This window comes from Pleurodeles waltl, chromosome 7 (genome assembly GCF_031143425.1).
Source record: "Pleurodeles waltl isolate 20211129_DDA chromosome 7, aPleWal1.hap1.20221129, whole genome shotgun sequence".
Lineage (NCBI taxonomy): Eukaryota > Metazoa > Chordata > Amphibia > Caudata > Salamandridae > Pleurodeles > Pleurodeles waltl.
This window is the reverse complement of record NC_090446.1, coordinates 1,381,392,573-1,381,536,751: the sequence shown is the minus strand read 5'-3', so window position 1 is coordinate 1,381,536,751 and position 144,179 is coordinate 1,381,392,573. Positions and strand designations below refer to the sequence as shown.

Below are 144,179 nucleotides of genomic sequence, written 5' to 3'. Positions count from 1 at the left end.
AGTGCAGGACTGAATGGTCTGTGCCAGCCTGCCACTTTCAGACACGTTTTTGACCACATGGGGTGAGAGCCTTTGTGCTCTCTGTGGTCAGAGACAAAGTCTGTTCTGGGTGGAGATTCCCCTGCAGGAACTGCAACAACTGGTGGTGAGCCTCAAAGGCTCAAGCCTCGGGTTACAGTGCCCCAGGGCACGCCAGCTAGTGGAGTTGCCCTCCCCTCAGACAAAGCCCCACTTTTGGTGGCACGTCCGGCAGGAAAATGAAAGAAAACAGGGAGGAGTGACCACCCCAGCTAGGACCACCCCTAAGGTGTCCAGAGCTGAGGTGAGCCCCTCCCTGTAGAATCCTCCATCATGGTTTGGAGGACAGGAATCAATAGGGTTAGGTTTTGTGTCCCCTTCCGAAAGGGAGTGGACACAAGAAGGGTGTAGCAACTGTCAGGGACAGTAGCCATTGGCTACTGCCCTCTGACCACTCTAACTCCCCTAATAAATCCAGGATTTAGGGGCCTCCCTGAACCCAGCTCACCAGATTCCTGGTGACCTGACAAGAAGGAAGAAGGACTGCTATGCTGAACCCTCAGCAGAGAAGAAGGAAAGTGACAACTGAATTGGCCCCAGCCCTACTGGCCTGTCTCCTGCTTCGTAGAACCTGCACAAGAACAGCGACACAACCTGCTAGACCAGCGACCTCTGCCACGCTCCAGAGGACTGCCCTGCATCCAAAAGGACCAAGAACTCCCGTGGACAGCGGCCCTGTCCAAGCAGAAACAACACCCAAGGACTCCAGCACCACTCCGGATGCGTGAGTTCTGACCACTCTGCTCCAGACGCCCATGGCCCGTGTCCAGGTGGCCCAACCAACTAGAGAGGATCCCCAGGTGATTGTGAGCAAGTGCCCACCCGGAGTTGACCTGTCCACCCTTCCGCGATGACGTCTGCAGAGGGAATCCCGAGGACCCTCCTGACAGAGAAAGCTATGGATGAAGATATCTGATGTCTAAAAGACCACTGCACCCGCAGGCCCTTGGCCTTAGGGAACCTGACCTCCAGTGCAGCTATGTTCAACAGGTGGCCCTCTTCCCTGTCCAGCCTGTGGTTTGCCCAAGTTGACCTCCTGGACCGCGCCTGCAGCCTCTGAGTGACTCCTGAGATTCCCCTCATAGACCAGCACTGGAAAACCGGCACCTTGTTTGCTCCCTGCACCCGGCCGCCCCAGTGCCACTGAGTGTGTGTGTGATGCCTACTTGTGGCCCTCCCAGTGCTCCTCTAAACCCCCCAGGTCTGCCCTCTGAAGTCATGGGTACTTACCTGCAGGCAAGCCTGATTCCGAGTGCCCCCAGTCTCTATAGGAGCCCATGTTAAATTTGCTTCAGCTTTGACCTCTGCATCCAGCCGGTCCCGTGTTGCTGGTGGTGGGTGTTTGGGATTAATTTGAACCCCGACTTGTGGACTTCATAACCTCTGCAGACTGGAACTGTAAGTCGGGTACTTACCTGTAAAACATTCTGGCTTTTTTTCCCCTCAGGAACTGTTTCTGAAAATTGCACTGTGTCAACTTTTAAAACAGATAATTGCCAATATTTCAAAAACTGTATAACTTATCGATTTCAAACAAAATACTATTGATATATGTGTGAAATACAAATCTATTGAACTACTTACCTGCAACTTTAATCTTGTGGCTGCGGACGGGCCTGAGATAGAAGAGCCCATTACTTTTACCCCACTTGAAATAAAGATAATAGAAAGATCACACCCAAATTGTGCACCTGGGCCTAATGGTCTACCCCAGGCCCCATTTAAACAGTTCACCACAAGATGGGCGGCCTTTTTCACTATAATGTTCAATCTCATTTTGGTAACGGGTTCTGTTCCGGACAGCTGGAAGGGCTCGATAATCCATCCCATCTACAAAGGAGGGAAGGCCTCCCTACCGTATAATTATCGCTTAATCGCCCTTTTGGATGTGGACCTTAAATACTTTTCCATAGGAAGTTTGCAGCATTTAGAACAGTGGGCCTTGGACAAAGGAAGGCTCCCCATTAACCAAACAGGTTTTACAAAAAAAAAAAAGCAGGGTACTTTAACAAACCTTATGGCATTGAGCCTGATAATTAATAGAGCAAAGGCTACAGGGATACCCCTCTATATGGTTTTTTTGGACTTCAAACCCGTACTTGACTGTGTACCTCGAGACAAACTGTGGGCAAAATTACAACAGTGGGGGGTTGCCAGTAATTCTACTGAATGCTATTATTATGCTTTATTCCAACACCTGGCTAAAAATCAAATTGGGAGATGATTCCTACTTATCCAGGTCTATTAAAACTACTACTGGCCTGAAACACGGCTGTCTGTTAGCCCCCTCTTCTTATTTAATCTGTACATAGCAGATCTATCTCCAGTTCTAGATAATCAGCCAGCCCATCCCCCGTCCCTTGGCGGTCACTAAATATCCAACCTACTTTATGCAGATGATCTGCTGCTGTTCAGCAACTCCAGAGTAGGCTTACAGAGACTTCTGAATAGTCTAGGAAGATATGTGCTGGCCAATGATTTGGAAATAAACTATGGGAAATAAAAAAGAATCCCCCTTAACCGCAAACCCACCTTACATCGTAAGTGGCATCTGAATGGGCAGTATGTTGAGGAAGTAGCAACATATACATATTTAGGGGTCAGGATTGACTCAAAAGGTACGTTTGCAGGACATAGAGAAGTAATTAAAGAGAAGGCACAAGCGTTAAATCGTGCCTTTGGAAACTTGGCAAAGTCAATCCTTGGGCAGTCTCTAAAGCCAATGACTATGGTCATGAGAGCAAAATTACCCCCGACACTTGCATATGGGACAGAAGTCATGAGGGGTGCGGAGGTGGCCCGACTAGATAAGTTATTAGTTAAATTGTACAAACAAGTCTTCCAGCTACCTAGATCAGATTCCCCGGCATAAGTTAGATTAGAATTTTCCCTAGTAAAGCAATCACTGGCCAGGCCGGCAGAATTTATTAAGGGCTGTTATAAATTACATCTAGCCCCTAAAGGGACCTTAGCAAACTTAGTCTGGCAGGAAATTAATCTTGAGAGGGGCAAGAACACTTTCAAAGAGTACTGGGAAAAAAAAGCATCGCACAGCTGGAGCTGGGTGACCTGCGGGCCAGCTCATTGCCAGCTCCAGTCTTTAAAAAAGCAGTAAATAAATCAGTTAACATTTTAAGCCGGATAGAAGATATGGAAGCATTAGCTAAACAGTCACATAGATGGTTAGTCCTAAACTCATTTGAATTGAGTAAGGAATCACCTATCCTGTCTTCCCCATTTGCCCCGGAAGATCAAACAGAGCTTCTTATGGTTAAGGTTGGGAGACTTACCAACTCTCAACTTCCTACCTAAATGGGAGGCTGGGTCGCAACCACAGGATTGTAAACTATGTCATCAAATTAGGGAGACACTAACCCATGAGGTTTGCATATGTCCAGTTCTGGTAAGCCAGAGAAGGGAACTGCTGTGAAGGGAATTTAAAGCCCCAGGAGTTCGATCCTGTAGGTCGACAGTTATGACAGCACTCGACGCAAGCTGAGAATTTTTGTCTCTCTGGTCGTCTCACCTAGTTCACCCAGTCCCCGCGAAGTAAAGAGAGGGTCCGTTTCGATATATAATCCCACAGCCTACTAATGGTGAGGACCTATGGATGCAAGGGGTGGGTTAATAAGCAAGAAGTGTATGGCATTGATAAATGTTCCCGGGGTCTAAGAGAGACATAATTCGGGAAGTATCCCATTTACTGTAACAAGGGGAGGGTCAGGCTGAGCTTTGCCTAAGAAATGTTCCCAGGTTTTAGGTGCCCTCACTACAAGGTTTTTTAATTTTGATTGCACTTTATTATGGTTTTTCTCTGCCCAAGAATTATGTCTGGGTTCTGGATGTCTTTATCATGAGGGCTTCTTTTAAATTATGATTATATGTTACCGCCTGTATGCGTAGGATCAATTTTAGCATTTGTATTGTATCTGGCATTATAGTTTTGCATGTCATGTAAGAGGACTTAATGGTGACTAGGGGTGAATAGCAAAGAAATTTCTGGCATTGCAATCCTTTTTAGATGTTTTATGGTTTTTATTAACTAATAAAGTATTTTTTTACTACTACTTTTGGTTCTAGAAATAAATTAAGAAAATATATTTTTGCTATATAAAAACCATTGGTCTGGAGTTAAGTCATTGAGTGTGTGCTTCTTCTATTGTTTGTGTGTGTACAACAAATGCTAATGCACTACCCTCTGATAAGCCCTACTGCTCAACCACACTACCACAAAAGAGAGCATTAGTATTATCTACTTTAGCATCTGTTAAGCCTCTGGGGAACACCTCGACTGTGCACACTTTATCTCATTTTGACATAGTATATACAGAGCCAGCTTCCTACATATCCGCATAGTGTATCTCTACATTTGGTACACTACATAGATAGGCAGCTTCCTACACCACCTTCCTTTCTCATCTTCTCCATCCTTTACAAGTGCCATCCTCCGTCTTCACCCATCTGTATTTCTCTCCCTCTGCTCACCTCTTATTGCCCCGACTCTGTACATGCTTACCCATCCTCTTACTCAATTCACTTATTTTGCTCATCAGTACCCTGCTCCATCCATCCTACTTCCTTAGATGCCTTTTTCATCCACCTCTGACACCATCTTTACCTTCTGATTTATGATGGTCATCAACCACTACTCCTCACTAATTAACTCTCTATCATATTTATTATCTTCCCTTTTAATCACTTTACGCTCATTTCATCTGTTTCCTTACCATTCTTTTGTCATATCCTTCCTTTTTTACTCATCTTTTCTATCCTCACTCTTTCTTTTATTCAACCTCCATCTCTCATATCTGTACCCCACCACCTTTTCCTCCTGTCAAGATTCTAGAATTTTTTATTGTGTTTTTTACTCCTTGGAGGCACAGTTCTGAAGAGGACCGTTAGAACTTCCCCTGATGAAAGGAAACCACCGCTTCCACAGCTGCAAGTTAATCTTTAGCTAATATTATTAGGGTGTTATAAATGGGTTTGTACTCTACCTTTCAAAATGCCCGAAATCTCACATTAATTTGAAGCTTAAATGTGTGTTTATTTAGATCAGAAATACCCAGCAGTTCAGAATTTTCATACTGATGTTGGGACAGCAAAGTTGTTTTTCTTATATTGCCCGCTCTCTGTAAGAAGGTTGATTACTATTTGGGATGGGAAAATGTCTACCTCAATGAATAATAAGACTTTTTGTCTTCTGGAAGAATCCTCAAAGTCACTAAATTAACCTGACATTCATGTCCTAGTCGCAATGGCACAGAGCTGACAGGCTTAACTTAGGGACATGTGTAAAGTATTTATGCAATACCGAAAAGGATATAAAATCAAAAAAACAAATAATAAAAATCCAAAACTAAATTTAAAAAAATGTGTAAAATTTAGTAAACAAAATTACAAAAATCCAATAAGGAGGACCGGTGAAACTAGCACCAAAATGCACCAAGCACCAATGTTATTCAATGATCTCGGTGGACTGGGACCTAGGCGCGATTTGAGGTCAACTACAGTGGAGCTCAGGTTGGATGCATCAAGTGGATTGGCCCTGGTGAAAGTTTGGAAGCAGAAAAAAAAATAAGTCCCACATCAGAAAGGGAGTTTGGGCCTGATTCAGATATTGGCGGATGAGTTACAGATAGCACGTCAGCCAAAATCTAAACCCCATAGGATAAAATGGGATTTAGACTTTGGCAGATGGGATATCTGTCACCGCTGTGACAGAGTAAATCGCCTGCCAGTATCTAAATCAGGCCTTTTGTCACTTTTTTGGAAGAAAAATCCTTTTCGTGCCTACGTCGCTGAAATGGTAGCTGCTGCCATGGAACAGAATTCTGGATATTTGAAGCCGGCTGGCTCCATTGACGCTTAGAAATTATTCAGCAAGAAATCTCAAAAACTTCAAAAACACACCTAAGAATGGGAGTTTTTGTTTTTTTGGATGAGCGGCAATCCCTCTGGTGGATAAAGCTAAAATTCAGTCTGAGGCTGTGGGAGTACTGGTGAGATACTTAGGGGGAGGGTCAGGAACTGGAGGAAACCTTTTCAAAAGTTTCCAAACTGTTCTGGTGCCCAAATAACCAAAGGAGAACACTTCTAATTCTGCAAGTACCTCAGGGAAAAGCACCTAGAGGCTTTTAGGGTGTCAGGTAGACATCACTGCCAAGTTCAGTCCAGGTCCAGTTGCCACTAATCAGGTGCACATTTTAGGAATACAGCCTCTTGCAGCTTGTTGCATCCCTGTAGCCACATATAAGGTCAGCCAATTGACATTTGGACTCCAGTTTTTTTCTGGCTATATAAGAGGAAGCAGCCCTAGTCTTTCATGGCTCTTCTAAGGTCACAGACAGTAGGTCCAGTCCTCTTCTGATCTTCTACAGGTCCAGAAAGTGTTCTGAGAAGGATACCTTACGATGCCAAATTTATGATTGCCATCAGCTAGTGGGTGGGGGGTGACAGCTGGGCGAGGTATAGGTTGTTAGTCCCTGGCTTATCTAAAGGTTTCAGCAGTTCAGGTTATCCTTACTGCAAACATGCCCGTAATGGTGTCAAAGCAATTCCAAGGTGATCAAAGTCTTCAGCTCATTAGTATTTAGGCACTGATAGCTGGTAATGCAAAGAAGTGTCCTTCCACATCCAGTCAGAGAATGCCCAAGAATTATTATCCGATCCTGTTTGATTTCTTTCATAGGTACAAAAAGTTTACATGTGCCTTAGATAGGCCTTTCAAGCAGGATCTGACACCATGTGCCAAGAGAAGGACCAGTAGCTCACTATTACCCTGAATGTTCAGCTAAGGTCAGGGGAGTCATAAGAGCCCATTCAGGTGGACCTGTCTATCATAGTGGTCTACCGCATGGCTTCTGGAAGGAATCTCACACTTCATTAAAGGCAGAGTAATGGCTGGGAAGTTGCTGGAGTGATAATGCACATTAGCCTTATGGAGCTTCAGACAGGGTAAATGTAGCTTTCTAAAAGTTACTTTTCCTTAATACTTATTAAAATCCCAACTTCACATTTAAATTGGATTCTTAATAACTATTAAAAATAGTGGTTTCATTATTTTCTTTGTTGATCCAAACCAAAGATAGCAGTGTTACTATTTAAATCTGTACTCTGGTTTTCTCTATAGGACAGCCACTGTGAAAATAGCTCTTTGGGCCTTGTCACTGTAGGGACATGGTGAAATTAATGTTTTATGTACCCTACTTTCAAATTACCATGCACCATTCATTGTGGCTACAAAGCCTACATAGGCGGTGTTTTTTTCATATTTAAAAGGAGGCCTTTGCCGGCAAAAAGGGTTATTTTAACAGGTTGTATTGCAGGTCTTGCATTGCAGGTCTTACACTGCAGTGGTATGCCTGAAGCCATGTTTTGCAGGCCCACTCTGTGGATTGTGCAATAGGTGGTGCAGTCCACAAGTGACATTTAAATTCCAGGCCCAAGGTGCATTTTCTAGACCATATAGCAGGAACCTGTAGGCAAGTTGAATATGTCAATTAGTAATAAACCAATTTAGCCATGTTAAAGGGGGAGCACAGGCACTTCACTCTTGCTTAGTAGGGGTAGAGTGTACACAGTGAAAAAAAAAAAAAAACGAGCAAATTAGATTCCAGAAAAAGGCGTAAAAATCTAGGATAACCATGCAGAAAAGCACACTTTCTACACTGCCTCAGTCTTTTTCAGAAAAGGAAGGCTGAGTAGCAATGTTCTCCACAGCATGTCCATTAGTCCAGTATATCTTGTTATCAGGTTAGGACCCATGAAGTGAAGTAACAGCTGCAATATATACAAGACTACTTGAATTATGCTTCAGGGGAGGACCAAATTATGCAGCAGAGTTGACTAAATTATGCAGCGCAATGCAGGGTAATATAACTTTATTATTTTGTCATTTTTTATACATACTTACACTTTCTGGAACAAAGTTTAACCTCATTAGTACTAGTTTAAAATGCAACTACAGCAATAAGCAACTGAAAGGTGACCAGTAAACCTTTGTAAAGATCCTTCCATTGTGCAGCAATATGTCACTGAATATTTGTTAACTTTTGAACCGGTTGCAAGGGCTTTTTGTTAAAATATGCAAATTATGCAGCAACATCTCCAGCCCCCGCACCTCCACCCCCAAGATGACCAGCGCCCCCACTGGAGGTGGAACAAAATCTCCAATACCAGCTAGGCGGATGCCCTCAACAAATACAACACCGCTACCACCCCCCAACCTTGAACAGAGAGTGAAAAACTTCAACACTTGGATCACCAATTGCACTGACCGCATCGTCCCCATTAAGAGCAACATCCAGAGAAAATCCTCCAAAAAGGCCAGCTGGTACACCCAGTAACTCAGAACAGCAAAATGAGACAGCAAACAACTGGAGAGGAGATTGCGCACCAGCAAGGACACCGCTGACAAAGCAGCCTTCAAGAACTCCCTCATCGACTACCATCACCTGCTGAGAGCAACAAAGAGGGCAGCCCTTGCTGCACGCATTGAAACCAGCGCTAACACCACCAAGAACTTTTCAACATTGTTAAGGAATTCTCCAACACAGCTGCCAGGGAAAACAGCATCACACCCTCGCAACAGCTGTGCGACAACCTTGCTCACTTCTTCCATGACAAGATCCCAACCATAAAAAAAAACTTCGAACCCCAATCCAGACCTACGGACTTCCTCGACAGATACGTCACCACCGTAACTGGAACATCCTCTGCACCCAGGACATCAACTCCACCAGGAAATCCATCCACTCGGGAGCTCCCACAAACCCATGCCCACACCACATCTTCAAACTTGGAAATCAAAGGATCAGCCAGGAACTCACCACCCTACTTAACACATATATCATCTCTGTAACAATTCCCAATGCCTGGAAAGACGCCGAAGTCAGACCACTACTCAAAAAATCCTCCACCATCCCCAGTAAACCCAAAAACTATCGGCCAATCTCCCTGCTCCATTCCCAGCGAAGGTACTGGAAAAGATCATCAACAAGCAACTCATGACATACTTAGAGCAAAACCAGCTACTTGACACCTCCCAATCGGGCTTCCGCAGCAATAACAGCACCGAAACTGCCCTTGATCTCAGCCAACAATGACATCTGAACCCTCCTCAACTGAGGAGAAACAGCAGCTTTGATCCTCCTTGACCTTTCAGCAGCCTTCAACACCATATTCCACCAAATGCTGATTGAAAGACTCCACCACAACCGTATCCAAGGGGACGTGCTCAGATAGATCACCTCTTTCCTCACCGGAAGAACCCACAATGTCCACCTCCCACCTCTGAGCCCTGAAGGAACCTGCGGTGTCCCCCAGGGCGCATCCCTCAGTCCCAGGGTCTTCAACGCATATATGACCCCATTAGCCAACATCATTGGATCCCACGGTCTCAACATAATTTCCTACGCAGAAGACACCCAAACTCATCCTCTCACTCACAATGACCACTCCACCACCAGAACCAACTTCCACAGATGCAGAAAAAGCGTCACAGACTGCATGAAGAACAAATGGCTGCAGCTGAACACAGACGGAGATACTGATCTTTGGCAACACCAGCAACACATGGAACAACTCCTGGTGGCTATCAGACCAAGGACCCGCACTCACTCCCTCCGACCATGCCAGAAACCTCAGAATCATCATTGACAACAAGCTTACCTTGAAAACAGACATCAATGCCATCTCCTCAGACTACTTCCTCACTTTGCGCATTCTATTTAAGATCTTCAAGTGGCTACCCCTACACCCGAGAGCACAGGGACAGGCCCTCATCACCATCTGCCCGGACTACAGCAACGCCCTCTACGGAGGAATCGCCACACATCTCTTACAAAGACTTCAGATCATACAGAACACCATAGCCAGACTCATCCTCGGCCTTCCCGACAAACCCACATCACACCCCACCTCAGGCAACTCCACTGGCTTCCCCATACCGATGAGATGCCAAATCAAGTTGCTGACCCATGCACCCAACGCTCTACACAAAAAAGGATACACGTACGCTAACTACTGCCCGAACTTCCACCAACCATCGAGAAGACTATGCTCTGCCTCCCTTTCATTTGCCCATACTCCCCACATCCACCGAAGCAGAAGTGGAGGACGCTCCTTCTCTCACATCACAGCAAAAACCTGTAACAGCCTCCCACACACCTCCAGACCATCACCTCACTTCCAGAATTCTGAATTGCCCTCAAGACCTGGCTGTTTGAATAAGCCTCTGGGACCTGCAAAGCACCTGATGCCCTATCAGGTGATTAGCCGCGCTTTATAAATCCTGATTGATTGATTGATGATGGATTACATGGCAAACGTGACAAATCCATAATTACACATAAAACCATGCATCTGAAGTATCAAATAATTATAGTGACACTGACTATAATCCATTCTGGTATATTTATGTGACAAAAGAACTTGTGACTAAATGCACAGCCACTGCTGCCCCCAAAGTGGGGTTTTTCTTCTTTAAGCTCCTTCTAATCATGATAGTGAGCTTCACCTTCAACGAGCACCTCAGGAGATTTAGAGTAGGCAGCACAGAAGCAGCACGTTGCCAGTGCTGCCACAGAATTGATGCTGTGGCTTTTCTTTGTGTAATAGGCACATGCACTTCTCCTTCCCATTCTCTATCTATGTGGTATTAGTGAATTCTTGACAAGTCTTGCCGAGGTGTAAACATTTCCTAGGCCACGTTAATGTGTAAAAATACATTAGGAATAACGTCACATCAGAAAGAATATATAACAAACCTCTACTAATATACATATTATCTGAATGCATTTACTTTTTTTTTTTTTTTACTTCCTTTGCTATGGCAAAATCCTTCACACGGTTTCTGCCATAAAACTGTTTTCATCTCTTAATTACTGTGTGACGGGGGCTTGTAGTCTTGATTTAGTGGGGTGTCTCAGGTACTTCTTCTGCTTATACATGGACAGTAATTGGAGTCAACTCCATGACTTGACCCCTGTCCCCATGCACTTAAAGAAGCCCATGGCATTGGCGTTATAGATAAAAGGTGCACAAGTACACCACTTAGACTGCAAGTTTTCAGGCCCGTGTGATTTTTGTCAGTAAGTAAAAGAACAGAGGATGTTTTTCTGATTCCAAATGGGCCTTGGGTAGGCCATGGAGCTATCTCGGGTGGGCCTGGTCCAATCTCTGGAACAGGGCCTGGTTATACTGCTAACGGACAGTGCCAGCACTTCTAATTAGAGCTGTAGTACTGTTAGCAAGAAAGTACCAGCACCTTTCAGCAGTGCTGCGCTATTGAGAAATTACACAGTACCAGTTTTTCCTGCTCTAAGCAGATGTTTAGTGAATAAGCCTTTTCACTATTTAGCCCTCGCACAGGTGACATACAGGATGTGAGGGGTCCCCTGGTGTTGTGGCAATGTCTCCCCGAGTCCGGCACCGGTGTCCAATGCTGAATGTTGCAGCACCTCAGAGGGGTCTACACAGAAAGTAGTGCGCACTGCAATACGACGCCCAATTGGCCGTGCTGCTTAACCAGCAAATTTACACAAAAGGGATAGATCAAAATGAATGTATCCACAGTGAAAATATTAATTAATAATTGGAAAAGCTTCTATTTCTTATGCCTCTTTTATTTACTTAATGTATGTCTCTTTTTGTATTACTCCCATACAACATAAGAGGACAAGCCAATTCCCTTATTTACACACCATCTACAAAAAACATTTCAACATATACTGTTACATATATTTGATAAAACAATTACTAACAGTCCATTGCACCAAATTTTTCTTTTCAACCATTCCTAGACAGATCCGCTGCTAAACCATTTCTTCAGGCAAACAGTCTTTGGATTGAGGTAGCCCTAATTTTGTACCAACTTTGGTAGGATATTACTTCCTGTTGTTTATGTGTGGTACTGTTGCATTCTTCTTTTTATATTCAATAATTAACATTATACTCCTCGATATTATGGTCGACACGTTTCGGCCTTACATCTTATGGCCTCCTCAGGACATCAGAAAAGGTGCCTATTTCAGCAATATCAAACGGATTTACACAAATTTACATGTCCATGTTATGTTAAGATCTCACAACCATAGCTAACAGAACCACCAGAGTCCTAACTAGACTCTGTTCACCATTTTCTACACACCACCTCCATAAGTAATTTTTTTCATGAACAATGTTAGAAATGGGGTCTTTGGTTGACAGTCAGGTTACCCCCTGTTCAAGCAAGGACCCTCACTCTAGTCAGGGTAAAAGAGAATCACCCTCAGCTAACCCCTGCTTACCCCCTTGGTAGCTTGGCAGGGCAGTAGGCTTAACTTCAGAGTGCTAGGTGTAAAGTATTTGTACCAAAACACACAGTAACTTAATGAAAACACTACAAAATGACACAACACAAAATAGGAAATATTTATCTAAACAAAACAAGACCAAAACGACAAAAATCCGAAACAAGTCAAGTTATGAATTTTTAAAGATTAAACTCAAAAATAGCGCTTAGAAACACAAAATGCTTCCATGAGGTGTTAACACGGCGTCGTGATGGAGTCGTACCCAACAATCTGACACCAGCGGCGCCGGACACAGAGTTGCCTAGACCCCCAGGTACAGTACCTTTGGTGAAGAGTGAAAACAAGCCGATGCGTGAAGTTGGGGATTGCGGAGACTGTGCGAAACGTTGAATCTGCGCACTTCGAGCGGCATCAGTCACGACGTGGTGCAGCGACTTCCACGGCGGCTTAGATGAGGTGTTAACCTGGCATCGTGACGGAGTCGTTCCCAACAATCGGACACCAGCAGCACCGGACACAGAGTCACGTAGACCCCCAGGTACAGTACCTTTGGTGAAGAGTGAAAACAAGCTGATGCGCGAAGTTGGGGATCGCGGCGTCTGTGCGAAATGTTGAATCCGCACACTTCGAGCTGCGTCGGTCACGGCGTGGTGCAGCGACTTCCACGGAGTCGAGCACTTCGGCGGGGCTGCAGCGATGTCGGGCCTGCGAAGGTCGTCACGATCCAGCGAAGATCATGGAGTTGGGTGCAGGTGGCGTCACCGGATTCAGCAGCGGCGTTGGTCTGAAGTCGTCCAAAGTAAATTTCCTTGAATTTCCACCAGCTTTCCTTTCAAGGGCCCAGGGACTGGATAGGGCACCACTTATCAGAGCAGGAGTCTCTCCAGAGACTCCAGGTGCTGGCAGAGAGAAGTCTTTGCTGTCTCTGAGACTTCAAACAACAGGAGGCAAGCTCTAAATCAAGCCCTTGGAGATTTCTTCACAGGATGGAAGGCACACAAAGTCCAGTCTTTGTCCTCTTACTCTGGTAGAAGTAGCAACTGCAGGATAGCTCCACAAAGCACAGTCACAGGCAGGGCAGCTCTTCTTCCTCAGCTCTTCAGCTCTTCTCCAGGCAGAGGTTCCTCTTGTTTCCAGAAGTGTTATAAAGTCTGTGGTTTTGGGTGCCCTTCTTATACCAAATTTCTCCTTTGAAGTAGGCCTACTTCAAAGTAAAGTCTCTTTTGAATGTGAAATCCTGCCTTGCCCAGCCCAGGCCCCAGACACTCACCAGGGGGTCTGAGACTGCATTGTGTGAGGACAGGCACAGCCCTTTAAGGTGTAAGTGACCACTTCTCCCCTCCATCCTAGCACAGATGACTCTTCAGGAAATGCAAACTACACCCCAGCTCCCTTTGTGTCACGGTCTAGTGTGAGGTGCAACCAGCCCAACTGTCAAACTGACCCAGGCAGGGAATCCACAAACAGGCAGAGACGCAGAAAATGCTCACTTTCTAAAAGTGGCATTTTCAAACACACAATCTTAAAATCAACTTTACTAAAAGATGTATTTTTAAATTGTGAGCTCAGAGACCCCAAACTCCACATGTCCACCCACTCCCAAAGGGAATCTACACTTTAATCAGATTTAAAGGTAGCCCCCATGTTAACCTATGAGAGGGACAGGCCTTGCAACAGTGAAAAACAAATTTAGCAATATTTCACTGTCAGGACATACAAAAACACATTACTATATGTCATACCTTAACCATACACTCAAACAAAATGTACTAGCGGAGCACAACAATTTTTTTCTTTCTTTCTTTCTTTTTTCTAAAGTATTGATAATCAAAAGTCAAAAAGTCAAATATGCCTATATAATTAGTAAATTGTGATACTGTCCACAATCCATATACATTCATATATTATTAACCTCAAACAATGTAGGTTCTCATAATTGTATATAATGAAAATATTTATTACAGAAATTGGTGACAATGATAAATAACACACAACACTAGACCCCTACAGTAGACAACCAATCAACATAAAAGACATAATGTAAACAGATACGATAAAAGTCCATAATCTAACACAGAAATAAACTGAGTCAAAGGACCGGATGATATTTTGTCGAATCCACATGTAACATCAGCCGACACGTGTTTCGTCCACACATTGGACTTCTTCAAGGCTGATAAATCACAATTCAAAAATATTACATTAATAATTTAAAAATACAAAATATGAAAAACAACTCCAAAGACTAAAGAAAGGATCACAGTTAGTCAACCTGCACCAAAAGTGTGTTGGAAATAGAAAAAGTGCCATCGAGAACCTACATCCCAAATTAGTCCTTGATATTAATAAAATGATATAGTAAGTATGAGTGATAGGGATGAAATTTTATATGAATGTGAAGGTGAGTCACTATTTTTAAGTATGAAAGAGAGACCTATGCAACCCCCCAAAAAATAGTTTTGAAGGGAAAGTACCTTAATCTCTCCATTTACCACTTGTATCTCCAAATGATATTCAAATCTCTAAATGACAGAGAAACAGGGGAAGAGATCCAATCATCAACTGTCAAAATGTAGACCATATGTGTTCCCTATATTCAAAATCTGGTACCCCACTAACCTTGGTATTGTCCGCACTAAGCTTGTTCAATGTACAAAAAAAACAGCAACAGGTCAGGAAAAAAATAGGAGCCAGGAGGCAAAAAGAATGGGGATGACCCTGCATAAGCAAAAACGTCCAACAAACAAAATCCCCAAGCTCTCAATATCGCCCTTTTATACAAGGTTTTCATGCATGCTTTTTCTCATTTCTTTTGTCAAACAGTGTGCTTCCACGAAAAAAAAAACTTTTTTCACCAACCGTGGACATGCGTTTATATTCAATGTGTCTTTACTGTGATTTTCTTAATTTATAGCCAAAATAAAGCGTTTATATTTTTTAGATCATTCTTCCACATATACACACTTTGGTATCTAACCTTAATATTACCACGATAATCTTCTTTTGATCCATCTCTCAGCTTGTGACCCCAAAGGGATTTTACTTGCTTTGCCAGTTCTCAGTGAATGTCTTTGTATTCACTAAATGAATATAAATATACATAATAAGTCCTAATATTTATATATTACACTAGCGAACGTTGTTTCCCGTGAGTTTTACTTACATTTTCTTATGGTTAATAGACCGTGCTGAGCATGGCAGAGCACTCCTCCTCTTGGACCAAGCAGGAAGCAGGGCCTGAGCGAGCTCCCCGACTCACCCAGCTACTTTGGCAGTGCCTGCTGCAGCAGTAGCCAGCCGCCGCGACCCTTGCACCGCAGTCTTCCCCTTCACCCGGCCGCAGCTGACATTCGGCCTGCCACGCGGCAGTGGACTACTCCTCCTGGACCAAGCAGGAAGTGGGGCCCGAGAAAGCTCCAAGACTCACCCGGTGACTTTAGCGGCAGCCTCCAGCGGCGACCCTAGCACCACAGGCCTCTTTTTCACCCGGTCACAGCAGACGTTCGGCCTACCGCGAGATGACAAGGCCAGCAGAAGAGAGTAATTTGTGTGGTGCCTGGAGTACCAGCCTAGCTCAGAAGGGTGTGGGAGAGGCAGGTGAGAGACCTCTGGGTAGCGGCAGCAGGGGAGGAGAGGTTCACAGCGTCACAGCTCACTACCAAGCACCGTTCCAGCACCTGGAGGGACTGAAATATAGCGGCCCACTGCTGTGCTCTGAATGGGGCCCCGGCTGATTGATCTGCTTTTGAGCGAGGAGGTGGGCGAGACCTTGCGGCCTCACTATGGGCTGCAAACACAGCAGCCTCACAGCTTTTTCTCTGAGCCTCGACCCAAAAACATTACCCGGGGTTGTCCGCCCTGAAGGTCAACAGTGTAGGAAGCCGTCCTGGTGTGTGGTGAGCACCTACGGTGTTATCACTTTACACCAGGTCCAGGTATCCCCTATTAGTGAGGCGTAGACAGTGTCTAGGAAGCCAGGGCTCTCTAGCGGTAGCTGTGGATGAGCAGCCAAGACTTATCTAGGAGCTATAAGCTTCTGCGATACCACCACCGTCACACAGCACTTACACACTTGAAAGAACCACACAGTGTTTCAAAAATAAAGGTACTTTATTATAGTAACACAAATTCAAAAATACTGAATAGGGAATACTCCAATAGGAGGTAAGTAAACACATTATTATGTACAAATTAGAAGTCAGTAATCAGCATAGCAAGCAATAGCAAATAGGAAAAGCAATATCAAATAGTGAAGGCCCTAGGGGAGACCAAACCATATTCTAAGTAAGTGGAATGTGAATGGCAGTCCTCCACCCAAGGAAGTGGAATGAGTAGAGGCGAGCTGGAGGAACTAGGAACCCGAAAAGGAAAGTACCAGGGTGCTCCCCCAGTGACCAGGAGAGAAGAACTAAGTACCTGCTTCACCCCCCCCCCCCCCCCCCAACCACAGGAGAACTTTGGAAAAGGACTGGTGCAAACCGGTTAATGCAAGGAAGGCACCAAATATGCCCTTCAAAACATAGCGCTTGGGGAGACTACCCTTCCCAAGCCATGTAACACCTATTTCCAAAGGGAGAGGGTATTGCTTCCCTCTCCTAAGAACTCCTTTGTTCTGCCTTCCTTTGCTTGAGCTGGTCAAGCCGCAGGACAGCAGAAATCTGCCTGATGGGTGGCAGCAGCGCAAGTTGCCCAGAAAACCCCAGAAGACTGGTGAAAGCAATGCTGGGGGTCCTCTAAGGAGCCCCCAAAGTGCATAGAATAATACAACCAACATTGGCAACAGTACTGGGGTATGATTCCGACATGCTTGATACCAAACATGTCCAAGTTCGGAGTTACCATTATGTAGCTGAACACAGGTAGTGAGTGACCTGTGTCCAGAACACGGGTAAAATGGCTTCCTCACACTTATGAAGTCCAGGGACCTGGAGCTGCAATTCGTTAGGGGGCTAGGAGGGCCTGGCATAGGGGTGACTTGCAGTGACCTGCAGTGAAAGGGTTCATGCACCTTTTCACACAGGCTGCAATGGCAGGCCTGCAGACACATTTTGACTGGAACTCCCATGGGTGGCACAATACATGCTGCAGCCCAGGGGAAACCCTGGTACCCCAATGCCATGGGTACCTTAGTACCATATACTAGGGGCTTATGTGGGGGCACCAATATGCCACTAAGCAACCAAATTTAGAAGGAGAGAGCACAGTCATTGGGGTTCTGGTTATCAGGATCCCAGTGAACACAGTCAAAACACACTGACAGCAGGCAAAAAGTGGGGGTAACCATGCCAAAAAGAGGGTACTTTCCTACAAATGGCATAACATTGGTCCCTTTCACAATCACTAGAGGGACACAGCAAGGCTGCCCTCTATCACTGCTACTCTTTACATGGAGCCATTCGCGCCGAGAGTAAGGGATCATCTGGACAGAACCAGGATCTGCTTTAGCGGGGAAGAGCACACTATCTGCTTATATGCTGATAAAGTGATTGTTGCCCTCGATAACCCCTTAACAGCCCCCCTTGCCTTTCTAGAAGAGATAGAACGGTTTGTCCAGGCCTCAGGGTTTTTGGTAATTGTCAATAAATCCCAAGCCCTCAATCTCATGGTCCCAATGGCTAAAGTGGAATCCCTTGTCAAGCGTTTCGCAATGCAATGGTGGGCAGATTCCATCTCCTACATTGGCATTCAATTATCGACCTCTGCAACTGCCACAGCAGCCCTTAATTATAAAATGTTACTTAAACAAAGGGAGGGCTGGGGATTCTGCAACTTCATAGATATTACCAGGCCACCCAGCTTCGTTATCTGGTGGAATGGTCACAGACAAAGTCAGAGAAACACTGGCTTTTTATTGACCTGGCTATCGCGGGCATTCTCCTGTGGAAAGTCCCGCTCCTCTCACACCGGCAATGAGGAGGGGGGACTCTACACCTTGCCAATCACAAGGGTGACCTTATGGATCTGGGACCTAGTCACCACGCATAAAGGTCTAACGACATTCCCCTCACCTCCGACCCCTCTTTTAGGAAACACTGACTTCACCCCAGGCCTTGATGAGGCAGCTTTTCACCGCTGGCTAAAGGCTTGATGCCGTTCTATCAGTGATTTTTTTATTTTAATGAAGAGGGCCTTATGACATTTGATCAATTGAAACTTCACTACGACCTGCCAGAAATAGAAAGAATATGCTATTTCCAGCTCAGACATTGGATCTCCCATAGCACACTCAAACAGGGGGCCTGTCGCCCACTGACAAAATTCGAAAAAATGGCTTCCCCTAAAGACGAATGACTATAGACTGGTGTCAAAATTATACGCCTTACTCTTCCCACCGCCCACACCAGATAAAGGCTACTCTCTCAAGAGATGCTGGGAGTAGGAACTGGGCAGGCCACTCACAATGCAAGAATGGGGCGATATTTACTTCCGTGCTAAACACACAGCTACCAGCTCGGTGAGCATTGAAGCAGCCACAAAAATAGTGACATACTGGTATCTTACCCCTCTCAGACTACACAGAGGCAACCCAAGGCATAGCCCCGACTGTTGGCGCCACTGTGGACAGACAGCCACCCTGCTCCACATTCTCTGGGACTGCCCTCATTTTTGGGAAGCTGTTCTGAAGGATATAGACACATCCCTCGACACGCCCGTCGCTAGATTTCCAGTCTACACCATATTAGGCCTAACTAACCCTCTTGCATACCAGCCCAGATCACAGAGGGTCCGCCAGATAGGTCTCGCCCTAGGAGCAGCACACCAGGAGATTCTGGTGTTGTGGGGGACAGGCAGAATTCCCATATACCGGGTGTGGCTACCCCGGGTATGGCATTTCCTGGGGATGGAAAAACCCACTCTGTCATGGCACAGGCTGATGCTTATAGGGAGACATGGGCCCCCTTTATTGCTTTGCTAACCGCTGAGTTCCGTGAATTATCCTGCCCCAAGTATCTGCGACTTCTGCGCCTTCCTGATCTGCCACCATGACTTTAGCTAGCTACATGATTGCCATGCACTGCCGTTCACTTAACAGTAGAACCTATAAGACAGAGCAACATTGGGTACCCTAATTCCATCTGGGTTAGGGAAGGGGGAGTTGTTAAGAGAGAATGCTTATTCCAACAGTACATGATTGAACTTAGAATTTTGTTTGCCCCCACCAGCCGGTGAAGGTAGGCGGTTGAATGTGAATGTTTAATTTCAATTAACAGAGTTAAACTATGAATTTTTAAACATTGCTTATCAAATTATGACAGCTCTGTTTTTATAACCAAACAACGACTAGCTAGGTCCTGACTGAGTAAACATAGCTAGGGATGTGTAAGCCGCCTCAATTTTTTCCATCTCACCATATTTGTTATGGAAAATATTTTTGTATAGAACCATTACCTGCCAAGTGCTGATGTTATATAGTCATAATGAAATGTGTGCAAAACAGACAAGTTACTAACCTTTGCCAAAGTTCTTTCTGATGGATAATATATCAAACTGCAGATTCCACACCTTAAACCATCTCAGGGAGCCTCTCCTCTTTCAAGGGGTCAAGGGGCGCAAAGAACCCAGGAGGGGAGATGGACCACCCAACATGATGGGAGTCACAACTTTTGGCAAGAAAGCTGCCAGAGTCCTCAACATGAACTTGTCCAGAAAGAAAAGAGCTCTATGGTATTTGCCCTGAAAGTGCCTGGAATTCACTTACAAGACGCGTGGACGTAATCACAATGAGGAATATGGTCTTTGAAGTCATGCCAAGTGGTTTACGATCAGGAAGATGCCCTGACCATGCAACCAACTATAGAGGTAAAAAGCTACCTGGCATAGGGCCCAGGACCCCTCAAATCATCTCCCTAAATCAGCAGTGATTCATCACTACTGTCATCTCTGGGTGGGGAAGAGGGAAAGACCTGTTGCCAGTCCAGTTGTGAACTAGTAACCACCGCTGCTGATTGTTCGGTTTCCTCAGGTATCTGAATGGTATCTGATAGGTTTCCTTGGTCGTGGATCTACTGGAACTTTAGATTCCATTGCAGAGCCAGCATATACCATCTGGTACAGTCGACAGGGAGGATGCAAGAGACTACAAGGCCAAGAAGCCCCAGAGCTGCTCTCATCGAGACCCAGAACAGAGGCCAAAAAAATGAGATTATAGCCTGAGTGTCCTTGACGTATTGGAACAAAGGGAAGGACTTTAATTGTACCATATCCAGGACAGTGCCAATGAAAGGAAACCTCTGAGATTGAGTCATGAGATTTTGGATTGCTGACCAATAACCCCACTGATATCAGGAGGCTTGTTGTCATCTGGAAGTTGTTTACAACTAACTCTGGGCAGCCTGCCTTCAATAGCCAGTCATTGACGTATGGGGAAACTGGTATCCTTAAACTCTGAAGTTGGGCAGAGACCACCACCATCACTTTTGTGAACACAGAGGTGCACTGGCGAGGCCGAAAGACAGCACAGCAAACTGAAAATTCTTTAGGGTTACCTTCAACCGTGGTTCTGTTGGGGTGCAGGACAGGTATATGAAAATATGTGACCTGCACATCCAAGGACACCACCCAGTCGCTCGGATCCAGGGCAGACACAGCCTGGGCCAGTGTAAGTATTTTGAATTTGTCTTTCCGCAAGAAGGCATTCAGAAGTCAAAGTTCTAAAATGGGCCAAAGGCCCTACTCCTTCAGCACAAGGAGAAAGGGGGACTAGCAACCCTCTTCTTTCACAGACTACTGAACCCTCTTGATATCTCTTTTTTAAAGTAAAACTTACACCGCTGGCAACAGGATGGACAGATATTACCCTGAGGTTTGCTCTGATGTGGTTGGGGCTCGTGTATGCATGCAAGTTAACTTCTAGATCCACATCCTTGGCCTTGAAAGGGCTCAGGTGATTTCAGAAGCTGCAGCTGGGGAGACTGATATTACCTATATGACAGTCCCATAGACTAGCCTTGGAATTTCCTAAACTGGTGGGGAAACTGTTAGGCAGGGGTCAAAAGAGCTGGGAAGCATGCTTCCTACTTTCTTCGAGATGCTGGAAAGCAGAATTGTTTTTTATTACTGAACAAACATGAATCATTGAAAGGCATATCTGTGGGAGTGGCCTGTAAGTCTCCAGAAAAGCCCAGGGAGCACATCTACACATGACAGCGGAGCACCAAACTGGTGCCAAGTCAGTTCCAGACCATCAGCAATGCCAATGCCAGCACAAATCTGGGTGGATCTTGAGCATAATGAATTGTTTGAGCCAATGAGGCCCTAAGGTCTTACAGGACCGCTAGCAAGATCTTGCCAACTATGGGGACATGTATATCAGACCTATAAGCAGACTGCATTGACCAATCTCAACGTTAGGTTAGCTGAAAAGGACATTCACTTTCCAAATGCCTCAATTCTCTTAGACTCCCTATGCAGAGAAGTTGTGTGGAATGAACTGGACGTTCATCTTGCTGGCTGAAGCCTGACAAGATCAACCAGACCCTGTGGAGTAGGATGTTTAGCAAGAAAATCAGGCTAGCCACGTGCAAGGCTCCGACATCTGCCCACCTGCATATTCACCAGTGGGCAAGAACAGGGCTTTTAACAGAAAGCCATTAAGGTGTCAGTGAGGGCCTCATTGAAAGTGATTCTACCCTCTTATCAGTGGCGGTAGGTGTATTATGGCAAGGATTTAAGTCTGGCGGAACATTCAAATGTAGCCCTTGGCTAGGAAATCAGCCATAAAAGCTCTGTAGTATAACCCTCAGGGAATCATGCAGCATTGCTCTCACTTTATTTTTTTTAAACAATCTACTGGATCCTGTTCAGCACTTGGTGCTCCCGCCCCAGTCTGTTAGATTAACACAAATCGGGACAGGAGCACTGAGAGCTAACCAGGGTATGGTAGATTGTTTTAAAAAATAAGAGGTGACAGTTAATCCCAAATAACTAGTACTACATACTTGATCAAAACAGAGGTGGAGGACCCCATATACCAGCCCACTTTAAAGAGTGTTTCACCAACACGGAAGGCGCATGAGGTATAACCTCAAAGTAGGGAGATAATAAAAAATAAATAAAAAAAAAAACACACACCACTAATAGTCGCATCATTTTTGGGTTCTAGTTAGAAAATAATTTTATAACAGATTAATGTGAAAAGGTGGCTCCATACAAATTTTAATTTTATACATAGACCTATGAATATATATGTCCTGATGAAGGTGGTTGAACCAAGAAATCCCCGAAGCAGTCTTGGAAATGTCAGAACTATTTTTGGTTGATTTTAGAAGTCTTTCCAGAATTAATTGTGAATGATGAAATACGACATTGGTTGTGCAATACTGTGAATATTATTGATTTTTATGGATGTTTTTATGAGTGTAATGTACAATCTGTGTTAGAAATAAGGATTAAGTCATGTTTACATAAAGCTTTTTAAAGTGCAATTCTTTGTGCTATATGAATAAGGTAAACATGGAATAAAATCACTATTTAGTATACATCTAGTGGGGAGATTTCTGTTTTGAGAGAAACCCTGACCCCTGGGGACGAGAGGGGCTACCCACTATGTTTTTTTATCAGGGTCTACGTAATAGTCCAGGGGTTTAGAGGTTGTACTATAGACTCAATGTTTTTGTCTATGAATGCATGCAAACAGACTCTAGACGCAAGTGGGGAGGATAGCATAGTGAGACAACTGAATGTTTAGTAGTTGCACCCATCCTCTCTATTATTTTAGTATTTTGGCCTAAAAGAAAGAGTTTAAGGGGCTCATTCTGAACATGGCGGTCCAGAAATTACCGCCACCAGCATGGCAGTCTGGACCGCCATATTATGAACACAGGGGGAACCACCACAGGCAGCCCTCTGCTACCGCCGCCAGGCAGCCTGACGATGGCAGAGTACTCTATCCGACAGGGTAGCGCTGCCCTCCGGATAAAGAACCCGTGTTCTTCCAGCCTTTCCCTGGCTGTTTCCCACGCCAGGGAAAGGCTGGCGGAACGAGTGCTCCGGGACCCCCTTGCGGGCCCCTGCACTTGGCATTGGTAGTGCAGGGGCACCCGTGCACAGCCCCGTTGCGCAGGTCACTGCCCGATTTACGGGCGCGACTGGTGCTGCTGCACCTGCCGCACTGCGGCATTGACCACTCCCCCCTGTAGAGCTATCGGCAATATCCAGGCCCAGCATTCCACTGGGCCGGCGGGCGGAAACACTGTTTCCGCCCGCCGGCCCAGTGGAATGTTGGTAATATGGCCGTCAACGGGCTGGCGGTCTGTGTTCAGACCACCAGCATGAACACGGCAGGGATTTCTGCTGTGTTCATAATGAGCCCCTAAGTCTTAACAGATATGTAAATGGATTCCAACTCTGTATAACAGTGCAATGAATAGGTAGTAGTGTCAATACGTTTGAAAATCACTCTTAATTGGTTTTCAGCTTGAGATGTTATCAGTCCCAAAAGCAATATTTGGCATCAAGTAGAGTAGCCTTTTATTGTTCGATCAATAGGAGATAAATTGTTTTGTCCTTTAAGCGATTATATTTCAGCCAACACGTGCCAAAAGTACAACTGGTATGCTTCATGCGTTTTAATGAAAATGTAACCATCAGGCATTAGGTGTCTGAGCTCAAGACTTGTAGGTTGACATGAAAATAGATACACTTGCACACGGGATAGTAATGCAAAAAAAACCTTTTAGTTTCAATGATGTATTCAGATCGTATTACACATCTAGTATCAACAGAGACAAAACTCAAAATAATACAATACAATCTTCAATCAAACTCAAATATAGGTTCCACAAAATTCGGTCCAAAATATTTATATCTTCTCCACAGTCCAAAAATAATATCCACAAGTCCAAATTGTATATCCTATATGATTAGTTCCAGAGTTACCAATTCGGTCCAGCAACTTCCTTCTTTGTCCCTTTGTCAACACGTGTTTCATCCGGGGAGTTTCCATATAGGGACTATGAGAACATTTTATAAGCTGAATTGAAAGGGTCAAGGAAATTAGATAGCTGTGCTATCGGGGAACGAGAATGAATGCCACAACAGGGTTTCTTTGCAGTAATCTTTGCAGCATCGTCTAGCTGTAGGATTACGGAGGAGACAAGCTAGTTTTGGGCTTGGTGGATGGGCTAACGGAAAATTAATCAAGCTATGGTCGGACCATATGATGGGAATGATAGATTGCAGCGATGTTTGGGTATATAAAGAAGGTAGCATCCAGAGTGTTACCCTGTAGGTGTGTAGTGCTCCGTGCAAGCCCAGGACAAAATCCACTTCTGATATTTAGGATATGATGCAAGAGGGACAGCAATATTATTGACCCATTTGATAAAATCTCCAAGATTCACTAGGGAGGGAAATCCAACCACAAGTGCAACTGTAAGGTCAAGAATTGAGTTTCTGCATGTTCTGCAGTAGCTGCTTTCGCGCTAGTCAAATATGTCCTAGGTTTAGCTGCTAGTGATTTATGAACTTTTTGGTAGCACAACAAAATACAAGAAACTATCCTTCTAGAGATGGATTGTTTGGAGGTGGCTAATCAAGTGTGGACCGGACCATAGTTAATAAACAATTGTTCCATTTGGCAGATATTTCATCTTATCAAGATGAAACTTCAGAACCCCCCTTAGATCCTTTGAATGGAGAGATCTTTCTATTGGAGTAGAGGGATTCTGAAAGAATGTAGGCAATGAGATAGTCTGGTTTACATGGAAGTCCGACACTACCTTAGGAAGGAATTTTGGGTGAGTTGTCATAACCACTTTGCTAGAATGAAAGATAGTGTATGGTTTATGAGAACATAGTGCTTGTATCTTGCCAACCGGGCAAGCTGATGTTATCATTACCAGGAAAACTGTCTTTCATGTAAGGTGTTGTAGGGAAGCTTTGTGGATGGGTTTAAAGGGATCCCACATAAGGCGAGAAAGCACTATAGTGAGTTCAGAGGGAGGCAAGGGACGTCTATTGGGAGGGAAAACGGTCTTCTACCTCTCTAAGAAATCCTCTATGACAGGGATTTGGAAACAAGAGGTTTGTGATGGACATTTCCTGTGGGCAGCAAGAGCTGCCAGATGAACCTTTAGGGAAGAGAATTGCAAGTTAGATTTAGCCAAGTGTAAAAGGTATGGTAGAATCACATCCTCTTGGCAAGTAGTCGGGTCTAAAGGAACACCACATGCTAAATCTCTTCCATTTGAAGGAATAAGCAGAGGAGGTGGAAGGTTACATAGCCTCCTTGAAGATCTCCATGCAGTCCTATGGCAAGTTCAAGTGTCCATACTGCACTGGCTCAGAAGCCATGCTGCCAAATTCAAGGAGGAGAGATTGGGGTGTACCATCTGTCCTCCGAATTTCGTTAGTAGATCTGGCCTGCATGGCAGCTTGAGATGTGGATGCTGTGACTAGTGAAGAAGGTCTAGGAACCACCATCGCAGTGGTCACTCTGGAGCAATTAGGATCATCTTGGCTTTGGAGTGGAATAACTTGATCAGGACTGCCGGGATTAGGGGAATCAGAGGAAAGGCGTAAAGAAATTTGCCTGACCAGTCGATCCACAGGGCATTCCCCATTGTTTCTCGATGGTAATACCTGGAGGCAAAGATCACAGCAATAATACATCCGTCACAATGGTTTGAGAACTGACCTTTTGGTGAAATGGCATGAGAAAGATACAGGGAGGGGATAGAGACGAAAAAAGATGAGACTGCTCTTGTTGTTGGATGAGACACACTCCTGAAAGTCTGACATTTATGGAGGATCGATAAGCGTCACTCCTCCGAAGGACACACCTTTGTGTGAATGGTGTCAATGGAGGCACCTAAGTAATGCAACGTCTGGACTGGTGTTGACGTGGACTTGTTTAAGTTGATGTGAAGACCCAACTGATAAAGGAGCTCGCACGTCCAATTAAAATGCAGTTGGGCTCCGTGAGAAGTGGACGCCTTTATGAGACAGTCATCTAGATAGGGGTAGACGAAGAATCTGTGTTTTCTTAGATGGGCTGCCACCACAGCCGTGCACTTGGAGAATGTTCTGGGTGCTGACTTGAGGCCACATGGAAGAACTGTGTACTGGTTGTGCCCCACAAGAAATCTGAGAACTTTCCCATGATTTCTGCCAATGGAAATGTGGAAGTATGCATCGTGAAGGTCGATGGAGTATAGCCAATCTCCATGATGAAGTTGGAGATATATTTGATGTAAATCCAGTATCCTGAACCTCTCTTTCCGAGTCCACTTGTTGCCTAATTTGAGATCGGGAATGGGTCGGAATTTGTGTTTGTCTTTCTTTGGAACTAGGAAATACCTGGAGTAAATTCCTGTCCCCTTTGACTGTGGGGGACTGCTTCCACCGCTTTCTTTTGTAACAGGATGTTGACTTATGCCCTAGGTAAGTTGAGATGAGAAGTGGATGGCTTTGGTGGAATGAATGGTGGTGGGGTGGAAAACCTGAGAGAGTACCCATTCTTCACAATATTCAAAACCCAGGCATCTGTTGTGATGCGTTGCCACTCTTCCAGGTAATGTGTAATGCTTCCCCCTACCGGAGTGGATAACAGACGAGGGGGAAGGGAGGACTCATAGTTTTGTGACTGATGTTTGTTTACCACATTGGATGGGCTGTTGGGAAGAGTATCCTCTCATCTGCTTGCACTGTGGTTTGTAGGATCGCTGGTGTTTTTGTTGTAAGCTACTTGGAAGCCAATGAGTAGTTTGAACCCTATGTGAGGAAAATCGAGGTTGGTAGGGTTGGAACAGTTTGCGCTTTTCCCTGTGTTTCTCCAGACCCACAGCTTTTGATGTGTCCATTTCAGTTCTCATTCTTGCCATCTCATCGTCAGCATCGCTGCCAAACAGTGTGGAACCTGAGAATGGCAAATTTGGGTGCAGTGGTTTTAGAGATGTTAACCAGAGCCAAGCATGCCTCCGCAAGGTGATTCTGACATTAGCCATGCACAGCAACGAGGGAAGAATCCGCAGCTGCATTGATAATTTGGTTTGAGAATATTGCACTCTCGATGATGATCTCAAGGAAGTTTTCCCTTTTGTCCTTTGGCAGATGCTCAGCGAAATGCTGGCTTGAATCCCAAAGGACTTGGTCGTACCTGCCCAAGAGGGCTGTAGCACTGGCTGTCTTCATTGAAGTGGCTGTTGCACTGCAGACTTTGCGGCCTCCAGAGTTCACTTTTTTACTCTCCTTATCTAGAGATGAAGAGGATGATGTGGAGGTGAAATGGACTTTTTTTGCAGCCAAAATCATGGCAGTCAGGCGGAGGATCAGTATAAAGAAATAATGTGTCTTGATCCGGAGGCTGATATTTCTTTTGAAGCCTGGATGGGGCAGGCTTTGCTATAACTGGAGTTAGAAACAAATCCATGGCCGGTTCGAGGAGACCCAGAACCAGTGGAAGCCACGGCCTTGAAGCTGTATGCTGGTGTAGCATCTCGAAGATTACAGATGTGGATGGTGTGCAATCTAATAGGGTTTACAGATAAACAGAACCTCATCTGAAGAGATTCGTCTGAGCAGCTTGGTAAAATAGTGTCATCTTTTTAATCCTCATCTACATAGTAACATTTAGTGATTTCCACATGACTGCTTTACAAATCACTGCTACTGAGACATTCCAATACCAAGCTGCTGTAGCCACCTTTTCTAATGTTGAATGGCCGTGAGGTTTACAGGGGAGGGGTTTGTTAGCTAAGTGGTTACAAAAGACAATAAACGAGACTCCATAACGCGATGAATAGTTTGAGGGACGTCGTGCACGGGAGAGGCAGAGACGTTGGCCCTGTCCATATAAAATCTCAAGACTCTTCTGGTATGAAGAGAATGGAGTGAGTTCTCTGACACAGAGGAGTGATTACTAAAGAAAACCGGTTGAGAATTTGTTTGGTTAATGTACAAGTCAGATTGAACTGTCGGAAGAAAAGGGTGTGTTATTAAAACAACCAAGTTGTAATGAAATATCATATACGGTTCTTTTGGTGAAAGAGTTTGCTTACTTTTGTGGCCAGCACAATAGCCACTAAGAAAGCTACCTTCCAAGGAAGGGGCTGAAATAATATTGTATGCATGGGTTCAAACAGGGGACCCACCAAGTTAGAAAGGACTAAATTAAGCCCCCATGGGAAAGAAGGTTGACATCTAGGAGGAAAGGTTTTTTTTAAAGAACCTCAAAAAAGGTGTTTAGCACAGGAATTGTGAAGAAGGATCTTTATGTGGGTTTTTTTCTGTATGCCATGATATCAGCCAAGAAAACTTTTATAGACGCAAATTCAAAGTCCACTTTGCCAAGTGAGGGAATGATTACATATAAACAGGATATTAGAGGACAATTATTCTGATTGCACCAAATCACAAATCTTGTCCATTTGAAAAAAAATTGATTTGCCAGTACATGTTCTTATTGACAAGTGAAATCTATTCAATGTTTAGGAAGGTAAGAAAATTAATTACAGGCAGTTTTACTTCTTTCAAGTCCAGAACATTGATCTGATAAACTCCCTGCACCATCAGGTTCTGAAGATAGGCTCCCCAACCCACCAGAGACCCATCTATGGCAATAGCTCACGATGGAAGTTCTTGTTGAAAAGGAATCTCTTTTAGAAGATCGGCATCTTGCAGCACCACTTGAGAGACTGTTTTACTGGGAGGGATATTCACAACTTCACCTCCCAGTTGTCTGGCCGCTGATCTTCTATCATCATTGCAGAGGTCTCATGTAAAGTCTTGCGAAGGGTATAAGGAAGATGCAATATGCAAGAGGCTATTGCCACTACAAGGGATGAAACTCAACGAGCAGTATTAAAAATGAGTTTTCTGTATGTGATGACATACTTGAAATTGAAAAACAGTATATACTCTCTCCTCTGATGGCTATAGTGTGCCACATTCTGCGCTGAACGTTGCTTCTAGAAAGTTCAATATATGTACCGGAGGTTGGTGCTGATTTATACCAGCTGACGTGAAGGCCCAACTGGTTCAACAAAGCAATGTGGGTTTTAAATCCAGGCGCATCTACACTGCAGTGTGAGACTATCAATCAATCGTCGAGGAAGTGACTGATGCAGATCACGTCTGTTTGCAAAGATAAGCCACTACCACAGACATGCACTTTCCAAAAATGCACAGGGTGCAGATTTTGGCCCGTAGTTAAGGACTGTATACTGGTAATGGGAGTTGCCTACTGTTAACCTTAGGAACTTTCTGTGTGCCCTTGCCACTGGACTGTGGACTGGAGCATCTTGTAAGCCCACAGCTCACATCCAGTCTCCTTTCATGAGCTGAGGATATATTTGGTGCACAGGTAACATATTGAACTTCTGCCTCTTGATCCATTTGTGACTTGTCTCAGGACCAGAATCAGTCTAAATTCTTGTTTGTGTCATTTTTTTTTAGAGGACCGAAAATTTCTTCAATAGATGCCTTTCCTCCTTGGGAAGGAGGAACTAATGAAGAGAAGTGACTTCCATCTGTGGTAATTGATACTTTGGAGCAGGCATCGGAGGGACTGATGGATGAGATTTGAACTACAGGGTTTTAAAAGTTTGTAAAAATGTACTTTATCATCTGCCTATTATTATGTTCTGCCACTCACCGAAATCATAGGAAACAGTCCCTCCCACGAAATGATGAACAATGGAAGGAAATGGGAGAGTCACTGTCTCAACTGAGACAGACATCCACGAATGGGGGGTGAGGGCAGGTCACCAGTGGTGTGCTGATCTATTCCAGATCTTCTGTGGTACGAGGGTTGTTGCTTGCTGCTGAGGCTAACAGGACGACTTACAGGATTGAACCCTCTGCCTCAGGCGCAAACAGCAGTTCCTACGTCTATACTAAAACTTGAATAATTTGTTCTTTTTTGCATTAAGTTTCAACAACATTTCTCATCATGAAAAAAATAACTGCTTCCATGAAGAGCAGGTTTATAATGTGAAGCTGCATGTCAAGCTTCAAGGATGTTTTTGGCGGCCATGTGTCACATCTGAGGGAGATGATGTAGCAAATTTGGTGATCAATAAGTCTGCAGAGTCTATGAAAGTACTGGGCAGTAGTGGTGCTAACTGTTTTGAATGTCGTTGCTGCAAATACACAAACTTTGCATCTTGCTGCATCAGTACAGTTGCTCACCAGACTTCGTAGACCTTCTTGAAAGTGGGCGTCTGAATGTCAATCTTCTCTATCGGTCTGAGGAATGTCTCAACATCAAGCTCTTTACCCCTGCCACAAGATGGCTTCCCACCTTTAACACTTATATCCAATACTGATGGCGACCGGCTGGTTTCAAAACTGCATCACACTACCCTGGCTATGAGGCCTGACACTACCATTTGTGTCTGCACAGCCTGGGGGACAGATTTGGGTCACCCACCAACCGACAGTGTGGACTTACTGCCGTTCTCAAACAAACCTAGTATCGACTAATCACAAACACAAGCTTTTACATTTCAAGTTTCTGAATTGGGCATACCTTGCCCCAACTGATGTCACCCGATTGGATCCCGCACGCTCATCCCAATGCCCCAAGTGCCATGCCCCAGATGCCGACTTTGCATTCTTAGCCTGGACTTGTCTGCTTATAGGTCAATACTGGACTAATATATTTTTAATACACTCTGCTATGACGGACACCATGATCACACCAGATCCCCTGGTGGCACAGCTAGGATAACACCCCCAGATCGGTTGGTAGATTCGCCTCTGTAGGGCTCGGTTGGTAGATTCACCTCTGTGGGGCTCCTCCTAGGTAAACAAGAGCTGGCATTACGCTGGGCAATAGACACTGCCTCACAGACTCTGCGTGGCTCTAACACACGACTCATTGCGATAAAGTCAGCAAAGACTTAGCTCAACTGCAACCACAAACCTTTAGAACGAAAGCTATCTGGCAACCCCTGCAAGAGTATTTACTCACCGACAGTTCGATGATTAGCTCGATCAGTACACTCTTGCGGGGGTAAAGGGGGTGTTGGTTTGTATGTGTGTGTGTATATATGGAAAATGTCACTTACCCAGTGTACATCTGTTCGTGGCATGTTCAGCTGCAGATTCACTTGCTGTGCACTGTTCCTGCCATCTAGTGTTGGGCTCGGAGTGTTACAAGTTGTTTTTCTTAGAAGAAGCCTTTTCGAGTCACGGGACCGAGTGACTCCTCCCTTTCGGCTCCATTGCGCATGGGCATCGACTCCATCTTAGATTGTTTTCCCGCATAGGGTGAGGTAGGAGTGGTAGAATGAGAATAGTAAAGATGTCCATGCAATGGAATAGATATGTATGTACATAGTTTGCTCTAAAGTAATGTTTATTTACATATATACAATTTCTAATTTCAACTTAAACGGCTACAGGCTCCCAGGGAGGTGGGAGGGCGCATGTGAATCTGCAGCGGAACATGCCACGAACAGATGTACACTGGGTAAGTGACATTTTCTGTTCGATGGCATGTGTAGCTGCAGATACACATGCTGTGCATAGACAACAAAGCAGTAATCCTCCCAAAAGCGGTGGTCAGCCTGTAGGAGTTGAAGTGGTTTGAAATAATGTTCTTAGTACAGCCTGTCCTACTGTGGCTTGTTGTGTTGCTAACACATCTACACAGTAGTGTTTGGTGAACGTATGAGGTGTGGACCAAGTGGCTGCCTTACAAGTCTCTGTCATTGGTATGTTACCTAGAAAGGTCATTGTTGCCCCTTTCTTTCTAGTGGAGTGTGCCTTTGGTGTAATGAGTAGTTCTCTTTTAGCTTTTAGGTAACAAGTCTGTATGCATTTAACTATCCATTTGGCTATACCTTGTTTGGATATAGGGTTACCAGCATGGGGTTTCTGGAATGCGACGAACAATTGTTTAGTTTTACTAAATGGTTTTGTTCTGTCTATATAGTACATTAGAGCTCTTTTTATGTCTAATGTATGCAGTGCTCTTTCTGCTATTGAGTCTGGCTGTGGGAAGAAGACTGGAAGTTCCACTGTTTGGTTTAAATTAAATGGTGAAATGACCTTTGGTAGAAATTTCGGATATGTGCGGAGAACCACTTTATGTTTGTGTACTTGTATAAAGGGTTCTTCAATAGTGAAAGCCTGTATTTCGCTAACTCTTCATAGTGAAGTGATAGCCACTAGAAATGCCACTTTCCAAGTTAAGAATTGGATTTGACAAGAATGCCTGGGTTCAAAAGGTGGGCCCATGAGTCGTGTAAGTACAATATTAAGATTCCACGAGGGTACAGGTGGTGTTCTTGGTGGTATGATCCGCTTTAGTCCTTCCATGAAGGCTTTAATGACCGGTATTCTAAAGAGTGATTTTGCGTGTTTAATCTGCAAGTAAGCAGAGATTGCAGTGAGATGAATTTTAATGGAAGAAAAAGCGAGATTTGCTTTTTGTAGGTGTAGTAAGTAACCCACAATTTCTTGTATGGAGGCATCTAGCGGTGTGATTTTGTTTGCTTGACAGTAGAAAACAAACCTTTTCCATTTATTAGCATAGCAATGCCTGGTGGTAGGTTTTCTTGCCTGTTTAAAGACTTCCATGCACTCATTTGGAAGATTTAAGTAGCCAGACTCTAAGACTTCAGGAGCCATATTGCTAGGTTGAGCGTTGCTGGATTGGGATGCCTGATCTGCTGTTTGTGTTGTGTTAACAGATCTGGTCTGTTTGGAAGTTTGATGTGAGGTACTACAGAGAGGTCCAACAGTGTGGTGTACCACAGTTGGCGTGCCCACGTTGGTGGTAGGAGTATTAGTTTAAGTTTGTTTTGACTCAGTTTGTTGACTAGAAAAGGAATGAGTGGGAGAGGGGGAAAAGCGTAAGAAAATATCCCTGACCAATTGATCCACAGAGCATTGCCCTTGGACTGAGGGTGTGGGTACCTGGATGCAAAGTTTTGGCATTTTGCGTTCTGATTTGTGGCAAACAGATCTATGTCTGGTGTCCCCCACTGGTGAAAGTATTCTTGTAGTATCTGGGGATGTATTTCCCACTCGTGAGTTTGCTGGTGATCTCGACTGAGATTGTCCGCTAATTGATTGTGAATGCCCGGAATATATTGCACTATTAGACAAATGTTGTGAATTGCCCAATGCCAAATCTTTTGTGCTATGAGGCATAGTTGTTATGAGTGTGTTCCTCCTTGTTTGTTTAGGTAGTACATTGTTGTCATATTGTCTGTTTAGACAAGAATGTGTTTGTGAGCTAGAAGAGGTTGAAATGCTTTTAGTGCTAGGAAGACTGCTAGCAGTTCTAAGTGATTTATGTGAAGTTGCTTCTGTTGACTGTCCCATTGCCCTTGTATATTGTGATTGTTGAGTTGTGCTCCCCACCAAATCATCGATGCATCTGTTGTGAGGATGGCGTGAGGCACGGGGTCTTGAAAAGGCCGCTCTTTGTTTAAATTTACGGAGTTCCACCATTGAAGCGAATAGTGTGTTTGGTGGTCTATCAACACTAGATCTTGGAGTTGACCCTGTGCCTGCGTCCATTGTTTTGCAAGGCACTGCTGTAGGGGGCGCATATGTACCTGCGCGTTTGGGACAATTGCGATGCATGATGCCATCATACCTAGGAGTTTCATGACAAATCTGACTGTGTAGTGCTGATTTGGTTGTATGTTTGGTACCATGGTTTGGAATGATTGTACCCTTTGTGGGCTTGGAGTGGCAATCGCTCTTCGAGTGTTGCTCCCAAGTATTGTTGTAGTTGCGATGGTTGTAGGTGTGATTTATAGAGAACCCTAGTGTGTGTAGGATATCTATTACATACTGTGAGTGATTTTGACACCACTGTGGAGTGTTGGCTTTTATCAGCCAATCGCTGAGATATGGGAGTACGTGCATGTGTTGTCTCCTTATATGTGCCGCCACTACTGCAAGGCACTTTGTAAATACTCTGGGGGCTGTTGTTATTCCGAAGGGTAATACTTTGAATTGGTAATGTTTTCCCTATAACAAACCTGAGGTATTTTCTGTGAGATGGATGGATGGGTATATGAAAATACGCATCTTTTAGATCCAGTGTTGACATGTATTCTCCGTGTTTTAGTAAGGGAACTACATCTTGTAGTGTGACCATGTGGAAGTGTTCTGATTTGATGAATAGGTTGAGAGTCCTGAGATCTAAAATTGGTCTTAGTGTTTTGTCCTTTTTGGAATAAGGAAATATAGGGAATAAACCCCTGTTCCTTTTTGTTGGTGAGGTACTAGTTCTATGGCTTGTTTTGTTAATAGTGCCTGCACTGTTGTTTGTAACATTTCTAGATGTTGCGCCGACAGTTTGTGTGCTCTTGGGGGAATATCTGGAGGAAAATGTGTGAATTTTATACAGTAACCATGTTGGATAATTGATAGGACCCATGTGTCCGTGGTTATGTCTGACCAATGTTTGTGGTAAAATCTCAGTCTTCCTGCCACAGGTGATGTGTGTTGGGGGAGGGTGACGGGCAAGTCACTGTTTGTTATTAATGGCCTGCTTGGTGGGCTGAAATATTCCCCTTGACAAGTGTCCCCTGAAGGGCCCATGAAACCCCCTCTATGATATTGGGATTGGTAGGTGGGTTTTGCTTGAGAGGTGGATGCCTCTGAAGGCTGTTGTCTGAAACCTCCCCTATATTGCGGTTTCCTGAATGTCCCTCTATATTGAGACGAGTAGAGCGCGCCCTTGGCTTTTGCTGTGTCAGTGTCCTTCTTCATCTTCTCAATGGCTGTGTCCACTTGTGGTCCAAACAGTTGTTGTTGATTAAATGACATGTTCAACACTGCCTGTTGTATTTCGGGTTTGAACCCTGAGGATCTTAGCCAAGCGTGTCGTCTAATCGTGACTGCCTTGTTCACTGTTCTTGCGGCAGTGTCAGCGGAATCTAATGCCGAACGTATCCGATTGTTCGATATTGCCTGTCCCTCATCTACCATTTGCTGAGCCCGTTTTAGGTATTCCTTGGGGAGATGGTGGATGATATCGCTCATCTCGTCCCAATGAGTCCGGTCATAACGTGCGAGGAGGGCTTGAGAATTAGCAATGCGCCACTGATTGGCAGCCTGTGACGCTACCCTTTTTCCTGCTGCGTCGAACTTCTGACTCTCCTTATCTGGAGGTGGTGCATCTCCCGATGACTGTGAGTTGGCGCTTTTTCTTGCAGCTCCAACCACTACAGAATCTGGGGGTAACTGTTGTGTGATGAACACTGGGTCCAACGGTGGTGGCTTATACTTCTTTTCCACCCACGGTGTGATGGCTCTCCCTTTCACAGGATCTTGAAAAACTTGTTGGGCATGTTCAAGCATGCCTGGTAGCATAGGCAGGCTCTGGTAGGAAGCATGTGTGGAGGCCAAGGTATTGAAGAGGAAATCGTCCTCCAATGGCTCTGAGTGCATGCTTACATTTTGAAATGCAGCAGCCCTGGCCAGGACTTGGGTGTATGAAGTGCTATCCTCAGGTGGAGAGGGTTTTGATGGGTAGCACTCAGGGCTATTGTCCGACACAGGGGGATCGTAGAGGTCCCAAGGGTCTGCATCGTCTTGCGACTGCACAGTGTGTGTGTGGGTGACTGTGCAGTGGGCGTGGCAGTAGGTGACACTGTCCTTTGTGCTGAATGTGGAGGAGAAAGTTCTGGCGAAAAATGGCGAGTTGGTGATTTTTCCCTGGCCACTTTAGCTTTTGGCTGTACAGTCTCACATTGTTCCTGGAAAGACAGCTTTCTCTTGAATTTGAGAGGAGGGGCAGTTTGGATCTTCCCAGTATCCTTATGGATCTGTATCCTTGCCTGCGTTTGATCAAACTCCTCCATCTGAAGTTCCTCCTCAAATCTGTGCCTCTCTTTTAGCTGCTTAGATAGCCCATGTTCCTCGGTGTACAAGGCTTTTTTCGGCTCCAAAGCTGTTTTTTCGGCACCGAAATGCCCATGCTGATGGAAGGCCTTGGCTCCGAAAGGCTCTTTCGAGGCTTCGTCGATTCGACAAGTCGGTATCGAGATTTTTCGATGCCGGGTTCTCGCCTCGAGTCCAAAGACTTTGCAACGATTTTGGCCTTTTTAGGTGCCGAAGGTGTTGCTTGGTCACCACTTAGTTTTTTATGGGTCGAGCCATGGCCTTCCGGCAGTGGCGTCCCCGAGGCCTTTTGCTTCTTAGGTTGGCTGTGGGCTTGGGTCGGGGCAGGCGTATGGTCTGCGTCTCCTCGACGTCGAGGTATTCTGAACTTTGATGCCATCTGCATCCGCCTCGCCCTCTGATCCCTCAATGTCTTCTTTGATCGAAAGGACAGCAGGCCTCGCAAGTATCTTCCCTGTGCTCCGGTGACAGACACAGATTACAGACCCGATGCTGGTCTGTATAGGGATACTTAGCGTGGCCCTTCAGGAAGAAACGGAAAGGGGTCTGGTACATTAGGCTTCGACGACGTCTACGGTCAGGCCGACCAGGCATCAGCTGGGCGCGGAAGCCCCAAAGGGCCACTGAAGCTGTGTTTCGTCTGTGTCGATGCAAGATGTTTCCCGATCGCAAACAATACCGACGCTTTTCGAGGATTATTAGTCTTTTTCCGATTCGAATAACGGAGAGAAGAGGAACACGTCCTAACCCGATGGCGGAAAGAAAACAATCTAAGATAGAGTCGATGCCCATGTGCAATGGAGCCGAAAGGGAGGAGTCACTCGGTCCCGTGACTCGAAAAGACTTCTTTGAAGGAAAACAACTTGTAACACTCCGAGCCCAACACTAGATGGCAGGAACAGTGCACAGCATGTGTATCTGCAGCTACACATGCCATCGAACATACATACATACATATATATATATATATATATATATATATGGTACAATGCCTCTTGTTCCCGTATACTACCCCACTTTAACCGTGTGCTGTCAGTGTTCTTTGCGATAATCTTGTGTTTATCAACAATGAGTATTTTTTTTGCCCTTCCATCTTCATGAATGCTGTGCTATGTAACATACTGATAACTCGTTTACCTTTAATGAATGTTTGTTTTACTTTCTATACGTTCGCTCTAAGTGCAAAACATTTTTATAAATTCACTTAAAAAAAAAATATATATATAACATCAAGCTCTTTGGCGTCCTGTACTTCGAGGTTGAGTGGCTAGATGGCAAATATATGGCCATCAGTTGACTTGAAACTGTGGAAGACTTTTGGTAGATGGGGACCTCTCTGCATCAACATCGTACCTGCTGCACAGGTCCAGGCTTTGGAGGCTGAAATTGTTGATTCCAAACCATGCTTAGACAGAGACGTTTGACACGGAACAGTTATTTTAGGAGTGGCAGAAATGTTCATATTGATGGTCATGGCGCTGCTTCTGCCTAGAGCTCTTTTGGAAGTCAGTCTGAAGAGTGCATGAATGCAGCAGGAGAGGCCTGTCTTATCTGGCCAGACCGCAGTGGGTCTTTCTCTGCTCCCCTGCCCAAGATATTACACCTTTTTCATCTTAGGCAATTCATTTTGCAGTTATGTAGTGCTCTTTGTCATTTTCTGAAACGGTTCGCATTCTTTGACTGTGAAGAGGGGTAAGCAGACCACACCCACATAACGGGGTCAGGGGCAGCCTTCTTCCTGCCACAGGAGGGACAGTGCAGAAAAAAGTGAAGTAGTTTGTGAAGAAAATCCCTTCACAAATGCCAAAAAGAAAAGAAACACTTCAAACATCTTTCAGATGCCAAATGGAGTTTTTTTTTTTTTTTAAACACAATCCGGAAGTAAAAACGTCTAAACAAACATTGGCAAAGCCAAGAGGTTTCGCCTTTGGTACAACTTACCCTTGTGAATGGGCTTTAGCTATGCTGTACAGCATCCTCAATGAAGTGCAGCATGGCTAAAAAGAAAAAAGCCTTTGACTCGACCGCCTCTGTCATTTTGTAGGAGTGTGCACCAAGCAGGTGTATCTAAAAAAAAAAAAAAAGTAGCGTGGGTGAAAGTAACACAGGGCAGAAGCAGCATGGTGGGGGGAATGCCACACAAAGTGTGTGGGAGGGTGGAAGCAACAGGAGAGCATGACCAGTGAAGCAAAATGCGAGAGACAGCAAGCGAGAAAGAGACATGGAGGAGGTTGAGAAAAGCAATTGGGCAAGAGAGCGCATTGCGAAGCTGTGTGGGGTGAAGTACATGGTGAGAAAGCAACGCAGGTGGGGAAGAATCACACGAGAGGGAGGCGGGGAAGATGCCCAAGAGTGAGAAGGAAACATGCATGGTGTTGTAGGAGAAGTGCACCACGAAGATAGATGGAAAAACATGCACTCTTGGGGCGTGCTTAAACAAAACGATGAAAGTAGTGGCAGGACACAAGCAATGTGTACATGCTCCAGGGAAGAGACAAACGCAAGAGAAAGTAAAGCCCACACAAAGTAACAAATAAAAAAGCATGTAAATGAGACTGACAAAGTCAATCAATGTTATGTACAGGGCCGGCTCTAAGCCCAATGTAAGCTGACATTTTTTTGGCCTACAAACAGCAGAGACAAACATAGGGAGACTAAAAAATGAAGCTTCCCCAGATCCACTAGCACAAGCCAGAAACAAACAAAAAGAAACAACAACAAAAAGAACTTACCCTGCAAAGCATGCGGTCAGTACTGTGCATGCTGAGAGATGGAACCTGCCAGCAATGTATGTTTTTCATGTTTGGGCACTTTAGATCTTACAGGCCTCTTTCACTTCATGTTTTTCTCCACTTATAGATTTGTTAATGCTTAATCTGATAGTTTTAGTCAGTTTTTGCTGGATGCTGAAATACTGCCTTTTATATTGTTTAAATTAATGTTATCAAAGAGAGGAGCTTTGGAATCAGCTAGCCTGTTAATCTATGGAGGTTGGACCTGCAGTTTGAGAAAATTACAGCTACTGCTTCTAGTTCAAGATAAGGATGATGATTTTTTTTTTTTTTTTTTTAAAGTGGTCTATGCTTCCTGCACTCATGCAGGAATATTTTAGATGTATTGAGGAAGATCCTATCATGTAGAATAATTGGGTGCTAGTAGACCCAAATCAAAAAGACTGGCCAGAATTTCATCTGATATAGGGTGGTTCCAATGTGGGATAAGTGACTTCTGTGCATAATACATCAGGCATAGCCACAGATAACACAGAGGTCCGACCACAGCAGGCAGCCTTAAGCTGCAAACAGCAAATGGTCCTTTTCTGAAATATGCTGCTGTGCAGCTGCTTGATCCACTACTCCGGGGAAGAACGATGGCAATCCCCCTGCACAGGATGTCCCCAGATGGACTGAGCAGAGCAGCCTGCAAGGCAGCCCTGTGGCACCAGGGGTGCTGGGGCTAGAAGCCCATGAGGACCTATCCACACAGTGGTGTGCAGGCATGTGGTCAGTAGAAGTAGAAGTGTAGGAGCTCTGGGAAAGCCCTAGTAGACCTGAAGATGGTCCCTGAAGGCAGCTGGTTTCCTTAGAGGGAGGCGGTCTGACAAGGTTGGAGCATAGACTCCTTAACTTTGACGGGCAGTCTCAGCCATGTTGTAAAGCAAACAAAAACAAAGAAATGCTTTCCCACGGACCAACTGCCCACAAACTGCCTTCAGAGCTACTTCACAATTCTGCAATGGGAGTGATAAACTGTAACACCCTAAACAAAAGTGAACAAGTGTCAAGAGTTACCCTTATTTTACAACAGGCAATATTATATTTCTGTAGCAGCAATGTTCATCCAATTCCCGATTTAGAAGTAGATCAAGTATGAGAAAAGCAGATCTCTGTAAGAACTCCCTCTACTTCTGCATAGCAAACCATTCTGAGCTACGGTGCTTTTTCAGGGAAGAAGAGATCAGAGCATCTCACTTCAATGTCAGCTTAGCGGAACATAATGAGGTGGACAGGCTGCCTTCCCACACTTGTGATGATTATGGGGAATGATTCAAGCATGTCAATCTAGGAAAGATGCATTGCCGGGAAAGGAAAGGTCACTTTCTTTTTATAATATGTTTATCGCATAATATGCTTACATAACTTGAGCACTGAGGGGACGGTTCCTGGGAGTCAGATCTCCCTGACAACAAGAATGAAAAATATCCTATGCTACACATACACAAATTGAAAACTGTACCATTTACTTTTTAACAATTGTTTTGTATAGTGGTAGAGTGTCACCTTACAGCTACTTCAAAAAGCTCCAAATGAGATTGCTTGGTAAAGTGAGACATTAACTGACGATCTATGTTACAAAAGAGGCATTTGGCAGTGTTAAACAGGTCTTTTTATTTCACAAGACTTTACCAAATATGGCAGTGCAGCATCAACCCTTTTAGACCCTTCGCATGTCAGTACAGGCTGAATACAGGGTACCAGTTAGCATCTCCTCAGGAAGTCTTTTCCCCCAAAATGCCTGCATGCCTAACGTTTAGCACAGTGAGGTTTGATTGTAGTGGCAGTAACTGCAGACCTATTGGCAGTCTTCAGGAAGAATTCAGGAGGCAGGTTGAAGTGGAAATAGCACTGAATTAACATTGTGTAGAGTGGGGAAAGAAACAAGGGGGATGGGAGTGAAAGAAAAAAAAGAAAACAAAGGATCTGTTTCGTAGAGTGATCTCACATGGGCTTCAGAAACTGGCTAGCAAAGGCTGGACCCAAGTAAACATTGTCATCACATTCATTCACATATTCAGAGCATCCTGAGGGAGAGAGTCTAACTAGTGCATGCCTTTGGAGGCATGAACAGTAGCTCTCAAATTAAGGCAAAGCAAATACTTAAAGCTTCTCACATTAGGGAGCTGTGGCTGGGGCTAGATTCTGGGAAATGATATACATCTGTATGCCAAAGACAGAAGTTAAAAACAATGTGTCACATTCCACATCAGCACAGTTTTGGGCGGAACAATGTGCCCTAGAGCATATTTGGGGAAAATAAACTATTTTTAGTTCACCTGCAGTGCAAAAATGCATTTTAAAACCACTGTGGAGGCAAACTAGTATATAAAGGACAATTTCTTCTCAAAACTTTTAACAGCACATCAACTGTAAACTACCACAAACTGATCATTTAGAAGAGGCTGAGGAATTACTACCTTTTGTTGCTCATTAAAATCAGACGTGGAGCTGCCAAAAAGGTAGCCTCACTTTCCTATTTGCATTTGTACACTGTGAACGACAAAAAAAAAGAACATTTGTCCTGTCCTACTACTTGACGTAGGGATGTCAAACTACAGTCCTGAGGGCTGAAATCATAACAGGTTTTTGCAATATTAGCATGAAATACATTTATATACAAGGAATTAAGACTATAATTATTTACATGGTGCATGGTAACCCTGAAAATCTGGTATGACTGTGGCCCCTGGGGACTGCATTTCAACAACTCTCATCTACTGCATGGTTGTAAAACATATTTCAATACAACAGTGCTCAGAAACAGAATGCCTCCCAGCTCTCCAACCACAGAATGACTACTGTGGCCGCATTGCCTGGAACTAAAAAAAAAAAAAAACACTGCTTTTTGGCTCTGTCCATGACAGACTCCAGAGGTCTTGGTAAATGTCTGCATGTTTGGGAACCATTAGATTATTAACAGCCAAACAGTCACCCTAGTGGAGATCATGCTTTGGTTATTTTCAATATTCTTCCTTTTACTTTTGAGGTCTCTGGGTGAATCAAAACCTTTCACACACCAAACAACCGATAAAGACCTGGAACAATTCAAAACCAGCTGCAGTGCATTGCTACTACAATTCATTCTAAATTACTACTATATACAAATATAAACTTTGTTAGCACTTAGACTTTAAATGATTTTCCTAGCATAACTCTACTCTTTCACAGTTGAGGTTTGATTCTATATAAAACTGTGAGGTGGAAAGGGTCTAATTAAAATAATATAAATTAAAAGTGCTTCTTTTCCACTTCAAAAACAAAGAAATGCTGAGCCCACAACCAAATGTCAAAGCTCACCATATTATCCCTTACATTTCTGTCCCGAATCCATAAACCAAGCACAATGCCTTTCATGTTGCTCTAGAAAAAGAGAGTAAGGTTTGAATTCTTGCCTCTCCCCAGTCCGGGATGTTAGGGTATGGCTGGTGTACCCTTTTCATGTTAAGCAACAGGCTTCTCAAGCTCATGCATACGTAGGTCATGTAGTCTAGGTTTCAGCTTTGCATTCTGGGACTTGTCCTGTTTCATCACAATATAAGTCAGGACTAGAACAAAATAAGACTGGGCTCACGTAGACCTCGAAACCTTAAACGCTCTTCAAGATCAGGAAACAACTCCTGGTTGTCTTGAACAATGATCCAAGAAAATCAAGATCCGTTCGGCTCATAAATAGATTTTATCCAACAATCCATCCCCCCACAACCCTCGTTTAATGCCTTCTTTGCGTAAGCTTTCATTTCTGCACTGATTCTGTAACCCAATGCAAATTTTTGGTTTTACTTCCCCTGAAGAGGAGATTAGTGGGAGCCAAAACGTAAGGAAAGAGAGCAGAATAACAAACTGCCCTCCCTCCCCCCAGCCTGCCAACTCCAGTGATTACATTTAAGAGGCAAACCAATGCCCAGACCAGAAGAGGTGCAAACGGGTTCTCCTTCGTGCCTGTACAAGAGGAAGAGCCGCAGTCTAGGGTCGGAAGGCAGGAAGATCAAGAGGGTCCAATGGATGAACAGTTTAAAGCGAATGGAAATTTGTGGTTGGCGAAACAAGTAATATTGTGGCCACTAAGTTGTGCCAACCTATTAATGTAGCAGCAGAACATTCAAAATTAATCTCGCCAAGAGACAAATGTGGCTAGTGCAGCTCTGTGTCAGTGTGCCTCAAGCGAAGCACTGGTACATGGTGCAGTATCGCGGCTATAAAACTAGCCATCCTTCTTGACTCAGTTCAGAAGGAGAATGAAAAGGGGGCAGCAGAACACTCACCATGAGTGTATTCAGACAAGCATCAATGAAGAGTGTCAGTATTAGGCAACCACCTACAGGCACCTAAAAAGAGCCTGGTCCCCATACTGCATCCACAGCTATATATTCACTATAAAAGAATTCTGCATTATGGTCTTTCTCTTGATATCACAATTCTTCTTGTTCATCCTATCAGGATGCTTATGGACACATATGGCTCAAAACTGCTATTTGCGTTTTTAAAGGTACATGAGAGTTGGGATCATTTAGAAAGCCAGGGGTTATTTTACTTTGAGTTTTTGTAAAGTGCTGCACATCATCGAACGTCAGCCTGAGGTTTGTGTTGATACTTCATGGCTGTCACCTTTAGAGATTCATTGTTGTAGGTTCTCAAACCAGAGCGCAACTTCATCTCACTCAGTCCGCAGTCCACTCAGGGTACCACCAAAGCAAATACATTTCTTAAACAAACGTTGAAAAAATAAGGTACAATAATGCCCAAAAGACAAAGAACTGTTTTCTTTCCTCCATGGCGTCTGTAAAGCCTCATCTCAACCTGCAAGCACAATGCCGTAGGAAGGAGGAAGTCGTCGGTCAGGGACAGACTGGCCGAGTTTAAAATTCAGAAAAAGTCGGAGGCAAAATTCTAATGAGTAGACTGAAAGATATCTTGCCCTGGTGGTATAAAGCACATAGGGCTAAGAGCAAAAGAAAACATTTCCAATGCCTCCTGGCAGCTGTTTTCACATGCTCTCCCTCAGGTCTTCAACTTTCCACAAAGTCAACATTCGAGGAACCACCTTAAAAAGGAGCTCTTTAATCATTTACGCAATGTCCTGATGCCAGAATTGCTCTGCCCTGACCACCTTCACACAAATCTAAGACGACTTGGAAGCAAATTAAAATTAACTCTTGTAAACTTTGTAGCCCAGTGAACATCTGTCAACACACCAGAGACATGTGTTGAGAACAGATTGTTGCTATTTCTGACCCTAACCTTTAGGATGTAAATTGTAGAAACTTTCCTAAGTAGATCTAGGTTTCTAAAGTCCATGTCATGGAGGATATATGAAAGATAGTGCCATAGTCCCCTTACCTGTATCGAATATATTTGGTGTTCATCGCTCACCCCATTGTTGGGCTGTGCTTACAATGGTTGTAGAGCTCTTTTACTTATCTACTGACACAACAGCTCTGTCTAGGAACTGGTGAGGTCACTTACGTTTCAAAGGAGGGTCTGTCATACTGGGAACTAAAGGAAACAGGCATTACCCACCTAAACTCTACTTAGGCAACTATAACATTCGGGAAGGACTTTGCAGTGGACACCATGTCTACTCCAGGGTTAGAATTATAGTCACCCTCCAATGAACAATCAAAGCCAAAATGAGGTCCAACATGTATGGCCTTCAAAGACAGCTCTGCTTTTCAAGTGGTTATAGCCTAGTGCCTTACACTAGTATCAAAGGTTACAGTGCCTCTCAATACTGCTTAATGCCACCAACAGTAGTAGTTGTATCTCCAGGCTTTATGTTGGGGTACTACTACTACTCTACATAGAGCTTTTCAGGGGTAATGGTTATGTGCCCTGCTTTATACTAATACAAGGGGTACTGGAGCATTATGCTGCTATCAGGAGAATGGACCCCTTTTACTTCCCCCGGTTGTATTTCGCCACCCTGCCTCAAGCACTTTACAGCACAGACACTATGGGATACTTATAAGACCATGCCTTCCCATATGAACCTTTCCATGCACATTGCCACAGAAGCTCCTGATGAGCAAACACAAGATCTGTAGTTCATCTTACATGCTCTAGTACCACATCATGAACATCTGACATCTGCTGCTCACCATCCATCGTATGATCCTGCACCATAATCTCCAGACATTCAGAAAACATCTTATTCTGTATTGTCAAATCACTAAAATCGCCATTATTGCTGCTCATCTCATGTTAGGTATTCCTACACCACTGACCATCCTGGACCTTCAGTCTCACTCAAGTGTGCTAACTCCATATCACTAACTTCGCCAGACATGCAGATAACATGAAATGTATTAGTGTCACATGACTAACTGTTCCAGATCTGCAGTCCGCTTCAAGTGCTCTATCCTCACACCATTAAACTCTTCAGAGCTACAGGTGACATAAAGTGCTTTCAGCCCTCACACAACAAATGGCTCCACAGACAGTCACCCACAGAAGCATGTCAAAGAGCAATGGAAAGATGTCCAGTGGCAGTCAAGGGTAGGGCATCCAATGGAAAAACTCAAATCAGGAAGATCAGACACTGCCTGTTCTATGGTCACCCCATCTGTTTGCTTAAAGAAGGAAGATGATGTTCGGCCATGACTGGATACTGCTTGGGACTAAAAAGTCTGTCTCTTTGACAGTTCTTTCAATTAAGTAAGGTTTAATACTCGTCGTGCTGCAGCGGGACATCAGTCCAAGGTGGCATTTCCTGAAGTGCCTATTGTCAATGTCACAACCAAGTGCTTGCTGGTTAGCAAGTGCTATCAAAGCCTGGCCCATCCCCTTAAGGAGGGTGGTAAAGCTCTCTATGCCCACTTGGTGGGAGAGCGCTGAGGTGGATCTGAGAATGCACAAGTCCGGATCTGGCCTGTATTCAGGTCTCATCTGCGATTGCTCACTAAGCAAATCGATCCTAAACCGTTCATGTGCAGAAGGCATATGGAGAGCAGGCTATGCTGTGCGGGCTGCATTGTCCTCCCAGCAGCCATTACTCGTGCACATCCCAGATCTCAGATAGTAAGGGGGGGAGCTTCTTGTCCTGGAGGCGCAATGCAAACACCTGCTCAGAGTGCACACTGCTGAGAGTTCGTAGGCTGACCAGCTTCATAAGCATGCGCGGGAACATCAGGTGATCCTGTGAAGGAGGAGAGCAGAGATGAGAAAGGGCACAAACACATTATGAATGCACGCAGAAGCTAGCAGCAAGGACAGCTTGTGTCAATGCTTCACAGAAGGAGAAGAAGCTAGCACAGTTACACTCTAAACTGAACACATTCCCCTGCTGTGGACCGGTCACTTTCCACACAATCAGCCACTCACAGCAATAACAAGAATCATAATGGGTTAGAATGGCTGTGCATTTCTCAGAGATGAGAAAAGAAAGGATGGGGTACCTCAGCTACAAAGTGAGGTGCATCAGCAGTCTTCTATAGGGGCACAGAGTTTCACTAGAAGGAGGTGACATATGGCAAGCAGCAAGACTCGTTTTTGTGTTTTGGCAGAGTTTATATAGGTTCAAGTAAAGGAATAGCAAAAGAGGAACGGTTTGCTAGCTGTGGGTGCACTAGCTGTGATGTTTGATGTCCCAGTGCTAAAGAAAAAAATACTTTTCAGTTTTCAAGTGTTTGAAGTAATTCAGAATTCATTCACTAGAATGCAAAACTATAAAAAGCACTCCTATCCATACCAAAATATACTACAATAGTGTTAATCTTATTTCTAGCTCTGGTGTCCCGACGCGCAATTTTGAGTCTTAGATAAACTGGCAGAAGTTAAAATAGATCTTCCTATAGTAAAAGATTAATTGGCTCTCCAGTGACTATTCTAGTCTAACATGCAGAGCACAGCATCAGAGTAGACTATCCTGACGAACCTACTCTGCTTAATACAAGGACAAACTCAGAGGAGCTTTCACCATCCAATGCTTCCAGGTGATTTCAGAGATACTATAGCAGAATACCACTCCCTCTCACAAAGGTGTACCTCTACTGCCAGTGTGTACAGTGTAGATCTGCTGCTGGCCTGCAGCCAATATGAAACCGAGGTCTCCAGGTACTGTTTATTTCGTAAGCTGCCTTATGAGCACTTCGAAGGTATGCAGACCCCATTTGGAGTTGGATAATGTAGCATTTTTTTGCTATAGAAGTCAATTTTCAGTCTTCTCGCAAGCATTGGAGCCTGTAAAGGTTTCCAATAGAGTGGTGTATAGCTTGCAAAACCTCCTAAAATACAGAGCAACGGCTCATCCATCACAACACTCAGTTAATTTGTACCTTTATAGCAGCTGAGAAGTAAAGAACCCTCTGTTTTTTTCAAAAATACTACTTTCTGATTGGATTGGTAAAATGTAGAATCTAGTTTCCAAAAACATTTGAATTCATGGTATATTAGTAACAGCTACAAAGTATTCTTATACAACAATTCACCTTCATAGTTCGAAAACAAGATTTAATTTCTTCACAGTATGCCTTTACATATACTCCATGTATTGTATTAAAATGGTTTACTTGTTTCATGATATCAAAAAGCAGTTTGTAGGTAAAACAAAACACAGAGCACACATTCGAATACTAACCTAAAGGAAAGATGATTGCCATTGGATAGCTGCTTTAGTATCATTATTTTAATAAATCCAATAACACTTATGGGTGCCTCCAGTATTTTATTTCAAACATTATTTCATACAATATAGCACATTCAAAACGGAATCCCAATACTTGTGAAGCACCTGAGTGAAATAACATGTGATGGTATTCAAAGGAGTTAAACATGCACTAAATTAGAAGTACAGTATTTAGTATTACTTTCTTCAAATTAAGAGTACACCCCGAACTTTAGTTGCCCTTATGTTGCTTGAGGCCATTTCTTGAGGTCCCAGGAAAATAAGACATTGCTTGGCACTAACAGAAACAATTAATGTAATTTACCACTGATTAGGCCTGGGCGGAGTACTGTGTAGTGCAACTCTGCAATGTGCCCAAAAAAACTCTGCCGTGCTACACGGTGTTCTGCTTTCGGCAGAGCGCGTTAGGTCACACCGTTTCCACTGATTTTTAGCGCCAGGTGTTTGTCCTGCGCTGAAGGATCAGGGCGAACAGCTCCCTGCGCAGCGCAAGAGGGCGCTGCTTCTTTTCTGCCGCTCGAGTTGATTTTCTACTCGAGCCGCAGCTAATTCAATGAGAAAGGAAGGTTTCTCAACGTGAGTGGTCGCAACCATATTGCGTTGGGAAATCTCGCCGGGAGGTGGTCTTGGGTAAGATTTTCCTTGCTCACGCTCGTCAGCTCACCACTGACAAGCACGAGCGAGGAAAAAACTCCGCTCCACCCCACTACGCTGAGTTTTTTGGAACTCCGCGCTCTATGCGAAGTGGGAAAAACTCTGCAAACGGAGCAGAGTTCACCACCCACCCCTACCACAATACAATCCAGCTGGACGACCCCTTTACTGCTTGACTCAAGCAGCACATTCAATCAGACACAAGCTCCCTCCGGTAGGTAATGTGAGGTTAGAGACACAGTTTAAAAATATGGGTAACACTTAATAAAATCGAAGGTTAGGAGAGCTCTTAACTTCCGAAAAGAAAATCACTATCCCGTGTAGTGAATAGAATAGTTTAAGTGCCTATTGCATTCTGGGCCAGAAAAACAATCCCAAACAGTCTTGTAGCTCCTCGGTCCTGGGTTATAGATTTTAGTTTAACATTAGACCTCATGGCCATTGTTATGCTATGGGGAAACGTTTGGCTACATGTGGGTAAATCCAGACATACTCACAGTACTTCGAAGAATTTTTAGAGTTTACTTCAAAGCCAGAAACACAGTTCTGTTAATTTCGGTGTGCACAATTGCACTTCAGTTTCAGGTCCTGCAATGCACCTCAAGCACCTGTGATGGAACCATACCTTGTGCAAAAATGTGTCAAAAATGCACCACTCAACTCCCAACGTGATCATCTCATGGCTAGAGCATGGGGTAGAGCCAATTATCATGGTGTGAGGAGCAGCTTGAGCGGGCTTTTTCTCGGACCCAGGGACTACAATGAATTCCCGTCACCGGAGAGCTCTTCTTGCCATATGGGAAGCCCCTATTGACCCCTAAATGCTGCCTGAACCCACTCATGGACATTATGAGAACGGGTCACTGGCTGAGACGGACTTCTGAAGGATGGCAGCTTGGTGCAGCTTTTCTATCAATCAGGATTTATACAGCGCAGCTAATCACCCACAAGGGTATCGAGGCGCTAACAGCCTTAACAAGATGGCGACCACACAGGAGTGGCAGCTCATGGTGAGAGTTTTGGATAGGCTGCCCCACACTTGAGTGCCTTGCAGAGAGTGCCACGTAGAGCAACTACTTGGAGGCATTTCAGCAGTGCACTGCTGGGGTGTTGGAGCACATGCGTTTAACAGCTCACTGTGTCCTGTTGCCTCCTCACTGGGTGCCAAGATAAGGTCACGGTGGGGCTACCTCCTGGCAAGAGCACTGAGCAGGAGAAGGGATCACCAGATTTGCCCATGGTGCAGGCGTCGGGGGACGAGCTGGATGCCATACTGTCTGCGCTTAAGTGTAAAATAGATTCCTTAGTGGTCGACATGGGACTATTGTACGGTGACCATAGAAAGATGGCCAACCTAGTTCATAAAGTGAAGACAGCAATTTGTGAACTTGTCCTTCCCCCAAGTACTACGCTACTGTACAGGAAAACCCTTCAGGTAGGGTCAATGGTGGGCCTGCCTGAAAGAATCCAAGGTTGTCAATGTTCTCCTTCCTTGAGGACTGGCTGCAGGAGGTGGTGGCACCAGAGGGGCTATCAAACATCTATTCACCAGAAAGAGCACATAGAATACCTATGCATCCGCTGGACCCTAGCAAGCCTCCCAGACTTCTGGTGGAACATTTGCTATACTACTGGGACCACAATGTACAAATTATGACAGGTGCACAGTGCTGGGCCCTTCGTAGCTGACAAGCACATCTTCAATAGTTCCAAACTTTGCAACAAGTGCAAAAACAAAAGACTTCATTTACTGCTGCAAAAAAGAAGTCCCAGAAACTCGGACTATCCTATGCTCTTTTAGTACTGGCTAAACTACAAGTTCAAGTGAATGGGAAGTCTAGCTTCTTTACTGAGGTGGCAGACATCTGGCAGTGGATTGCCAGCTAACTATGACAATGGAAGCCGCACACACGCTTGGTGCATGAGGCCACCAGACCTTGTAGGTGCAAGAGACCTCTTCCGCGTTCTGGGGTGGGGCGCATCTCATGCAGCAAAAGGCCTGAGCTGGCCAGGATAAGAAACTTTTTTGGCCGCAATGCTAGCATACTCTGGTGGCTGGCTGGAGAGTGCTGCTGGCTCAGAGAATGACACTGGTTCTGACTATGCTGGTTCAGACACCAACACAGTCAAGATTAGGATACCCCACACACTGTAGACTATATTATCTAAATGATGCTTTGTAATTAACAACGGTTTCCTTCCTGTGTTCACAGTCCAGGCAGCTGTTCATCCTGGACAGTGGTTACGTACTCCCCTAGGGACCCATGAAAATGTGGTTAAAAAGTCTGGGCAGTGTGTCCGTGTAATTGTTCTGGGAGGGATTAGTTGGGGTGTTGTTTGTTTGGTTCCCATGTTCTAGGAAAATTGTTCTTTCCCTACTGAAGTTTCATCATCGAGGGTGGAATTTCACTGTGGGTAAAGAAACTAAGGGGCTTGGCTACTGCTGCTGTTTGTGCTGGGGGAATCATGGCTAGTAGCCATTCCATCAAGATGCTCACTTGGATATTGAGGGACCCCAATTCCCAGAGCACGAGATATAAATTGCAAGCTTACATTAAGATACGAGAAGCGCATGGCGCCTTCCTGCAGGAAACGCATCTCACTATGGCGGAGGGATTGGCTTTACAGAAGCAATGGTGAGATCGGGTTTATCTCAAGTCCTACTCACACTTCTCTTGCAAGGTGCTTATTTGGATACTGCCAGCTAATCATTCCCTACCCCCATATAAACATAATTGATTCCAAAGGCAGATACAGTGTGCTTGGTTGTAAACTGGAGAGGAAGGATACCGCTTTTGTAAACCTGTATGCCCCTAATGTCGACCAGCAAGAAATCCTGGATTTTATCTCCTCATATAGCCTCTGTTCTACAATACCCATTGGTGCTAGATGGAGATTTAAAACTGCATAGTGGACATAACACAGGAAAGCTCAAATCCCTCACTGCACCACTCCCTGAGTCACAAAACTGCTCAATTCATTCAAAGATGGATGCATAAGTGGGGCTTGACCGACTCTTGGAGAGGGTGCTATGTGGTTATCAGAGAACATCCTCATTACTCCAGAATGCACAATCTCATTATATATTTGGAGAAATTGGTCTGCAACAGTTGTATGCACACTAGAGTACTTCAGGCAGAGTATCTCGCCAAAGCCTACTCAAACCATAATCTACTATTATGGACACTCAGCTGGGATTTCCCCCAGGACACCTATTCCTTCCTGGAAACTCAATATTGAAGCCTTAGAGCATCCAGTCTTTGACCATTCATAACTACTTAGCTAAGAATGAGGACAAAACATCATCCCGCTTACTGTAGTGGGAAGCACTGAAGGTGGTGGTCAGGGGGGCAATGCAAAACTACTACTTCTGTGGTCCGTGCACAACTTAACAGCAAACTCACACAACAAGAACACCTTACAAACATGTAAGAAAGAGGTGGAATCCACAATCCTTTTTCTAATGGGTGAAGAGAGCAAAAGGCCATTTGGTTTGATAGAACAATTAAAGGGGTACTATTACCGTAAGTATATCACCAAAGCACATGATGAATGTTACAAAGCCAGGTGATTGCTTGCCTGGATAGCTAATAACAGACAACAATCCGAAATACTTTATGGCTGAATTCGGAAGGGTAACGAATATACATGCAGTTTAAAATCAACGCAGCATTTCAGGTCTTTTATTCTCATCTAAGCTTTAAACCTCAGTCACTCAAGAACTACATAATTTAATTAATAGACGCTAGGGCGTGCAGGTTAAGGGGCGACAGGGCAGCCCAACTGAAGGGGAAGTGGGGTAAGATTGAGGTGGACATAATAGACCAGGAGATAGGAGGGCCATAAAAGCCCTAGGTAGTAACTATTGTTGATGATGTATCGCCTATTTTGACTAAGTTTTATAATACAGCCAGAGAGCTAGACGAGCTCCCCTCCAATTATGTTTGAAGCTTTTACTGTTCTGCTCCAGAGAAAGTTTAAGGATAACAAACACTTGTCGTCCTACAGACCACTATCAGTTTTAAATATAAAATAAATACTCCTCAACAGCATCCTTGCAGCACAATGGCCAACATCAGACGTTTGGTCCACGTTCTGTACTCTCCCCTGAGGGCCTATCATACGGTGGTGGTGCTTGCTGCAGACATCAAAAAGGCTTTTGATTCCCTTCAATGGGGCTTTCTCTACCTGGTCATGGCTAGGATGTGTCTGGGACAGTGGGTTTCTTAACTGGACACGGTTGCTATGCACTGAGCAGACGGCACACATTAGGAACGGAACATTCATATCGAGGGCATTGCAGACAGGAGGGGCACCACATGGGGTTGCTCACTTTCCCTGGTGTCTGCCGTTGCGGCTGAACCGATGTCCTTAATACTCAGGACAACTCCTTCCAGTGTCTCCATATTGACAGCACACCACTTTACATTTCAATGAAATTCACATTGCCCCTCCTTTCCTCCATCCTTTATGGTTTTTACTTTTGCTCTTGACATGTTTTGGGTGGACCGCTCGATTTGTAAGCTGTTGGAAGATATTTACTGTTCTGATATCAGAAAATCAATACCATTGTATTTAAAGTAGAATATCATGCCCATGTCTGTGAAGCTCTCCTACTCCTCCTGAGAAAAGACTTAGGTTGGTTCTGGCAGAACGTGGAACGCTCCAGATAGCAACCCAACACCTAATGAAAGGAGACCCTAAATATGAAAGGGTGAGGAGGAAACTGCACTCTGGCAAGGGAACTGTGACTACAACAGCCTTAGACTGCTAACAAAACAATACAATATCACCAACTGTGACATTTCTGGTTCGTCAAAAACAAAGTTGGTGTCCATTGGCAACATCTCTGAACTGCAGCAGTGACAGCAGTGGGAGGCTTTCTGATGGTCGTGTGCACGCCTTGCACAATGCTGCTGCCCTTATGCAGCAGGGGATGGCAAATGCTTCAAGTTTGACCTTGTTGCATAATGGAGGAATATAGGTTGTCTGTGCTCTCCTCACTTTGAGGCCTTGAAATAGACTAAAGTGCTAGCCAAACCATCAGCACCCACCTCCTAACAGCAAAGTCTGTGTAACCAAGGCAACGCCTTTCCCATGTGCTCACGAGGGGCACTCAGGGAAACAAAAGGGAGGAAGGTGTTAATGTTGGTTCGATGGTGAGAGAGTTAGTCAGTGGGGGAAACGGAGACAAATCCCCAAAAAATGCTGATTGTTTTGGAGAGAGGATGTGGCAAAACATTCACAGCTGGCAACTTTGGAACCTGGGGAACAGGGTTGGAGTCTCAGTGTCGTCTCTCCCTGTGCCTCCCAAAACAAAAATTGCTGAGACATGCAGATCTGAAAAATTCAAGTAAAACAAAGGCGAAAGCCAACAAAATTCTGCCATTTATTAGTGCCTTTGTGCAATTTCAAAGAGGATCTTGTCAGGAAAAAAAAACAAGCGTGTTTGTCACCACTCCTTAAGACACGTCATGTAGCTGGGTCAGTGGAGTGCTTTTCACTGCTGCTGTCCTGTAAATGACGGAGAAGAGAGCTAGCATCTGTCAAAGATAAAGTGCGGCCACGCTATTTCCCAATACTTTACCTCCCACAACGAGGATCACATTTGAAAAGCACAAACCTTTAGTTTATCAGACTGAAGACCAAACCCTGGGCGGCCACCATCCTTCAGATTTCAAAGCACTTGAGTGAAGGAATAATAATCTAAGGTCTGCCTCTCGTAGTGAGAGGGGTGGGTAGCATGGAAATCTATGAAACATTCTGATACTGGAGAACTACCATTACCGATAAAGTAACTTTCTTCTTCTCTAAGTATTGGATCTTTCATAGATTCACATGCTTCAGTCAGAGTAACAAGCAGTGCACAACATTCAGAATAAATTAAGCCTATGAATGGAGAAAAATAAAGTATGGCTCACCCTAATTAAAAAGATGACGTAACACAGACTGGTCCACTGCTGCATCGCTATGCGCTGCCTCCTACAGACAGTAATGTTGCATAATAGTGTGTGCATTCTCCAGGGATGCCACACTGCATATGTTTGTTAGCAACACTCCATCAAAGTAGTAGAAGAAAGAAAATGAGCTACCACTTTGCTGTGCAGTGGTCTGCCTGCTTTTGTACGGCAAAAAGACATAGGGGCTACAACTCATTGGGGTAGACTAGACCCTGTTTGGAAGTGCCTTCTCTCTTGCATAGCTTCCCAAAGCTGATCGGATTTTCTATTTCTTTTTTTAGTCTCGTCCAAGTAGAGTTTCAGGCCTCTTATTATATCTAGGAATCAAAGAATCTGTTTGGAATTCTTGTTCTCGAAGGATCCCTCTATTTGGACCCACTGACAGTAAAAACCTTCTTGGAGCAGTCTCATCAGTAGACGACAGAATGGAATCATGCCTAAGAGTTGTATGAAGCGATACATTTTTGGTGTCGAATTTGAATTGTTGAATCTAGCAATTTGTGCAATCTCTAGTGGGAAGGAAACCATGTTCCTCCTTTTCATGTATCTATTATTGAAATCAGGAATTGGATTTTGGTCTGTGGATTGATCGTTGATTTTTGGGAACTGACTTTCAGGCCCAATCTTTTGGACTGGTTCCGACATGCTGGCGTTGAATTCGTGTCTAAATTATATGTTGGGCCTTTTTTCAGCCAGTCGTCCAAATAGAGAAATACTTTATAACCAAGTTTGCCACGACTGCTGACATGCATTTTGTTAATGCCACAACTGTTGACATATATTTCGTAAATATCCTAGCGGCTGACTTTAAACTGCATAGTCACATCCTGAACCCTGAAAATAGTAGCAACTAGCCAACCTGGAAGGCAAATATTTTTGATAGGCTGGGTGAACAGAGATGTGAAAATAGGTATGGTAGGGTGGTCATAAATTCTGATTCCCTGTGCAGATGGAGAATATCCTGCAAGTATACCATCCCAAACCTTTGTTTTTTTAAGGAAATCATTGAGCTGGTACAGATTCAAAATTGGTCTCCAATTTTCTGACTTTTTCTGATTAAAAATGAATGAGAATATTTACCCTTTATCACAGAGAGAAATTTCTCTTGCAGTTTCTGGAGATCTAGATGCTGCTTTCTGGCTGGTGGTGTTCTTGGAGGGTTCTGGATAAATTCTAAATAATGTCTGTTCTCAACTAAATTATGGACCTATCCGTCTGTAGTAATGAATTTCCATCCTGCGCAATAAGAATTTTCCTCACCTACTAGAAGAGGGTGATGTGGAACGGAGAGACCAGTGCCTGTAGTTCGCTAGCACCTCTTCCCAGTATTCTGTGATCTGAACTGTGTAACACTTCTTCGTGGAGTGGTTCCGGAATATGCATTGATGGTCTATTCTGAGGCATGGTTGGTGTTGCACATGATGCTTCACCCTTATAGACTAATTGTCCAATCTCCATAAAGCCGAAAGGGCTGCTGCATGCTGGAGGACTCCCAGGTATCTTGATGACTCAGTGTTCCTCTTTATACCTTGGCACACCTCATCTACATGATTTCCAAAAAGAGACTTGCCATCAAATCACATATGTAAAATCTTACTTTGCACCTCTGGTCTAAACGATGTATAGCGCAGCCACCTTTGGCTTCTTGCTGCTCCGAAAAGCTGTCTGAAACCTGAAGTTGCTATATCCATAAATGCATTGTTATTAACTGCTGAGGTTCACTCTCCTTCCTGTAGAAAAAAAAAAAAGTACAGCCTCATTTGTTTTAACTTCTGGCAAATAAATCGAACAGCAGGTCCAGTTAAAACGGCCTAAAAAAGCCAGAGAGCAAGCAGCTCCGATTGTAGTTGCAGCCGTTGTGGATATTCTCTTCCTGATATTATCCAAAGTCCTACACCCCCTCTTTCCAGGACAAAATAGAGGGGGCAGAAGGATTTCTAGGCCTACTTTGTGCCACTTGCATAACTACCGAGTTTGCTTTCGGATGACAACTTTAGCAGACTGAAGTAGTATGCAGCGTCTTATATTTATAATCTAGGTACAGGACCACTGCTAACATTATAGCTGGGTTCTGCCTGAGTTCGAGCCCCTCGATCCATATGTAGTTGAAAATTGTATTGATTTCTCTGACTTTTGGTGGATCTCTGAGGTCGTGAAGGAAACAATCTACATTATTTGTTTATAAAGGTAAATCAAAAGGTTTAGATGCCCTTCCAATAATAGCATGAAATCCTTCTTTGTCATCTGATACAAAGTCCACAGGTGCCGGCACTACAGAATCTGATGAAGGAGCTACATAGTAATCTCCTTCTGGGAGAGAAGTGTCTTCCTTCGTCATGAGTGTCATCGTTTGTGAAACCCATCTGGTCTTGGCACCTGAGGCGGCAATATGGCCCGGGCAACTGGTTCTAAATGCCGCAATTCAGGATGTGTTTGTGGTATCTTTTGTGGATTCTGATAACGTGATGCAACGTTTGATTGGCCTTTGTCGGGAAACTGCCTATAGTAATCTGCCATCAACATTCTGAGTTCCCAAACAAGGCTATCTGGTTTGGACTGTGTCTCGTTAAGGGTACGGTTTTCCTCACAGAAGGGGCCATGTTTGTGATCAGCTTGCCAGTGAGAAGGGTACAAGTCTTTTCTGAAATGTTCGTACAACATTGAATAAAATGTCTCTTCCCTTTCTTCAGCCTGTGGTGCTGATGTGGGATAATCCTGGTCATCACTGTACTCTTGGCATGTCTCTCTCAGTTGACCAGGGCTGTATGCAGGAGCACATGGTCCTTCGTCCTCTGAACCTTCAGAATTGCAGGTGGTTGCTCAGATATTTTGACTGAAGAAGTACGTTGAGGCATGATTTCTAATGGTACCCCCAAACTCTGAAATTAATATACTGGAGTTCCTCAGTCTGTGACAGCATTTGTGCTGAAACAGTCATTGATAGTGATGTCATTGACAATTTCTTTATAGATTGTATCATTAATGATGCTTTGCTGAAGAAAAAGCGGTCTCATTGGTCTTCTCTGTTCTTGTCAACATCAGTGCTGTTGACAAGTTCTTGCTGATGTATAATTCACTGTTGAGGCAGCTGTAGACTGCTTCTTGCTCCTCGACAGTGCTTGTTGAAAATGAAGCCTTTGATTAAGTATGTGGCTTCTTTGAAGGAGATGGCTCTAGTTGAAGCACTGGCTTTATAAGGGTGTGCGTTACTTCATGAGATCTGCTGCGCCATTCAGAATTTTTAACACCCTAGTTTAAAGTAGATGGTCCCTCCGGTCGTACGTTCATTTTACACTTTGCTTGGTCACACATATTTTAGCTTAGCTTAGGCCTGTGGTCTGTGCCCTTTTACCTACATATGTGTTCTGATTTCATTTATTCAGTTTTGTTCATTTTTAGTTAGCCTGCTTTTCAGCAAGGATGCTTTATTTTTCTAATCAGTTGTGATTCTGTGAATGTGTTATTTCTGTGAAAAATATTTCACCATGTATCGCTGACAAGAGCAGTACATGATAATTCAGCTAGCATTGTCGCCACAAAACTACATAAACAGTCCGACACTTTGGCCCATGTCAGGCCTATATCACGGAACAGAAATATGCCTCTTATAAAAATATTGTAGAGGCCAAGGGAAAACAGGGAGGTCATTCCGGCCAACTCTGTACAACCAGCTAAGGAGATGGCGGGCAGATGCCTATTTTCCAGGTAATGTGGATGGGTGCTCCTCTCATGGACTAAGTACAGACAGAATGGCTATCACCGCTATGCTCTCGCTTAGGAGGTAGGGGTTAGGTAGAATTCATATGTTTATGTTATTCCAAGTGGCTGGGGTTGTTTATTTTCTTCTCACTGGTCATAACAATCCTAATCCTGCTATGTCTCATTGCCCTAATAATTGCAGCTCATATTTTATCGTAGATTGCAGTCTTTTCAATAAATGTATTGAAAACGTGTGTGTTTTTTTTTTTTTTTACTAACAAGAGAAAGGGGTAAGATTTGCCGACCATGACTTCCCCTGAGCGAACATTGAGTTTCTTGTGTCAGGCTGCCCCACATCACCTTTGCTTTCTATGTTTGGGTGAAGGTTGGGTCGACAGCTGCCAAGACAGAGTGGGACTGACTCAGTCACCCACAAACGGTGGTGCTGCCACCCCGAAACCAGCAGTCTTGTTCCAATAACAAGAGCCCTACCACACTCCTCCCCTGAAACCACTGCCAAGACAGGTTTTTCCTTAGCATGAGACCTATTTTGGTCCTTTTTGTTTTCCCCCCCCTTGAAGATGACTCAGACTTTGTCTGAGGGGGCTAGCCTTTTCGATTTCTGAAACCAAAGAAGAACTCTTGCTTCCCTATCCTTTAAAGCTTTAGTCGGAACATGGTCTTCAAATCTTGCAATCTTAAGCCTTATGAGACAGAGGGAGGTAATACATACAATCTTTGTTAGGGTCATCAGAATATAACCACTTTTAAAACACAAAAGCTACGGTGTCAGAAAAGGATCTTCTTAGTAGTTCGACATCCTGAAGTAGTTTCTCGGAAACATGAAATGCCTCTGAAACAAGTATAAAAGGTACCTTAAGAGTAGGACAAAAGCTCAAAGAATACCTTATCTGAGGTGATTTGAGCAGAGCTCAAAGGAACTACCTTCACATACAAAGTGCAGGGAGTGGTCTTCGGTCTGACTGGCTGAAGTTTAGTCTGTTTTTAACTGATGTCACTTGCTACTCAAGAGCTAGTGTTACAGCCTCAAAAGCACATTTAAAATGGGACTGCTATTATGATTTTACAATGGGATATCTGGCTAGACTACAGTTGATTCGAGCATGTGAATTTAGGAAAGATTCAATACTGGAGGAAACAAAACTCTAGTTTGCTAGAATCACCAAAACAAAATGTATCCATGTGTTTGGCCAGTAAGTATGGAAAAATCTATCAAGTTAATAATGTGTTCACGCACCTTGTTTTCAGTCATGCTCATTACACTTTTACAGTCATGTTAATTAAGTCTTCTGCCTCAAACGTCAGTTGATTGAATGCAGCAGCCCTCCCACAGCACTATAAAATCATTTGCGTGCTAAGGTATGTGCTTTTGTACAACATGTGGAATTCAGGAGACAAAAACCAACCCTTAAAGACTACTCTATGTTTTTTTATCCACCCTAAGCATGACTACCCTTGCTTTAATGGGATCTTTAAAGGTCTCAGAGGTGGTCTTGAGCATAACCTTAAGCATAGGGAGGACCTAAAGGAAGCACTGAGTTTTGGATAATGTTTCGACCAGGAAGTCATCTTTTTTTGGACAACATGCATATCAACTCTGTGGTATGTGGCTGCCCTCTGTATGACTTATGTATCAGTATCATTAGCAGGAGAAAGCTTGGGTGAGATCTAGGTCTGTGCACACTGGTGTTTAAAGCCACTAATAAATTTGTAGAATGCACAGCTCTGCCCAGGATCTTAATTAGATATAATAAAAACTCAGACTGTCACCCTGCTGCGCATGATGAGAAAGTGCAACTTCTAAGGTTTTCTAAATAAACAGAGTCTATTTTCACTGTATGTAGTGTTTCTATTAGGAGGCATCATTGATACTTGTTTTTTTCTTAAGTTGCCTCATAGTGGTGTTCAGCCAAATGTACTTTGTGTGTAATAAACTGACTAATAAAAAATTATAAGAATTTTTGCTTATTTTGGCAGGTCTTGTTTATGTGGATAACAGGAAGATATTTAAAAATATTATATCTTTTAAGAACAGCACAGAGAATCAGTCAGTGAAGAATGTTCAATTTTTTCACTTAAACAGTCTAACTTTAACGGCTAGAAGAACAGCAACGATGAAGATCCGCCATATTCTTGTCAATAAATGGCAACCTGTGCTTCATCATTCTCCCAGATTTGTCTTCAGCTTTATTCAGAATCATGAGTCCCCAAATCAGATGTTTTGGGGGTCAAGTGTTTCCATCCATCAGCATGCACTACAGATGATACACAACTTTACATCACACCTTCAGCCACACCCATACCGGACTCAAACAACTTTCTGCAGCTAAACACCATCCAAAAATAATTTCTATTTTCTTCTACAAACACAGAAACAAATGCCACTTAAAACTACTTAATATACTTGGTAGTCTAGCTTATTCAATGAAATCTCTGGGCTTTACTCTTGAAACTTCACTACTGCTCACTACACACAAACCGCATTGCCAAATCAACAAGCTTTCAACTACTTCACCTCAAAAAACGAATCCCTCCCAACTCCTACTACAAATTGTGCCATACACTTTAAAAAAAAGAATTTCCTTAATGCTGGTATCTCTAGAATGACCCAGTGTCCCATATGCAAATTTGATTATATCATGCCCATTAGGAAAGAACTACATTGAATTACGACCCCAGCAAGAATCAAAAACAAAAACAAATGACTCAATTACAAAGCCATCCAACCAAATCTTCATCTTCCATAACTGGCTGAACTCTCCAACATCTCAGAATACCAGAGGTGTGAGGAGCAGTTCCTCATTACTCCTTGAAACACCTAGATTAAAATCTTCTCTAGTGCAAAAAAAAAAGTATTTTTCTGTGACGAAAGATCTTTCTGAAGTTCCCTCCCTACCAGTTCACAACTAACTTAAGTCCTTCAACACATTTGTAACTGTTGAAATCTCCAACCAACAGCTATTCATGCTGATTTCTGTTACATATTATACTGAACTGGGAGTTCAACCAACCTCAAATTCTCTTTGAGAACTTTTATGACTTGCTGACCTATTCATACACTAATGCTTTATTATTACTTGCTCTTCAAATAGTTGATGTTCTGTCAAGCATCTGTAAAGCAGACTAATGTGTCACTGCCACAACGTTGTGAAAAAAAAAAAAAAAAAAAAAAAAAAAAAAAAAAAAAAAAACAATAATAAATGTAATACTACTAAAATATTCTCCATAATGTAAACACTTCAATTAACCTGATGTTTAACTTTGATTGCACTGGCTATTTTAATTCTTCAGATATTCTTTCATTTACCGGTGCTCACTTCACGAAAAGATGTGTCTAACATGTCTGTTGCAGATGGATGGTATCCTGCATCAGGAGTAAAATCCCGTTAAATATTATTTTCAAGCCTTATAAATTCACAATTGAGTAGTCTGGCCAATGCATCAGCTTTACAGAGACAGTACAGAAGAACTAAAGAGAGCCATCACCTAATGTACACATTCTATAAACTATAAGCTTTAGACACTAGCACCAAAGTCAGTGATCAGTTTGGGTCTGGCCTATTTCCAAACACCTACTTGTTGATGTCAAGCTGGTTAGCACAACTGACACTTCCACATCCAAATCTGCCCACTTGATTAGAGATCCACTCCCCCTAGACTCATTATTTTCCTGCTTGGGAATCTATCAACATAGCAGACAAGAAAGGGAAACGGGTGGTAAAATAAAAGTTAGTCACACTTAGTAAATTTGTAGGCTTATTGCTTAAGTATGGCAAAAGCATCGGGCCAGGGGGTGGTATATGAAGGGAAGGTCAAAACTTCCAGGTTCCATTTTTGATTAAAGGTGTATTCTTTAGTCTAATCAATCAGCGAGAATGGACATTTGAAAAATCCAAGTGTTGTGAAGAGAGAGAGAACTTGTACTATAATTACAAGACTTGCAGATATATTGTTCTGTTTCACTGTACCTTGGCCCTTGATGTATAATTTGCATTTGGTGTCAAGTCAGATAGGTTTTATAAAGCAAAGATTTAATGTTGCTAAATTATTGAAAGAAAAAGATTAAGATTAAGATTTCAGTAGATGGCAAATATGTTCTCAATGAAAAGGTACTTATGGCTGTTTCTCCATACTTGAGGACTACTGATGCAGGCTAGTTTTAGATGCATTTCTTAACATCTACAGTCTCTTGATTCCCGTGTGTGGGTGCTTGTATTACTACGTTTATATGGGGTCTCTTCGTAAGGGGATGTATATGGTTCGATCTGTGTTTCTCTCTTTCTTGCTTCTTTACAGGAAGGTGTATGTATGATATTTCTCTGTATCTAGAGTCCGACAGATGTGTTTTGTATTTTTCTGTTTGTTAGGGTAGCCTGCTAACAGTATGTGTGTTATGTTTCCCATGTCCATGATCTTTCTTTGTCTCTGTGATATGTTTGAATACTCTTTTGCTACAGATGTTTCTGACATTGCTTCCTTACTTGTGGCCTCTTGATACGCGTGTAAGAGTGTAGGGCCTCCACATACGGCTGCTGAAGGTTCTCCACCAATTGGTGATTCTGGACATTGGGTCTGTCTGCTGAGAAGATATTAATTGCGATGAGAAGTGCATACTCTGCATCATCCAGCTGCATCTGCCGCATGCCTTTGGAGAATTCAAAAATGGGGTTTATAAACTCCACCTGCAGACCTATAGAGGAAGACAACCAGAGGAGAGTGAGAAAGAGGTTGAAAGGAGCCTACAGAATGTTTGTCCATCAAAGCTCAACTATGAACATTAGAGTGAAAGTTTTCAGGCCTAGAGAAGGAAGACATACCAGTGGTAAGAAAGAAAGATCCAAATAGAGAGAAGACAAAGCCAGTCATAGGCATACAGGCAGAGGTAAAGGGGAGAAGGTGTGAGACAGAGAAAATGAAGAGGATTACTGAGTTGGAATACAAGCAATGAAAGAGTCGGAGAAGCAAGTTCAGAACAGGAATAAACAGCAAGGATACAGAAGTTGCCCAAGGCATGTGACACACAAAAGATAATGAAAGGGAAAGAGGAGGATGAATGGCTCCCTCTGTTAGGAGTACCCTCTCACTCAATAACAGTTCTCCATCTGCCTGGGGGACAGGCAACCTAGTAAGGATGCTATCTTGGAGGGATTGTGTGTCACCTGAAAGGTTCCAAACTGATGCCTCAGAGTAATAACCTATCTAAACTGCAACTCCAGCCAACAAGTCTTTCTGGATGACTAAACTGAGCTTATGTGGATTTCAACAAATCAATTTAATGCAATCAGCAAGCAAAGTATGAAAATGTATTCTTCATTAATCAACACAGGCCAAAAGGTAAAGCAGTGCAAACGGGCGAGCTATTCAAACACTATACCAGAGTTGAAATACACCGCTCTTAAAATGACGTGGTTATGAAGCCTAGAAATGGACAGAATATACTTTTTTGTGTTTTATAAGGCACTAATATGGGCCAGTTCAGCCACTTTACAGCACTTTAAGGCAGAGACAGCAGGAAAAGGAAAATCAAGATTTGAGTGAACCAGTAGTAAATATTTCAGGGGATGATTTAAGCCTGATATAAGCGTCCCACTAAAACGTTGTCATTCTCACTAAACATCTGTTCCAATAATTTTTCCAAGTAAACCCTCGTCCTCATCTCTTCATTACGGATAACCTGAGATTTGAAAGAGTTTAAAGAAGAGAGGGCAGGACTGGCAGGGATGGACTTCTATGTACACATTTTTATTCTTCTACATTCTCTGGACTTGGGGGGAAAACAATTACAAAATCCCTCATTGTGCTAATGACCACTACCAACCAGAAAAATGTAGAAGTTGGAAACTGCAGTGGCTTGCCTGTGACTGGAAATTTAATCACACAATAGACCAATACTCTACTACAGTGGAAGTAAAAGGCTACACGTTCAGAGGTAAACAATTATTGAAGACTGATTGCTTCCCCCAAAAGGTGAACTACTGATTTAGTTAGTCAAACTATCAATGACTCCTGATGCTGCTGTTCCTCGCCTGTCTGGGAGAGAGTCTCCTTAGACTGTAATCCTTCATTGAGATGTAATCTTAGGTTGCAATCCATGAACTCTCTGAGAAAGTTTAGACAATTGTGCTGTGCCTCTATAAATAGTCTCCTTGAGCTGTAGTCTCTCCTCTGCTTTCAGGAGCAGATTATCCGAACCTATTGGCCTGATGAAACCTCGTCAGGATGCATCACTTACCTGCCCTATGAAAGTCATCTTTGCTGTAGGTGAAGTCCTTGAGGAATGTGATGCATTCTGTCTCATGGTTATAACGCCTGGCGGTCTCCAGCAGCATGATCTATCAAAGTAATAAAAAAAATGAACGCAAATGGAGATATTAGCAGTGGAGCTTTCAACTAGCGGGAACATGAGAGGCTTCTGACCCTAAGCAGTCCCATTAAACAGCATTTTCTTTCAGACGAACCCCAACCTCGGGTGACACCTGACCCTATGAGGCCAAAGCAGCTTCTGATCTCATGCAACACAACTGACATCCAACCTTCGGCAGTCCGAGTCGATTATCTATTGTTCCGTTGCTGTAAAAGCATGTGACATTCGTTACACCGAGAATGATGGGAGAGGAGATGCAGTGTACGCCAAGAGGCCAACAATTAAACACTGTTCTTAGACACAAGCAAATGAGAATGGGAAAGCGCACACATAATGTAACACTTCTTAAAAAGACCATACTTCTATGAGAATATTAGGAGACTTGTTGCAAGCTGATCTTTGTAAGGATTGCAGGCCAGACACATACAAATGGATAGTGAGACCCGACTTCAGGAGATTCTCTGATAAGAACTCTTCAATAGGTAAAAAACTGGACTTATCTGTAGTGGCCTCTCTGACAGCAGCCCTGCCGCAGGACACAAAGGGGTTGTGGGACGTATGGACAGGAGCGTCTCCGGTACTGAATCTGTGGTAGGACACAGATGGGGTGGTCTGCTGGTTCCTCAGATATTCACCTTGCTGTGCAACGTCCAGACCAGGAATATTCAACAGATATGTAGGAGTCTCCTGGGTATGAACAACTACAGGAGACAACTGGGGAGAATGTAAGGCCCATGTGTCCGTTCTACAAAATGCACTGGGATGACATTTTAAAATCTGTAAATGTTTTGCTACAGCCACAGGCAGCTTTCCCTCATGTAAGGGAAATTTTATTCTCTCCTCTTCTGGCTGTATGGTCTCATTATTCTGGAGGGTGACAGAGAGGTGTAGATACTGACAGTGCTTTGATCAGAATAGCAACCAAAACAAGCGAGGGCTAGTGACACCCAATTAAGTGAATGGGAGAATGCTGAGGAGTTATATGCACATCGTGGGGCCGGAGGGGCACCCTGGTGTGGGACTCACTTGGGAACAGAGTAATTAGCATGGACATCCTGTGAAAAGGGCAAAATGGGAGCAGTGGAAGGAAGATCTACAGTTCTTGTTGTGTAGGCTCAAGAGTTGTCATAGCAGCCTCAATCCGAGACATTGGAAAGGCTAGCACAGTATGGCACCCCAAGCAGGCAATAGTGCCCGTAACTGTTACAGGGCCATGTGACTTTATTCCAGAGGGCAAACAACGAAACAGCAGATATTTTAGGACAAGGTCAGGATAGTGACCTCTCGAGGATTATGACTCACGGAAGTTAAACTTCAAAATGGGGTTGATCAGGGAGGCAATCAAACTATAAAGATTTCCTGGACCTCTGTGGTGTATAATTAGCTTTTGAGGACAGGGCGCGGATCTATTGTTTACATAATTCAAAGGAAGCAGAAGGACAGTAGGGCTGTCATGTGTTCACCTGCATTAGTCAGAACACTACTTTGCTGTTTGCAACAATCAGATCAGCCCTTTCAGCAGCTAAAGCACAATTGCTGAACCTGCAGTCTAGGATACTGTGTCCAAATTGATAGCATACCTCTATGAGCAAATAAAGAATATCAGGCCAAGAGACTGCCTCAAGTGCAAACGATTCTATTCTCTTCTAATTGGATATTTATTCATCATAAACTTACACCATGACCAGTCTCTTGGTGTTATAGAAGAGGGAGGTCTTCCAAGTAGAAACAAGATATCTTGCCATATTTCATACTATGGGGCTTATATTTGCAGAATGCTTTCATGTATTCTTCCTTGACAAGTTCTGTAAATACCTCAAAATATCTGGGAAAATTGGCCCTAAAACCTTGGAAAGAGGATGTAAGCCAGGGACTTGTTACTGATGTGTCCTTGCATCGCAAGGACATGTCTGGAAAGCCTCCTGACACTCCTTCTGCTGCAGGACATCTTAAGGGGACATATGGGACACCCTCTAAACTCAATTAAACACTCTGCTGCAGCACAAATCCCAACAACTCGGCTCCAGGAAACTCCTGATTATCATGTTGCTTTAGGATAGGAATATGGGATTTCTCTATAGGATTCTCCAACAAGGATTCTGCAAAAGACAAACACTGGAATATGGGACTCCCTCACGGTAAATCACAATACTCACTTTACTACTGTCGTGTAGCCATTTTAGTTATAGCTTCATACACGTTATTTTAGCAACCTAGGCCTTCCGCTGTGCACTTTAACCTAGATATATTTTATTCAGCTCCGTTTATTATTTTAACAATAGCCACATTTGCGGTCTTGTTTTATTTCTCTCTATCTACCTGTTCTTTACCTAGGCCAGCACTGCATACATAAAGACATTTCTTTCACACTGTGCTTCTCTGAAGGCTGCAGTAAGATAGGGTGTCTGCAAATGTGGTAACGCTTTGTCTCTAGTGTTTACGTAGGGATTCTTTCTTGGAACATCAGCTGTTTTATTATAAAAACACTACTTTGACCCATGTACATGAGAGGGAGATTCCAGCCAGATGACCACGACTGTATGCTGAGTGCTTTGCAGCAGCTGCTTAAGTAGACTACAGGCCTCTTGCTCAGGTATGAGACTAATGTAACTGAGAGAAATGGATGAGATCTGAGTGACCACGATTTTCCTGAGGAGTCATTTGTGTCATGCGCTCGGCTGACTAATCATCCCTGCTCTTGGGTGGAGATGAGGCATTGCTAGTTAGCCGGAGCAAAACCCGGATTAGGCCAACAGGTGTCATCTGTAGTGGGTTCAGAATCAGTCACCCACAGCGAAGGTGATTCTGCAGCTCAAATCTATTAGTCTCATTAGGATAATGAGAACCTACGTGACAATACAGGACACACTGACTGGGATTACAGAACTTGCCTGAGGAAGCCTTCGGATGCTCATCTTCCTACAAAACATGCAGGTGTTTTTGGACCATTGTGCAGGGGCGCTAGATACTCACCTCAATGGTGGAGGCTTTGAGCAGAGCAATCTGGTCTTCTCTTGACAACTGGAGAAAGCCAGGAACCTGTTTGGCAAAGTCGACGATCTCCTGCACCGAGATGATAGCTAGCTCTGTAAAATGTGCAAAGCGCTGCTGTCGGGCCTCACGGCTGTTGGGGTCAGTGGCTAGGGGCCATGGCTGAGAGAAAGAGAGAGAACAAGATAAACGTTTTTTGAACACCCATATAATGTACAGTATTTGGTCCTGTGCTGCCCTTTCCTATATGCCCACTTCCAAGTACTGGAAAAGATGGAGCTCTCATCGCCAGCAAATACTAGGGTAATTAACTCTGCTCAATGGTTTACTGGCCACACATTTACCTTCAGGAGACAAAGTCAGTCTCCAAAACACTATTTATGTACCTACACACTCATACAAGGGTATACACAGACCGCCCTCCTGAGAATGAGATAAGACCAATAAGCACAGTCATCAGACTGAGCCAAGAAATCCACCGAACTGCCTAGAAACTACCAAAGCTCAGGACACCAACACGCTCACACTAATTTACTGGCTGAGCTAAGGTACCTGCGGCCTTAGAAAAGGAGGCACACAATCAACATTCTTGTGCAGAGCCAGGACCTTGCCTGGTCTAAGTATGTACACAAACCTTGACACGAAGATGACGACACTAGAGGACATCACAATTAGCTAACACAAACACCTTTATTACTACTGATACTGTAAATGAAACACGCACAATGAACACTTGTCACATTAACCCAGGCGTACCCCAGCATGAACATATACCACTGACCCTCAAAAACACAAAGGGGCACACACAGTAAACATATGAAGCAGTCAATGAGCCAAACCATTACCTGGCCTGAGCCCATACCACTGACTCCAAGGGGTGTGCACAAAGCACTCCTATAGAGAGAATAACTCCTCTCACCCGAGCATGTACTCCCCCCCCCCCCCATCCCCCAAGGAAAACCAAACACTAAGCACAATTATAACACTGCACATGCCCACTAGCACTCCTCATTCAAATCAAGAGAACAGACACTACTTTATCCATATTAATAGCACCAACTTGTGTGATACACCAAATCGTGCTAGAGGGCAAGGCCATAATCTGCCTCATAATCTGAGAGAAATATATCCCTATGTTATCCTCTTGCCATTGCACTATCACACCCACCCCAGGATCCCCCTACCAGGCCTCCTGAAGCACTGCCAAAATGTATGTACCCCAGCACCCGTAATTCAGCACTAGTGACGCCCACAACGCACCATCATAATGCGTGTACCACAGTCCCTCTCCTACGCTAGACCACAGGCCTGAACTGCAACACACTATGAAACTATGAACCTGTCACACTGCGACTTCATTCATGCACATCACACTGCATGATCTGCAGAATGCCTGTCCCTCAGACTGGCACAATCAAACTGTGTGCATCCCAGTAATCATCCGTTATCCTTTTGTGTACTGTCATACTGCATGAGCTGCAGCATACCGTTCCTCAGTCCAGCACTGCTGGAAAGCATGCAACCCATCAAATTGTACCACAGCAATAGCTCATGGTTGTAAGGCACCACATGGCCACACTGTCAGTCAGTCACAACAACTTCATTTCGGCAACAAGCCATAAAAAGCTAAATAACACATCACAAAACATGGACAAATCATAAATGACACTAGAGGTCAATAAACCACATAAAATCACAATCAATAAAATTCCAGAGAATCAGGGAGAAGTTAATGCTCTTTCACATTACAACCTCAAATTAAATTAAGAAACTCATACCGGTCTCTGATTTGGATTGCACTCATACTAACATTTAGCATAGCATGGCACAAATCTATCGTAGTTATTTTTTGTAAAAATAACAGTGCAGAACGATATTGCCTAAACTCCCCCTGATGCACCAATGGAGTCAGAAAGGTACTTTTTGGACCTGCATAAAGTGGGCAAAATAAAATAAAAGTGAAAAGTGTTTTGTTTGGTGCCATAATCACAATGACATGGAAGTAAATTCCGCTGTCAAACACAATGTAACAGGAAAGCCACTTTAAAATGAATCAAATTAAATCTAAAATATGTTAGAAGAAGCAGATGATTTGCATTCTCTATCCATCCCAGATATGGTTCGAGAGATTTAACAGTGGCAATCTGCAAATAATAGTCAACAGTTTTCATATCCAAAGCACCTCTTAACCTATCCTCCCTGCAAAGGATCGCATACCTAGATTTCACAATAAACTTTTCATTAGTTGGAAGATGTGTAGGGGAGTTGAACCATTCTATTAAACCTAATTGTGAAAGCCTGATTTTACATACATAAACCACGGTATCTTATTTACGTTTTCTATAGCTAGGCAATCTGACATATAGGCTCAGACTAATGCTGCTTCTGGATTTTGCCAACACTTAATCCACAACAGAAGTGGAGCGATTTTTATTTGATCATCTACGTACGAAAGGCCCAACGCCTCGTGGCTTACAAAATTTGCTGTATTTTTTGGGACTGCAAGCAACATGCGAGTAAAGGCATTCTCAATATGTTGGAGATTATCTGATTTTTGGTATCCCCAAACCCCTGCCCCACAGGTAGCTGCAACAATACATTTGAATTTATACAGGGCAATCATCTCTGCCAGAGGTTTGTGGCCTAAGGACCTGCTGATTCAAAAGATGCCCTTCACATTCCTTTCCAGTTGTTGGGCTTTCGCAAGAGAGTGTGTGGTTTCCATCCTAAGGATGAATTTAAAACAATACCTAAATAACTAAAATCCTAAGTTTGTTTTAAAGTGGTGCCCCCTATTCTAAAGTGCATAGATTTTGTGAGTAGTGGCCCACAAGTCATGGTGTATGATTTTAAATGATTAACTTTCAGGTCCAAGCCGTCCATATATTCAGTAAAAAAAAAAAATTGAATAGCTTCTGCAGTACAGTTGGGGTGCGTGCAATCAAAACCGCATCATCCGCGTACAAAAGTAATGGCGCAGTATAATCTCCCACCTTGGTTACATCCACGCCTGCCCGTGATAAATATTCTGTGCTACTATTAATATATATTAAGAACAAAAAAGGTGCTAAAATGCAACCCTGTCTGACACCTCTTACGGACTTTATTGGGTATGAGCATTCCCCTTGTAGGCCACATTGGACCGATATTTTAAGATCATAGTGCAGGCGTCTCAATAGAATGAGCAAATTTGAATCCACCCCCGTCGTCTGCATGATCTCCCATAGTTTGTCCCTGTTAAACAGATTAAAGGCGTTTAACAGGTCAATAAATGCCATATGAATGGCGTCCCCTTTTGCCCGCACATATTTGCTGGCAATCAAACTGGAGTTTAACATTTATTCCACAGTCCCTATGCCTCGCCTGAACCCGTACTGGACGGGCGTCAGAACCATGTTCTCTTCAGCCCATGTCTCGAGTCGGCCAAGAATCACCCTTCCCAGGATTTTTGCTGTTGCATCTATTAAAGATATTGGCCTATAGCAGGCTGGGCACAGTTTATCTACCTTTTTTAAAAAGGGGACAAGGATGGCCATTCTCCATGAGTTAGGGATTTCCCCCACCACAGCACTTCTTAAAACATTTGTCAAAATTGGGGCCCATAAAATCTGTAATTGATTTAAAAATATCAACTGGGACCCCATTCGGGCCTGGGGCTTTCCCTGGGGTAGATTTACCAAGTGCAAAAAGCATTTAGCAATCGCAAACGGTGCGAATGCCCGTTTGCGAATGCAAAATGCCATTTCAGAATGTATGAAATACATTCTGAACGCAATTTTAAGGAATCGCTAAAATAGCGATTCCTTAAAATTGCGACCCTGTTTAGAGAGTCGCAAATTGCGACTCTCTAAATTAGAAATCGCAAATAAGGATTCCTTATTTGTGATTTCTTAGCACATGTATGAAGCCATTCCTAAATGCGATTTTGGCATTTAGGAATCGCTAATTACCACCAAGTTGAACTTGGTGGTAATCATGCGCAAAATTAAAAAATGCATTTTAAATGCATTTTTAAATTGTACATGTAAAGCACACATGCCCTTTTGGCATGTGTGCACCTTACATGTTCCCAAAAAACCTTTGGGGTGCAGCAGAGGGGGCCTTAGCCCCCCAGCACCCTGGGGTTTTGCATTTCCAAAATTGCATTTTCTGGTTCAGAAATCCAATTTTGGAAAAGCTAAAATTTTGCAGATATAGGCCAACATGCCCATAGCTGCGAATGGGGCAGATATTGCAATTTGCGAATCGGTATTAGCATTTGCAATTTTTAAGAAATCGCTATTTCCGATTCGCAAATGTGATACATGGCACTTTGCGAGTCGGAAATAGCGATTTCTTAAAAATCGCTATTTCCGAATCGCAAAGGGCAGTGATGATACATCTGGCCCTAACTTGTATAGGAAAGCCAATAGGTGCAGAGATTGGCTCTGCTCTGGGGGGGGGGGGCTATAGAGGGGAAGGGTGAGGGGGAAACAATTAGAGGTCCCATATAGGGTCAAACCACTTCCAGTTGGTTGAAAAATTCCCTTGAAATGTGTTACCCACTGGGCCTCCAGGATTATAGCTTCCAGTTTGGGCAGGTCACACTCAGAAATATAAGGGTAATTTATAACAGCCCAAAACCTTGCGCTATCCCTGAAAGATGAGGCCAGGGCCAGCTCTTCCCATGCATTTTCTCTTATTGAACTCTTCCTATCCTCCACAGCAGCCTGATAATCACACCTAGCCTTTTTAACATCCATGGGATTACGTGGAGACATTTTGAGCACCGCCTTTAAATGCTTATGCACCACAGAACAGGCAGTGCTAAACCAACTAAACTGAGAGATCCTAGACTGGGGATTATGAATGACCAAACCATCAGAAATCGCCTCGCACAGGATTTTAAATTCCATTAAGACTGAAGTATCAGTACGATCCTCATCCAAAGATGGACTCTATTATCATGGATGATTTTCTTAGTAAAGCTAACAGGATCAACCTTTGCCCATTTAATCCAGAGCCCTTTGTTCTTGGAGAGGGCCATGTTGCATTCCGCCAATGCAGGGTTTTTGTAAATTTTTATCTCCAAGGTGAAGCATACAGGGTTATGGTCTCTAGGCAGTTTGCCACTATTTTGAAGTTCAAAGCTAGGGGCACAGCAGCTGCAGATATTAGTATAACATATATGGTACTCCCTATAGGTTCCCTGTGAACATTGGGATCTGCTTAATATTATGTAACTGGGTCTCGCCAAGAATTATTCGGTCATTTAAAAATTAACATGTTCAAAAGGGCCCTCAGCTTAGTATGTTTAAAATGAGCCCTACTCTCACATTCATCCAGTGGAAAACCAACCACATGATTATCTCCAAAAGAACACAGGGTAACATTAAAAAGCCCTACTCGTATTAAAATTGTATTTTTCCACTGATGGGAAAAAAAATTAAAAATTCATCGAAGTCACTCATCCCTTTTTCTACTTCATGGTAAAGAAAATTATTATAAGAATGTATCAACCAAATGTCACATCCATCCGACCACGAAATCAGTGATACCAAGAACTGTGGGGAAGACCATTTATAGCCAACGTGTACATTTGGAATTTTGACAGCAACAAAAGTAGCAAGACCGCCACGTGCCCTTCCTAACTGGGAAGCAAGAGCAGACTGAAAGAAAGATGTAAAGGGATCAAACATCCACTTTTCTTGAACACAGAAACTATCGAAGGACGCAATCATCTTTTGCCAGTCTGGATTCTTTAACTTATGAGTGGCTTCTGCAATGTTCCAGGTGGCTACTGCCACTCCCTTTGGCCGGCGTTTAGAATTTCTATTCACCTCAGCCTCCAGATCTACACTCCTTGTTCTATGAGCAGATGAAATGGTCCCCCACTTCCCAAATAGGCCCAATGTTTACACAGGGTCACAATGGCCCTGAGAAGAGGATTTGTGGTGCTCCCTTGTGTCGAGCCATCTATGTAATGAGGCCTCATAGTACAAGGTCCCAGACTATTACTAGCCTCTAACATGACTCTACCATCCACAACTCCAAACGTGCAGTCAAACTCCCTTGATAAAAGGGGGGGCTAACCCAGTATCACCCCCCCATTTTTAAATACCCGCCATAAAAAATGAGCCATCCATGACATTCTAATAACTGTTGGAGCATCAGGGAGATGCCTTATTAGCTAGTCAATCAACCTCATCAAGATCACCGAATCACTAGAACGTTATATGGCCCTGCTGTCTGTGAAACACTAGTAGAAAAAAGTTACTTACCCTTGGTAACAAATGATCTGGTAAAGACTATCTAGCTGCAGATTCCTTACCTTTGAATTCCCTGGCGTCAGCTTTGAATCAGGATCAGAATTTTTCTGCTCAGTAGTACCTTGTGCTTGCCGTCGTGTGGCGCTGTTCGGCTCTGCGTGTATCATTCTGCACCGTGTGCGTCGTCCGGCTCCGGGTGGCGAAGTCAGCGTCGTTGGAGCCGTATGTGACATCACGGTTGTCTATATAGACGCCACCTCAGCGCGTGTACGTTAGTTCTTTTCCCACAACTTTCCACGCTAGAAGCGCAGTCATGGAAGAACCAACGGCATTTCGTTTTTTCACTCGATTGTTTGAAGAAAAAGACATGTCCTTAAGAAAGGCCAAAAATATCAAAACACCCACATATACATACATATATATACATATATATATATATATATATATATATATATATATATATGGAAAATGTCACTTACCCAGTGTACATCTGTTCGTGGCATTAGTCGCTGCAGATTCACATGCTGTGCACAGTCCGCCATCTGGTGTTGGGCTCGGAGTGTTACAAGTTGTTTTTCTTCGAAGAAGTCTTTTCGAGTCACGAGACCGAGGGACTCCTCCCATTTCGACTCCATTGCGCATGGGCGTCGACTCCATCTTAGATGTTTTTGCCCGCAGAGGGTGAGGTAGGAGTTTGATGCTAGTAATAGTGCCCATGCAATGGAGTGAATGCGTATGTACATAATAAAGTTTTAAGTAATATATTTACAAATGTACAAATGTTTAAGATTTACTTCTAAACGGCTACAGGCTCCCGGGGAGGCGGGTGGGCGCATGTGAATCTGCAGCGACTAATGCCACGAACAGATGTGCACTGGGTAAGTGACATTTTCCGTTCGATGGCATGTGTAGCTGCAGATACACATGCTGTGCATAGACTAGTAAGCAGTTATCTCCCCAAAAGCGGTGGTTTAGCCTGTAGGAGTTGAAGTAGTTTGAAATAATGTTCTTAATACAGCTTGACCTACTGTTGCTTGTTGTGCAGTTAGCACATCTACACAGTAGTGCTTGGTAAATGTATGAGGCGTAGACCATGTTGCTGCCTTACATATTTCGTTCATTGGAATATTTCCTAGAAAGGCCATGGTAGCACCTTTCTTTCTGGTTGAGTGTGCCTTTGGTGTAATAGGCAGTTCTCTTTTAGCTTTAAGATAGCAGGTTTGAATGCACTTATCTATCCATCTAGCAATGCCTTGTTTTGAAATTGGATTTCCTGTATGAGGTTTTTGAAAGGCGATAAATAGTTGTTTTGTCTTTCGAATTAGTTTTGTTCTGTCAATGTAGTACATTAGTGCTCTTTTGATGTCTAATGTATGTAGTGCTCTTTCGGCTACCGAATCTGGCTGTGGGAAGAACACTGGTAATTCTACCGTTTGATTTAAGTGGAACGGTGAGATTACTTTTGGTAAAAATTTAGGATTGGTCCGTAGAACAACTTTATTTGTGTGTATTTGAATAAATGGTTCTTGAATGGTAAATGCTTGAATTTCACTCACTCTTCTTAGAGATGTGATGGCAATTAAAAATGCAACTTTCCACGTTAAGTATTGCATTTCACAAGAGTGCATGGGCTCAAAAGGTGGACCCATGAGTTGTGTTAGTACAATGTTGAGGTTCCATGAAGGAACTGGTGGTGTTCTTGGTGGTATAATTCTCTCTAGGCCTTCCATAAACGCCTTTATGACTGGTATCCTAAACAATGAAATTGAGTGCGTAATTTGTAGGTAAGCAGAAATTGACGTAAGATGTATTTTAATGGAAGAGAAAGCTAGGTTAGATTTTTGCAAATGTAGTAAGTATCCTACTATTTCGTTTGCAGATGCGTGTAAAGGTTGAATTTGATTATTATGGCAGTAATAAACAAATCTTTTCCACTTATTTGCATAGCAGTGTCTAGTGGTAGGTTTTCTAGCTTGTTTTATGACCTCCATACATTCCTGTGTGAGGTCTAAGTGCCCGAATTCTAGGATTTCAGGAGCCAAATTGCTAGATTCAACGAAGCTGGATTTGGATGTCTGATCTGTTGTTTGTGTTGTGTTAACAGATCTGGTCTGTTGGGCAGTTTGACATGAGGTACTACTGAAAGGTCTAGTAGTGTTGTGTACCAAGGTTGCCTTGCCCATGTTGGTGCTATTAGTATGAGTTTGAGTTTGTTTTGACTCAACCTGTTTACTAGATATGGAAGGAGAGGGAGAGGGGGAAAAGCGTACGCAAATATCCCTGACCAGTTCATCCATAGAGCATTGCCTTGGGATTGATCTTGTGGGTACCTGGATGCGAAGTTTTGGCATTCTGAGTTTTCCTTTGTTGCAAATAGATCTATTTGAGGTATTCCCCAAATTTGAAAGTAATTGTTTAGTATTTGGGGGTGAATTTCCCATTCGTGGGTTTGTTGGTGATCTCGAGAGAGATTGTCTGCCAACTGGTTCTGAATCCCTGGAATAAATTGTGTTATTAGGTGAATGTGGTTGTGAATCGCCCAATGCCATATTTTTTGTGTTAGGAGGCACAACTGTGTCGAGTGTGTCCCTCCTTGTTTGTTTAGATAATACATTGTTGTCATGTTGTCTGTTTTGACAAGAATGTATTTTTGGGTTATTATGGGTTGAAATGCTTTCAGCGCTAGAAATACTGCTAACAGTTCTAAGTGATTTATGTGAAACTGCCTCTGATGTATGTCCCATTGTCCTTGGATGCTGTGTTGATTGAGGTGTGCTCCCCACCCTGTCATGGAAGCATCCGTCGTTATGACGTATTGTGGCACTGGGTCTTGGAAAGGCCGCCCTCGGTTTAAATTTGTACTGTTCCACCATAGAAGCGAGATGTATGTTTGGCGGTCTATCAACACCAGATCTAGAAGTTGACCCTGTGCTTGTGACCATTGTGATGCTAGGCACTGTTGTAAGGGCCACATGTGCAATCTTGCGTTTGGGACAATGGCTATGCATGAAGACATCATGCCTAGGAGTTTCATTACCATTTTGACTTGTATCTTTTGTGTTGGATACATGGCCTGTATTACCTTGCGAAATGTTTGAACCGTTTGTGGACTTGGAGTGGCAATCCCTTTTGCTGTGTTGATTGTCGCTCCTAAGTATTGCTGTGTTTGACACGGCAAAAGGTGTGACTTCGCGTAGTTGATGGAGAAACCTAGCCTGTGAAGGGTCTGTATGACATATTTTGTATGCTGTGAACACTGTCTTAGCGTGTTGGTTTTGATTAACCAGTCGTCTAAGTACGGGAACACATGTATTTGCTGCCTTCTGATATGTGCAGCTACTACTGCCAGGCATTATGTAAAAACTCTTGGCGCAGTTGTTATTCCGAATGGCAACACTTTGAATTGGTAATGTATTCCTTGGAATACGAACCTTAGGTATTTCCTGTGTGAAGGATGTATTGGTATATGGAAATACGCATCTTTTAGGTCTAATGTTGTCATGTAATCTTGCTGTTTGAGCAGTGGGATTACGTCTTGTAACATGACCATGTGAAAGTGGTCTGATTTGATGTAGGTATTTAGTGTTCTGAGATCTAGTATTGGTCTCAGAGTTTTGTCCTTTTTGGGTATTAGAAAGTACAGTGAGTAAACTCCTGTGTTTCTTTGTAGATTTAGTACTAATTCTATTGTGTCCTTTTGTAGCAATGCTTGAACTTCTAGTCCTAGAAGATCTATATGTTGTTTTGACATATTGTGTGTTTGCGGTGGGACGTTTGGAGGGAATTGGAGAAATTCTATGCAATAACCATGCTGGATAATTGCTAAGACCCAAGTGTCTGTTGTTATTTCCTCCCAAAGTTTGTAAAATTGGCTTAGTCTTCCCCCCACAGGTGTTATGTGATGGGGTTGTGTGACTTGTGAGTCACTGTTTATTTTGAGGAGTTTTGGGGCCTTGGAATTGTCCTCGATTTCTTGGGAATTGGCCCCCTCTATATTGCCCCCGAAAACCTCCCCTCTGATATTGACCCTGGTAAGTAGGCCTTGTTTGTGAGGTTGTGGTTTCTGTGGGTTGACCTCGAAACCCTCCCCTAAAAGGTGTTTTTCGAAATGTGCCTCTGCTCTGCGGGGAGTAGAGTGCACCCATGGCTTGGGCTGTATCGTGTCTTTTTTGAGTTTCTCAATGGCAGTGTCTACCTCCGGCCCAAACAATTGATGTTCATTAAATGGCATATTGAGCACAGCTTGTTGGATTTCCGGCTTGAACTCTGAAATGCGCAGCCAATGCGTGCCTTCGTATCGTGATTGCAGTGTTTATTGTCCTTGCAGCTGTATCTGCTGCATCCATGGAAGACCATATCTGATTATTTGAGATACTTTGTCCCTCTTCTACCACCTGTTGCGCTCTTTTTTGGAACTCCTTGGGTAAGTGTTCGATGAAATGTTGCATTTCATCCCAATGAGCTCTGTCGTATCTTGCCAAAAGTGCTTGTGAATTGGCAATACGCCATTGATTTGCTGCTTGTGCTGCAACCCTTTTTCCCGCAGCATCAAATTTGCGGCTCTCTTTGTCTGGAGGTGGTGCGTCTCCTGAGGTATGAGAGTTGGCTCTCTTACGAGCTGCCCCGACAACTACTGAGTCTGGTGTTAGTTGTGTTGTAATATAGATTGGATCTGTTGGCGGTGGCTTGTACTTTTTCTCCACCCTTGGAGTTATGGCTCTGCCTTTAACTGGATCCTGAAATATTTGTTTTGAATGTCTTAGCATTCCTGGGAGCATGGGAAAGCTTTGGTACTGGCTATGGGTGGAGGATAGGGTGTTAAACAGAAAGTCATCCTCAATTGGTTCAGAATGTAAGGTGACGTTGTGAAATTCGGCTGCCCTTGCGACCACCTGTGTGTAGGATGTACTGTCCTCAGGTGGTGACGGTTTTGTGGGATAGGAGTCTGGGCTGTTGTCAGACACTGGAGCATTGTAAAGGTCCCATGCATCGGGATCATCCTGACTCATTGTAGTATGAGCTGGTGAGTGCATCAGTGGTGGAGTTGTTGCTGGTGATGCATGTATTGATGGTGGTGGAGACGGTGGTGGGGTTGTTTTCCTTGCCACTTTTGCCTGTGGTTGCTTGTCCTTTTGTTGAAAGGCAAGTTTCCTTTTTATTTTGATTGGGGGAAGAGTGGTTATCTTCCCTGTGTCCTCATGAATATGAAGCCTTCTTTGCGTGTAGTCAGGCTCAACAGCTTGAAGCTCCTCTCCAAATCTATGTAATTGGGAGGTTAATCCTTGTTCCTCTGTATAGGAACTCGTTTTCGGCTCCGAGGCTGGATGTTTCGGAACCGAAACCTTTTCGGAAGTCTTTTTAGGCTCCGAAGAAACCTTCTTTGTTTTCGGCGTGGTGTCTCGGTGCCGAAATTCTTCGGTGCCGCTGTCTCTGTGCCGAAGTTTCTCGGAGCCGCTGTCTCGGCTCCGAGGTTGCTGTGTGGCGGTATCTCGACCGGAGTCGGATGACTTCGACACCAGCATGCCCTTTTTCGGTGCCTTGGATCGGTCACCTAGTTTTCGGGTTAAGCCATGGCCTGTTGGCGGTGGCGTCCCCTGGGCTTTTGTGGACTTCTTGTGAGTCTTGATTTTCGACGTCTTACTCACGGTTTAGGGTGTTTCTTCGGCGTCGAGTTCTTCAGAATCCGACTCGTGGATGGAGAAAGCTTCTTCTTCCTCCTCGAAACGTTCTTGACCTGTCGGCGTGGACGCCATTTGTAGTCCCTGGCTCTTCGGTCTCTCAGAGTCTTCCTCGACCGAAACGCTCGACAGGCTTCACAAGTATCCTCCTTGTGCTCGGGGGACAAGCACAAGTTACAGACCAGATGCTGATCCGTATACGGATACTTGTTATGGCATTTTGGGCAGAAGCGGAATGGGGTCCGTTCCATCAGCCTTGAAGTCGCACGTGGCCGGGCCGACCAGGCCCCGACGGGGGATCGAAAAAAACCCGAAGGGCCACCGGAGCTCTTCAAAATTCGGTGTCGATTTGTTCTAACTAACCCGATACCGAACGCAAACAATACCGACGATTTTTTCAGAGATTCTAACTAACTTTCCGACCCGAAACACGGAGCGAAAAGGAACACGTCCGAACCCGATGGCGGGAAAAAAACAATCTAAGATGGAGTCGACGCCCATGCGCAATGGAGTCGAAATGGGAGGAGTCCCTCGGTCTCGTGACTCGAAAAGACTTCTTCGAAGAAAAACAACTTGTAACACTCCGAGTCCAACACCAGATGGCGGACTGTGTGGCGGACTGTGCACAGCATGTGTATCTGCAGCTACACATGCCATCGAACATACATATATATATATATATATATATATCCACCGAGCGGGGAGGCCTGGGTGGGTGTAAGGAATCTGTAGCTAGATAGAGTCTCTACCAGATAATTTGTTACTGAAGATAACCAACTTGTTCATCTGATAGAGACTTCTGGCTGCAGATTCCTTACCTTAGAATAGATACCCAAGCTATAACTCCTGGTGGTGGGTCTGGAGGATATATTTCATACCAGGACGTCCTGCAGGACCGAGCGGGCAAAATGCCCCTCTCTCCTCACCTGGCTATCCAGGCAGTAGTGTCTCGCAAACGTGTGCAATGAAACCCACATTGCTGCTTGGCAGATGTCAAGTACCGGCATGCCACGAGCTAACGCAGTGGTAGCAGCTTTTCCTCTGGTAGAGTGAGCCCTCAGACCCTCCGGAGGCTGCTTCTTGGACAAAGCGTAGCACATCTTTATACAGAGAACGACCCAGCGCAAAATGGACTGTTTCTGCACTGCCCGACCCATCTTTGCACACACGTATCCCACAAAGAGTTGGTCGTCCACCCAGAACTCTTTTGTGCGGTCAAGGTAGAACAATAACGCTCTTTTTGGGTCCAGCCGATGGAGACGCTCCACTTCCTGAGAGGGATGAGGTGGCGCAAACAAGGTGGGAAAGGTGATATTTTGACCCAGATGGAAAGGGGTCACCACCTTGGGGAGCAAAGAGGCACGAGTTCCGAGGACCACTTTATCGGGATATATCGTGAGATATGGCGGTTTCGATGATAAAGCCTGCAGCTCACTCACTCTCCTGGCAGATGTAATTGCCACCAAAAAGGCTGTTTTGATAGCAAACAGCCGGAGAGGACAGTTATGTAAGGGCTCAAAAGAAGCACATATTAGGAAAGTAAGAGCCGGATTAATATCCCACTTGGGCATGACAAAAGCCACAGGTGGAAACAGATGCACAAGCCCTTTTAAAAATCTTTGTACATGGGAGACTTGAACAAAGATGGTTAGTCGGGCAGGTGTGGAAAAGCCGATAAGGCAGCAAGATAGCCCTTAAGAGTCCCTAAGGAAGAACCCTGTTGGGCGAGAGATAGAATAAACAAGAGGATATTAGATAGAGAAGAAGAAAGAGGATCAATAGACCTCTCTGTACAATATGAAACAAAATGTTTCCACCGGCAGGCGTAAATCGACTTAGTAGAAGGACGCCTGGCTGCCAGAATGACATCACAGACTTCGGAAGGAAGGTCATAAAACGCCAACTGTCGCCGTTCAACCTCCACGCACGAAGCCGTAAAGTTGACAGGTTTGGGTGAAGAACCTTCCCCTGCTGCTGCGACAGAAGAGCCTCCTGAAGAGGCAGCCTGATTGGAGGACTGATGCTCATTTTGAGAAGCTCTGGATACCAGACTCTCCGTGCACAATCCAGAGCCACTAGGATTACTTGGGCCCAGTCGTTCTTGATTTTCTTAAGCACTCTGGGCAGAAGTAGTATGGGCAGAAAGGCGTACAGGAGGCCTGAACTCCACTCGCGACGAAAAGCGTTGCCTAGCGATAGCCCCCTTGGAAACTCCAACGCGCAAAACTGCTGACATTGCGCGTTCTCTTTGGAGGCGGACAGATCTAACCAAGGCTCTCCCCACTGCTGAAAGAGGCCTTGTGCCACCTCCTGATGGAGATACCATTTGTTTTCAGCTGAGTTCGTCCGCCCTGGTGTTCAGAGAACCTGCCAGGTGCTGAACCACCAGGGTAATCTCCTGCTGTTCCAGCCATGTCCAGAGATGCGCAGAGCCTCTTGACGAAGAGTCCATGACCCCACACCACCCTGCTTGTTGCAGTATCACATTGCGGTGGTGTTGTCCGTGAGCAACTGCACTACCTTCCCTTTCACAACAGGAACAAATGCTTTTAATGCTGGTTGGACCGCCTGAAGCTCCAACAAGTTGATATGGAGCCCAGATATGATGCATCTGTCACTACTGTGAGATCTGGTTGGGGGAAGGGAGAGGAGCCTGCCTTTGATCCAATCGCAGTTCACGAACCACTACTGCAGATACTTTGCAGTCCCCTCTGAGATCTGAACCACGTCGGTAAGATTTCCCGGATGCTGTGCTCATTGGAACTTCAGGTCCCACTGCAGAGCCCTCATATGCCATCTGGCATGTCTGACTAATAGGATGCAGGAAGCCACGAGTCCCAACAGCCTCAGAGACTGTCTCACCGAAATCCAGGATAGAGGCCGAAACATCGGTATCATAACCTGAATATCCTGTTCGGGAAGATAGGCCCGATACTGCATTCAGGGGTGTGGAATTTATTAAAATATCTACTTATCCAGGGGACAGGTTGCTTCTCAAATCTACTTGTCCTGTCAAAAGATCTACTTGTCCCTTTGGTGCCATGTAGTGTGGCGCCAAATTATTGCAGCAATCTCATTATGTAAGAGCTCTGATAATAGCCTCTCTGATTATGCCAGGGCTACTACCACAGTAGGGCTTGAATACTTGCAGTTTCAATCCCTACTGTAGCAATTTCCTTATTTTGCCACCTTTCTGCAGATCTGCATACTGGGGCTGGAGGAAGCAGTAAGCAATAGTTCCAGGGCTGGAATACCTTTGAGTCTGCAGACCTACTAACCTGCATGTTTTAAAGATTTTCACCAGCTTCTCTCTAATATTTTCCCATAATAAGAAAGGTTGGACATTTACTCCTGACAATGGCAGAATTAGAACTTCTTCCAGGGTTGGGAAGAAAGTGGCTGGAGGGAAAATGAACTTGCAAATGCTCAATAGATTTTCACATGAGCAAATCTACACATGCGTATTTACCCATGCTAAAATACAATTCACAAATATTTTATAGGGGTACGACATATACCATGGGTGCACTTTTGTGACTTTCTTTAAGAATTTGGGGCCACATGTAGGTAGGTTCAGATCTGCGAGTCACAAATCAGAATGTAGGATGGTGTCCCTGACACCATCTGTGATTCGCAAGGGCTTCGCAAATGCCCACCTCATGAATAATCATGAGGTGGGTCACAATTTGCGACCCCCTTGCGAATGGCGGCCCTCACAGGGATGGTGGCCTGCTGGAGACAGCAGACCACCATGTCTGTGACTACTTTTCAATAAAGCAGTTTTTTTTTTTTTTGTAATGCAGCCCGTTTTCCTTAAAGGAAAACGAGATGCATTACAAAAACGAAAAATGAAACGTTTTCGTTTCATTTTTTCAGAGCAGGCAGTGGTCCGCAGGACCACTGCCTGCTCTGAATTTTTTTTTACAGTGACATTCACAATGGGGAAGGGGTCCCATGGGGACCCCTTCCCTTTTGCGAAAGTGTTAGCACCCATTTGAAATGGGTGCAAACTGCGATTGGTTTGCGCCCGCGTTCGCAAAACAATCCTACATTGCACTGCGAGTCGCAATTAGGAAGGGAACACCCCTTCCTAATTGCGAGTCGCAAACCCGTTTTGCGATTCGGTAACCAGCTTACCGAATCGCAAAACTGGGTTTGTGCATTGCAATGTGCTTTTTGCACATCGCAAACAGCGAAAGTCGCTGTTTGCGACATGCAAAAAGCTACCTACATGTGGGTCTTGGTCCCTAATTAGGACTGGTGTTAACAAAGGCATGTTGTTTTTATTAAACTTCTATTCCTCTCTCTTTCGGCTGGCTTTACTGTGAGTGATCGCATTCTGCTCTTCCACAATGAGATTATTGGCACACAAAGTAGTTTTGTTCAGTGTCAGGAACTACAGTGGCAATCAGTGACGTAACGAAACTGGAGGGTGCCCCTTTGCAAAGAACATGGAGGAGCCCCCTCTCCAGACTCACTCAGGGCAGGTGCTGTGCGAAGGGGCCCCCCGGAGGGCGGCTGCGGGGCCTTTGTTATGCCACTGGTGGCAACGTGTGCTTTTAGAGTTCAAAAACGTTTTGGTTTTTTTTTGCCAGTGTTTGTTACAATGTTGAGGGCCTGGTAGCTCCCACAACAATAAAGTGTTACAAAAGCCATGTCAAAACAAGACACGCATTGATGAAACTAAAAGACCTATAAAAATATGTCAGATCAGTTGGCTTGGTCAGTGTTTGTTTACTTCCCATAATCGTGTTGAAAATGGTTACACTGATTTTCCATTAGAAATATTTTTGGGAAATACTAGCATGCATCAAAACATTTTACTAAATGACACTTCATTTGCATCTAATCAGAGAGCATTCTGGGAGCATTATACTTAACCTCATAGCCTACACTTTTCAAACATGTGTATACATGTTTTTTTTTGTTGTTGTACTGGAACCAACGTCAGTAGTGAAGTGTGACCTTAAAACATTTATTTACAGCACTCACCCTAATAATGAAGGCTTTGAAATAATGAACCATAAATACAAGTTCGAACAGCATTATCTTTTGGAAACACATTACCTCAACTGCAGAGAGTTCCACTCTCTGTAAACAGGCAGCCAAAGGGTTTGTGCTGCAGAGGGTTGGGCCTACTTGTCCCAAGGACAAAGTAAACATAAAAACTTGTTGCCCTTGACCCCAAACAAGATGTCCTGTGCACTGTGTCCAGAACAGCTCTGATAAAATTGAGCTTCTGAGAGGGAGTCAGGTGTGACTTCTGCCGTCCCGAGAGCCTGGGGTGTGGGGTGTGGAAGCCTTCAACAGCCAATTTTCGAGGTAAGGGAAGACTGAAATTCCTGACCTGCGCAGATGAGCTGCTACCACCTGCAGATGAGTTGTGCTCGTGACCCACCTTGAACCGCAGGTAACGCCTGTGGGCGGGCAGGATGGTGATATGAAAATACGCATTCCGCAAGTCAAACGCTACCATTCAGTCTCCTTGGTCTAGGGCAGACAAGACCTGAGCAAGAGTTAGCATCTTGAATTTCTCCTTCTTGAGGAAGAGATTGATGTCCCTTAAATCCAGGATAGGAGAAAGGCCCTTGTTATTTTTGGGAATCAGAAAGTAGCAGAAATAACAACCACTGCCTACTTTTGACATTGGGACCCTTTCTATGGCTCCCTTGGCCAAGAGAGCTGTATCTTCCTCACAGAGCAAAAACCAAATGGTCCTCCATCAGCTGTTCTTTTGTCTGAGGGAAAGAGGGAGGAAAAGACTGGAAGGGGAGGGAATAGCCCTTCTGTATGATCTGCAAGACCCATTTGTCCGTTGTGATGGAAAGCTAGTGAGGGAGATGAGATTGAATGCTCCCTACAACTGGACAGACATGGTCCTGCAGAACCACACTAGGAGGGCTTGGGCGCAGTGGAGGGGGGCTGTGTGGTGACCGACCACTGGCCAGACCCTCTGGGTCTGATGGTACCACAACCACATCCTCTCCCGGGATGGTGTGAAGCCTGAGGACGGTGGCTAAGTTGTGGCTGGTGTGGTACCCCGCCCCTTCCGAAACCTCGAAAGGAGGGGAAGACAGACTGCTGTCGAGCTGGCGTTGAGAGGCCCAAGGATCTGGCCGTAGCTCAAGAATCCTTAAACCTCTCAAGCGCAGTCTGCCTACTCACCAAAAAGGCGAGAGCCAGCAAAGGGCATGTCCATCAAACTCGACTGGACATCCCCTGGAAAGGCAGTTGAACGTAGCCAGGTGTGACAACGTACGGCCACTGTCGATGCAATCTCTCTATCCAGCGAGTCGGTCGTGTCCAATCCACACCTGATAGTAAACTTGGCTGCATCTCTCCTATCCTTGACAGCCTGGGTGAGTGTCCCGTACGCCCTCCGGGACCTGGGGCAGCACCTGTGCCACCGTATCCCATAAAGTATGAGAAAAACGGCCCAATAGGCAAGAGGTGTTTACTGACCTCAATGCCAGGCTGGAGGAAGAAAACATTTTATTTCTAAGCTGATCCAGCCTCTTGGATTCCCTATCCGGGGGAGCAGAAGGGAAGGCACCACGGGAAGTAGAGGCTTGGACCGCCAAGCTCTCCGGGGTGGGGTGTTGAGTAAGAAAACTAGGGTCGCTTGGAGCAGGTCCATGGCGGCGGCCGACCGTCCTATTCACAGGAGCCCCTGTGCTGGGTTTGGACAATGTTCCCAAAAGAACGTCTGTTAGGGCCTCATTGAAGGGCAACATCGCCTCTGATGTTATTCGCCCCCGGCTGAAGCACCTCTGTCAGGAGATTCGTCCTGACTGGCACCGTGGGCAAGTCTAGGTCCAAGACCTTAGCTGCCCTACGGACCACCATAGCATAAGAAGCTCCCTCCTCCGTAGCCACATTAGTAGAAGAGAGCACACCAGTATCTGGAGATGTGCCCAGTCCACTGGCCTCGCCTCGATCCTAGTACCAGTCCTGTTCATGTTCATGTTCCAGGTCGTACTCTAAAGGGTCCTCAGACCCCTCCCACTCCTCTCCTATGCCTGGCTGTTCAGAATAAGGCTCAGGCAATGATCTGGGCCGAATTGGTGCCGAAGTCGGCGTTGTACGACGTCGCTCCGGCTCATCCAGAAAGAGGATGGGGCTACCATCGGTGGGCACCAGTGGTGGAGGAAACGTCAACGTCAGACCCGGGGCCGAAGGAGGTCGAATGTGAGGGACCAGCACCGGTCTGGATCCGGTATCAGATCCTGGGGTCCCCAATGGCGCAGAGGCCAAAGCTGCCGACGTCGAACCAGACTGGGCCCCTGCTGAACCCGAAGACCCACCAGAGGGTGCAGTCCGCTCAAAAACAAGACGCATGGTCTCGTGAAATTCCTTTAATGGAGCAGGGGTCGCTTTGGTCCCCAGGGAAGGGGGAAGACGTAGAGTCGACCCTATCAATGGCTCAGTGGAACCGCGCTCAGAACATAGACGTTCCCTGGACGCCACGTCGGCCGATGGGCATGGCAAAGTTCGATTGGACTTCTTCTTCTTGTGCCTCTTACCTGAGTGATCTGATGACCTCGAATGCGAGGAAGAGGACTTGGGGCTCCGGGAGCGGTGCCGTGACCTCCTCCTACTGAGGGACCGTGACCTCCTCGGAGTTGCCCCGACCGAAGACTGCTGTCGGGCCGCAAGAAGTTTGAGGGATCTCTCCCTCAAGGCCTTCAGAGCCATGGCCCAACAGTTGGAACACAAAGTGGAGTCGTGATCCTTCTTTAAGCACCAGAGACACACTCAGTGCGGATCCGTAACCAACATGGTGCGATGACATGCACCACACGGTTTGAATCCAGTCTTTCTAGAAGACATGCTTCAAACAAACAATCAAGAAAAAACGTTGACGTCCATCAAAGAAAAGGGTAGCTCTTATCAGGATCTGCGCTTAACCGGCGAAAAAGGAAAAGGCCTGACATGCATGCGCCGAGGTGGCGTCTATATAGACAACAGAGACGTCACAGACGGCTCCAACGACGCTGACCTGGACGACGCACGTGGATCCGAACGACGCCACCCGACAGTGCGCGCAGGGTACTGCTCAGCAGAAAAATTCCAGATTTGAAGCGGAAGCCAGGGAATTCTAAGGTAAGGAATCTGCAGCTAGAAGTCTCTATCAGATTCTGAAAAACAAGGGCGTAAGGGGAGTAGTACTGGTGGGAGAGTCTACCTGGCCCTGCCAAGGCCATGTAGTGAGTTATAAAAGTACCCTAAAGGAAAAAGCTTGATGTTAGTATGACCTTCACATAAATTCTTAGTAGTGGCCAGCAACTTTTGGACCAACTTGGGATCTTTAAAATTAACCATCACACAGTCCCCCAGGCAATCCTTTCTGCTCCTCCCAATCCACCGTACTCTGCGTGTAAGGAGTATATTATGGGCCATGGAGGTAGAAAAGTTCTTATGCTTCATGAGCCAGTGCAAGCACTTTTTGACTAGATTGTCATGTGATTCTATCTGTTCCTCATCCAAGCCCAGAACTCCTGTCAAAACTGCTACATAAGGGCATGACCCAGGGGATGAACCGATAACAGGGAGGTTCCTGGTCTCTTGCAACTATGCCCTCCAGTTATTCCCCAGTTGATGATTTGACGCTGGACCCATCCAGCGGATTGTCTTCAACCCCCTATCACACCCCTTACCGTGTCCAGCTTCATCCAACATCTGTGAGGAGGTGCCATCATTATTGCTAGCAGCCTGTCAGATCTGTAAGTCCGAGTAAACCCAGACTGCGCAGACTGACCAGTCTGAGTGATCTGAGTAGGTAAAGATGACAGTGGCAGTAACAATGGCAGAGGCTTGGCAGTATCCTTAAATGATTGTTCAATTGCTGTCCACCAAGTCAAAAAAGGTGTAAGTTCCCATTTCAAAACTTCTTCGACCCTGCCCACCAATTCTTTTATCAAAAGAGCCAGCCAGCTTGGCTTTACATTATAAGCGATATCAGCTGCACAATTTTCAGGCGGATTAGAGGTAAGTGGGGGTTTGGTGGGGTTGGCGGTAATGCTGTTGGTTACTTGCTTTCACTGAACAACCCTTTTGATGCATTTGGAAGCTTGCTGGTGCCCCCCCTCCTGGTGTTCATCAAACAAATCCCCTGGATGCAGTGTTGGAGCCAGACTGTTCGATATTTGATCAGAGGCCGTTTGATCAGGGGTCACACTATGCACACTAGACATACAGAGCGCTGTCATAGCACTTCCAGCTCCACCCGGGGGATTGCCACTCAGCGTCAGGATAAAATTGCCCTCCTCCCGTGATGAGTGTGCCAATTCCGGGGGGCCCATAGAGAGTCTCCTCTCAGTCATCTCAATTTCTGTAGTGACAACCCCAAACGCTCTCTGGTGCATCAAATCAATAGATGTTTTCTGAGGGTGTCCTGAAGCCTCCACCGTACATTTGTGGATAACCATGATCTCCTAGCAGGTGCCGACCCCCAGCAAACCAGCTGACCAGAATAGATCACTTGGCATCCTAGGATGTCTCCCAATAAGTAGTGCCAACAAATACCAATAAGTAGTAAGATAACTTTTTATACAACACCTACTCAAGTGAAACAGGACATTGAAATTGGAGGTCTGGAAAATCAGGAGGGAGCAGCCTCCTAAATACTTAAGACTGGCAACGCCGTGGAGAAGAATGCAAAAGACTACAAGTCAGCAAAAATGTCAGATAACGCAACCACAACAGGGAAAGGCTTTTATCAGCCAGTGCATAATACCAACTGCAAAACAGAAAACAACAAGCGGCAGTTACAGTGGCACTTACTTCCTCCCCTGGTCTTGCTGTCGCCGCTGTCTCCACTACACACAGAGGGTTATGCGGATACGTAAAGTAACAGAAATGAGCATATAGGCCTCCTCCAATGTAGCTCCAAAGTAGCACCTAGAATGTAACTGGCGGCTTTGAGCTCAACCCCGAACCTCAAAACTCCTGGGGTTCCAGGACTCCAACACTCCCTTGCCGCCCTACCGAACACCCAGGCTTGCCCGCCTTCACAAGCAGACCGGGCGAAACAACGAGCAGACAGAGGATAGAGCAACAGCACAATACCTGATGCCGAACATCAAAGTTGGCGCCCAGCCAGTCATAGTGCTCACACAATACCACTTTCCAAAAATGACAAATTTTGCAGGCTGTCATGTGGGGGCCCGATTCCGAAGATCCAGCCCTAGACAATGATCCCTCAGCGGTGATCCACAGACCTCTCCGGACCCAGCTCCAACTCTCCTGCATGACGACAACAAGTGTAGGCAGGAAGCATGTGAAGCATCTGCCTTGCACTGTATCCATGCGTCCCTGCTTCTCATGCATTAAAATACATTATTTATCTATCATACTGGACTCATCACTGCAGCGTGTGAATCCTACCACCCTTTTACTATCCAGTCATTCTGCACAAGGCACACTGTGCAGTTCACAACTGTAGTCTCTCAATTTGATACATAAATATGCCTGCAAAATGTTGAAAACAAAGACTTCATCTAAATCCGGAGTCACCATTGCAAGAGCAAAGGAAAAACAGTGCAGTCGGATCGAAGAACAAGCAATGGTGAATTACAGCAGTGGGATTTCAAACTGTTTATTCTCACCCCTCTCCCCGTTTGGACTGCACTTATGCTGAGGGCTGGCTACTCACCGTCACTTTTGGCTGGTCACTGAAGGAACGCTTGTTGCATTGCTGCTGGGCCGATACCAGTTGTTGGATCATCTCTTCCTGTTGGGGTGTCAGCTGCAGCACCTCTTGCGACAGCACACAAGGATTGATGGTGACCACACTGGCACGCACAACGTCTTCTTCTTGCTTCCGGACCTTCTTACTCCGAATCTGCTCTTCCGAGAGCACACCTGAAAGGCAGCACAGAAGTGTCCTCTACATGGTGCATTGAAACAGACCAATGTATCTAACCCAGCCACTAAAACAAACTTCAGCCACATCAACCACATCTAGAAAAAACATATTTGACAGCCAAACCACCCCTGGCCTGAGCATATACCACTGAGACAGATTAAGGGATGTACACAGTATACCATGCACAGACAGACTCAAGTGCTCAAACCCGTAGCATACAGCCATCAACTTAGGCATCCTATGCCTTTTTTGCCAGGCCTCACCAGATCACTATCTTGTGCTGAGAGTCCAACTAATGGCAGCTGGAGAAACAGTCAAGGCAATGCTTAAGCCAGTGCAGCTGTTTCCAAACCCCGATTCATTCGTTCTTGCACTGTGGCATTCAGCCAGGTTGATTACTCTGCTGGATTGAAGGAGCACAAAGCAGTACTGTACCACATTCTGCAGGATAACTGCTGGGCTTTTTACCTCCACCTTGCCCTCCAAAAAAGCCCAAGGACTTCCTCACAATTATTCTTCCCCTACACGCTAAAACTAGTAGGATCTACCCCCTTACAGAGGTCAATGGCATTTACTGGTGCTGAGACTTACTCAGGACCAGCAGCTGCCACTCAGACTGACCCCACTTATTCCCTAATCCACTCATACATCCATACTTTGCTTACTTATGTTGATGCTAGTGGTCTAGCGTAAGATGGGCATGTTCAAATTTGAGGTGGGACACCTATGGGTTGGTGGCCTTCCAAGTGATATCCTAATTCAAATTCAAAAACACCCAACTAAGTTCAATGCCTGTCACTCGCTGGACACTGTCCAGCAAGCAAGGATACAGCCCTCATGTATATCTTGCAAACAGCCAGAGCAATATGCAGCTGGCTGCCTCAGCCTGGCCATCAAAGACTAGTCCTTCTCCACCGACTATGAGGAATGGGTAAGGGCACAGGAGAAATGGGCAGCTGAGGAATAAAGGTTGTGTACTTTTCCTCCACCCAGGATAGAAGTCCAAACAAATAGTGAGGCGGGGAGCCAACAACACTAAACCACGTCATAGCATGGGCTCATGAGCCCCATATCTTTAACTTTAATAACAGTGAGTAAATTTCCAGCTGAGTCAGTCTAATAATAATAATAATAATAATAATAATAATAATAATAATAATAATACATAGGTTTTTTCTCCATATGCTTCACATGTTTAGATGTAGTTGACACAGTAAAACTACATATATGTTTTAACAAAGTTTGGACAAGATCTGAAGGTAGCCTGCAGGTCACATGTTGGCATTCTGAAATGGTCAACTCAGCCATTTATTAATCAGTCGGTGGATAGTAACACGTACATACAGGAGACATTTCTGCATGCATTGTTTTAATTACGACCTGAGAATAAAAGCACTACATTAGATGCTAGTAAGTATTATACTGACAGACTGTTATTCTCCTCCTGTGCACTACAATGCGTCTGTTCATACATGTACTTTTTTCAGCTCAAACAACTTACAGTCACACTCGGCTATTGTCAGTTGTAGTGCTTATGGTGGAGGGATAGTTAGTGAGTTTAAGGCTCACAACACTGCTCAGTTTCCAAATTTATATTCATTTTCAATGACATTTTCTGAGTGAGAGGCCCGCTGCCCTTTTCAGTGATGCCATCAATATGCTAATTGTTATTTTTCGAACCTGCAAAGTCCTACCACTGTTTGGTTACAGAGTGTTGTCTACTGGGAATCCATTTAAAACACAAGCAATCGACGGCAGTCCACAAAGCTTCCTTTGTTGCTGCAGACAGGCAAAGATGGCGGGAGCAGCGGAAGACTCTTCTCATGAAAGCAGGGGTTTTTTCTAGTCTGGGTGACTCTTGCAGCTTGCTGAGCCCTGACGCACTGCTGTGCTGGTACTGGGTAATCACCCAACTCTGCCTGGGCAAACTCCATTCAGTCAGAGCATTGGTAGCACCCACAGCTGTACGTTTCACTTTACACATGGTCTGATGCACATGCTCGCCTAGTATCAGGCCCACACACACATCTGCCAGTGCAAATGTGCCCTTTCTTGCTCTACACTATATCATCACTTGCCCTCCCAAACTGAGCCCATCACTTACACTGCTCTCGCATGCCCGCCTCTCGGCACTTGTTAAGCCGGCACTCCTGGCACTTGCGGCGCATGGCCATGTCCATTTCACACTTGCCACCGTTCTTGCAAGAATAGTGTGCATTCTTGATGACACTGCGCCTGAAGAAGCCCTTGCAGCCTTCGCAACTCAGAACGTTGTAGTGGAAGCCGGAGGCCTTGTCACCGCACACACTGCACTTCTCATTTCCCAGCATCTTCGGAGCTGGCCCCTTCTTCCTCTTCCGCTCAGGCCCCTCTGCTGGGCAGAAAGTAATAGAAAGGTTTGTGATGAGAGAAATCATTTTTTGGCCCTTACCTACAGCATGTTTATATATGTGATATCACTGGATTTTATTCAGTTACCACATTTTTATATTTTCTGATCCCCGTACGCAGGTTCTTATTACATTGTGTTGATTTGTCTACAATATGCACACTGCACCCACTATTCCCCATAGCCGTCGAGAGGTGGGGTGTGCAAATTCACCTTAATATAACTCAACTCAAAAGTGCTTTAAAATCTGAAACAAGTAATTCCCTGACAATCAGATACCAGCTCCTTCCCAGTAACTTTTTCTAGTTATGAGACACTTAACTAGAACAATCTCTTCTCTCAAGTTCCTGAACACTAGTTTTCTCCTCACCCCATTATCGCTCATTGTTCTTGCTCTCTCCCCTTTTTAATAGGCCCATCTTTTTTTTGCTTCAGCTCCCCCTGAATAGATTTTCCTTCCCTCGCCGTCACCATTTCTCTCTCTTCATGACTTTGCCCTCTTTCTTATCTCATAATGCTTCTATCTCTTCTTTTCACCTCTGCCCTCTTAGCTCCCAAGCTCATGCTTTTCTTCTCTGCACTATTTTTCCTAATTTGTTCGCTGTTCTGCTTTCAATAGTTCCCACTCTACTGCATTTTTCTTTTCTGACACTTTTCCGCTCATTGGTCCCTACCCCTCCTTCTATTGTCCCATTTCATCAGTACCAACTCTGTTCTGTGATCTGTATCCATTCACAAGGTTCTACTTTCTTTCTCTTCTCTGTTTATTAATTCCAGCTCTCCCTCATTTCCTCCTGGTTCTTACATCTTAGCTGTGACTGTCCTCCGCTTCGCTCTCATCTTAGTCAGTCCCTGCTTCACCTTATGCCTGATTAGTTCCCGCTCCCTTCGTTTCCCTCTCTCTACTATTACTACTTTACTGTCTACCATTCATTTCGCCTTCCTCCTCAGTTTTCACCCCTCTGGTCATGTTCTTCTAATACATCAGTAAGTGTACACTTGAGTCCATGTTTGCTGTACTGAAAGGGCTCAATAGCTGGCCTGCTGAAGCTACATATCTCCATATTCTTTACAGGTACTGCAACACTTAACAATGACTAAGGCCTCTCGTGGTGGTAAGTAAATCCGTATGTTCTTCCCATGCACTACTTAACATGCCTGGAGGCAGGAGAGCAGGTCTCCATATGGCTACATATCCTCATGTTCTCCTGCACTGATATACTTGTCCTAAGGGTGCAGGCCAGCTTTGTTTAGGGGTATGCCATCACCAGTACTGCAATACCATCACTACGAGTAGAGTTGGGTCAGCTTAGTGCTATATAGCTCCATGATAACCACCTGCTTATGACTACACATCTATATGTTCACCCTCCACTACTGTTCTCTCTAACCCTGGCTCAACTCCCGTGTCCACTTACCAGCGCTGTGAGTGGAGCCTTCCCCATCTGTAACTGGCTTATCATTTTCGGCTGATGGCAGAGACTGGTCCCTCGATTCTGACCACTCCTCCTTAATCCTGAGCTGGACTGAGTCAGAGTCAGACAGCAGGGTGCCCACAGACTGCAACGAATCCTCATCTTATCAAGATAGGAGGAAAGAAATTGGCAATCATTAAACATGGTAGGGTACAGCAAAGACACACCTCTCAACTGTATAGCCTCCTCTACAAACATCTCATCTACCATGCCTCCGCTACACACATCTCATCTACCCAGCCTCCTCCTCCACACACACCATCTCATCTACCCTGCCTCCTCCTCTACACACACCATCTCATCTACACTGCCTCCTCTACACACACCATCTCATCTACTGTGCCTCCTCCTCTACACACACCATCTCATCTACTGTGCCTCCTCCTCTACACATACCATCTCATCTACCCTTCCTCCTCTACACATACCATCTCATCTACCCTGCCTCCTCTACACACACCATCTCATCTACCCTGCCTCATCTACACACACCATCTCATCTACCCCGCCTCCTCCACTACACACACCATCTCACATACCCTGCCTCCTCCTCTACACACACCATCTCATCTACACTGCCTCCTCCTCTACACACACCATCTCATCTACCCTGCCTCCTCCTCTACACACACCATCTCATCTACCCTGCCTCCTCCTCTACACACACCATCTCATCTACCCTGCCTCCTCCTCTACACACACCATCTCATCTACCCTGCCTCCTCCTCTACACACACCATCTCATCTACCCTGCCTCCTCTACACACACTATCTCATCTACCATGCCTCCGCTACACACATCTCATCTACCCTACCGCCTCCTCCACACACACACACACACACCATCTCATCTACCCTGCCTCCTCCGCTACACACACCATCTCATCTACCCTGCCTCCTCTACACACACCATCTTATCTACCCTGCCTCCTCTACACACACCATCTCATCTACCCTGCCTCCTCTACACACATCGTCTCATTTGCTCTTCCTCCTCTACACACATCTCATCCACACTGCCTCCTCTACACACATCATTCTGATGGAACAATTGCAATGAATTCAGAGCCGCCTGGAACACAGTGAGCTATAGATGTGCCCCAGGCTTCGAGGCATATCTAGCCAGGTCACCGTTAATCAGAAAGAAGTGGGCTGAGGCTAACAGAGCAATTCTTTTCACATACAGACCAGCCAAGTCAATTCATGAATTGAAGGTTCAGAGTACAGATTGGCTGACATCTCCATAGTTCAACTGGGCCACTGACAGACCAACTTACAGAGCCAGGCGTAACCCACACATGTAAAGACCAACTTACAGAGCCGTAAGTCTACTACACTGTAGATAAAGCAATCGCACCCATGCTATAGAAGACTGACCTACAAATCGTGTAACAACTCTAAATTAGTGGGTGAATCACAATATATAGATCAACTTACTTTTCCATCTGTAACCACACAACTGGCGATTAATTATTCTGCTTGTTTCATAAAGCACAAACTATACCTATGTGGGTTGCAGAGCATTGTGCAATAAGTTATACACAGATACAAAAAACTAACAAGGATTCAATTTAAGTTCTTGACTGGGTACTTCAAAATGTTTTTTTGACGGCAATTCTGCTGCCCATTATAAATGATAAAACAAACAAAGAAAAAACATACGTCAATGGGTCAACCCAACATACAGAGCCATAGCTCTTGCATACCACAACAGACCAACCTACAGTTTCTTGGGCCAGTGACAGCAGAGGAAAATAAGCCATTAAAACCTGTGCAACTGCAACTAAAATTCAAAAGTCAACCTCACCATAAACTAACCAGTTATGGATCAGGAGTCAAACACTGCACAGTCATATTAGCCTGAAGTAATAATGGGCATCTGCATTTCCAAGTAAGCTCTTACCAATCGAAACATCAGGCTTGTTGGCAGCCACGGCTGACATGTTGGTCACGGTACCGTCAGCATCCTCCAGCGATAGTGAAGCTTGAGCAGCAGAGTTCGGAGGAGGGGGGCAATTGTATGAAACTGGAGACCATTTTATCAGCAATTCAAGCTATGTGAGAAGAGCACAGCATGAGGTCAGGAAGAGGAAAAATATAAAAAATTAAAGCTGCATTGGTGGCACTAGGACCACGTTCAATACATCTACAAATGGATTCCACGTGGACTAAAAAGGAATAAAGACTTGCATGTTCTAAACACCAGCATCCATTGACTCATGCATACACCAGATGGCCTCAGACCTTGCAGACATTATCGTATTCTGCACATAAGCATCACTGACACAAGCTTGAAATTACTCATACACCCCAAACAATCTCAATGTGTGAGTCCCCAAGTCCAAAGGCCTAGGATACTTCCCTGAAACCTTTTGGTTATCATTTGCAGACATGATCCCATGGAGACCGCCATTCACCAATGGTGTGTAATGAAATATGCAAACCAGTAGGTTCCTTTTACCTTTATACCTTTGAGATACAAAGAATACATCATCCCTCTACAATGAGTAACTGCGTAAGAGGAAATATAGGTGCCATGGCGTACTGGTGGCCATCTAATTTGGACGAATTACGATACTGCTAGGCACAAAGCCTTAGGGACCTGGATGTACTATCAAATCACGGTTTAAATTAAAATACAAACTGCATCTGTCATGCATGGTGTTCATGTTTTGCCTGATTTAGCGGTTCACCGGAATGAGGTGAGAACATCTCTGGCACTGAGTGAACTGCTCTGTCTTTTTGTGCCAGTCTAGAAATTCTTTTAGAGAAGACCCCATACACCATGGCCCATAATTCTATTTAAAAACATTAGAGTAAAATTGTGAACCAAGCACACTATGTCCCTGCCGATTGTGTCATCTCAGACTGCACTACTTCCCACAAAGCTTGGTAGCACCACAAGATGCAAACCATGTATGGCCTTATAACACCAGAGCCCTTGTGCCCCCTTCACCCATAAGGTACTACCTCAGGCCTAGGTAAGGAGAAGTTTACGTTCGAGTGCTGAAGACTATATTGCACTGTATCAGAACCGTTACCTAGCAGTGTGTCCCAGCAATTTGGTCAGTCACCATCAACTTCCTGCCAGCCTCAATCATCTTTACTGTTGGAGTTTGACGCCTCGTGCAGGTATCTACCAGCACTGCACTGGCAGACAGGGTCGGACTGGCCTATACGGCCACCTGGCAGTGCCAGAATGGTTGGTCTGATCGGCCAGTGTTGACCGTCTTTTTCTTTTTTGTTTTATGGCCTGCTGGGTCGGTTCATTTTCTTGACATGAGCTGCGGCACGCACAAATGCACGCAGTCTCCCATACAGTGCAAAACACCTATACAGTGTGTCTTAAGTTAAAAACTGCACCATTTTGCAATTGTGGACCACTTTATTAGCTATCTGATTGGCTGACGGGACCACTTCTATTTTGGTAACTGGTGCCTATTTTCTGTCCCACTCCAAAACCAGTGAAAGGACTCCTGGCCTACATTTATGAGGTCCCATGAGGTGCCCTGGTTTCGATAGAGAGTAGCACGGTTGAGGTCCTTGGAGACCCCCCAACCACTTGAAAAAGTGCTAACTATTATGCACTACATCACCTGACGTCTGGTTGGATGGGCTCTTGCTCACCAAATGACAATTCGGACAGAGCTAAGACAGTGTGCACATGCAGTGAAAACAAAGTCTAAGAGCAGACATTACAAGGCACAGGAGAAAATACAAAATAGTGCTAAAAACGTGAACTAATACCCTTACAAAATAAAAATAGCGAAGGTGAGCAAATAACTGCAATCTCCGCAGAATTCCGAAATAAGTAGGTAATTCTATATTTATGTCATGAAACTACTTAAGTTAGCCAGTGTCCGATTTCAATGGGTGATCTGTTACACAGTTCCGCTCCTGGTATGCAGAGATTTGTCCACCCATCCTTGCCTTTTTGGTTCTAAATAATACAACTTACTGTCATCATTGGACAGAGAACATGAGATCAGGTGCGTAACAGAGTAACAGTAGTTTTTTTTTTACAAAGTACACAGAAAGCAGATAAAACCAGATTTTAGTTGAAGTAGTACAAAAATTAAAAAGCTAAGCTTAACTAAAGTAGAAACAAAAACGCATCTCTGGCCAATTTAGTATTCAGATTGACCAACGCAACAGTCATTCACTGTTTTATTAAAACTTGTACAGCTTTGTATTTGTATGTGATGTGGCTGTCCCCTTAATGGTTCTTGCATACAACAATAATGTACCATCTTAATTTCCTCCGGGGAAAATCTACTGAAGCCCTGTTGGCTAAACTCGCCTCATAGGTTCAGTTTATTTTTTCACTGGCAGATTATTATTTATACATTTCCAACATTTTGTATCCATCTGTCAATGTATAATAGGTCCCAAATGAATACATATTATTTTGGGGGAGTGTGTGTGTGTATAAATATATTTTATACTTTATATATTATATTATACTATACAAATGGTTCCATTAAGAACGATAAAAAATGAAAAAGAAATACATATTTAGCAAAGCACTTGCTACAGCACTGTCTTACGCAATATAAGAATTGTTAAATAAATTAGGGCTACTAACGAGTATGCATTTATTGGCCCACTAAATCCTGCAAAAAGATTATTTTGAACTTGTAGTCTGGTGATTATAAATAAATAATATGGTCAAGGCTGGAAATCTGTGCCAGAAAAACACCTTCCTAAAGCAATAATAAATGGAAAAAAGCCTTTACCATGCAGATGCCTTCAAGAATATATTCTTATAATATATATATATATATATATATATATATATCCATTCTATCTATATATACCTGGAAAGTTTCGGGTTATCCATCCGGGGGAGGGATACGAGGGGGACAGTACACGTTTTCCACATTAATTTTTCCATATGGATTTTGAACAGTGATAGCGCAAAAACTACTGGACGGAATTACACCAAATCTGTCAGGAAGGTAGGTCCTGGACATGAAAGAGTGCTTTTTTGTTTTGGTGTAATTCCGTTGAGTAGTTTTTGAGAAATTAAGGGGAAAACTAATTTGTATATCTAGGGACAAGGATTTGCAACCCCTAACGATCTCGTGCTGAGATCTGATTGGCTGATAAAACTTCAACAACAGAAGCTGTTGAAGTGTTGTCAGCCATCTTGGGACTCTGCTTCAGAGTGTATTTGTAATTACTGTAACACTCAGCATATTCAATTGTTATGCAATAATGAAAGTAACTGAGTTATCCATTTTTTGTTAAAGTGTTGTACGTAGTGGAAAGCATATTCCAAGAAATTAAAGGAATGCTTGCTCACAGTACATAGCATCCAAAAGAAAAGGATCCTAATATGAACATAAATGTAAATGTTAACTACGGCAAAGTATTAGTGGATTTCCCAAAGAAATAAAAACATGGGTGCGAAGGTGCTTTGTTTCTTGTTAGAGGAACAAACTTCATTAATAGCATTAAGAGCTTCAAAAGCAGACAGAAGTGAAAACAGAAAAGAAAACACTGTCTGTCCAGGCTCCTGGTCAAACAGCAAATGGGCAAGGACGATTTTTTTGCGTGCTTTAAAGAGAACACCATGCTCTCTTCACCGGCGAATTAACCTACAAATTTTAACAATTGTAAAAAGAAAATTACATCTTCTCCCATCCCAGTGGAAGGCATGCTGTGGCAGGTACCAAAATAGGCCATGTGGAAAGTGACCTCTAAACAAAACATACACTCATGTAAACAAATGTGCCTCAAAAACTGAGGCAAAAGCAAAAACCAAAACAGCTTCTGGTAAAAGTGAGTGCAGAATCTACAAAACATCTTACAGAAGCCTTACAGAGAGTGACAGGGAGGAGAAGCATGCAAGGGTAGATAGCTTTAAAACATGCATTCTCACGAAATGCTTCACAAAAAAGAAAAAAAAGTTTCCAAAAAGTGAGCAGTCGTGGAAGAATACAAAGAGCCACACAGGGAGGTGGAGAACAGGTTATGAATCACATGAGGGTTTAACCCAAGCTGGAAAGTCTAATACAAATAAAGACAGCAAACAGAAAGCAAGAAAATGTGAATGACAAAATGCAAAACCATTGGTGGCAATGGGTGGAATGTATTTTTAGGTCATTTTCTAGTATTTCTCCAATATGTTCTATGTTGTCAGGTAAGCTGCAACCTAAAAGTTAACGAGTGGCCAGTGGAAGGACACTGGCTGCAGAAAGAAAAATGTACTTGGTCCATGCTCCAAAGAGCAGCCAAAACAGAAAGAAAAAGCAATGAAGGAGGTGCTGACCAATGAGAACCAAGGAAATGGGTGTGATATTAACGCCAACCAATGGTAAGTAATGGGTGGGCTGTAAGCCCCTTTTAAGTTTTTTCTATTTACAATATTTTTCCCATGCATGTGAACCTTTACAAGACCAGGCATAAAAGGAATTAGAATATATATTTCAGTTTTCACACCTCCTTTTAAATTGACCTAGAGCACAAACCACATCCAAGAAGTGCATTTCTGCAAAAACCTTTTTTTGTATATTCTTGAGTAATAGGACCTTATTTTAAAAGAGCTGGCCTAAACACACTGAAGCAGGGTCAGCAGAAAAATGCCATAAAGTAATGGTCCATTAGCTGTGTGGCTTGCACAAGTAATGGGTCCACAATCACCCTGCCACTGGGAACCAAACACCTCATTGTAGCGTTTGCCTCTCTCAGAATAGCAAAGAAGAGCAGTCCAGTGCCTACTCAGGGAGGTGGTGCGAGCTAGTAATCAACATTCAGCACACACAATAATAACACTCATTAAACCATTGTCTAGTCACTATTTAATACTACAGTAATTTACAAGTATACATAAGACTGGTGGAAACACTTTTGATAACATTAAACTTAACCCCCAAAATGTCATATCATCAAAAATTACAATACCACCCCCCAATATAATGCAGCACATAATCACATAGGAGGGTGTCCCTTTAAATCATGTCATTGTTACCACACTTTAAGGACAGAATCATGTGTCCTACTGCATCACTGAATCAGCAACTTCAGAAACCATAATCCATCTGCAATGTCTATAATTAACAGGACTGTAACCACTTGCAATTAGCACAATTAATAATGCATTGCAATCCTTTGGAAAACTTCAGGCCACAAAACATGCAGCCATAGAACTAGCCAATAGAGGGTGTTGCACTCCCAGGCTGTAGAAAAAACACCTAGAACAAATGTTCCAGCCTTGGGAATGGTTAACTTTAGCTGAAAACGTTATTGGTAGGCGTCGTAAATCCTATGACCAACACGCTTAGGGGAAGCTGCTCCTGCAGCTCCCCTCCACACTTTCCTTGTAACGGTTAGTGGTGCCCCTGACATCTTGGGGCCACCACATCCTGGGGAAACAGTGGGCAAAACTAAGTTTTGCAGGGCAATATGGGGCACTCCCACACAGGAGAGTTAATAAATAATTTCTTTACTGCCTCCTTCTGTTTTTTTTTGTTCTTTTGCACGGTCCTGCGCAGGCGCCCTGAATTCTTTGAGGCTGGGGGCAGCTCAGGGAGCCCACCCCTGGCTGCCCCGACCAGCTCCCTGCCTGACTAGCAATCTCGTCTATCCGTGCAGAAGCAGGCAGGGTGTTCTCTTCACGGTGGCCACCCATCTCCCTACAGACTATCCTGGGTGAGGCAACCACCGTTTGGGTCGGGGCATGCAACGGCACTCCAAAAACTTTGTAGCGGATCTCCTCACCCTGAAGTGATGGGATGGGGGGTAGGGAGAGTCAAAGGTCAAAACCTTCTTACCTGCAAATCTTCAGCCTTATTTGGCTGATTTTTGCAATCTTGGGCTCATTTTACTCCGAGTGGTGAGCCTCAGCCACGTGGAGCCTTTTCCTCAGGTCTCCTGGCCTACAAGGTGGCACACCAGCTACCTGCCCCAGCCTTTTTCCTCCCCTTCACAACCCCTCTCCCCCCCCCCCCAACCTCCAGTGCTTCGCTCCTCCTGTGTGGGTGCAGAAATACAGCTTTCCCCAACTGGTCCTTAGTGGGTGTGAAGGGACCAACTTCCCTGGCCATGGAGAGGGACCCACTGGTTATGAGGTCAGCTATGGGCTCCTTAGTAGATGAGGGCTTCAGAGGGATAGGTCTTCCCACTGGATGCTGCCGCCCAGTCCCAGTGTCCAGCTCCAGCAATAAAGTGCTCTCTATCCCTTGTGCAAGGGTTTTTCAATGGGGGTGGAAAGTTCTAGAAGCTAGGCACCCCCAGCCAATTCTAAGGTGGCACATCGCCTCTCTACCCCTGTCCCAAACCTCGACAGCATGCTGGCACAATTCAAGATGGTGACATTCAGGAGTCACTGGTCACATCTTCAATGGGGGGCCTCAGGTCTGCCCCTCGCTGACATCACTGCCAGCGCCCTTCCCAACAAAAGAGTCAAAAATAGCCCCTCCTGTCTTGGCTCCATAGGTCTAGGCTGCTTCCTTTGTTCAGTGGGTCTGGGCTGTCCAACCTTTGGCACAGTGTGACAGCTAATTAATGGATGCAGATTTCCATCCTCAACCCTTCCTCCTTAGGAGGTGAGTGAAGCACTGTTAATTGCTCACTTTCATTGGGGAGGCCTTTGCTCCTGCTGCTGGGGGACAACGTAATTAAACTGGTCCATCAGGGTGACAAAAGGCCTGGGCTCTGATCCTGAGTTGAACACACAGAAATCTGATATATATTTGAACTGGGAGAACCCTTTTCACCCCCAGTTCGATACCTTGCTGGAATCTGTAGGCCAAAGGGAAGCTAAACTGCACTTTAAGGTGCATTTCTCGCTATGTCTATAATAAAGTGTAATTACAGACAGAACAGTAAACCACACTGACTTTCTCTTTGAGTGTCCACTAATATTAGAAGACCTACCTGGTGCAAACAGTTGCAGATGTTACTGTTTATTTGTATTCAGGTTTGGGTGAAAAACTGTTACAAATAAACACATGACCTTTAGGTCTGTCACATTTCATGACATTTTTAAAAGACAATTCAAATATGCAAAAGTGAAAAAGATTTGCGCCCCCAAGTTATTAATTTAGAAATATTTAAACATATTTTAGGACGTCACCACATGCATTTCACAAAAATGTTCAGACATACTTGATTCAATAAAATTAGCCCTGTGTAAGTGAAGGCTGTAATGGTACACCTATTAAATTATACATTCAATAAGAACTGAAATGTACACCCTCTGCAGCATCTACATTAAGAGGGGATAAAGAGATAACTTTGCGAGTCCCTCCTGATGACTGTGGTACTAGTTTCTTGTCCCCTTCTAGGTTTTTCTATGGTATTCAAACCGAGCCTTTCATAGAGGCCCTAAATTTATAAGAAGACAATAAGGTATTTAAAGTTGCCTCACTATCCAACAATTTATCCATACACAGGCCTCGAAAAATCATTAAAATGTTACTAGACCTTCAGGTTGAGTAACTTGAATAATCTACTTGACCTAACTGTGATATACTTGACCCAGACACGGGTCTCAAATTGTGTGATCCTAGGCAAATATTGTATTTTACAGTCCCCTTTTTCTTCATTCTCACATATGAGTGCATCTTCAAATATGGGAGTTCAGCATTTCTGCTGTACAAAAAAAAATCCTCTTTTGTTTGAATAAATACACTAAATGTTTGCTACATGTATAATAAACCTAGCCCACGTATAGGGTACCCATGATCCATGCCCGACTTGCCTCTTAGTTTACTAACAGCTTTGACATCAGGGCAGGAGAGTTTCTCAGTTTATGTTTAACACCCACTTTTAATAAATATATTATTAAAGCATGATGTGGTAGAGCACTGTCATTTACAGATAGTAAATTTCCAAAATGTCCAAAAATCTTCCCACTAACTTGCAGCTTTACTGTTAAAACTATATGGTGTATTAACAATAGTCTGTGAAAGCTGGGTTTCAGAAAACATTTATCACTTGCACATCACCAAGTAAAGTGTTCTGACTTTTTTTTATCCTATAAAAATATTTTTTGCATCACACAGAAATACAAAACAATGGTCTTTCACATTTTGAAACGTCTATAAAGTTGACCTAGTTATATAAATGTTGTGTGTTAGGAAAAACCTGATACCAAAAGCCTTTCAATTCACACAGGTCAGACAGTTCACTTTACAAAATCCTGGAACTCTGCAGTCACAAGGAAAAGTATTTGCATTGCAAGAAGACAAACTGACGTTTGATCTCTGTCTCTGAACACAGAGCAAATGTGACAAAAATAAGATTTAAAAGCATCTTAATTGCTAATTCAGTTTCTGAATTAACAGAACACCTGTAAAATAGATCGACCACCTAAAATAAGACTCGCCAAAACCCAGTGATCGATTAGATTTTTCGAGCCCTAATACTGGAGCCCTGGGGCAGTGAGTCCCACCAGGGCAGTTCAGGGCAAAGGAGCAGTTCCAAGAATGTCCCACACTGCGGGGGAGAGGCAGCGCTATCTAATGCTATGCTCAGCACCTCCGCCTGCTGTCAGCTGGGGCCAAAGGTAGTGGCAGCTCCTCTGTTAGGGTGGAGGAGTTTCACCTCCCCACCGCCAGCAGAAGCCGCTGCAAAACCTTTAACAAACGAACAATAATAACCCATATTTATTATCGTTTCATTTGATAAAGGGGTGGGACACTGGGGATTACAAGGATTTGAGGGGAGTCTCAGCACTCCCCTCAGTGTGCACGTATATTTGGCCGGCCGTCTCAGACTGACCAAACACACATGTGCAGTAGGCTCTCTCCAGCCCAGCAACAAAGTTGCCAGGCTGGAGAGAGCAGGCACAGACTCCCAGTGTGCCTGGGAGCACCCTGGCTGTGCGCTCCCAGCCAATCCTGACGCTGCTCAGGGCAAACTGGGGAGCCTGTGCCTGCCTGCAGCAGAGGAGACAGAGGAGCGGAGCGACGGTGTGCAGGTAAGTTTTTTGTTTTTAAATAACATTTTACCCCCTCCCACCACCTGCCCCGCCACGTGTGAGGGCAGCGAGCCGCGATTGGTCAAATGAAGTGCAGCAAGGAGCCCCGGAACAGCGAGTTCCACCAGGGCAGTTCAGGGCAAAGGAGCAGTTCCAAGAATGTTATATATATATATATATATATATATATATATATATATATATCGTGATGATCAGCGTCTACCCCTGCCATAAGCTGTGACCAAATGAAGTTCTGCAAGAAGCCCTAAGACACAGAGTCCCACCTGGGCAGTTCAGGGCAAAGAAGCAGTTCCAAGAATGTCCTGCGCTGCGACAGGGAGAGGCAGTGCTATATAGCGCAATGATCAGCACTTCCCCCTGCTGTCAGCTGTGGCCAAATGAAGTGCTGCAAAGGGCCCAGGGACAGTGAGTCCCAACAGGGCAGTTCAGGGCAAAGGAGCAGTTCCAAAAATGTCCCAAAATCTCAAATAACTATAACTCGTAGCCTATGCACAGCGTTGTCATCATGTCTCGAATTGGATTGATTTGATGAAATTATTGAACTGATTTGAGCTATAAACTCTTTTTGCTATAATGTTTGACTTTTCTGATAATTTGACTGGATAAATAGTTGATTGATGGAAAATGCTGATGAAATCCAATGAACATTGTAAAATAAGTACTAATGTAGAATGTTGATACAAATGAACAAAGTTTATCAAATAGATGACGTCCAGTGAATTTTGTATGGAAAATACAGATGGAAAATGCAGATATAGTCAAATGAATTTTGTAAAATAAGCAGGGATGTTGAATTCCTATTGCCCGACACCCGGGACATATTGTTTGGGCTCAAGGGCAACACATTTTCATGTTTATTCTGTCCTTGGGACAAGTAGGCCCAAACCCCTGCAGCACAAACCCTTTGGCTGCCGGTTTACAAAGAAGGGAACTTTCTGCAGTTGAGGTAGTATGTGTGTCCAAAAGTTAATGCTGTTCAAACTTGTATTTATGGTTCATTAATTTATGGTTCATTATTGAAAAGCCTTCATTATTACTGTGAGCGCTGTAAATAAACGTTTTAAGGGCACACTGCACTACTGACAGTGGTTCCAGTATAAAAAATAAAAAAAACGTAAACATATGTTTGGAAAGTTTAATATGAGGCTAAGTATGATGCTCTCTGATTAGATGCAAATGTTTGCAGAAGCTTGTAAGCAAGAGTAACGATTCTTTGCTTTCAAAATAATATGGTATACAAGTAGGAAATAATTTTTTTGCTAGTATGAAATTTTAGGTGCTATTTATTTGAAGCGTAATTTAGTAAAATGTGCTGATGCATGCATTTCCAAAAATTATTCTTGATGGAAAAATCAGTGTAACCATTTTCAACAAGAGTATGGGAAGCATGGAAAATAAACAAGCACTGGCAATGCTAACTGACCCGAAATTTTTTGAGTCTTTTGGTTTTGTTAATGCGCGACTTGTTTTGACATGGCTTTTGTAACATTTTATTGCTGTGGGAGCTGCCAGACCCTCACCACTTTAACAAACACTGTCAAAAAGAAGAAAAAAAAAGTTTTGGGTCTCAAAAAGCACACATTGCCAGAGGTGGCGTAACAAAGGCCTCGCAGCCCCACTCCAGAATGCCCCCTCACCACAGCATCTTCCCCGAGTCTCGGGGGTGGAAAGGGGAGTGCTCCAGTTTCGTTACACCACTGATTGCCACAGCAGTTCCTGGCATCCTTAAGATAATGAATAATGCAAGAAACAGAATTGTGAAGACGAGAGTCATTATTACAAAGACCCCCACCATCTTGCAATGCATAGAAAAGACATACGAGATGTAATATGACCTAATACCCTAATGTGAAAGGCCTAACCTTCTACCTAAAGGAGAGCTGGGTTTGTTAAACCTAATCTGCCAATGCCATGTCCATGAGAGGAGCCCCCAACCCTTGTTACCTTGGAATGAGGTCTCTATCTCAGACTCCGCAGGGACACGAAGACTGGGTCAGCCTCAAGACGACTGCAGCATCGGTATCAGCGATGGTGGCGAAGCCCTCTGGTCGAAATCCCTCTGATTATCTGTCTAAAGTGCGATGTATTTATACAGATCTACAAGGACCCCTGACCTAGGTGTGTTCCCAAACAATAGATATCAGACATGCTTGGGACGGCAATTAATATAAACAATCCCTCGAAAGTATAGAGTGGGAAAATCCCCAAGTGTGAACACCTACTGTTTGTTTGTCTTTGTTGCTTGATCTTGATGCCTTAGCGCAGTGACACTGATAATGTAATTCATAACAAGTGGCCTAAGTATAAACAAGGCAGCCATCTTAGAAGAATTAAATAATTAAATGGGCTAAGACAGAGCAAGCTAAGTAGGTTAAAAGTCACTAGGTGACGGGGGCACGAGTCTGCAAGCCAGAGGCTAAGCTAACTCCTGTTATCCCATTAAAAACGAACTAGGATTCACTACACTGTCCTGTCTGCAGCCCCTCCATACCACACTCTGAGCATGCTACTTTCGGGTCACTGATAATAAAAAGAAGAATGCTTTGCCCATGCTCCTGGATATCTTTGCTTTCAGCATTATGTGGCAGTCTAATGTCTGCATTTGTTATTACACCTTGATATATTCTCCAAATATTCCTATTTTCGCTAAAAGTGTATCCATTGCCTCTTCCATCATTAAGATTTTGCCTTCAAACTATGCTGCTCCTCAGACCTCTTAAATGCTTTTTCAAGGACATCAACTACATTGCTGATGATGGAAATATCTTTCAGAAGATCCCAAATGCAGGATTTCAAATTGGATTTGATTGAGCTCATCTTTATATAGGAAAGATCAGAGGTATTCTGTTCGATTGTCAGCTGTGACAACAGGGTCAATTCTAAATCAGGACCAGAGGCTTCGTTTATGCTTCTCTTTCAATGTTTTTTATTCTCAGCAGCCAATAAGAAAGAACTTTTAATAAATACGACATTTCCCATCAAACCATAATAACCACATGACTAACCATAGAGCATGGCCCTATAAAACCTGAGTACGTCAAACCACTTCCACTTTCTTTTCTTATCTAGCACTTGCTTGTGATAGCAATATTTCAATATAACAATACTGTAGCACTTACTGCTGTGTGCACAACCGCTAATTCTCCATTCATGTGAGCGTTTTTTCCACGCTCGTAGTCCGTTTATTCAGGTTCCTTTTCTGCCCTCTTAAAGCAGCGTACAGCTTTGGTGCTTGTGTGGAGCTGGAGTGTGGGACTCTCTGGCCGCACAGTCCTCTTTCTATTTCTTCTGTCAGAACGTAAAGCAGCACGCATCCGTGATCCAACGAGCGACGCACAGGTGTATTCCCTTGCTCGTCGAGTGAGTTCACCCAGGGTTGTAATAATTATGCAGACGCTTTGCCCAGAGCAATCTTGTGTAGGTCCTCCCTCCACTTTCAAAATAATTGCATGCTGACCTGACTCTGGTGTGAAAATTCTTTAAGGCCTCTTATTACTCCCCCTTAGTGTCCCCCTAGGGGCTCTCTAACTCTGGTTGTATGCCCCTTTTGGGACCATTTGAATTTGATTTTATTGGATATTAAAATTGGGAGACGCATTATGTACAACAAATACCAGGAAGGGGAGGAGAGTTACTATTTTGATGATGGGCAATCTAGCTCATTTGAACAAAATCTGGTCGAGGCTTTAGACGCATGCTATTGTGCTACTGAAACATCACCTCTATGTCTTTGCCCAGCAACAAGGATGGGTACCCTCGCCAATCAGGCATGATTGATGGGGGCAAAGGCAAGCCTATGGCCAAGCAAAATAAGGAACCTCACGAAGAGGCATTTGAAAGGCTGGCAGTGTCTCTGGATATTAAGCATCTTTACAGGATCCCTTCTGGCTCCCAAACTGACGTGATTGCAAATGACAGATTCTGTGTCTTCTCAGAGCTCCTCTCTTGAAGACAGTCAAGCTCCCCGCAAGAGCAAAGCTAAAACCCACCATACTGCCCCGAACAAATAGCCAAAGGTGTTGACTTCTGAACCAGGGGACATTATCCACCCTAGATCGGCAGCATGGGTGCCCCCTCAGGAAGTGGTAGACTAAGTCAAAGCCCATATACGGCAAGAATTTGACAAAGAGGTCTGCGCTCTGAATGCCCCAGACCCAAACTGCCTGACAAAGTGGCAGAAACCCCAGAAGTGGATCCCACCATGGTGAAGTATCTCAGAAAGTATACTAAAGACCCAAAGAAAGGTCTAGATAGGGCATGGAAAGCATGCCAAGATAAATTATTGACCACAACGGGCCCTTTGACTAAGAGTCTTGAATTGGCCTACCAGTCTATGGAGTATAATGTCCCTATTAATGTGGAGGTCCTGGTGGGTTGGGTCCAACGGGCTATTTGCCAATTAGGCAATACAAATTGAGAAATTTCTTATGAGAGACGTAGCTCTATCCTTATGAAGCTAGACCCTAAACTGGCGGACCTTGCATCTTCAGAAGCTTGACCAGTGGTGCAAGGCTTTTTGTTTGGTGCCCCTTTCTTAAAAGAACTATTGAAATTTGTTACTACCTATTCCAACCTGGACAAAGCCCAGGGTTCCATTAAAAAGGTTCCACTTTTTTAAATGGCTGGACGTTTCCAGGGTGATGGTACAGCCGCAGATACCAACGCTCACCAAGAGCTAACTTCCAAAGAGGTAGAGGTGGCTATCAGTAACAAGGCACTACCTTCTAACTCACAAGACATACATTCAGAGGTCATTTCCAGAAAGGAAGATACAGAGACTCCTTACATTCCATCCAAGACTCTAACCCATCAGTTGAGAATTATTCCATAGGCAGAAGTGTCTTTAGGGGGACGGACCCAGTTCTATTTTCAGAATTGGCAAACAATCTCTCACGATCCATGGGTTCTCAATACTGTCCAAGGTTTCAGACTCGAATTTTTCAAAACCCAGTTGGCTCCTCTGTGCATGCTGGGTTTTTCCCCATCTAGATCAGACTTCCATTCATTCCGAAATTAAATCGCTCCTCTTAAAAAAATGCGATAAAGGAGTCCAATAGACACCCCCGGGGCTTCCTACATTCCATTTTTCTGGCCGATGAGAAAGGAGGCTGTCCAAGATTAGTTCTCAATCTTTGAGAGTTCAACCAATGGATCCTTTATGGTCATTTCAAGATGCAGGTGATCCATTTGTTACAGCACATTCTTCAAGTAGGGTCTTGGATGGTACCCATGGATTTAAAGGATGCTTATCTGCCCATCCCGATATTTCCACCTCACAGACATTTCCTTCAATTTCAGTGGAAGGGCAGGTTTTACGAATTCAAGGTTCTCCCCTTCGGTCTATCGTCAGCACCATGGTGCTTCATGAAGATAATGAAGCCTGTAGTAGAAGCCCTGAGATCCCAGGGTTTGCGTCTCATTATATATCTGGATGACAGTCATTATGCCTCAATGTCCACAGAGGACCACTCTGCCTCTGGAGTGGTCGATATCTGTCCTCCAAGAGCTGGGATTTGTTATCAATGTCCAAACATCTAATCTTGTCCCAACCCAATCCATAGAATTTCTGGGGTTTCAGGTGAAGTCCCGATCAGCCCAACTTATTCTCCCTTCTCTGAAGGTGAAGAACATCAAGAGGGAACTGAGGTTAGCATTGTCCAAGAAGACTATATCCTTGAGATCTCTAGCCCAGCTAGCGGGCCTCCTTGCTTCCTCCAACCAACCGATTTTTCCGGATCCTCTTCAATACAGGGCCCTTCAACACTTGAAGATCCAGCATCTGAACAAGGGTCTGTCATATGCTCAACAGTTCCATCTTTGGAGGACGTGAGAAAGGAGATCTCCTGGTGGGTGAACCACATGGAAGCGTGGAATGGCAGGGGCCATTTTTCCCCCTCAACGCCGGAGGTGACTATAGAATCGGTACCAGCCTTTGGGGCCGGGGAGCCCGTTGCGGACAGATGTCCACGGGAGGTCGGTGGTCACAGAGGGAATTGTCTCTACATATCAACCGCCTGGAACTCTCGGCGGGTTCCTTTGCAATTCGGAGTTTTGCAGCAGGCACAGAGAAGTGCTGCATTCTCCTCTACATAGACAACATATCGGCAGGTCGATATGTGAACAAGCTCGACGGGACGCGAGCCAAACTCCTGACCGAAATTTCCAAAGATTTCTGGCATTTTTGCCTCCAGAATCACATTTCAGTGACAGCAGAATACCTTCCGGGTCAATGAAACGTGGTAGCAGACTGACATTTGACATCTGAGGGATGCCAGCGATTGGAGACTTCACCCACAGATCTTCAGATATCTAATGCGCAATTGGGGTCCAACCTATTTCAGCTGGCGTCCGGATCGGAGTCTTTTCGCTCCTATGCCTTTCCCCCCACCATTTGTGATGATTCCCAGGGTACTACCGCAATTGCGACGACAGGAGGCAGAAATGGCGCTGATCACTCCTCTTTGGAGGGCTCAAGCATGGTTTCCGACTAACTGGAGCTAGCCTATGCCCCTTCCCTCCGAATACCCTCACATTGGAATCTATTCCTGGACCCAGTGGGCCATCCACATCCAATAATTCAAACAGGTCAACTGTCCCTAGTAGCTTGGCATCTTTCAGGCAAATGTGGAGTCTCCTGGGTCTTTCGAGAGAGGCTCAAGACTTCATTAAACAAGCATGGGCTCCTAGTACCCACAAACGATACACCTCTGCTTGGAGACGCTGGTGTTGGTGCAATTCACGGGGTGCAGATCCCTTTAACACAGATTGCACCATGATACAGAATTTTCTTGCCTCCTTGGCAGCATCAGGGCTGGCATATAGGTCCATCAATGATTTCTGTTTGGCAATTTCTGAGGGACATGCATTTATTGAGAGGAAGCCTGTGGGTCAATTAACCATCGTAAGCAAATTGGTACGGGGCATTAGGATGTTGAATCCCCTTCTTCCCGAATATTTGGAACTTTGGGACATTAATGTGTCCTTCGGTTTTTAGACGCTTGGCCAAGCAACAAATATCTGTCCAGGAATCAGTTGTCGGCTAAATTGACAATGCTACTTTGTCTTATTTCATGTAAAAGAGTATCAGATGCGAGGGTCTTAGACTTGGCAGGTCGATGTTTTTCACCACATCATTTGTTATCTCACAAAGAACGAAGTGTAATACCAGGTTGGTATCTTATCCCGCTTTTCCGGATAACCCTAAACTGTGTGAGGTGTAGCGTTTGAAGGATTATGAGGTAAGTACAGCCAAATTTCAGTCAGACATGCTGGGTCAGCTTTTGATAGCCTTAGAGAAGCCATTTTGTCCCGTTTCATCTGCAAGATGGAGGAGATGGCTTCTGTTAGAAGCTGGAATTGTGTCTAAATTTGGCACTCACTCTGCCAGAGGAGCAATGGCGTCAAAATCTTTTTCTTTGGGACCATGTTTAGAGGATATCTTAAGTGCAGCTGACTGGTCATCAGACTCTACGATTGGTCATCAGACTCTACTTTTAAAACATTTTATTACAAACCGATTATGGCTATATCTTCAGTAGTGATGCACATCTTTAAAAACAAGCATAATCGGAGCCTCCAGTCCTTACATACAATGTAATCTTTTCTGGCTTTCGCATACATAATTTTTAATTCTTTTAAGGACACGGAGACAGGGATTATCCAACTCCGTGATGTCATTCAGTGGTATTAAGGTTTTGTATTTCATATGTTTATCTATACATATTGTTGTGCTATTTGAACTTTTTCCTTCCCTTGACAATCTTACTTGTAAATGGTTTTATGATTGCCTTCCTTGTTACTGGAAACAGAGTTTATAGCTTGTCCTTCTCCATTGTCTTCTTCATAGGTCAAGAGGACAAATGATCTTCCATCTGCTCTTCGTTTTGGGATCCACGTTGTGGGATTCTTCAGCTCCGTTCCAGATCGACGTTGTCGGTTGGATTTTCGGAGTCCTTGGATTCCGGAGTGTGTTTTCTTCCTTGGGACTAAGGCTCTTTGTTCTTGTTTGGATCCAGTGAATTAACTGTGTCTGAAATGCAAAGAAAGAGAAAGTGGTTTGACGTACTCAGGATTTATAGGGCCATGCTCTATGGTTAGTCACGTGGTTATTATGGTTTGATGGGAAATGTAGTATTTATTAAAACTTTTTTTCTTATTGGCTGCTGAGAATAAAAAGCATTGAAAGAGAATCATAATCCTTGTCTCCATTTCCTTAATAGAATTGAAAATTCTGGTTTAGAAAGCTAGAAAATTCGACATTGTTTTTCAGAGAATTCAGATGTCAGACTTGATTACTTACTAGGTTTGCCCTGATGCACCCCCCTTTGCCAGCAGCATGTCTTTCATTGTTGTTTCCAGCTCAAGAATGCCAATGCAAATGGAATGGATGGTAGAAATTAGTCTTCAGTAGTCTCCACCCAACGTCCAAATCTACCTCACTAGTCCACACGAGGCTCAGTTGCGAAATACTGCCATGCAGTTTCCTCTGCAAAAAAAAAAGGAGCTAAACCCCAAGATGGCCATGAAGGGAAACTCGGGGGACAACACTGTTAACACAACCAGCCTTTGTGTGTGTTGTTACTTGAGATGGTACTCTTAAAGTTACTGAGTTCTTCAAACAGCAACCATACCAAATCGGGATCAATTTTCTGCACAGAAGTCTCCTCTGAGGGTACCACCTGGTTCATGGGAACAACGTAGGCTTGGAGGTCTGGCCTAGTGCTGTGCTGCCCCAAGCTCAATGACACATCACAATCTAAATGAAATCCAAGGTCACCAGAAAATGTGCCTCTGGAGAGTATTTATCCTTTCAATCTACTGTCCAAATGTTTTCCGTACCTGCTATCCTCATGTCCAGTGTCACAGTTTTTTGTCTCATTCCCCATACCCGCTCTCACTGCTCCAGTCCACCGAGACTATCCCACTTTTCATATCCTCCACAGGCCTGCTGTCTTCTCCCATTTTTCCAGGAGCTGTTGGCGGTGTCACAGAGTAAGCTGCTGCTCAATATGCAAGGTATAGCTTGTATCAGTGTGGCTGTAGGGCTGCTATGCCACTTTCAAGATGTTGTCCGCCACTACAGATGAGAACATCAAGGCTGTCTGGATCTCTTTGCTTGGCCTATCCCGCGAGTACACTGCTCCGGTCCAATCCCTATGGCTATCAATGACAGGCCATCTATGGAATGAGCAACCAAATGGTGCCAAAGAGACCTCACGGAGCCATTCGTGTTCGCTCAAATCTGTGGTTTGACCATGCCCCCATGTTTGGAAGGGAATAGGGTACAGTTGTGTTTCTCTGTTCCGAGCGCCTCACACTAATTTGAGCCTCACACTAATCTGTGTACATAGAGGGATAGGCCTGTGTCTTGACATGGAGGAGGTCCTAAGACCTACCTGTGAACCTGGGGGAGGACACCAATCATGCCCTCATCGTTATACAGTGTCATGGTTAAGGTACATGGAGCGATGCAGGAAACATACCATGGTTTGTGAATTCATAGTTGTAGCCAGACCATTTTATTTGTTACTGGAGTGGAGGCCTACTGGCCCACCCATGTAAACTTCTGCTTCTATGCAGTTACTCAAATCCTAGCACTGACACCCCATGTGAATGCTGTCTTGTTTACGTGGCCTGTGTGGTACTTGCATTGTGCGTAAAAGTGAACCACAGTAAGGGAGGCCTGTGGGATTCATTGTGGATGCCCATGGCCTGGCCTCGAGCATAAGAGGGCGGTGAGGTTGTTTTACCAGAATACAGGAAGTTCAATGCTGACATTCTTGAAGCTGGAGGGAAGATAATTAGAGGCAAATTGGAGAGGGAGAGAGAGAACGAACAAGGCATTCAATTTTAGGCATTTTACTGGTTAGTCTTCCTGGAGCACTGCCATTTGATAGAAGGTGAAGGGTAGGACCGCAGTCTTTGTTGTTCAAGGGAACCCCTCAGATCTTTTGCCTTTCCCCGGTCACTCTTTTTTGCCATTATTTTCTATTTTGGCTATACAGGTAAAGCGTCTCACTGGTATCTCACTGCAAGAGCAGTACAGATGCAATGTTGATCAGTGTTGACTTTTCCTCAACACAACAATATCTGCAAGTCTACATATATTCCACGCCCCATTCCTATCCCATACATTCACAACATTATTTCCCTTTACGAGTACCTACATGGCTGATGTGTCATTTCCTTACCCCCACTAAGTACAGCCGGAGAGGCTTCTATTTACCCGAGTCTAGATTTGTGTGGTAACAGCATTGCACATACCTCAGTGTGCGCACTGCATTGTGCCAAGTCCTTGAGCCAGTCCCTGAATAACGGAGCAGCATCTCTCCACCAACACATGGCCACTCTTCATTTTCCTAATAATAGGCCTAATGCAATATACTTCCTAAAGGACTTTGGGAACATCTTTCACATACCCAGTAATGCCATGAGTGATTTAGACTCAAAATATAGAACTCTTCTAGAGTTTCCATGACCTGTACCCAGATTAAATTAATGCTCAGACTACATCTTGGGCATTGTCCAGTTGCGGTCAATCCCAGTTTGGCCGTATTCCTCAGCATGTACTACACTCTATGGATTAATTTGTCATGGATTAGCCCGTCTCTGCCAACTGCAGATTCTTCTTTGGTCCTTCGGCAGCAATATGCCCATATGTCACCTCAGATGTCCCAATACAGGTCTCTGGACCACTTGTTCAAAAAAAAGTTATGCAGCTTAGTTCCTCACTGGACACTCTTGTAAACAATCTTGTTGGGATTGATTTTATTATAAACATGGACAGTAGTTGCTACTACTTTGTTTCACCTGGCATTTTGGTGTATAGTTCCTTCATGACTCTACGTAGCTTGGGTATTAGGAATGCATCTAGGGGGGTACATTGTGTTCTAGACTCCAGTTTATGTAATGTAATGAATTTATCATCAATGAATAAATCCCCAAAGGTTTGTTGACTGGCTTATAGTCTACTCAATGAAAGAGCCCCAGTTGATAGTTCCAGTCGCAGATAGCCTTCAAGCTTTATTTGTGGAGAGTATATCCTGTTAATGTTGCAGGGTGATTCTAATCTCTCCATAACCATAGTGTGCAGTCTACTCTAGTAGGTCTGTGGGCTTTGACAGTGCTCAATGGAACTGGATAAGCCACCCCTTTTTCAATATTATAATTGAGGTAACTTTCTGATTTTTTTTGTATCCAGCATGTTTGGTGTGGAAATTAGGCCCGAGAGCCCAAATGGTATATTTCTTAACTGGGGGCAGCACATCTCCCTCCATAGTATGAAAGTTGCAGGATATCCCAGCTGATCCTGGGTTGTTTGTCTACCTTGGCCAGCTTTAGCATCAATGATTTAAGTTGAGTGAACAATGACCTATTTGGCAGGATGGAGATTTTTTGGAACAGATACATGAGTTTGGGTAGTAGGGTCATTTTCACGAGAGCCATGCCCAGCTATTGAAATGTGTAAGCATCTCCATTTTAGTTTATTTGAGTTTCCATGTTGGTCAAGCATTCACCGTACTCCCCCCCCCCCCCCCCCCCCCCCCACTGACTATTCTCTCTATGCTCCAGTAGTAATGAATGCCACCTTTGTGAATTACATTCTCAGTGTTTTAGCCCATTTGGTGGTGAGGCTCCATCATCTTCCAAATAATATGCTTTCATGGATTACAAGGTTTAGGTCAGGGGTCTCCAAATTATTGGGTAATAAAAGCTACTTATTTTCAATTAAAAAAAACATTGCAAGCTGCTAAAATTATTACTTTTGTAATACTGACCACATCAGACAGGATTACTGTCTCCAAAATGCATGTGTACTAGCAGTGATCACCTCAGGGCATCAGACATGGCTGCCAGCAGTACTGTAAAAAAAATGATTTGTCACAGGCTTCAAAGTGCCTAACTCTGCACTGGGAAACAGACATGCAAGATACCACAGAGACCAGGGATTGGGACCGGGTCTGGCACGATATACCCAAATTCTTACTAAGTGTCCCCCTATAAAAATCATGCTCCAGTAATATCTTACCCCAGTCCACCAACATAAAATATTTCCTATGGTCTTGATGAGATGCTGGGGTGTGGGCAAGGGGAGGCCACTTTCTTGCAAATAGGGTGGGATTGCGAACTCATACAGACAGTCAGGAAGGAGTTACTTGGTCATATCAAAGACACTTTAGGGTACCCCACCCCAGCACAACCACTCACAATCCTCTTATAAATGATGCCTTCTAACATGAAAGGAATAACCAGGGCTCACATCGTGCCTATAACTCACATGACCAGGGGGTCGGGCGCAAGACAACTTTCTGCACTCTTCTAGAAAAAGGAAGAGGCCCCACCTGTGGCTCTTTGGTTAAAAAAAATGTGGCAAGTGCTTGCCAATGAAAAGATAAACCACACACTAGTGTATTTGGACCAGACATTCAAGCATATATGGCAACCCTTCAAAGATCACATTGTGAGGCTAGACTTTTTTCATTCCACCCCTAATCAAACACCAGATCGGACTTCCTATCTTCTCCTCTCAGCTGCCACGAATAACTGCTCCAATTGCCCTATCGACCAGCCACTCCAACCACCACAAAATATACACAAGGATACCCTACCTCCCATTTCCATGTACCCCACCCAACCCCCAATTTTTCTTTCCCATGTTCGTTGCCAACAAAAGGCCAGAGATAGCACCGGTATGAAAAGATACCTTTGTGCTTGTAATCACATACTGTGCAGGCCAGAACAGTGGATTGATCTCATATGCCAATGCTTATATATTCATGAAAAACAATAAACATTTATAATGAAAAATGTTTTGCCGCTGGGAAATGCCTCATCATAGATAATACATGCTAGCCACAGTGCAGCGTCCTTGGCACCAAAGTAATAATATTACTAATAAGTCTCCCCACATGATTTATTATTCAAAAATCTGCTTTAAATTTATTTTGGAAATTCGTCCATTTTTCTCCAAACATCAGCTTATGAGTTCTGAAAATACACACATTTTTGTCTTTAATACACATGTCTGGGATACATATATTAATTTAAACAAATAAAAGGTTCCAATTTAGTAGGCTGGAATACATATATGAGAGGTACTTACAGGTAGTTGGAGAGCTACCAGCAGCTCACAAGCTACTAGTTGGAGAAGCCTGGTTTAGGGTGCCCTCTGGATTCTTCACCAGCAGGAGCATGTCGTGTGGGAGCCAAATTTTCACCAAGACTATTGTGTTGTTCATTGAGGTAGCAGGCCGAAGACTTCATTGGTAGGGCACATATAATCAGTGATAATGGGCAGTCCTAATGCATACCTCATTCTATTTTGATAGGGGGACGATTGGTGGTTGTTACGTTTTATTCTGGCCACTGATTTACGGTCATCAAGAATACCAATTGCATGGAGTTGAATGTCTTGGTGGCATGCAGACATATTGCTGTTGCTTCCTGCTCTGGGTCTAGGTGGTGTGCGATAGCAAACAGTTTCCACAGGTTTCCCATTAAGGATCTCCCAGGAATGAAATAAACAAATACTCACATGGTTCCCAGCCTTGCGCATGATGTAGCAGCATTGAACTGGGTGTATCAGGCCCTTCATTAGGAGGGACAAGCCTGTTTCCCTTTACCAGTTTTTTTCAAGAATTTTCTTATCCAGATTTACTAATGATAATGAGCCGTAGGAGTCACAGCACTGTGGAGTTTTGTCTAACTCCTCGTACATCAGGAAAAAGAAAGGGGTCAGCTCGTCAATAGATTATTTTTAATTTGATGGTTACCCCGTCACTATCCTGTGTTCACCCATTTCTGCAGCTCTTAATAGCTTCCTGTATTTCCTTCAGAGTGATTACTGCACACAGTGGCTCTCATTCTGCCTCATCGAGGCCTGCTAGTGTTATCTTGTCTAAGTATTTGTTTATTTCAGTGTTGAGGGTGGTATTCTTCGAGGAGTATAATTTAGAATAGAACTGGGTGAAAGGGTCTACGATTTCTGATGTCAGGTATTGTGGTTGTGCCACTTTTGAATAGATCAGGACTATATCTGTGGCTGCCCATTGTGGGCACAGAGTAGTCAGGGGTGTTCAGGACTTTACCCCTCACCACAGAGCCTAAGAGCTGCAAATTGTCCCATAAACGTTTCTCTCTTTTTCGGCTTCATGTTGGGATTATTATTTTTTGTGTGCAGTTTCAGTAGGACTTTGGGGTCTCTATCCCTTCAAACCCTTTTCCCCCTTATCAATCTTCAGTGTGGCAGATGACAGCCAGGTGCAGGAGCTCACACATCTTTGTGTCCATGTTGTGGGTACCCACGGTTGGACACTGCCTTCTGCACAAAGGCTGTGTATGGAGTGGACACTTGAAAGAACCACCCTAAACTGATTATGAAACTGCACACAGTGGACCAACATTACCTCCTGCCTGCCCTGCCTACAAAGAAGCGGGACCCACTACACACTAGTTGTTCCAGTCCTAAGTGTTTTGACAAAGGAAGGGAGCTCTCTGCAAAGTACTCAGAACTGCTGTGAAACCAGAGTTGGTGACTGCCTGACAGACAGCTTCCCATAGGTGAGGGGTCATCACCTGATGTCTACCGTTTGCAGCGAGAGCTGATCACTTATCCTAGAAGCCAGGCTGCCTGCTGAGAGAGGGAAGGAGTCTGTCTACCCTGCAGGAGAAGTGACTGTCCAGGAAGAGCAATGTGCAGTGTGTCCCTGGGACAGTGGGTCTGCAGCAGCGGAGAATTATGGAGCGTTATCTGTGTGCCCAGATATTGGTAGGCTGCAGACTTACACCGAATAACAGGTGGTGGTTAAGCAGGGGCCAAAGCAAGGAAAGGCACCAATGGACACTAGCACCAAGCCATTCACTTGTATGCATGTGTGCTGTATTTAGTACCAGCTTGTAATAAACATACTTTCTTTATACAGGTGTGTATGTTGAGAAGCTGAGCTTGAGCACCCCCATTCTACCTCCCTGAAAAGACAGCGACTGCTCCTCATCACTATCACTGAAAATCGAGAGGTGAGGAGGCTGTACTTGGCTCAATTTACAGAGCCACAGTCAATCTATCAATCAAAGAGACTTATAGAGCGCGCTACTCACCCGTGAAGGTCTCAATGCGCTGGGGGGGGAGGGGGGGGGGGGAAAAAGAGGTGAGGAGGGGGAGGGGGGATCACTGTTCAAAAAGCCAGGTTTTAAGGCTCTTCCTGAAGAGTAGGAGGCCCTGGGTCTTGCGGAGGTGGGTGGGGAGGGAGTTCCAGGCTTTGGGGGCCAGATAGGAGAAAGATCTGCCTCCAGTGGTGGTGTGTTTGATGCGAGGAACTGTGGCGAGAGATAGGTCGGCGGAGCGGAGGTGGTGTGTGGGAGTGTGGAAGGTCACTCTTTCCTTAAGGTAGGTTGGTCCGGTGTTGTGGAGGGATTTGTGTGCGTGGATGAGGATCTTAAAGGTGATCCTTTTGTCTATGGGGAGCCAGTGGAGGGATTTGAGGTGTGGTGAGATGTGTTCATGGCGGGGGAGGTCGAGGATGAGTCGTGCTGCTGAGTTCTGGATTCGCTGTAGTTTGCGCTTGAGTTTTAGTGTGGTGCCGGCGTAGAGGGCGTTGCCGTAGTCAAGCCTGCTGCTGATGAGTGCGTGGGTGACTGTCTTTCTGGTCTCTGTGGGGATCCATTTGAAAGTTTTTTTCAGTGTGCGAAGTGTGTTAAAACATGAGGAGGTGAGGGCGTTGATTTGTTGGGCCATAGAGAGGGAGGGGTCCAGGATGATGCCGAGGTTGCGTGCGTGGTTTGCTGGGGTGGTTGCGGGGCCTAACGTGGTGGGCCACCAAGAGGGGTCCCAAGTGTTTTTGTGTGGGCCAAAGATGATTATTTCGGTTTTCTTGGAGTTGAGTTTAAGGTGGTTGGCTGTCATCCAGGCAGCGGTGTCAAGGAGTGCAGCGTGTAGGTTGGTTTTGGCGGTGGCGGGGTTGCGGGTGAGGGAGAAGATGAGTTGTGTGTCATCAGCGTAGGAGAGGATGGTGGTGCCGTGGGGTTTGAGGATGTTGGCTAGTGGGGCCATGTAGATGTTAAAGAGTGTGGGGCTGAGGGAGGAGCCTTGTGGGACTCCGCAGGTGATTTTGGTGGCGGAGGATTGGAAGGGTGGGAGATGGACTTTTTGGGTTCTGTCGGTGAGGAAGGAGGTGAGCCAGTCCAGGGCTTTGTGGCGGATCCCGGCGTCGTGAAGTCGTGTGTGTGGTGGCAGACAGTGTCAAAGGCTGCGGAGAGGTCCAGGAGTATGAGTACTACGGTCTCGCCCATGTCGACTCTGGATCTGATTTCGTCGGTGCATGCGATGAGAGCGGTTTCTGTGCTGTGGTTCTTGCGGAACCCAGATTGGGAGGGGTCAAGTGTGTGGTTTGCCTCGAGGAAGTGGGATAGGCGGGAGTTGACTAGTTTTTTCCATGACCTTGGCAGGGAAAGGGAGGAGGGAGATGGGGCGGTAGTTGGAGAGGTCGTCTGGGTCGGCTTTTTTTTTTTTTTCTTTTTAGGAGCGCAGTGACTTTCGCGTGTTTCCAGGGGTCTGGGAAGGTGGCGGTTTCGAATGAGCTGTTGATAATGGCTCGGAGTATGGGGGCGATGGTGGGGCTGGCCTTATTGTATATTCGGTGGGGGCATGGGTCGGAGGGGGAAGCCAGAGTGGATGGAGTTCATTGTCATTTTAGTTTCTTCGTCGGTGGTGGGGGCCCAGGTGGTGAGTAGGTTGGGGGGGGTGTGTGTGGTGTGTTTGTGTTGGGTGGGTGGAGGTTGCGTGTGGAGGGTGTGTGTGGTATGAAGCTGTTGTGTATGTCCAGGATTTTGCGGTGGAAGTGATCTGAGAGGGAGTTGCAGAGGGTTTGTGTGTGCGTGGGGTCTCGGTTTGCTGGCTTTCGGTTTGGAGAACTCTTTGATGATGGTAAAGAGTTCTTTGCTGCTTTGGGAGTTGTTGTCAATACGTTCCTTGTAGTGTGCTCTTTTGGTGGTGCGTATGAGTTGGTGGTGGATGCGTGTGGTGGGACAAACTCTGGGACATCAGAGGCCAAGATCTCAAACCCGACTGTTGAGACCTAGTTGCCTCTTCTAGACCCCAAGAACACCCAATCAATGTGTTTTTTCAGCATTGAAAATTGATCAGTATAGGGAACGGTGCGGAAAACATTGTGACGCGAAGGGTTAATTAGCTTGAACAGTGAAGATGAGCGTGATGCCTGCCGAAGCCAGAGCAACGTGGAAGAAATTCACGATGTTCGCTTTCAAGCTTGTTTTCTTTTGACATTCCGTAGATAAACTCATTTGCAGCTGCATGTGTGAGAAACAGGCTGTGAAATAGATTCAGTCTCAACCTTGAGAACGAGACCACAGTAAAAGATGGAATGAAAACAATGGCCAGGGAATGGCAAGGCAGCCAAGAGACTTGTACTGATAACATAGCTAGAAAATACTGGAAGGGGGTAGAATCCAAGCTTCAGGTTATTTAAACACTGAAAGGTGGGTGAAGGAATCGAAGGTCGCAGATGGAGTTATGAAACTGTCATCTTCAGACCCAGAGCTGCCTCCCTGTTTTGCTGTTCCATGACCGTGACGCTCGAGGGGGAGAGAGGTCCAAGCGGGCGGTAGAGGGCTTCCCAGCATTCGTGGACTAAGTTAAGTTCCACCCAGGGATGAAAGGCTTTTTGTTTCTCTGCTCTTTTATTATGATTTATTATTATGCTTGCACTGTGTTTATAATCAGAGAAATTCAGCTCGTTTATAGTTTTTCTTCCTTACTGAACATTGTAGTGTGAGTCTGCCACAGTAATTGAAATATGCATTTTAGTGTGCAGTAAATCAAAGCTTATCTGAAGTATTCAACTCGTTAATATTCTGCTCCCTGAACATCGTAGTGTATCACATTTTGGTATACAGTTATTCCAAGTTTATATCTGTCAATTCACTCTTTGCTCAGATGTATACATAGATGCTCTTTGTAGTGTACATATATATATATATATATATATAGATGCTTTTTTTAATTGCTATTCTTATTCTGTCAATGAACTCTTTGCTCATACGTATACATAGATACTCTTTGTAGTGTACATATATATGAATAGATGCTTTTCATTGCTATTCTTATTCCACTATTGTTGATGTGCTAAATGCCTGCATTTACCTGAAATTATAGTAAAGTTAAATTGTATTCATAATTGGAGTGTGGTCCTTCATTGAGCGTCCTTATTGACTTATACCGAACAGGTGTCAACTAGCCACATGGATAAGACATTTGGTACCAGGACATACGTCAATAATGCCTCTTTGGGGACGTAAGAAAAGTGAGGCAGAGAGCGGAAGACAGCATGGGGCAGAAGCCAGATCCATTCCCGGGTGGTTAGCAACTGACCCGTTCTCTGGTGTGGCAGGGCTCCTGAACTGGTGGGCAGCACCAGTGTTATGGGAGGCATTAGATGAGAAAGTGACTCCCCTTTTAGTGGAAGATGCGGTTGAGAGTGTGAAGCTAAGAGGAGCGAAGCTGGAGCTGAAAGCAGCAGGGCAAGTGGGATGGCTTTTCCTGTCTGCGCTCCGTACGGTATACAGGAAAACATTAACACAGGATGCAGAAATAAGAAAACTGCGGGATGAGGTTGCAGCCTTGTAGGAAAGGCAGTTACTTATGAAAGAAACTATAGAAAGTGCAGTGACTAGGGGTGATCAAATGGAGGCAAGGTGCACCGCATTAGCAGTTCGAGTAGCAAAACAGAAGAGTAGGCATAAGCCTAAAATACCCTCAGCTGTGCAAGTGAGGGCATTGGTACGCAAAGAAAACTGGGATCCTTATACTTGGGATGGAACAGTTTCGGATAATAATGATGATGACTAGAATTGGGAGGATGAGGTGGAAGTACGTGTAGCAGAACTAGGTGAAGTTTAAAGTAGAGAAGGACGTGCAGGTGAAATTGAAGGTGAAAGGGGAAGTGTAATGGAGGTTCGCCCACTCGTGCAGAATAAATCAAAGGGAGTGAATGGTGGGCAAATACAGAATTAATGTTTGGTAAGAGATTATACACAGAGTGAATTGTTAGAAATAACTCTTATGTTTAGGCAGATGCCTGCAGAGCCCTTGTTTAAATGGTTGGTGAGATTGTGGGACACTGGAGCAGATGGTACATATTTATCACCAACTGAACATTTGAAAATGGGATCAGTAACTACACATGCTATGTTAGGGCAACGGTTACGAGGTGCACAGGGGCAACAAGCTTTCACTCTAATGGGTTGGTTGATGGAAGGAGTGAAGCAATTGTACCCAACTGCTATAGATGTGGAGGAGAGTTGGGGTCCTTGGCATACGATTTCGGAGGCAAATGAACAACTGCGAGAAATGGGGATGCAGAACACAGTATACTCCCAACAGTTTTTAGGACCTGATGTTGAACCCGTGACAGCAGGGATCAGGGCACGGTTAATCAGAAATGCCCCTCTGCACATGAAAGGTGCCTTGTTGGCCCTTCTAGGACCTGCTCAGGGAAGACTAGTGGGGGATCTGGTATTATTAATGGCACAATAAGAAGGGCTTGATAGAAAAAAAATCAGCAAGAGCAGTGGGGCAGGACAATAAGTAGAAGGGAGGAGAATGTACAATGAAAGTGACCAGACAACAAATGTGGATAGATTTGTTGAATGCTGGGGTGAAGAAAGAGGAGATAGATGGAAAGCTTACCCCTTATCTGCTTAATAAATGGAAAGCATTACAGCGTAGACAGAAAGAGAAAGAGGCATTTGATGAGAAACAGCCCTCAGCACCACCCATGGAAGAGTCTGAGAAGGAAAAAACAGAATCAGGGAAAAATAGGAAGGTGCCTGTCTCAACTCTATATCACAACTTGTCCAGCGATGGCTGGGAAGTCCCAGACCCCTTATTATGAAGGTCAGGCCAAACCCCGGGGGTCAGAGCAGTGCAAGAGGTAAGCCCCGGGGACAGGCGGCCATATGTACCTCTCATCATTTATTGGCAAAAAGGAACACAACATGTTATGGCACTGCTCGATACAGGTGCGGAAGTAACTTTAATAACTGGAAACCCTAAGAGGCTGCCAGGGAAGGGTGTGATCATTAATGGTTAAGGGGGTGCAGAGACAGAGGCCAAACCTGTTAAGCTTAAATTGTCAATCGGTAAAGGACCCCCGTTCAGGGCAGAGGTTTTAATAGCTGAAGTACCAGAATACATTATTGGCATGGATTTGTTACTAGGCAAAACTATTGATACACAATGGGGAACATTTACTTTTGGTGTGAGGAGCGTACACATAAAGAAATCTAGGACAGTTCTGGTAGGGCATGCAAAGTGGAGTCCATTACATGTGCCTCCTCCAAAGGAGCCGGTGTGCATTAAACAGTACCGCATACCCAGAGGTCATAAAGAGATTTCAGAAACCATACAGGGGTTGCTAGATGCAGGTGTGTTAAGGCCGGCTGTGAGCCCATTCAACTCTCCTATATGGCCCGTGAAGAAACCAGATGATACATATCGAATGACTGTCGACTATCGACAACTGAATAAAGTGGCTCCACCTTTGGCAGCCACTGTCCCAGATATCATCACACTGGTGGAACAGTTGAGTAAAGATGTGGGGGAATGGCATGCCGTGATTGATCTAGCAAACGCCTTCTTTTCAATTGATATTGATGAGGCCAGTCAAGACCAATTTGCAATAAGCTGGCAGGACAGACAATTCACATTCAGGAAGTTGCCCCAGGGGTACGTGCATAGTCCCACATTGTGTCATGGGCTAATAGCCAGAGAGTTAGCTAACTTCTCGGCTGGAAACACCCGACTTGCACATTACATTGATGACATCATGATCACTGGGGACACTAAAGAGCAAGTCTCAGACACGCTGGAAAGATTAATTGAATACTTACAGCAGAGGCAAGGAAAAAAAGAGAGTACCACAAGGCATTTGGTCAAAGAGATTAACTCCCTCCATGAGCAATTATACCCCGTTAGAAAAAGAACTAGCAGGAGCATATTGGGCGTTAGTAGAAACAGAGTGCATAACTGGTGACCGGCCGGTTACCTTAAGAACACGGTTCCCCTTACTAGGCTGGATAAGAGAAGGAGGGGTTGGCACTAAAGCAGGCAGGGCGCAGGAGTCTACCATCGTAAAGTGGAAATGGTATCTGCAGCAGAGGGCAAAACCGGGGCCAGCAGGAGTATCGAAGTTACAAGAAGATATGCTGGGGGCAGTGAACTTACAAGCAATGGTCCCCTCACCAGAGCCATCTGAGATGGAGTCCTCACCATTTAAAACAGCCCCACCTTTTGAACAGCTCACAGAAGAAGAACAGAAAAATGCATGGTTCACAGATGGTACCGCCCGGTACCATCAAGGAAAGAGACAATGGCAAACAGTCGCATTCCAGCCTGCTACAGAAACGCTGTTGCTGCGAGGAGGAAATAATGGATCAAGTCAGCTTGCAGAACTGCAGGGGGTAGCAGCAGTGATCGAACAGGCCCCCATCGGAGAGAAAATGTTTGTGTACACTGACAGCTGGGCCACCTACCAAGGACTAGTAAGCTGGGCCCCGACTTGGCGCAAGGATGGATGGAAAATCAAAGGCACCCCCATTTGGGGAGGCGAGCAGCTATGGGAAGAGATGTGGGAGAAAGGGCACAAATGTCAAATCTATGTGGGACATGTGGACCCCCATTGCCCATCAGACACCTCACTTGCATCTCTATTCAACAACACCGCAGATCAGATGGCCAAAACACGAACAGTGATCATCAATAAGGAGGCTGAAGCTGCTCTAGCAAACTGGGCCCATGCAACATCGTGACATCTAGGAGAGAATGGCACTTATGCATGGGCACAGCAACGACAGATTCTAGTCACTAAAGAACAGGTCCAACAAGCAGTAAAAGAGTGCCCCACATGCAACCAGATAAAACAAATGCCCCTGCAAAAGAAGCCAATCGGCCATATGAGAAGAGGAACCGCAGCCGCTACAGTGTGGCAATTGGACTATATCGGGCCGCTACCAAAGGAAGGAGGAAAAAGCTACGTATTGACCATGGTGGACACCTACTCTGGCCTTATGTTGGGTATGCCCTGTAAGTCTGCAGACCAAAAGTCCACTTTGCGAGGGCTAGACTACCTGATAAAACATTATGGGGTACCTGATGAAATCCAAACAGATAGGGGCACACACTTTTCAGGGAAAACAGTGCAGGATTGGGCGCAGGAACAGGGAATTCGGTGGATTTTACACCTTAGTTATTATCCACAAGCTGCAGGTATGATTGAGAGATATAACGGATTGTTGAAAGAACAGCTAAAAAAGTTATCAGCACATCAGACTCTAAAAGGATGGAGTAGTAATTTAGACAAAGCCTTGTTTGAATTGAACAATAGGCCAGTTGGGAAGCAGACTTCTTTCATTCGGATGACAGGGCATGATAAAGAAATCACCCACACAATGATTGTCTGGAAAACAGACCCTCAAGCTTGATTACCTTTACAGGCTAATTCTGGCAGTATAGGACTGCACCGGTTTGCTCCAGAGGATGGAGAAACACCCGTAGGACAAGTGAAGACTATTCCCCTAGGAATAGGAGTGAGAGTACCACCTGGAACATATGGTAGAATTGCCCCTCAATCCAGCCTAGCCATCAAGGGAGTGTCGGTGCTATGGGGAGTCATAGACCCAGATTTTAGAGAAGAGGTTAAAGTAGTATTACTGAACCAAGGAGATGCTACTGTATCGTATCAAGCACATGACAGACTTGCCCAATTGATTTGTGAACAAGCGTATACCCCCCACATTGAAGAAAGATCTGCCCCCCCCGATAACACTCTGAGAGGTGAAGGAGGATTTGGAAGCACAGGAAGAAGAGTATGGGTGCATCATCCAGGGAAAAAGCCAGAGGCAGGAGAGATATTGAGTCAAGGGGTGGGAAGTACGTATATTGTACTTTTAAAGAATTCTAATGTACCTGTATTTGTACCTGCAGTGAGACTTACCCCACGGTCGTAAATGATGACATCTGCATCGATGACGTGGTTCCTGTTTGCGGTCATGATTATAACCGGAAAAAGTATATTAGTACGACCAAATGTGGCAGAGAATGTCATCACGGATCTTCATGTCACTTGTGCACCTCAAACCTCTAATGTAACTGATGACCAGGGAAATGTTTCACTCTGCAACGTGAAGGTACCTGGAGGCAAATGGATGGCTGCCAAAGCTGTAACCAAATCCGACATGCCAACGGACTGAAAGAGTTGCAGGGAATGCCCGCAACGGTACAGGCTTTGAATTACACGCTAAACATGATATGTAACTATTGTGATACCATTGTACCTTTTACACCAGTACAGACATATCCATGTAGATCTTATGATTGTTCAAACAAACAATATATTTTACCAGGACATATGGTGGTTGTTACAATGACTAATAGAACTACAGGAGTTCGATACTCCAAATCGCCTGCCTTTATGTTTTATGTAGCAGAAAGACGTATGGTCAGCAATTTAGGCAACGTTTCCATAGTTCGATATAGAATAGGATGTAAGCAAGCTTTACATGCAAGCATAATTAACCATATTGTGTTACAGATAACTATTGCTAAGGGGAATGTCTCTAAGTAAGATCCATTATGCACACCATGGACACTACAGTTATGGCCCTTGCCGAAGTTACACATCAGAAGAGATCTAGGATCCATGATAGCCGGTCCCACCGGAACTGGGGTAGGGGCCCTGAACGCTTTCGATATTGAAGCCATCAGGAATAAGCTATCTTCAACAGGATATAGTACATGGGAGGCCATAAAAGTAATTTCACAATGGGGGCCCACACACTCACAAGAAGTATGGAAGGTTCTGCGTGGGTTGTATCGTGATTGGCAATGGCATAATTTCACTTATGAACAATTTGGAAAAAGCTTTCAAAGCACCCAAACAATGTCCAAAGGAATTCAGTGCATACTATGGCAAAGCATTGTTAATCAACAGTATGTAGACTTCAAAGCGGAATGGGGACAGCTTCAAGGTGAATATTGGAGACAACAATTGCATTTGCCTGAGGAAATATGGGTAAAGCCTATACAATTTCATTGTGAGGGAGAGATGTGTTATGCTCATTTTGATATAGCTAGAAGTAATCTTCCTCCTGAAATATGGTGCCCCTTTATATTGCTCCCTGTAGTAATAGGTGAAGAATGGTGGATACCTCACACTGACAAAAAAATTGATTGATCAAACAAATCACACCATAGATCCCACTAGATGTGCAGATTGGTCTAAGGGGTGGGTATGTACCCACACTGGACGGGCGCTAGACCCATGCCTTCACCCAATACCAGGAGAATGTGAATGGTTACCTTATCCTATTAATGGCACAGACTTATATCAGATAGGAACAGAGAGTATATGTTACGTTACTAATCATCCCTTACTTATTAACGGATTTGTACAAACCACCGGAGAGCAGGTAATGTGTATGTGTAATATTACCAGCATTATTGACATAAGTACTCACATCCTATACCGACCGACTAAGTTCACCACAACCTCATTACAGACGCAAATGCAAGCACAGTTAGAATGGAACATCCCGCTTGTTGTGAAGCTAGCTAGATTAGAGGCAATCAGGCGCTACGCACAAATCACATTTGCTAAATTTGACATGGCAGCTAAATATACCAAGGATACAGCCATACAGATGACCATAGACACCAAACAGCTTATGCACACTGCTTCACGCATCCAGCAAGTAACTGAGCACCATTGGTATGACATCTTCTTAGGTTGGGCACCAGGAGCTACGAAGACGCTAAATATAGTGTTACATCCGCTTATTTGGTTATTGATTGTCTGTGTCACGCTAATGATTATACTATGTAGACTATATGTACGCACAAACCAGCTTTATACTAAAATGCAGGCGCTTAGAATAATGCTAACAAGTATTCGTAGCAATCTAGCTAGCGAAGCGTTACAATAAATACTTCTGGTTTCGCAAGCATCACGCTCATCTAAGGGGTGGAGTGATCAGTACAGGGAAAGGTGCAGAAGACATTGTGACGCGAAGGGTTAATTAGCTTGAACAGTGTAGATGAGCGTGATGCCTGCCGAAGCCAGAGCAACGTGGAAGAAGTTCACGATGTTCACTTTCAAGCTTGTTTTCTTTTGACATTCCGTAGATAAACTTATTCGCAGCTGCAGGTGTGAGAAACAGGCTGTGAAGGAGATTCAGTCTCAACCTTGAGAACGAGACCACAGTAAAAGATGGAATGAAAACAATGGCCAGGGAATGGCAAGGCAGCCAATAGACATGTACTGATAACATAGCTAGAAAATAGTGGAAGGGGGTAGAATCCAAGCTTCAGGTTATTTAAACACTGAAAGGTGGGTGAGGGAATCGAAGGTCGCAGATGGAGTTATGAAACTGTCATCTTCAGACCCAGAGCTGCCTCCCTGTTTTGCTGTTCCAAGACCGTGACTCTCGAGTGGGAGAGAGGTCCAAGCGGGCGGTAGATGGCTTCCCAGCATTCGTGGACTAAGTTAAGTTCCACCCAGGGATGAAAGGCTTTTTGTTTCTCTGCTCTATTATTATGATTGATTATTATGCTTGCACTGTGTTTATAATCTGAGAAATTCAGCTCGTTTATAGTTTTTCTTCCTTACTGAACATCGTAGTGTGAGTCTGCCACAGTAACTGAAATATGCATTTTAGTGTGCAATAAATCAAAGCTTATCTGAAGTATTCAACTCGTTTATATTCTGCTCCGTGAACATCGTATTATATCACATTTTGGTATACAGTTATTCCAAGTTTATATCTGTCAATGAACTCTTTGCTCAGATGTATGCATAGATGCTCTTTGTAGTGTACTTCTATATCTATATATATATGCTTTTTTTTAATTGCTATTCTTATTCTGTCAATAAACTCTTTGCTCATACGTATACATAGATACTCTTTGTAGTGTACATATATATGAATAGATGCTTTTCATTGCTATTTTTATTCCACTATTGTTGATGTGCTAAATGCCTGCATTTACCTGAAATTATGGTAAAGCTAAATTGTATTCATAATTGGCATGTGGTCCTTCATGGAGCGTCCTTATTGACTTATACCGAACAGGTGTCAACTAGCCACCTGGATAAGACAAAAATGTCCACCGTTTCACTTGACTAATCATGTGTTGTCTGGATGTCAGAAGTACAAACTGAAAAAGACTAAAGTCATGTTCTACGAGTAACTTTAAAGTGCATTATTTTGGATGTGCATGTTGTCTTTACTACACCAGATGGGCATTTGCCAAAGTATTGTGTCTCTGGCTGTCTTGTTTACACGCTGTATAGCGACTTGAATTGTTAATCTTGGTTCTTTTAAATTACAATTGGTCTGTGTATGGCAATACGTTTGGATTTTAATGTGTGCAAACAAGAGATTAGCATTAATGCTATAACTTTTTCTTCAGATCACAAATATTACATGATGTCAAATCCAGTTTGAGGTTTTCTGCCTATTATGCCATTAACTAAGTCTGGGGAGAAGAACATGGACACTTAAAGCACATGGGCTATTGAACATTCTAGTCAAGTAGGGGATCAGACTCTTCAGACATGCTGGCAAGTACAGACACACAAATTCTGCTTGCGGGACCCCAATAGTCTACTACTCCAAATTACCTAATAATACACTAGAACTTTGCATCAGTTGTTATCAACAGCCATATATCTGTAGTCTCCGGCATCGTCAGTTAAGTATGACATCAGCCTGGAAAAACCAACATTTGGACCTTTTGGCAAAACATGTTTAAAAGTAACCTAAAGGTAATGTGCAAGCATGACACAAGGAGCTGAATAATTAAATACTTTAAAATAAATTGCTGTCATTGTGCTCATGTCTAATGCAAACAATACAAAGCTTTCTCAGGAGCACCACGTCACAAAAAATAACGTTTAAGCATTAACATGGGCGCTTCTAAAGGTATAATCAATACCTCTACTACTGAATTGTATGCTGCTTGTTACTCTTTACTGATACTAGGAGAGCTGCTTATGAAGCCAACATTTCTAGATAATCCATTAACTAAATGAACGCGAATTCAATTAACTGACTGCTATAAAAAAGTGGGGCTTTTCATGAAAAACATGTCAGCTATATTCTAAATGGATTGAAAAGCTTGGTTATATTACATTTAACAAGGAAGCTTGCGGTATGGATTAACAACGTTTTGCTCTCTGTGGACATTCAGACTAAAAAATTAATAAAAAGATTCTTCACAGAATAAATGTTCATGCTTTTCAACATTTAAGAAAGGTCTTCCTTTATACAAAGCCCAAAATATACAATATGAAAATGACAGTGATGTGGTTCTCCTGAAAGTTTATTTTTTTGCATGCAGTCACACCAACGGGTATCTGGTGTCTGAGTAGCGGACCTACATGCCAGGCTAAATAACTTAACTACCACATATATTTTGTATCGGGTAATTATAATCATGCTGTATCTTCATGCTCAGGCTATTTGTTGTTGTCCAATAAATATTTGTTTTACTTGGTTTAAAATAAAACAAATAGTACAACAAAAAACAGAGCCTGCAAATAACAGCATACAGTTAAGTTAAAAATGTTTGAACATGTCTCCTCAATAGCATTAACAAAATCAACTGCCTCGTGATAGCTTGCAATCTATTAAGGTGTAGCTGATTTTACTGAGTCTATTAAAAACGTAGAAAGAGTTACATGTATGAGGATACTGCCAATTAGATCAAACAGGCATTTCAGGTATTCAGCCCTATTCGTTAGTTTAATTGTGCACACCCATGCAGACAATGTGTGATAAGTCACCAATTCAGTATGACATAATTAACAGATATGTGCATCCATAAAGCCCATGCTAAGCATCAAATTATTGATAAGAACGGTCGCTGTCCCAGTCGAAACAACAAGTGATTTACCCACAATAAATGCCAAATGACTCACAATGAGTAATATGACCGTCCGAAGGGTCTGCATATAAGCATGATCGAACCTCACTTCAAGAATAAGACACTAAAAAGGACAACTCTTCAGCAGCGTCCAGATTTGTGTCCTTCTGGTGACCGGTATATTAGTAGCTGGGGAGCGATCGTGGCATTATAAGTTCAGACAGTGGCTGGATATGCAGCCTACAAATTGGCAATTCAAACTATTCAGGTCAGGCACTGGAACGTTAACATGAAAGTTCTTAGCAGTTCAATATGGAGATCACAGCTGCTTTTCGTCCAGCATACTGCCTAGGTAGCAATATTTGGCACAGGCTCAAGCTTAACACTGTTTTAACCACAATTTCCTAGGAAAGCTCTTCTGACGAAATAGCATTATCTTAGCCCTAAATATGTTAATCCTAAAATGATTCACACAACATGCCGCAGGTTTAAGGAGTTTTTGCTGGCATGGCTTAACAGCAAGGTGTGTCATCTGAGTAATATAGCAAAAGAAACGCCAACAGCCTTGCTTGGGAGGATAGTTAACTACAAGTTTCAACCTGAATACTGCAAGGTCCACAATATACAGATTAAATATTAACAGTACAAGCAGACACCGTTACTTTACATTATGCAATAACTTTCTTGGCCCGTCAACTGACTATAAAATTCGTCAACCAAGCAAACAAACCGATATAAAACCTGCGCATTCTTAAAATGTAAATGCAATCCCGTTTTGCACAATTTGATCCATACTAACCCGAAAACTGTAGGATTGAGAGATTTCTAAATCAAAGTAGCAAGAAAACAATGTAGGGCATGTCAGAACCTATTTCAGGTCCATGCGGCAAGCAGGGGCTACCAGAGTTGTGGGCTCGGGGGTTATTTGCCTCTGATATCTCGGGGTCCGTCGTACCATGCTCTTCAAACAGGGCCAAGCACTACTCCTTCGGCACTTGCCTGAGTGGTAGTGACGGCAATCAGCCTCAGGTGGGTTAGAGTGGGGGTACAACAGATTCAAGAAGCAACAGACACTCAACAACGCAATAACTGATTGCCCTGCTGACATTGTTTACCTTTGTAAAAAGAGAAGTACTTTAATGCACAGTAAAATGTAATACTACAAACTATGCTGATGTGTCATGTACCCAGTTACTGGTGCAGAGTTATGCCCCCTAGGTGAGGGTACCCCCACTTCCTCCTTCTACCTTTCCTTAGTCTAAAGATACTCTGGTGTGGGCTGCAGCACAGAATCCGTGCTCCCTCCACCCCAATCTTGATCCCACCTCCACCCAAGCTTGGTAGGCATTAACAGCACTTGGTAACTATCTTTGTCTCACCTGTATTTAAGGCTCGCATTAGGTCACGAGTCAGTCTACCACTCCTCAGTCCTGGCTTTCTCGTGGTTGAGGGAAAGATACGCTGGCCACAGGTAAATGGTTTGGCTGCGCCTCTCCTTGACGCAGATGCAATGTCTGGAGGCAACTGCCCTCTTTTGAGCACTCAGTCATCAGCGGATTAGCCCACAGGTTGTCAAGACCTCCACCTAGCTTTGGGTGAGTATGCAGAGTCAGAATCTTGGTCCTCCTTGGTAGATGCAGTACGCTTCTGGGCACAAATCCAGGGATGGCCACTGAATCGCTAACATGTACTGCAACAGTTGCAGTTGAGTTTCACTGTGCGCACTTCTTGTTACACAGTCACTCAGGCACCCTCTGGAAAGTGCCACAGGTTTACTCACTCTACCCGGCGTTTTGGAGACTCTTAGGACACGTACCACAGGCTTACTCTGGCGTCTCCTTTAGCAGTGCAGACAGCTCAGGGACTCTGTGGAGTAAGACTGCTGCAACAGCACAGTTAAAGGGGCTATTTACTCAAGTACACTTCTGCAGTGCTGTGAATCCTCTGCTATGAGAGAGACAGCTGGCTCAGAACATAGAGCACACCAGTCATACTTCCACGAGTCTGTCAGACAGACCAACAGCACGGGGAGTGCATGGGTCTTGCACATGGCAATAGTTCACTTCTCCTATACTGTTGGCTTGCTCTTTCTCTCTTCCTCAAGCAGGAGTCTCCAAACGTTTCAAGACAAAAGACACTTCTTCCAGACCAAACTACTGGTGATGTCCCATCACCTTTGGGGAGGTGACTATCAGGCAGACACTAGCTTCAGTTGCACCGTTGTCCTCTAGGTACTCTGTGGAGCACGCGCTCCTTGGCGGATGAGAACTTGGAACAGGAACAACAACTGCGTCAGCAGCTCCCACTCTTATACAGGTACAGAAGACCGGAGAACTGCATTCTCGGTCTGAATTTCCAGAACCAGTTTGGATTATATCTTCATCCATTGTCTAGGACTAGGTTCCTCTACCTCCAGACACAGGAATGCCAGCAATACACTCCCAATGTCTCGAGTAAGCGCACATCAATCTTGTGCACATGAGTAGGCTTGGGCTTCCAAAACGGACCCCATGGGCTTCTCACAGTCATTACGAAAAGTATCCTGTAATAATTATACCACATGTAAATACACAAATACAAGCGCTAGGGATAACAGAACATGAATCTAGGTTCACCTGTAGCAGCGGGGCTTAAGGCATGTGGGATAGTAAGCCACCACTGTTGTGAGGCAGATATAAAAGTCTCGTAACACAAAGATCACTTCAAAAACATGGTATGCTATCACCACCGTGCTACACAGCAGTTCTCTGCCACTATTGAAAGTGCAATTGGTGCGCTCCTCCTGGTCCAGGGAAGGTCCGGGACTAGAGTCAAATCAAGAGACAAGCCAATGCGTGTCAGATACCTGCAGTTGGGCACTCAGAGCAGGGGACACCACTGCACTCCACGCAGGAGACATTTTTGCCCCAACAGGCATATCTTGTCAGTTGTCAAATTAATCAAACTAGAGAACCACAGTTTTGTACACTGTAGAGTAATCTTTGTGGAAATCAGTTTCGGAACTTGGTAGAATCCTTTTCAGTTTACTCCACTCAAGTATTTCGCAGTGTAGTACTTGGGCAAACACTTTGCTGAGGGGGCTGGGCGGTGACAAAAGCCTACAATCTCAAGGCTCAGTTTTGTGTCTCTTTTTAAAAACTACAATCAAAACAGAACCTTACGAAGCAGGTGCTAGAGCGTAGCAGGTCAAGATAGAACTGAAAACTGGACACAGCACGGAAGTCCAGTGCCACGGGTAGCACTTCAGCATCATACTCACCAATCGGACCTTCATGGTCAACAGCCCAAGATTTTGTCTTTAATAGAGTTAGCCACTGGACAACGTCAAAAGGCAAATCCATATCAACATAAGCACTTTTGAGGAGTCACTCAAAGATTCAAAAGTAGCACAATATGCCACTCTGGGGCTTTAGATCGATCGCCATCGGACTGCCAAGCAGTAAAATCAGTATTACTCATATCGGGGTTCATAACTATACCTGCTGACACACTAAGCTACAAGTTTCCAAAATGCATGTATAGCCCATTGTCTATGGGATATAAATAAGACAAGCCATAAGATAAGATTCCAGTTTGCTATACAGACAAATCTTTTTGTATATAAGCACGTTTTTTGTTTACTATTAGTATTTATGGGAACAGTTTTCCTCCAAGCCAGAACACAAAGGTATGGATTTCTAATCACAGACTGCAACTCCTTCTCATGGTCAAACAAGGATGGATTAACTCGCCAGGATCTGCCTTTCTGAACACAAACTGCCTGGTTTTCGTCTGATCCACAAAAGCTTTCCAGCAGACGGCAGATAAATACATAAGATCAATTACCACAACATTGGCAGAACACTGGAGGTAGTAAGGAGGGCGAGTGTTTAGGTGCCAAATATGCATGACCTAATTATTCTTAATGATGAAACTCATCTTGGTAAGTTTAGTCTTTTCCCACCAGACAAAAACTTAAGATGCACTTTAAGAATGAGCAGGTGCAAAAAGATGGAATAATTCCATACCTTCTAGAGACAACTGTATACATTCTAATATTCTGTTAGAATAATCTTCACAAAATGCATCCTTTGAAAGAAGGTATATTCAAGGCTGGATATGGCTTTTGTGTTCTTCCATTTAAAAAGGCCAACGGATGTGCAATGTTATTTTGCCACGACAATCGGTTCTTGAGTCTGTAAAGTTTGGGTAGTGAATTTGCCATACTTGTTTAGTCTGCTCACCAAAAACCCAGTTTTGTAGTCTACTGTAGGGATGTTGATGCTTAGAATATTCCTGCGGTGGCTCTCACAGCTTTTCTCCCAACTCCAATAGGAAGTTATTTGCTTTGCCCAGTGAAAAGTATGTTTACTTTCAGAAATTCTGTACATGTCGCCGCAAAGTAAGCCAGTAAATAGAATGACACAGAAAAAACAACTTTACAGCAAAGGAAAAGTCGGCAAACTCCCCTCTCTTTCTTCCTGTCAAACCCGTATTTGCTTAGGAACGGTATCATTTACAATCTAGAAGGATGGAAGAATCAACCACCCAAGTTTCAGGATAACATATCTTTAGCTCGGCTTGCCTGTCAAGAAACACGTTAGGATCTCTATGATGCAGAGCACCATGAATATATAACATTCAAAACGGAGCCGAAGAAAGAGAATGGAGCAACCTTTCAACACCTGTGCCGCTCAACAGTGGCTGAACACTAGACGTTTTCCCTGAACTAGCTATTGTGAGCAGCCAACCATTACAAATAAAATGACACACCCCTTATTCTGACGGGGCAAACAAGTGATTAGAGTCAAATGAGCAAATGTTATTCGCCTCAACTGCGGAAACGGGCATTTCGTGAAACAGCATGCCTACGGGAACGAGCTACATGAAGCATCAAGGGCCTCGGGATATCCTGTTGCTTAAGCTGTTAGGGATCTTACAGTTGTAAGTTTGGAGTGAGGCATTCATTAATGAGTTAAATGTTAACTTCGTCTGACTCCTAAGCAGGCACATACACAAAGTGACTCTTGAGCGTCAGTTTCATCAAATGTAAAACTCATGTAAAAAGAAGGCCGTCCATTAAAATAGTCTGCCCAAACCCAGAACATGATTGAGGAAGTACGTCGTGAGCAGACTGCCTAAGCATGGGACACCAAATACAGAGACACGTCTGACTTCCAGTGCCCATGTATAACTGCTGAGTGGAGATAACGTTAAGGCTTAGACGTCCATCCACACAATCCACCACTAGAATCTAAACATCAACCAGCACTGTTATCAAGAAACACAACCTGTCTTTTGACACACTTCCAAAGAAGCTCGTGCTGCACCCATTCCCTCCTCTCTCTTTCCCCTCAACTGTTTCATTTGTGCTCATCGCCTTTGCCAGCCCACTCCCTTTTAATAAACCCCCTTAATCTTTGTTGCATACAGTATTCCCTGTTTTGCCTACTTTGTCACTTCCCTGTCAAGTCTCCTACATCTCGTTTCTTGTTATCCATGTGCACTCCTTCACTCCACCCAGGTCCCCGTTATTTGCTCATCTTCTCCTACCTTCCACTTTCACTTTCTATGCCAATACATCGCTCCTAAATCCTTTGAAATGCTTGTTATAGAGCTACCAAGTTCTAGGCATTAAAGGAAAACCCACTTGTCCACTACTTACATGTACCGTCCGTAAATTAAGCCCATTACCCGTTGTCCGTTGTTGATCTTTCAACGGATGTCACTCCTTCGTACTTCCATAGCACTTCCTGGTCGCACCGCAACCAATCCCACGGCTGGATATATTCTATGAGTTGTCTTTCAGTGGGAGGCGCAGCTAATGTGTAAGGTGACGTATGATTGGATCTTAACGGAAACTGCGTCAATCCTTTTAAGCTGTACATAAGTTCGTAAGCGTTGATTGGCTGTGGAGTCTGCACGTGCTTCGGTCCAGGCCGCTACGACCGGGGTCAAGCATCGCACAGTGTAGACCAGGCTGAGGTCCACCCAGTATGAGTTAGTCATGGACGGTGACTAGTTGTCTCCGCTGAGATGTTGTACCTGCTTTGTTGGCAGGACTGACTGATACTAGTTGGTTAGTGTGAGCGGATAATACGACACTGTTTCAGCCCCCTTCCCTGCAGAGAGCGGTCTGTTCACGACTGACTGCCGGTGTTTAATTTGAGCCGGTGGTTGCAGGTGGGGCCCTCACTCGCTTATTTTTTCTTATCAGACTTTGCCCAGAACAAGAGAGGGGAGGGCACGCAAGGGAAAGAGGAGGAGAAAGACGGAAACCCAGTGATAAAGGGAGGAAGCAGGAACCTGCAAGAGCGAGATAAAGTGATAGCGAGTGTATGGTTGTGGATTAAAGAGCTATGAGAAGGTATCTTCTGAGGAACGCTTTTTGCCCTGGCACTTAGTCGTTCACAATGTAACTACTGCTGGCAGCCAGCCTGCAGCTGGTCCGGCCTCTGGACTGACTTTCATGTTCCTGTGTCTCAGACCGTTCGAGTGACTGGCATAAAGGGCGTGACAGCGGTCCTTCGGTATTAAGAGTGGCAATTCTTTACGGGACAACGGGAATTTCTAGCATTTACCGGCACTTGTAGTGTGACGCTGGTTCCATTCCCACTCTGATGCTCCGTTGACGGTTTCCTGGCGGGTCTGCCTGAATGTTATGTTTTTGTGGCAGGACTGACTGAACAGGTCGCACTCTGCCTGACACCTAAATACAAGTCATGTCTGCATGCAACCATACTCCGAGGGCCTTCAATGTTGCTGACGTTCAGGAGAAGTTTGTCTGCACTGGTAAACGGTGCATTTTTTTGAGCTTGTGTTTGTAATTTCAACAATAAAATGACTTTTTTTTTTCTTTGTATGGAATACCAAAAGTACATAGCCCCGTTCTACTCCGTTTCTTTCCTTGCCAACATATTTGATTTTCATAAGAGACAATTATGTAAGTGGTAGTTTTTCAATCATATTGTAAAAGTTTAAAAAAAGCTTTTGGTCTTTTAATTTTGGCCGGCAATAAATGTTGATTTTTAACAAACATAGTAGGGAGAGCACACTCCCTAAATAAAGAAGTGATTGGAACGTATATGTTGTGCATAGCCACAAAGTGTTAGCAAACGATAGACTTGGAAAGGTAAAAAGAGACGCAGTGATTACCTCTCGCTTAAAACAGTAGAACAGATATAGTTCGAGGCCTTTGTGGCAATTCAAAGTTGGTGTTTAATCAACCAGATGGAGATCAAAACTATATCCATACTCACGAACCCGATCACCGCCAGACTATCATTTAGCGCCTCTGTAATAGCATGTTGTGAGGTACAGCATCTACACATTTTACTGGGCCAATCTTCATAGAGCAAATTTAATTCAACTACTGTTTATTTCACCCACGTAATAGCTGGACTGTTCAGTCACATATTGCAGACAACTTTCATAGGATTGCTGATTTCAGACTGCTAATGTCCTATTCTGTTCAGTAGAATACCTCACTGTTCTAACAATATTTTGTTTTTTAATGTTCAAAAACTGCCACAAAGGAGCAGGCTTGTCCACTGTTATTCGTAGGATCTTCATGGCTAGTGGTTTACACACATTGACCATGATGTCCTCCTCTTACCCACTCGTCGATGTGTTCCTGGCGCAGGTCTGTGCTTTGGCAGCCAGTTATTTCCAGTTACATCACGAGCAATTCCATTGACGTGTATTTTCTTTCGATTTTTCAGTTTGTCACTTTTTTATAATGCTTACATATGCCTGTTGCCAGTACTTCTCTCCCTTATTTTTTTTAGATATCTTTATTGAGTTTATCTGCATTACAAAACATGGGTTATACTTTGATTGGATACATTGGACAGCATTGCAATACTCAGCAGGCAGTAGCTGTATATCTTGTCACTCGGAGCTCATGGACTTTGTAATAGTCCGAAATAGTACAAATAGAAACAATGACATAGAGCCTATGTTACTGATGTGAGTTACTACATCATGGGAGTTTAATTTGGTTTGTGGCGACCTAGGCAGGTACACCACATTGTCAATATGGGTGTTGGATTGTAGCCCAGGGGAATGACTTGACACACACCATGCTCTAGTCCACAACATGCCAATGGGCTCATCAGTTTCAGTGATGGGCTAACATTGTTTGTGTTGGCCTGGTGTGTTATGTTTTATTGATTTGCATAGGGCACTAATCATCCAAGAGGGTATCCAGATGCTTAGGGAGGTGTGTAGGTATGTGGTCCCCAGGGTCCTTATATGAAGAGCCACGTCTTCAGCTTCTTGCTGAACTCAAGAAGTGAGGAGTAGACTCTAATGTGTAAATGAAGGTCGTTCCATGTCTTGGGTACGATGTAGGAGAAAGAGCGACCTCCAGTTTTGCTTTTGAGGATGTGGGTTTTGTGTGGGAGTGAGGCAGAACATAGGTATCTCGTGGGTGGGTGAAAGTGTATGCAGCTGTTCAGTTATTCTGGTACTGTTTTGTTGAGGGCTTTGTATTTGTGTGTGATAAGTTTGAATTGGCTGCGCCTGTGAATGGGGAGCCAATGAAACTTCCTGAGGTGGGATGTGATGTGTGTGCATCGTGGGAGGTTGAGTATCAGTCTTGCAGCAGTGCTCGGGATGGTCTGAAGTCTGTGTAGGAGTTGTTTGGAGATTCTGGTGTAGAGAGTGCTGCCGTAGTCCAGCCAGCTGTGGAAGAGTGCCTGAGTGATGTTCTGTCTGGTGTTCTGAGACAACCATTTGGAGATTTTTTGCAGCATGCATAGGCTTTGGAAGCAGGAGGTGCACACTGGGTTGAGTTGAGCTATCATGTTGAGCTTGTCATCTTGAATTATCCCTACACTTCTTGCGTGGTCAGTGGGTTTAGGTGTTGGTCCAAGCTCCCATGGCCACCAGGTGGCGTCCCATGGGGAGGTCTTGTTGCCAGTCATCAGTACTTCTTTTTGTTGGAGTTTAGCTGCAGGCAGGAGGTTCGCATTTGGAGTGCATGAATTGGTTCGTCCCAGACTGCCTCTGTGGGGCGTCTGCCTGACCTATACATTTCCTCTTATCTCAATGCCACAGGTTCCACCTCTGCCCATTTAGTAAAAATGGCCTGCCAATGCAACGCTCTGGGAAGTATCGCCGTTTTCCATCACACTGCTGTTACGCACAGAGCCAACAACAGCGCCAAATCGATAAAGCAGGAGGTGGCCCCTCTTGCTCGTAGCTGGTTGTAAAGACACAACTGTTTATATTGAGGTCCTGCCGACCCGTCTCCTGTAGGAGTATTGAGCAAATGGCATCCCAAAAGGCTCTTGCAAGGGAACAGTCCCAAAACATATGTAAAATGTCAGTGTGAGGAGCTGGGCAACGAGGGCAGGCAGGTGATACCACAGGATAAGTTCTGTGGAGTCTGATCGGTGTCAGATACTGTGTATGGAGGATATTATGTTGAGTATATTGAAAATGGGCCTTGCAGGAGACTTTTCATGGAAGTATAAGTTCCCTTTACCACTCCTTGGGAGTCAGTAGATGCCCCAGGTCCTGCTCCCATTTGTATCACAAGTTAACCAGGACGTTAATGATCCTGTCCGCAATGGCTCTTACTATACAGGATATAAGCCACTTTCCAGTGCCTAGTGAAAAGAGTTATGTTAGCAGGTATGTGGAGGGCTCGCTTACTCTGACTCCCCAAATTCCTTCTAGTTCAAGGACAAAGCGTCTGTGTGTCGAAAGCTGTCGCACAGGAAGGCCGTTTGTTCTGACTATGAGTCTCTCCTTTATTTCATTTTGCTTATGTAACATTGAAAATTATACTTCTAAACTATGCTGCAGTTTACAAACAACTGGGAGGAAACATAAATAAGCTTGGGGGTGGTCATGTTTTGATGGAAATATGAAACCTAGTTGTGAAGTCTGAGGTGTTTGTACAGCGAGACCATGATGGCCTACCAGTCATCGTGGTGCATGACCTATTTTCCACCACATTAACAACCTATACGTAAAACACCACTATGCAATTTGCTTTGGTCACTGATGGTTAGAGGATTTGCACCCATAGTATACATTCATTTCCTTGGAATCCAGGATCTGATCTCCAATTGTTTTTACTGCATATTGCAAATTGACAAATATAAACGCTAATATGCTTTCCCCTTTCTACTGTGAGTTTCGTATGGTGAAACAAAGGAGCATTTTAACTCTAGTGCTAAGGGTGTTATTGGTAATTTGTAGAGCATACTACCACTAGAGCCTCTTGGCGTAAAAGGAACCATCACACAACATTTTTACCACACTGTCACACTTTAGTGTGAAAGGCCAGGTTGCTAGTTCTTTCCTAAAAGTTAATGGCTTTGGCCTGGAGTTGAAATTAAAGGGACTATCGCAGTCTGGCTGCTGCTATAGAAAAGGCCAGTATCTTTGCTTTACTTTACACGATTGAGGAATGCGCATTAGCAAAAATCGATGGGATGACTTGTGAATTTTATACAGGTGAAAGCTGTTTGAGTTTATTTTGCAGCTAAAAAGGTGCAGAGAGGGGCATGGCTTAGTGCAAAATGGAGATGGACACTTGATCGTATAGCTTCGCATCTGACGCAGGAGAACAGCATCTCTTTGTCCCTATCCAGACATAGAGTCTAGGGTGATGAAGCACAACAGTGCCAGCGGACATGATCAATCACTTGTGCCGACAGATGGATGTGGACGAGTGCTCGGCCTGAAGAAGCAGTGAAGCACTTTAATGTGCCTACAAAGTGTTGGACACTCCCCCTGGCAGGCAGGATGCTAACTCGCCGCCGCCCCAGATAGACTAGAGTGGACGAAGACATTGACGCCAGGCCACCCAGAGGATGGAATGATGATTGCTGATGTCCATTGTGGCTGGAGCTCTTCATGGCGTGCACCTAGAAGGTGGGATGCATCGCATGCTAGCAGACTGAGCTGAAGAGGCGCAGACTTGTATTGGTGGGAAGCAAGGGTGCTCTGTGCAGTAGCTGGGCTGCAGAAAACAGTTACGGCAGGTGATGGGGAGACATCTCAAGGCTCTTGTACAGCATTGTAGCCGCTAATGGACCACTTCCATTTTTAGGGGAAGAGGAAAGCAAATTAACTAGCCCTCTCTTGACGAGAGACGTTGGGTGGGTGTCTGATGTATCCACAGTGGAGGATAACTAGAACATTAGGACCAACGCCATGCTGAGCAATGTATGACTCTAATATCTGGAAGAGCACCTGGGCAGTACGCAGCAAGGACTATAGAACACGGGGGGAATAAGGTGAAGGAACATAATATGTAAAAGTCAATGCACCTAATATATGACAGCCACTAGAACTGCAAATATCATCACCGTTAAAGACTCACTATCAACAGTACAAAAATGAATCACAATATACTGCCTAAAACTAAA

At 44.3% G+C, this 144,179-nt stretch overlaps 1 protein-coding gene across 5 annotated transcripts; it reads right to left on the bottom strand.

Annotated features, from left to right (window-relative positions):
• Nucleotides 1-40,551: 40,551 nt before the first annotated feature.
• Nucleotides 40,552-138,571, bottom strand: LOC138246367 (oxysterols receptor LXR-beta-like). Of its 5 annotated transcripts, XM_069200917.1 has the most exons (10): nt 138,458-138,551; nt 112,645-112,908; nt 95,835-95,985; nt 93,875-94,033; nt 92,172-92,438; nt 89,855-90,063; nt 67,257-67,436; nt 64,152-64,251; nt 62,401-62,609; nt 40,552-46,097 (listed from the first exon to the last, which is right to left on the bottom strand). In XM_069200917.1, exons 3-10 carry the CDS (start codon nt 95,872-95,874, stop codon nt 45,951-45,953), a joined length of 1,311 nt encoding a protein of 436 aa, XP_069057018.1. In that variant the 5' UTR covers nt 95,875-95,985; nt 112,645-112,908; nt 138,458-138,551; the 3' UTR covers nt 40,552-45,950. The 5 variants fall into 5 exon arrangements, with proteins under 5 accessions (XP_069057018.1, XP_069057014.1, XP_069057017.1 ...); XM_069200913.1 differs by lacking the exon at nt 112,645-112,908 and having other exon boundaries at nt 92,172-92,441; nt 138,458-138,571; XM_069200916.1 differs by lacking the exon at nt 112,645-112,908 and having other exon boundaries at nt 138,458-138,571.
• Between the last annotated feature and the right edge of the window lie 5,608 nt (nt 138,572-144,179).

Bases quoted from the DNA above. Each gene is read 5' to 3' on its own strand.
- LOC138246367 (XM_069200913.1), bottom strand. From the start codon at position 95,874: ATGTCAGCCGTGGCTGCCAACAAGCCTGATGTTTCGATTG. The intron at 90,064-92,171 runs GTAAGTGATGGG...GCTGCCTTTCAG, and splicing joins GGCGGGCATGCGAGAGCAGT to GTGTGCTCTCGGAAGAGCAG. The intron at 62,610-64,151 runs GTAAGTGATGCA...CTTCCTCTATAG, and splicing joins AGATGACTTTCATAGGGCAG to GTCTGCAGGTGGAGTTTATA.